Source organism: Heloderma suspectum, chromosome 17 (genome assembly GCF_057233095.1).
Source record: "Heloderma suspectum isolate Gila_16-S chromosome 17, 16-S_ref, whole genome shotgun sequence".
Taxonomy (NCBI): domain Eukaryota; kingdom Metazoa; phylum Chordata; class Lepidosauria; order Squamata; family Helodermatidae; genus Heloderma; species Heloderma suspectum.
In genome coordinates this window covers 13,718,280-13,829,125 of record NC_139474.1, presented here as the reverse complement: position 1 = coordinate 13,829,125, position 110,846 = coordinate 13,718,280, and the positions used below count along the sequence as shown (strand labels likewise).

Below are 110,846 nucleotides of genomic sequence, written 5' to 3'. Positions count from 1 at the left end.
AAAGTGAAGATAAAGAGAGAGAACCTGGCCAGATCAGACCAAGGATCCATCCACACCAGCACCCCAATGCCCACAGCGGCCAATCGGGTTTGCCTCTGGGCAGGGCTGGGCTTCCTGAAGCAAAGAACAAAATAGCGCCTCCTCCTGTTCCATGTACAAAAGCCGACTGGACCGGCAGAGGAATCCGTCTTCAGTAGCGATGACGGAACAGAATCCTCTACTGAACCCAAAGGCAGCAGGCTAGCTTAGGGGGTGCAGAGCAGGCCACCTGGCACACGGGTCTTTCCGCCGACACTTTGCTACCGCCTCCCAGCATCTGCTTCCCGAGGAGACTACTACACTCTGGCTAACGGTAGAGCTGGCCCTTCCCCCTGGGAAGTCCACAAGCGGGGTGTAAAGGAGATTTCCGTCCCATGTTCCTCACCCCCTGTAGACTGCCTCTGAACAGCTATGGATATATTTCTCCTCAATAAGAACGAGACGCGCATGATCAGACCAAAGGCCTGCGTAATCCAACACCCTTAATCTGAGTTACCTGGTAATCCGAAGGATTCCACTTATGGATTCATGGAGGTCACCATGCTTTGGGCAGTCTGCAGAATCCTGAGTGCAGACCTGTTGCACAATGAACTCTTTCAGGTAGTGCAGCCGTGCACAGGCCCCACTTAGCGCACCTCCAAATGATATCCAGGAAACAGGATGTTTAAGGCACCCCTCCCCAACCTGATGCATACTAGATGTTTTGGACTACAACCACCATAATCCCCATCCTTTCACCATGCTGTCTGAGAGTGATGGGGCTGTAGTCCTACACATCTGGATGGTACCAGATTTGGGAAGAATGGGTTCATTTATTGTTATTATTTTTATTTATTTATTATATTTCTATCCCACCCTTTTTCCTCCAACCAACCCAAGGCAGCGAATGTGATCCTCCTCTCCATTTTATCTTCACAGTAACCCTGTGAGGTAGGTTAGGCTGAGGGTCAGTGACTGGCCCAAAGTCACCCAGTGAGCTTCCATGGCCGGGTGGGAACTAGAACCCAAATCTCCTAAGTCCCAGTCCAACTCTCTTAACTACCACACCACACTGGGGTATATTGCTCTTTTGGCCAAAAAGGATAACCCAGGAAGTTTCTAAGAGAAAACTAAAGCAAGAACAACGATTACTAAAACCATTACAACAGCAGCACACTAAACAGCAATTTTAAAGACTGGGCTAAAGAGACATGTCCCAACATCTTTTTCTGAAAGCCAAGAGAAGACCTGGGGTTGTTGCCCCCAAATTTTAGATAAAACGGACTCTTTGGATTCTGTTTTCACATTGCCAGTGATATAGTGGAGGCAGGGCTCGCAGGGATGCAGCCCCGGCACTTTTTCATTAGCAGGGGCTCTGATGTCATCTGCCACCCCCTCAGAATTCCCTGTTCCCTCTGAGCTTAGCTGCGATCTTCACAGTAGCTGTGGGGGGAATGAATTTTCCAGGCAACAATATATTGTTCCATGTTGGAATGCAAAGTATTTGGGATGACTTGGTCTGGAATGGGCAATTAAGTCCTCTTCTCTTTACTAAAGACGTGCTCCTGGTGGAGATGAAAAGTCCTAGACCTGGTTTGTTGATATGGATCAACACAGCTGCCTGAAATTTTTGGACTGCCCTTGGAGACTGTCACAATGAGCTCCTGCATTCCCAAATTTATCACTACACTGCTGTGTGTGTGTGTGTGTGTGTGTGTGTGTGTAGTTCAATCCAGCTGGGTGTGTGGACATTTCTGTTGGAGGGGGGAGATAAACTGACGGAGCTTAGGGAGGGCTAAGGGGTAATGTTGGGTGCTAAGGGAGTGTGCAAGGGGGCTGTTTAAATGAGAAGGAATCTGTCCATGAGGGCTGAGTGGAGAAGGTGAAGCTTCCATAGAGCATTGTATTTTGAAAACCTAAAATGCTTGTGAGTGAGTGAAAAAGATTTTAACACTCCTGCATTTTTTCTCAGACGTCCAATTGAAATACCCCTGCCTTACTCTCAGTTGCACTGTTTTTGGATCCCAGCTGAAGGCTATATACCTTACAAGGTTGTATAATCTTAGAAGGGGGTGTGGCTGTGAGGGGGCTTGGCTGTGGCTGTCGCAAAGGGACCCTGTACTTCTGAATTTGCCACTACACTACTGTGCATTTCTGATGTTAAGTCTGAGTATGAATTACTAGGTTGTTTAGATCTTAGTATATTTTTATTAATATGAGGTGTTTTGGACCATCTTCTTATTTTGCACAACGATCTATTTAGACTCTGTTATCCTGGCAGGCCTTTCCTTTTTAGAACTCTTGTTCCTTTTGCTGACTTTGGTATACTGTTTTTAAGCTGTGTTGTTTTATTGTTGGATTTTTTAAAATGTTTTTAGTTCAAAGTTGTTTTTAGATATATGTTGCTTGCATATATTGTCCATATGCTTTTATAAACTATCGAGGCATCTCCCTTCTAGCTACGGCAGGCAAAATCCTGCAAGGATCCTTGCAAACCGCCTTCTACCTATCTCAGAAGACATCCTCTCTGAATCCCAAAACAGCTTCCGCCCTTCCAGGGGGACAGTGGATATGATCTTCACCACACGACAGCTCCAAGAAAAATGCGGGGAGCAAAACCAACCCCTGTACATGGCGTTCATTGATCTGACTAAGGCCTTCGACACTGTAAATTGTGCTGCTCTCTGGACCATCCTTCTGAAAACCGGATGCCCTAATAAATTTGTGAACATCTTGCGGCTCCTCCATGACGGCAACAATCTTGGATAACAACAGCTCTCAAAGTGATCTATTCAAAGTGGGATCAGGGTTAAACAGGGACGCGTCATTGCTCCAACCTTATTCGCTATCTTCATCGCTATGATTCTACACCTTGTTGAAGGGAAACTTCCCACTGGTGTAGAAATCATATATCGAACAGATGGAAAACTTCTTAATCTCAGTAGGCTGAAAGCAAAAAGTAAAGTAATTACATCCTCTGTCATAGAACTTCAATATGCTGATGATAATGTAATCTGCGCACATTCAGAGGAAAATCTCCAAACTATCCTAAACATCTTCGCAGAAGCATATGAAAAGCACAGCCTCTCGCTTAACATAAAAAAATCCAAACTGCTTTACCAGCAAGCACAAACCAATCCCTCTGTAGCGCCATCAATCCAGCTTAACGGTGTGATGCTGGAAAATGTCAGTCACTTTTCTTATCTTGGCAGCCATCTCTCCACAAAAGCTGACATCGACGCTGAAATTCAGCATCGCCTGAGCTCCGCAACTGTAGCATTCTCCCGAATGAAGCGTAGAGTGTTCGAGGATCGGGACATTCACAGGGAGACCAAAATGCTTGTTTACAAAGCCATTGTACTACCAACCTTACTGTATGCCTGCAAAACAAGGACCATCTATAAATGCCACTCCCAGCTTCTCGAAAAATTCCACCAACACTGCCTCCGAAAAATTCTGCAAATTATTGGGAAGACAGACGGACTAATGTGAGCGTACTGGAAGAAGCAAAGACCACCAGCGTTGAAACAATGATTCTCCAACATCAACTTTGCTGGATTGGCCATGTTGTTCGAATGCCTGATTATCGTCTTCCAAAGCAGTTACTCTAGTCCCAACTTATGAATGGAAAACGGAATATTGGCGGACAGCAAAAGAGATGTAAAGATGTTCTTAAGGCTAATCTAAAAAAATGTAACATAAGCACTGAGAACTGGGAAGCTCTAACTCATGAGTGTTCCAACTGGAGGTCAGCCTATATTAAAGGCGCTATGGACTTTGAAGAAGCACGAGTACAGAGGGAAAGGGAGAAACGAGCTCAGCAGAAGGCACGTCAAGCAGACCCTCACCGTGACCGTCTTCCACCTGGAAAACCTGTGTCCTCAGTATGGGAGGCTGTGTAGATCCAGAATCGGCCTTTACAGCCACCTGCAGACCCACTGCTAGAGATTAATGAGTTGATTGACCTATCTTCTATTAATCTGTCTAATCATTTTAAAGAGTTATCTATATGGACTCTGTCTTTGGAAGACAATCTTACTCAGTCACGAGTTATCGCCATGATGATGATGTAAATGGTTTTCAAACTTTGTATACTGTATTTTAATGTTTTCACTTTTGTAAACCACCCAGAGAGCTTTGGCTGTGGAGCAGTATAGAAATGTAATGAATTAATAAACAAACAAACAAACTTATTTAAATTGTGTTGACATGCCCTGTAGCTGTTACTGAAATAGTGAAATGATGCTATATTACGTAAATGTTTCTGATGATGTTGTGAGCCGCTGTGAGTATGGTTTACAGTAGAAAAGTGGCAGATAAATAAACCAATGGTGACGATTCACTTCCTAGGTGGAAAAGCAAACAAACTAAGGTTGGATTCAGAAAGCTGAAATCCAAGGGTGCTACCTAAGAGTCACAAAGATGCAAGGAACCACAGGACTCTCTAACCCACCCCTCTGCCTGCTGTAGAGCCCTCTGCAAGTGTCAACAGGTTGGATCACAGGATGCTGAGAAGAGAGACAGCTGATGAACTGCACCAAAAAATGCACATGGGGGACGGGCAGCTACTGACGATTTGAGCAAATTAGTCGTGCCGTGCTTCAAAGGGAAAGGCACCCCCCACACTTACCGCTGCCTGGAATCCCAGCCAGGCTAACTGCCCAACGTGACCTGGGGAATAATTCCCTTCCTCGTTCCAAGCAAAAACCATCTGCTGAAGTCACCCCAAACCCTGCGAGGAAATGTTATTGGGGCTCAACTGCCCAACAGCCTTGCTCTCTGGCTGAAAATGCAAAGAAAGTGATTTAAGACAGTAAGGGGAAAGAACCCCCAAAGCTCAAGATTAATAGATGGGGGTGGGGGAGGGAGGAAAGGGGAATTTCTGGTCCTAATGGATGCACCAAAACCAGGGCCCCTTGGTCCAGCTGGCATGCAAAATCTCACCTCTGCCCTCTTGTTCCCACTTCTCATTTGGCGCTCATCTTCTATCTTGCCTCTGGTCTGTCTATTTATCACACTGAAAATCCACCCATCCGTTTTCAGTCATTTTGTAACACCAGAAATACAATATAAGTATTAGAAACCTCTTCCCACCCACCCCCTACTTCCAAATAGCTTTGTCCCACCTAAACGGGATGATGTATCCATCCCCCCCATCTCCCCCGCCCACAAAAAAAACAAGTCGATTTCATTTTGATTTTGGTTCTGGTTCCTCTTCTATTCCTCATATTGCTATGACTAATTAAAAAATCTTAGTAAGCTACTGATGGGAGGGAAAAACGTGGCTGAGAAGAGATTTGAACCCAAGCCCAAACCGATTCATCTCCACTGGACCACAACCCCTATCTGACAGAGACAGACAAAGACAGAGAGACACCCACACCCACACAGTGGTGTAGTAGTAAATTTGGAAGTGCAGGCACTCATCGTGACTGTCCCCATAGCCACCCCTCCCCCCCAATCCAAACATTCAAGCAGCTGGGTCGATCAGCTCTAGAAGAATTCATTTCCATCAGGAGCAGGTCTTATGTAAAGTGAATGGATCTTAATTGCCCATTCAAGACCAACTGGCCCGAAAATACTTTACATTACAAGGGGGAACGATCTATTGTTGCTGGCACAATTCATTTCCCTCCAGGCTTCCTGAGAATTACAGCTGAGCTGAGAGGGAACAAGGAAGTCTGGTGGGGGTGGCAGACCAGCATATAAAGACGCGCCAGCCCTGCCACGCACAGAGCGAGAGCTATAGCTACATCTGTTGTGAACATTGCACTGGCTTTCTACCCATCACTGGCCCTCACACCAGCAGCAAGTGATGCACTGTTCGTTATTTTATCTTTCTGACGTTATTTTTACCTTTCTAAATCTGCCCTTGTCTCTCCTTCTCTCACTCTCTCTGTCTTTCTCTTTCCTTCTCCTTTCTCCCGCCACAAAGGATGGCTGTATGACCCCATCTTAGATCAGATCCACGACCCCACCGTTTGAAGACCTGTGGGGGGGTTACAGAGGAGACTGGAGAGGCGAACAACATTATTTAAAAAAAGACGCGATAGAGCCCAACGGTTGGTTAAAAAATGGAGACCAAACTTTTTTTACCCCAAGATGGAAAGCCTGTGACCCCCACACTCTGATATCCAACCCCTGCCCCCCAGGGCCTGGTACACACAAACACGAGACAAACCAGTTGGCTTGTACAAAAACACGTCGCCAGTTTTTTATTGTCTCTTTTAAAAACCACTTAAAAATGATAATCTCTCAGTGGGTAGATGGGGAATTAAAAATATAACTACCATCTCCGTTTTGCTCGCCTGATGCTATGTTGGCTGTTCTTCGCCTGCCTCCCTGCACTGCCCAGGTAAGCTCTTCCAAGGGGGTGTTGCACAAAGCAGGGCAGTCGCTTTGCAAAGCTGGCCAGGAGGAGGGCTCGGGGGTGTGTGCTCGTTCCTGTGTGTTGATAGGTAGGTTGGCGGTAGTGGGGACAGTGGCATGACTTTCTGGCCAGCATTGCATGTAGAAAGGGCAAAGAGGCCCACAGAAATCTGAGCCCCCCCCCCCGCCCCCCAGAGGTGGGCGTGGGACAGGAAGGAGTGTTTGAGGCTTGAGCACAGTTAACTGGAATGCTCTCCACAAGGAGGAAAAGACAGCAAGGATCATCACCCCTTTTGTTTGGAAGGGGGTGGCGGGGGGAAACCTGACAGGTTTGAAAATGGTAATCGCGTGCTGCGGAGAGAAACTGGGATGCCAGGAAGAGACGGGCCTGGCAGAGCAGCCCCCCCACCCCTGAAGACAAGCCCCCTCCCCACGTTTCACCCCTCCCAACCCTGCTCCGGGCTCTCCCTCGCCAGAAGCACCAATGGAGCAGCATGCCGGGTTGACACCATTTATTTACAGTCAGGAGAGGAGTGGGAGAGGCAAATACAGTCTCTCTCTGGCCTGCCCCCCATCACTTCTCATGGCTGCTTCCCTGGCTCAGGTGACCTGTGTTTGTTGAGAACTCCTGGGTGGACAGTCATGAATAATCGCCTTTCTTCCCCCCTGCCGCCAGGGGAAAGCGGCCAGGGGGTGGGGGGGAGCCTGGGCAGGGGAGCGTGGCAGGCATATGCGAAGAAGGCACAGAGGCCGGGGTGGCACTGCTGCCAGGGGAAAGGACTGTCCGAGCAGCCGAGTCCTGCCAGCACGTCCCTGGAGAACACTGTCCTTGCTGTCGATGGCATCTGTCCAGCTGCTCCGGTCCGGTCCCTCGGGGGCGCCCTGGGAGCCGCCAGCGATGAGGCAAATCAGCGGCGGGAGGGCACATGGCGCTGCTGGGGCGCCCCTGCCGCCCCCCTCAGTCACTGTCTGAGCCAACAGCTGAGGAACCTTTCCGCTTCCGCTTCGTTGGTTTGGGTTTGGTATCTTCCTCCTCCTAGGAGCGAAGAAAAATGTTTTATGCAAACAGGTGTGAAAGAGATGAGGGGGATTCCCTCTCTGGATGAAAAAAAAGATGGAGGGGAAGAATGAGAGATCAAGGATGGCCAGTTGAGGGCTGGATTTTCTTTTCTGGCTCCTGAAGAGCCTCCTTCCAGAATCATGAGGTCCCTTCGCACTGAGGATGATGAGAGTTGTAGTGAAAGAGATCTGAGGACATCAGTTCGGGGAATGCTGCTGTAGGATAAAGCTTCATGCTCAAAAACAGGGGTGCGGAACCCCTTTCAGCCCGAGGGCCAAATTCCATTCCAGAGAAGCTCTCGGGAGCCACATTCCACTGGTGGGCGGGACTGAAGGCAAAAGGGGCGGGGCCTCCCCGCAAACACCCTCCCCCCGCTTCCCCGCCTTCGCTGGGGAGCCCCTTCGGAAGGCCGCGAGCCCCGCAAAGGCCCCGCCCCACGACTCACTGAGGCGCTGCTGGAGGCTGACTCCTCCTCGTTGTTGGCTGGCTGGGCTGCGTTCTTGCGGCTGCGGGGGCTGGAGATGGTGGCTTTCCGACGGCTCTTGGGGGGCTTGCTGGAGGAATCTTCATACTCCTCGGCCAGGGAGAAGAGGTCGCTGAACCTTGGGGGAAGGGTTCAGCATCAGAGATGCTCTGTGCCAGTTCCAGGGTTGCGGGCAGGGGGCAGGGCTGGGGCAAGATGATCCCCCCCTGCCCCCCTCGTTGGCCTCTCCCTCTCTGGGCCTCCTCCACACCAACGCCCAGGGGGAGAGGACAAGAAGGGAGGAGATGGCCGCTCCTCCTTGCTCCTCCCACTGCCTGCTCTGAGAGGCCAGGTGAACTGGCAGGGGCAGGAACCCCCAGGAGCAGGCAGCAGGGGTCGCCAACGCGGAGAGGACCTTGATGGGGGTTCATGACACCGCCCGGCTGAAAGCCTGCTCTGCTTCGAGTGTTCCTTGGCCGAGACCGTGCTTGCGGTCCCCCCGGTGCCCTCCTGCCCCCATGGCTTTACGCCCAGCCCCAAAGAGCGCTGGATTCCCCGATCCATGAATGCACAGAGAGCCCTGCACTTACTTCATCTTGTGGGCTTCATCACAGCTGGCCTGGACGTGCTGCAGGGCCTGAAGGATCGGGGTTTGGCTGAAAACTGCCAGGGAAGCAAAAGGGAAGTGACAGGAAGAGGGGAATGAAGCCAGAGGGAGCCCCTCAACACCACCCCTGCCAACTCCAGCTAAGCCAATCCCTTAACTCAGCAGCGGGGAACCCGTGCCCCCCCTCAAATTCTGTTGGACTGCAATTCCCATGAGCCTCAGCCACCATGACCAACGGTCCAGGACTATGTGAGCTGGAGTCCAACAATATCTGGAGGGCTGCAGGTTCCACACTGCCACCGCCTCAACTGCTGAAAAACGGGAGGATGCCTGGAATGCGTCACCTCAAGGGCGCCCAACGCAGCACCCGCAGGGACCTTTAATGGCACCCACAAAGCTCTCCCCTCCCTGCCCCCTCAAAAAACACTGTCTTAAGAAAAACCGTGGAAAATGTTAGGGCAGTCTCCTTTCTCCCCCTCCCAGCCTCGGTCTTTCTCTCCCCTCTTCCCCTTTGCCTTGCTGTTTCCCCCCTCCCAGCCTTTGCCTCTCTATTCCCCCTCCTCTTTAGCTCACTGTTTCTCCCCCTCCTGGCCTCTAGCCTTGCTCTTTCTCTACCCCTTTGCCTTGCTATTTCTCCCCCCCTGCAATCCCTCTTTAGCTCACTTTTGACTAGCCAGGCCCCTATGGCAGCCATTATGCGACTAAGAACATGAGAACATCAGCAGAGCCTTGCTGGATCAGGCCAAGGGTCCACCTAGTCCAGCATTCTGTTCACACAGTGGCCAACCAGCTGCCCACAGGAAACCCACAAGCAGGACAGGAGTGCAACAGCACCTTCCCGCCCACGTTCCCAAGCAACTAGTGGATACAGCATAAGACACGTCTGGTCTGATACAGCATAAGACACGTTGTGCACAGGCTGTGAGGACGAGCTCTGGCTCAGTTGCAAAGTGCACCATTTGCCCACAGAATGTCTCAGGTTCCGTCTGTGACACCTCCAGTTTCAAAGGACTGGAGAGCTGACATCCCTTGGAGTCGACAATTCTGGGCCAGACAGAGCAACGGCCCAGCTTGGTTTCTAAGGCAGCAGCGTCAAGTTCTTGTAATATCTGCACCCTACAAGCCCATATAGTGAAATGCGTTTCTGGAAAAAGAGAGGCACAGGGGCATGCACACAGGGCATACGGAAGGGGTGGACACGTACAGTTCTGTTTGGTGTTGGTGAGGTTGAGGCGCAAGTTATCCAGGTGTTCCAGGATCTGTTCCAAGGTCAGCTGGGCAAGTTTGCTGCTGGAACTGCGTAGGCTGAAAGCAAAAGAGAGAGAGAGGGAGCACACAGGGAGCATTAATAGAAGGGCTCCTCAGTATTTTAAAATTCCACGTGGAATACAATGCCCGAGGGCAGAACTTGAAACCCTGAGAATCTTTGCTTGCTTTTTCCCTTTGTGATTAAAGAAAAAAAAAGCATCTAGTCCTCATGAAGGTATAAGCTTTGAAGTTATGCAACCATTGCAAAAAAGGCCCGGGACAGAGATGGAACATTGGTTTATCTGTGATTACCTGTCGTCTCTCTGCTGCCTGCAGGGCACTGCTGGCTAAGAATAAAAAACAGGGTCAAACAAGACCAAGGGCCAAAAAACATGTTGCGACAGAGATGGGGCAGCTGCTGAAAAGAGCCTCTCTGAGTTTCCATCCCCCCGCCACCCATAACCAGTGGGGTAGAGCACAGAGACAGGAAAACGTTCGGGATGCATTGTAATGCACCACAAAAATAAAGCATGCATATTAAGCCCTTCCTGGGCAAAACATGCCAATTTGAATTTAAAGGTCTTCTGAAGACAAGCTAAGTTCTGTGGTACATCCTAACTCACAATTTAAGATGGTTTTTTTGTGGGGAGAAGGGCTGTATGCCAGCACATCATGGAGATGTGCCTCGGTTCTTCGCCTCACCCAGGACTGGAGTGATCAAGAGATCCTTCAAGGCAGGGTGGGTGGGTGGGTGGGTGGATCCTCTTGCAGCCTGACAGCCAAACTCCATTTCAGAGAAGCGGGGGGGGGTGGGATTCCAGAGGTGGGTGAGGCCAAAGACCAAAAGGGGCAGGGCCAAAATAGCGGCACATTTTAGCTGAATGCTCTTCTGCCAGTAACGAAGACACAGGAGAAGCATGTCGACCTTTTAGAATGGGGAAAAATGAATGGCAGGAAACCACCCAACATTTGGCATTCGGGGGAAAGGGGAATCCTGGAGAGATGGGTTGGGTCTCTGGGCTGAGATTCTGTACCGCTGCTCCAAAGACTCCGCTCCTCGCTCCAAGCCAGCAGACTCCTACGGGGCTTCTGCTTTCAAGGATGCAGCCCCAGCGAACCTTAAGGCAGGCCGACACTGCACCGAGCCTAAACTGGTTTAAACTGTAAAACGATCTATGCCGTAAGAAATACCTTGTGACTAAAAAAGCCATGCTGGGGCCCTGGAAGCTTCCCCTCGGTTCCTCGCACCTGCATCCAAAAAACCTGTTTTCTCCAGGCTGCAATAAAGCCTCTCTCTGGCTGAGCCCCTGCCCCATCTCAGTTGCGCTCATCTAATCAGGCCTCCGTTTCTTATTCTAAGAAGGACTTCTAAGAGCATCTAAGATGCTCTAAGAAGCAAGGACTGTCACTGCTAGAAGCAGGGCCTGGATAGGGACTGCCCCAAGGCCGCGGTGCCATTTCCTTCCGCCCTCTGATGCGGCTCCGCCTCTTTCCTTGTTTTTAAAAAAGGGCTGCAGAAGGCACAACTCTGCCAGTTGGCTTTTGGCTATCCAGGCTAGGCTTCACAGCAGCTTTCCCCAACCTGGTGCCGTCCAGCTGGCTGGGGGATACTGGGAGTTGTAGTCCAATACATCAGGCAGGCACTGGGTTGGGGAAAGCTGCTCTAGAATCCAGGTAATTTGGGCAGAGAAGCATCCGTTCCATCTGCTTCTGTTACGCTTTGTTTTACGACATTATCAATGGCTTTCGTGGCTCTTTCGTCTTCCACGCTGCTTTCGGAAAGGGCCATCAGAATGTTTCAAGTCAACAGGCTTTTTAAAGAACTCTGATCCATCCCGTTTGCTCCTGCCAGCCTCAGCCAACATTCAGAAGCTGGAGACGAGGAGAGGAGCACCACCAGAGGTCCTCCTTGTTCCGCAGACGACTAGCCCTGCTCTCTGTGGCTACCACCCTGCTGGGCTCGAATGAGAGACGGCCCACCACACATAAAAGCTCCCCCTGTGCTGAAGATTCAACTCTTTCTAAAGGGACACAACGTAGCACATCAGAGAGACCAATGGTCCTATGGCAAGCTTGCTGCTGCTGCTGCATCTTTCATCGAAACGAGATTCTCAGGAAATGGAATTCTGCACCCAGTAGAAGATTCTGTGGCCCAGCACGCTGGCTGCAGCCTTCTGAGTATTTCACCCCACTGCTTTTTTTTATTATTCATCAGAATAAATACCGGCACCCCGGCTTTCAAACCTAGTCCCGGTCCCTGTGTCCTTCCCTCCCTTCCTCCCGTCCAAGTCTTTTCCCACAAAGCCCTCCAAATCAGCTTTCCCCAGCCTCACGTGCTCTAGATGGGCTGGCTTGCAACTCCTATAATCACACAGCCGGCTGGGGATTAGCAGAGTTGTAGTCCAACACATCTGGGGGGCACCAGGTTGGAGAAGGCTGTTCCAAAGGCCTCAAGTGCTGCTGCTTATCTGCATGTCTATAAGGGAAGGGAAGAAAGATTTAGATCTTTCTTATATCCTGGGGTGGTGTGATTGTTTTGGATGTTTGGGGAGGAGAGCCTCTGGGTGTGTCAAAAGGGCCAGGCACAGCCAGTTCCTGTCAGGTTTTGAGTACACAGCCCCGGCTTGAAGCGGCCCAAGGAGGCCAGCTGAACACAGACTTCGGAGCCCTCCCCACCCCACCCTGCTTACAAGCTAGGGAGAACATTGCCCCTGGAATGAATGTCTCCTTCAGACAGCATGTCGGAGTGGGGGGGCAGGGATCAAAAGGCTGTCCCTGTGAGGAGGTGGCTGGCTCACAGCTCCGGTTGACAACTGGGCCGGTCGGCAACTGCGGCAGTGAGAGGTGGCTGTGGATTCCCAAAGAGCCCCCACCCCACCCCACCCCACCCTACCCAGAACGCTTCCCCCGCCCAGCCCTGGCCATAGGAGTGCTCCAAGCAACGACTGTGTGTTCATCATGGTGCACTGGTCTCCACCCATGAAATGAATTCACACACAGGTGTCTTCCAATCTAAACCCAAGACTCTATCTTTGGAAGACAATCTTACTCGGTCACGAGTGAGCGCCACAATGATGAAGCAAGGAGCGGGAGAACCACCTCCAAGTAGTACAGGCAGGGTTTGGGGCTTCCCACCTCCAGCCTGGCTTGTTTGCCTCTAATTGGGCTTAGCTGCCCACCTGTCAGTCACCATGTCTGTCCCCAGGGAAAATTTGCAGAGAGATTCCCCTGAGTTTAAGCAACAGATGCAGTGAGGGCTGGCGGAAGAGGATCCAATTAGGAGAAGCAAAACAAGCAGCTCTCCTTTCTCCTATCTCTGACTGAGCTGGGAGGGTGGTGGGAGGGGGCAGAAGCAACTGTTGATGGAAGGTGCAATTTTGCCTATGGGAAGGGGATGGAGGCGGCCAAGAGGGAGCTTCTGATTCCCTTTGGCTGCCCCATCTACTGCCCACGCGTCTTTTTTGTGTCTGTGCAACGGGACTTGTGGCCTTCAATTTAAAAACGAACAAACATAAAAACGGAGCAGCCTTCTAGTCCTCATGATGGTGACAAAAACCATGCAGGCTGCATTTTGGGCAAGTCTTAAAAGCAAAAGAAGGGGTCTGCAGAGGGTCTGCTAACGATCACATGCCCCCCTCCCTGGTGCACACCATCCTTGCCCCCACTCAGCCACGAAAATGAGAAGGGCAGGCTGCAAAAATGAGAAACCGGCAAATAAACAAATGTTACTGACAATTAACCCTAACAACTCTGTAAACCTGGCTGTCATTTGGAGGATACATCAGACCCTAATTTATACATGCCACAAAAAGAAGGGATCAAACTTTTCCTGGCCTGGACCACTTCAGAGAGATGGCTTGAATGCTCTCAAATTTTGCTTTTACACTCCTTGCATGTAGAAAAGTAGCATCTCAGCTACAAAGGTTCAGGTTACAGCCTTCTCCCTGACATGCTATTGCTCTATCTACAAGGTAGTGTGTTTTCACTAAGTAGCATTGAAAAATAAAAACATCTGACTGCAGTCTGAAGTGGTACCAGGCCAGGAGCCATTTTGTAGTCAGGGTCTGAAGTGGGCAGGCAGTCATCGCAAAGCAGCCAGACCTAACAGTTATAAATGGTCTTTAGTTAAAGAACTAATGAAGTTATTGAACTGACATATATTTTAAAAATATTAAAATTATGAACTGTTTATATAATTTTTAAAAAACTAAGGCCTTTCCACACTTGCCCATCATCCCGGTAGAGTCCTGCTCATCGACCTCTGAGCTTTGCTGCAATTCTCACAGTTACTGGGGAGAGGGGGCGAGATTAATTTTCTCAACAACCATATACTGTTCCCTGCTGTAACGCAAAATATTTTGGGGGTGGCCTGGTCTTGAATGGCCAATTAAGACCCATTCCCTCTACAAAAGACCTGCTCCTGGTAGAGATGAAAACTGCTAGAAGGCGGTTGTTGTTATGGATCAACACCAAGGCCTGCATTTTGGGACTCTCCTTGGGATGGTGGCTATCTTTTAAAAAAAATGAAATCTGAAAATCCACGGGAAGGGCTTCGAACCTTCCCAAGGGGGCTAGCCACATGCCACAACCCCACGGCTGCGGCCCGAGTGGTAAAGTCCAGGCAAGGTTTTAACAGTAGATTTGATTTTTTGCCGGACCGTATACACCTTAAGTAGAGGACTCCAGAGACCACAGCCTGAGCCAAACAACTCCTCCCTCTCCCTCGCTCTCTCTTTCTTCCCTGCTCATTTCCACTCCACCCAATCTCACCTTTGGCGTTTCCGGGGCAGGCTGTTGTTCTTGATCAGGAGAGACTTGATGTGCTCGGCCAATGGGTCGTCGTGCTTGATGCACCAGTGCCGAAGGATGCTGGTGGTGAACTGGTCGTCCGGGTGGCAGGGCCGGCTCAGGACCATCTTCACCATCTCCTCGCTCGGCCTGTGGTGGAACACACGGTGTTTTACTGAAACATGCTGCGATGGATGCCGTGAAGCTCCTGCAACTCCCGTCTGCTTTGATAGCAAGTGCGTGATCTTTTGTTTTTGAACGGTGTGTTATTTCTGATCGTTTGACTATTTATTTAATTATTTATTTATTAGCTTCATTAGCCACCCAACTGTCCAGCTACCCAGCCACTCTAGGTGGCATACAATACTAATAACAACACAAAATCCAACAAATTTACACAATCAACTGAACAACACAACGTAACAAAACAGCACTGCTCTAAAAACAAACTCTAACCCACCCCAAATGCCCGCCTGAACAGCCAGGTTTTTAAAGCCCAGCGGAGGCTCATCAAAGAGGGGGCATGGCGGAGGTCACTAGGGAAGGAATTCCAGAGTGGTGGCTGTTAGAGCTGTTTCCCCTGATTAAGACATCTTGATTGATCAAATGAGTTTTAATCTACCAATCCATTCTGCACTTGCAGTTTGTATTTGTCAGCTTGGTTTCATATTTTGTCCTTTCAGCAGCTGGTCTGTGACCATAATTCAATAAAATTCAATATTCAATCCATCCATCAATCAATTCAATCTGCGTAAATCAGAGGTGGGGAACTTCTTTCAGCCCGAGGGCTGAATTCCATTTCGGAGATGCTCTCGGGTCTGCCTTCTGGGGCGGTGGGGGGCAAAGGGGGTGTAGCCAAAGACAAAAGGGGTGGGCCCAAAATATTTTAAAAATCAGCGTATTTTATACCTTGAAGCTCTGACTGCCTGTAAACTTGGCCTTAGGAGAGGCATTTCCAAATATGGTGGTTCCCACAAAAGCTGGGAAAGCACCAAACAATCCAGTGGCGGGGGGGGGGGGTGGTTAGGGAAAGGGGGCGTGGCCATTTGGGGAGCCTTGGCATGCTGGATTTAGCCTCCAGGCCTGAGGTTCTCTTTCTATGACTGAAAGAAGCCTTCCAAATCTGGTGCCCTCCAGATTTGCTGGGACTGCAAAGTCCATCCTCTTTTAGCCTGGAGAAGAGAAGACTAAGGGGAGATATGATAGCGTTCTTCAAATACCTGAAGGGCTGTTTCTCAGAAGGTGTAATGGACTTGCTCTCTGTTGCTTCAGAGGGCAGGACGAGAACAAATGGGCAGAAACAGCAAGGAAGCAGATTTTGACTAAACATTAGGAGAAACTTCCTAAGTGTAAAGGTCAGTCAACAGGGGAACAGCCAGCCTCGGGAGAAGATAGCTCCTTTGCTGGAGCTATTTAATCAGGGGGTGGGTGGCCGGCCGGCCATCTGCCAGGGATGCTGATGTTGCATCCTGCAACCTGCACTGAGCAGGGGGTGGACTAGATGACCTCTAAGGGTCCTTCCAAGTCTAATGTTCTATTGATGCAGATGATTGATCGATGAAAGACAGCAGTCCTGGTCTGGAGACTTCATTAACAAATGAACACTGGTTTGAGGCGCATGAGCGTCTAACAATCCTCCTGTATGTATTATCTTGTTGTTGTTGTTCAGTCGTTCAGTCGTGTCCGACTCTTCGTGACCCCATGGACCATAGCACGCCAGGCCTTCCTGTCCTGCGCTCTCTCCCGGAGCATGCTCAAGTTCATATTCATTGCATCCGTGATGCTATCTAGCCATCTCATCCTCTGCCGTCCCCTTCCCCTTTTGCCTTCAGTCTTTCCCAGCATCAGGGTCTTTTCCAGGGAGTTTTCTCTTTGCAATAGGTGGCCAAAATATTTGAGCTTCAGCTTCATTATCTGTCCTTCCAATGAGCAGTCAGGGTTGATTTCCTTTAGGATGGACTGATTTGACCTCCTTGCAGTCCAGGGGACTCGTAAGAGTCTTCTCCAGCACCACAGTTCGAAAGCATCCATTCTTCGGCGCTCAGCCTTCCTTATAGTCCAGCTCTCACAGCCATACATTACTACTGGGAAAACCATAGCTTTGATTAGACGGACCTTTGTCGGCAAGGTGGTGTCTCTGCTTCCTACTATGCTGTCTAGGTTTGCCATAGCTTTCCTCCCAAGGAGCAAGCGTCTTTTAATTTCATGGCTACAGTCACCGTCTGTGGTGATCTTGGAGCCCAAGAAAGTAAAATTTGTCACTGCTTCCATTTCTTCCCCTTCTATATGCCAGGAAGTGATGGGGCCAGATGCCATGATCTTCGTTTTTTTAATGTTGAGTTTCAAACCAGCTTTTGCACTCTCCTCTTTCACCCTCAACAAGAGGCTCTTTAGATCCTCTTCGCTTTCTGCCATTAGGGTGGTATCGTCTGCATATCGGAGGTTGTTGATAATTCTCCCAGCAATCTTAATTCCGACCTCTGATTCATCCAACCCGGCATTTCTCATGATGTACTCTGCATATAAGTTAAATAAGCAGGGTGACAATATGCAGCTTTGTCGTACTCCTTTCCCAATTTTGAACCACTCGGTTGTTCCATGTCCGGTTCTTACTGTTGCTTCTTGACCCTCGTACAGGTTTCTCAGGAGACAGATAAGGTGGTCTGGTACTCCCATCTCTTTAAGAATTTGCCACAGTTTGTTGTGATCCACACAATCAAAGGCTTTAGCGTAGTCAATGATGCAGAAATAGACGTTTTTCTGGAATTCTCTTGCTTTCTCCATGATGCAGCGAATGTTGGCGATTTGATCTCTAGTTCCTCTGCCTCTTCGAAACCCAGCTTGTACTTCCGGTAGTTCTCGGTTCGCATACTGCTGAAGCCTAACTTGTAGGATTTTGAGCATCACCTTGCTGGCATGTGAAATGAGCGCAATGGTGCGGTAGTTTGAACACTCTTTGGCGTTGCCCTTCTTTGGAATTGGAATGTAAACGGACCTTTTCCAGTCTTGTGGCCACTGTTGAGTGTTCCAGATTTGTTGGCATATTGAATGCAGCACTTTAACAGCATCATCTTTTAGGATTTTAAATAGCTCGGCTGGAATACTGTCATCTCCGCTAGCTTTGTTGTTACTAATGCTTCCTAAGGCCCACTTGACTTCACTCTCGAGGATGTCCGGCACAAGTTCAGTGACCGCACTATCATGGCTATCAGGGACATTCAGATCTTTCCTGTATAGTTCTTCTGTGTATTCTTGCCACCTCTTCTTAATCTCATCTGCTTCTGTTAGGTCCCTGCCTTCTTTGTGCTTTATCATGCCCGTCTTTGCACAAAACGTTCCCTTGAGATCTCCAATTTTCTTGAAGAGATCTCTAGTCTTTCCCATTCTGTTGTTTTCCTCGATTTCTTTGCATTGTTCATTTAAGAAGGCCTTCTTGTCTCTCCTTGCTATTCTCTGGAACTCTGCATTAAGTTGGGTATATCTTCCCCTTTCTCCCTTGCTTTTCGCTTCCCTTCTTTCGTGAGCTACTTGTAAAGCCTCATCAGACAGCCACTTGGCTTTCTTGCATTTCTTCTTCTTGGGGATGGATTTCGTTGCTGCCTCCTGAACAATGTTACGGACCTCCGTCCATAGTTCCTCAGGCATATTTAGTTCGCTGATTCCCAAGATGTCGATGTTCAATCTTGCCATCTCATGTTTGACCACCTCCAGCTTACCTTGATTCATTGATCTGACATTCCAGGTTCCTAAACAATATTGTTCTTTACAGCATCGGATTTTCTTTTCACCACCAGACACATCCACAGCTGAGTGTCCTTTCGGCTTTGGCCCAGCCACTTCACTCTTTCTGGAGCTACTTGGAAATACCCTCTGCTCTTCCCCAGTAGCATATTGGACACCTTCCGACCTGAGGGGCTCATCTTCCGGCGTCATATCTTTTAGCCTTGTGATACGTTCCATGGGGTTTTCTTGGCAAGAATACTGGAGTGGGTTGCCATTTCCTTCTCCAGTGGACCACATTTTGTCAGAACTCTCTGCCATGACCTGTCCGTCTTGGGTGGCCCTGCACGGCATAGCTTATGGCTTCACTGAGTTACGCAAGCCCCTTCGCCACAACAAGGCAGTGATCCATGAAGGGGTATGTATTATCTAGTTATTCATTATTAGCACTGATGTACTGCCTTATCTCCCCTTCATGGATCACTGCCTTGTTGTGGCGAAGGGGCTTGTGGAACTCAGTGAAGCCATAAGTTATGCCGTGCAGGGCCATCCAAGACGGACAGGTCATGGCGGAGAGTTCTGACAAAACGTGGTCCACTGGAGAAGGAAATGGCAACCCACTCCAGTATCCTTGCCAAGAAAATCCCATGGAACGTATCACAAGGCTAAAAGATATGACGCTGGAAGATGAGCCCCTCAGGTCGGAAGGTGTCCAGTGTACTACTGGGAAAGAGCAGAGGGAATTTCCAAGTAGTGCCAGTAAGAGTGAAGCGGCTGGGCCAAAGCCGAAAGGACACTCAGCTGTGGATGCGTCCGGTGGTGAAAAGAAAGTCCGATGCTGTAAAGAGTAATATTGCTTAGGAACCACGAATGTAAGATCAATGAATCAAGGTAAGCTGGAGGTGGTCAAACATGAGATGGCAAGATTGAACATCGACATCTTGGGAATCAGTGAACTAAAATGGACAAGCATGGGCGAATTTAATTCAGGTGACCATCATATCTACTACTGTGGGCAAGGATCCCTTAGAAGAAATGGAGTAGCACTCGTAGTCAATAAAAGGGTAGGAAAAGCAGTACTGGGGTACAATCTCAAAAACGACAGAATGATCTCAGTACGAATCCAAGGCAAACCATTCAACATCACAGTAATTCAAGTCTATGCCCCAACCACTGAGGCCGAAGAAGCTGAGGTTGATCGGTTCTATGAAGACCTACAACACCTTCTAGAACTAACACCAAAAAAAGATGTCCTCTTCATCATAGGGGATTGGAATGCTAAAGTAGGAAGTCAAGAAATCACCGGGATAACAGCAAGCATGGCCTTGGTGTACAAAATGAAGCAGGACAAAGGCTAATAGAGTTTTGCCAAGAGAACATGCTGATCACAGCAAATACGCTTTTCCAACAGCACAAGAGGCGACTCTACACATGGACATCACCAGATGGTCAATATCGAAATCCAACTGATTATGTCCTTTGCAGTCAAAGATGGAGAAGCTCTATACAGTCAGTCAAAACAAGACCTGGAGCTGACTGTGGCTCAGATCATGAGCTCCTTGTTGCAAAATTTCAGCTTAAAATGAAGAACGTAGGGAAAACCACTAAACCATTCAGGTATGACCTCAATCATATCCCTTATCAATATACAGTGGAGGTGACGAATAGATTTAAGGGATTAGACCTGATAGACAGAGTGCCTGAGGAACTATGGACGGAGGTCCGTAACATTGTTCAGGAGGCAGCAACTACATCCATCCCCAAGAAAAAGAAATGCAAGAAAGCCAAGTGGCTGTCTGATGAGGCTTTACAAGTAGCTGAGGAAAGAAGCAAGCGAAAACCAAGGGAGAAAGGGGAAGATATATCCAACTGAATGCAGAGTTCCAGAGAATAACAAGGAGAGACAAGGAGGCCTTCTTAAATGAACAATGCAAAGAAATCGAGGAAAACAATAGAATGGGAAAGACTAGAGATCTTTTCAAGAAAATCGGAGAACTCAAGGGAATGTTTTGTGCAAAGATGGGCATGATAAAGGACAAAGAAGGCAGGGATCTAACAGAAGCAGATGAGATTAAGAAGAGGTGTACTTATAGTACAGAAGAACTATACAGGAAAGACCTTAATGTCCCTGATAGCCATGATAGTGCGGTCACTGAACTTGAGCTGGACATCCTCGAGACTGAAGTCAAGTGGGCCTTAGGAAGCATTACTAACAACAAAACTAGCGGAGATGACAGTATTCCATCTGAGCTATTTAAAATCCTAAAAGATGATGCTGTTAAAGTGCTGCACCCAACATGCTAACAAATTTGGAACACTCAACAGTGGCCACAAGACTGGAAAAGGTCAGTTTACATTCCAATTCCAAAGAAGGGCAATGCCAAAGAGTGTTCAAACTACCGTACAATTGCGCTCATTTCACTTGCCAGCAAGATTATGCTCAAAATCGTACAAGCTAGGCTTCAGCAGTATGTGAACCGAGAACTACCGGAAGTACAAGCTGGGTTCCGAAGAGGCAGAGGAACTAGAGATCACATCGCCAACGTTCGCTGGATCATGGAGAAAGCAAGAGAATTCCAGAAAAACGTCTATTTCTGCTTCGTTGACTATGCTAAAGCCTTTGATTGTGTGGATCACAACAAACTGTGGCAAATTCTTAAAGAGATGGGAGTACCAGACCACCTTACCTGTCTCCTGAGAAACCTGTACGAGGGTCAAGAAGCAACAGTAAGAACCGGACATGGAACAACCGAGTGGTTCAAAATTGGGAAAGGAGTATGACAAGGCTGTATATTGTCGCCCTCCTTATTTAACTTATATACAGAGTACATCATGAGAAACGCCGGGTTGGATGAATCACAGGTCGGAATTAAGATTGCTGGGAGAATTATCAACAACCTCAGATACGCAGACGATACTACCCTAATGGCAGAAAGCGAAGAGGATCTAAAGAGTCTCTTGTTGAGGGTGAAAGTGGAGAGTGCAAAAGCTGGTTTGAAACTCAACATTAAAAAAACGAAGATCGTGGCATCCGGCCCCATCACTTCCTGGCATATAGAAGGGGAAGAAATGGAAGCAGTGACAGATTTTATTTTCTTGGGCTCCAAGGTCACTGCAGACGGTGACTGTAGCCATGAAATTAAAAGACGCTTGCTCCTTGGGAGGAAAGCTGTGGCAAACCTAGACAGCATAGTAAGAAGCAGAGACATCACCTTGCCGACAAAGGTCCGTCTAATCAAAGCTATGGTTTTCCCAGTAGTAATGTATGGCTGTGAGAGCTGGACTATAAGGAAGCTTGAGCGCCGAAGAATTGATACTTTCGAACTGTGGTGCTGGAGAAGACTCTTACGAGTCCCCTGGACTGCAAGGAGGTCAAATCAGTCCATCCTAAAGGAAATCAACCCTGCCTGCTCATTGGAAGGATACTGAAGCTGAAGCTCAAATATTTTGGCCACCTAATGCGAAGAGAAAACTCACTGGAAAAGACCCTGATGCTGGGAAAGACTGAAGGAAAAAGGAGAAGGGGATGGCAGAGGAAGAGATGGCTAGATAGCATCACTGATGCAATGAATATGAACTTGAGCACACTCCAGGAGAGAGCGGAGGACAGGAAGGCCTGGCGTGCTGTAGTCCATGGGGTCATGAGGAGTCGGACATGACTTAACGACTGAACAACAACTACCTTATCTGCCAAAAAGCCATCAAGGGGGTGTAAGACAATTTAAATCAACACAACTTTGCAACAAACCCCCCCCCCCCGTAAATATTAAAAACAGTAAAAGCATTAAGATCTACACTTTATAAAAGGCTAAATGGAAAAGATGTATCTTTCCACCCTTTCTAAAGGCCAAGAGAGCAGGGGCCAATCGTAATTCTTGAGGGAGTACATTCCATAGTTGGGGGGGGGGGGGCAACACAGGAGAAAGGTCTTTCATACTTGTTTGACAAATAGGCCTGTGAAAGTAACGGTGCCCTCAAGGGCCTCTCCAGTAGATCTTGATACTCGGGCAGGTTCATAGTGAGATGAGCAGTCCCTTCAATAGCCAGGTTCTAAGCTGTTTAGGCCTTTAAAGGCTAAGACCAACACCTTGAACTGAACCTGGAAAGCAACTGGCAACCAGTGCAGGTCTTTCAGGACAGGTGTAATATGGTCCCGATACCGTGCACTGGCCAGCAGTATGGCTGACGCATTTTGGACCGATGGAAGCGTCCATTTTGCACCAGTCTAAACTCGTGCTTATGCTGGTACTCCAAACCTGTTTCCTTTCGCCGCTGCAGCAGTCTGAGAGGGGAAGGGGCAGGCCGCACACAGGAGATCACCATGGACGGAGGGAGGGACAGGTGTATTGGCCCCAGGAGCGTAGCCAAGTCATTTGTAGTGTTAGAGGGGCCTAGAGATCCATAATGCTTGCTGAAGTTCATTGTTGGTGCAATTCCCTTGCTGGTAAGCCTCTGAGCATGTGCAGATGATTCAAAGGGCCAATAACAGCCTTCTCAGCGCATTCCTTGCCAATGAGGAGAAAGCCTTATCAGGCTGTGCCTGAGAAGTGGAGCGATGTGTTTACGCAGAGATACAGGCGGCTGTGCTGAGAACCTGGCGCTGTTAGTCCATGCTGGGAAGGAACGCTGGGGGCGCTTGGTTGTGCTGCACTGCCTCACTGCTGACATGTATGGTGTAAAACCCATTTGGCCCCATGGCTCGCAGTTCAGGGAAGCTGTCCGATCCAACCGCTGGGTACGCCTGTGTGCTGTAAGTTGCCCGATAAAGTCTCCTTGTGAGTAAACCTTTGGATGTGATTTATCACTCTCTCGGCACCTCTAAATTGAGAGGCCGATGCCCACGGCCAGGGCAACACCACAGGGCATCGCTGATTCAAGACCCCAGGGCCAGTTGGCCAGGCTGCTGCACGCTGCCCTACTGGGACTGCTTCGAATGCCCCACTCCACGTGCTCCCGAGAGGGGTCCTGCCTCAAAGGAAGCCTGGACCTTCCCAGCATATCCTGCCATTCATAGTCTGGGGATTTCCCAAACTGCAGAGTGAATGCAGATGGAGGTGCCGGGCACTGGGGCGCTGCCTTCCTCTCACCAGGGGGTTCCAGCACTGTTGCTCCTGGCTAACAGCATCGCACTTTGGGTCAAAGAGCCTGTGCCCCCCACCCCAGTCAGGCCCTTCACGAACAGAAATTCGGCACTCCCTCCAAGAACCAGCATGGGCGATCAGTGGGGTGGGCCCAGGGGGCCGCCAGCTCCCTGCAGGCCAGAGTCAGGGCAGGGGAAATGCTGCCAGCAGCAAAGGGCGGTCGTCGCGGGGGCTGGGAACCAGCTACTGTTTAAGGTTTGGCCGAGCGTCAGGAGAGGACCGCGCAGGGCGCAGCCGGGGTAGGAAGCCACTCGCCTTGGTCTGAAGAAGAACGTGGGAAAAGCCCTGCAGGATCAGACCAAAAGCCCTTCTGGTGGAGCCAGCAGCGGCCATGCAAAAGCCCCTGGGATGCCCCCCCAAGCAGGACCCCAAAGGTCGTTGCCCTCCCTCTCCATTTGCCCCCCAGAAACTAGCATTCAGAATTACACTGCCTCTGAGCTCAATGTGGCCACTGTGGCCAAGAGCTACTGAAGGACCCTTTTGCCCTGTCCTTTTTCAGAAAAAAGAAGGCATCTAAGCTGGTGACCCACACCGCATCTCGTGAGAGTCAATCCCCCAGCATTCATTACACACTGTGGAGAGGAAAAAAAAAGTTACCCTCCCTTCTCTTCAGCTTCTCTGCACATCTTTCACAATATCATAAAGACTTCTATCATTTAAACCTCTTCCTGGGTTGAGACGACCGGGATTTACTCATCTGTCTGTAAAAGCCACGTCTCAAAGATCTGCCAGGGCCGGCGCCAAGGGCGGGGGACCCACAGCCCAGCAGGGGCCTGCTGCCGAGAGCCGCCCGGAGTTGCTCCTCCTCTTCCCCACTGCGACTTGCTGGTTCCCCTGCCTCTCGCTCCGGCCCAGGCAGCAGCGGTGGCGAGAAGGAGGAGCAGGAGATGCCGCGGCCTGCTTGCTCCCTGGCTCTCACGCAGGCAAGCAGGAGCCATGATGAGGAAAGATGGAGGAGCTGAGCAGCTGGTGGCGATGGTGCTGAGAAGGCAGGCTCCGCGTGGGAGGGGAGCCATGAGTGGGCCTGGCCCAAGGGGTCTCAGGAACCTGGCGCCGTGCTGCTCTGGGCAAATGATGAAAAGGCAGAACTCCAACCGTGCGGTTTTGCAGGCGAGGGGGTGGGGATACAGAGGCGCGATTCTCAACAGCCGGGGCAAGGGAGCGGACCAAGCACCCCTCCAAATGCGGGCTGCAGAGGGCCCCTTCCCCCTCTGACGGACGTGGGTGCCAGTGCACCGCTGCGGAGAAAAGCTGCGCTGACAGGAAGACCCACCCCCCCACCTCAACACTCGGTGGCCTGGCCTCTGCCCAAAAGGGTGCCCCCGCCTGCCTGCCTGCTCTCCTCCAGGGAGGGGTCACAGCTCAGGGACAGAACGCAGCCTTGCAGTCGGGAGGTTCCAGGGGGCACAGAAAGACTCTTCCCTGTGCAAGACACTGGAGAGCCACTGGCGGTTGGAATAGGCAATCACGGGCTTGGTGGAGCAATTCTCTGGCCTGGAATAAACAGCTTCTGTTATGCCTGAGTGCATGCGTGCGTGCATGCGAGTGAGAGAGAGAGAGAAAGAGAAAGAGAGAGAATGTGTGTGTAAGAAAGAGAGTGAGAGCACATGTGAGTGTGTGTGTGTGTGTGAGTGAGAGAGAGAGAGAGAGAAAGAAAAAGGGGGAGGGGGAGGAGGAGGGGGAGAGAAAGAAAAAGGGGGAGGGGGAGGGGGAGGGGGAGAGAGGGAGGGGGAGAGAGTGTGGTGTGTGTGTGAGAGAGTGCATATGTGAGAGAGAGTGTGTGTGTGAGAGAGGGAGGGAGGGAGGGAGGGAGGGAGGGAGGGAGGGAGGGAGAGTGTGTGAGAGTGTGGTGTGTGTGTGTGTGTGTGTGAGAGAGAGCGAGAGAGAGAGAGAGAGAGAGAGAGGAGGGAGGGAGAGAGAGTATATGTGTGTGTGCATGCGTGAGAGAGTGCACATGTGAGAGAGTGTGTGAGTGTGTGTGTGTGTGTCTGTGTGTGTGAGAGAGAGAGAGAGAGAGAGAGAGAGAGTGAGAGAGTGTGTGTGAGTGTGTATGGGGGGGGAGAGAGCGAGTGAGTGAGTGAGTGAGTGATTGTGTCTGTGAGTGAGTGAGACAGACAGACAGACAGACAGACAAAAAGAAAGGAGAGGGCGGCTCTGCCAAGCCTTCACAAGTTTTTCCTGAATTAGGGGAGGGAACTGCCTTCTCTCGTTCACCTTTTGAAGTTTGGGGGAGAAACACTAATGAGTGCTCCTATGCAGACACCATTTTCTCCCCACAGAATGTCCCAGAATTATTCGACGTCATGACGTGGCGTCCTTCAACAACATTCTGGAGGGGAAATGCCCCTGGCCCATACGCCCCCCCAGAGTTCTGCCCAAAATGATGCTAAGCCACAACTTAGTGCCATGAGGGAGGGGAGGATTTGGGGAGGGCAAGTCGTGCCCCCCCTCAAGCAGCAGTGCAGCCACTGGAGTGCTCTCCCCCCACCCTGATTCTTCACCCACCGAAAAACAGCGGAACTTCCCAAGCAACACTCCCGGGGACCAGGAAGGGGCTGCGGCAGTACGGTGACTGTTTTCGGCCCAGCACTACCACACCAACAATAATTTGGTTAGATGCAGATCAATCTGTCAGCTGTTAATGTGCTACCGGAGTCTGGTCTCTCCCCTCAGCAAGCTGTAGCTCTCAGGGATCCACACCAGATCCAGCAGACAGAAACGTGGCAGACCTCTTGGCGACTATGAACAACACCAGCGGCCGGAAAGGCATGGAATAGATTGGACTTGCTCTGCTTGCTGCCACCTCTGTCCCAGCAAGCTGGGCCCAAGTGGGCTTCATCTTGCTCTCACAGCTGCTCCCGCCGCACAGGAAATTGAAAGCCTGTTTAAAGGGGCCGTCTCGGGTCAAGGCAGCAATTAGATAACACCTTCCCCAGCGCCAGATCACCAATTAACATTTGGGGATGGAGAGAGGGACCGTTCTGCCTCCGAAGCATGCCGGCCCCCTCCCCTCTACAGCTCATTAAGCGGCCAACCACAGCCCAAAGGGGCGCGTGCATCAAGCAGTCTTTGCCAGCACGAGGCCAAGGGGCGAAAAGAGCCACCAAGAGATGCGGGCGCGTGAAATATAGCTTTGATTTCCTGTCCTCATTGGCCGTGTGTCGACTTCAGGGCTTATTAGAGCAGTTAGGCCCCGTAACATGGTTGAAGCTGCATCAGGAGCAATAAAGGTTGATGTGCAAGTGACCAAAGCTCCGTTCCTCCCTCCCCTCCCCTGGAAAACCTCATTCAGCCACCCTGTAGCTTCTGAGAGGTCATAACAGGCAAGGCCCACATGACTTCAAGCCTGTCTCTGCACCCATGAGGGCTAGTAACTTGTTTTTTTCTTTTTCAAGAGAAAAAGAAAACACAAAGAGGAAAGCCAGGAACTTTACAGAATGGAGAAATCTGTCTGCTGTACATACATACTTTCCCTAGAAACTTTTTGCAAACCTGAAGCGAGCTAGCCCTGCAAGAACAGCACTTAAGGCAAACTGGAAGGAAAATTCAAATACGTACTTCTCTCGTCTCAGCTGGAGCAATAAGCAGGAAAGTGCCTCAGGGTGTTCTGCAATGGAAAGTAAGTTTTGTTAACCTGGGCTCAGCCGCTAACCAACCCCAACACAGAGCTCAGAGCCCCCAGGTACACTTTTTTCCCTATGGCATCAGAAGACAGTGGGGCGACACAGAGCGCTGTTCTCTTTTGCTGAGGTGGTTAAGCCAGGGTCTGGGCTGTACCTCTGTCTCAGACAACAGGTTGGCATCCAGATGTCTGAATGCTCTTCCATAGAAAACATTAGAATTCCCCGCACACAGAAAAGTAGCACGCCCAGATGTTTAGGCTAGAACCTTTCTCTCCACAAGCAGAGTATGTGCGTATCTGTGTGTATAAACACACACATACACATGCAAGTATATATAGAAACGTTCACACCTAATTCTTACAGAGTTGGTCAACCTTTGTCTGGGCTGTACCATTTCAGACCCGGGGTACACTTAAGTGAAAGTTGCCCCATTAAAAAAAAAAAAAAAAAAAGAACACCTCTCCTTGCACATGGAAAACTAGCATGGCAAAAGGGCTAGCAAAGAACCCATCACTAGCTTTCTATGTGCAGGGAGGTTTTTATTTTCTTTTATCATGGGGCAAATGTTCAGTCAACTCAGCCCGCACACAGTCTGAAATGACACCGTCTAAGGATAGCTTTTACTGGGAACTCAGCCATGGGCTTTCAGAAATGGGATCTTGTGCAGCCAAATGTCACAGAAAAGAAACACCATGCTCCTTTGTGCTTCCTCAAGGTGCAGGTAACATGAAAGATAAGAGGTGGAGGAAACATCGGGGAGCCCCACCGGGCCTATATGTGCCTAGCTGGGCGTTCCCCCGGCTGAGCTGACAAGCAAGCATGAGAACGACGTGGATGGCGTGTTCCCCCCAGCTTCTCCCCGTATCACCCAAAATCGGAGCATTTGGTGGCCTTCCCCGGCTGGCTTGCTCACCTTTATACTTGAGATGCTGAAGGATGGGGATGATGGTCTCCAGGGGGATGTTGTGCGCCAGGAAGAGCTGCCACGTGCAGTACTGCTCAAAGGTCTCCCACTCCAAACTCTGAACTGGGAGGGGGGAAAAGAGAGGAAGCCGGCTCTCAACCACACTGTACGACGGGAGCAGGCAATGCGCTGCCCACAGGCAGCAACATGCCCCCAGACACCTTCCTTGGTGCCCACTGAGACACCTGGCTTCTCCCAACTTTTATTTTCAAACTATTTTTTGTATTTTCTTACTGGCATCTGGGATGGCTTCAAAGCGAAGTGGGAGCTTCTAGCTGCTGCCCTCTTAATTTCTCATCAGTGCCTCTGGGCAGGTTCCTTGTCCTGTGCGACTAGCTGTGCCCACCCATGGCAGCCAGTCCATGGTTGTTTCCAGGACAGTGTCTCCAATTTCCAAATGTGCCCACAGGTCGCCTACTACACCTGCCATACAGGAACACGTACGGCTCCCTCTCTCGAGTCACATCAGCACTGATTGCCCCGCAACTCCCCATGTTGTGCAGTAAAAGCTCCAGCTCAGGATAAAGTTTCTACAGCTGACAGGGGTGCCTTCTGCTGAGCCAGGCCACTGGTTGATTTAGCCCAGGATGGCAGGACAGAGGCCCTCTGATTGGCAGCAGTGTCTTCAGCAGGACAGAGGTCCTTTCTTTCCCAGCCACGCTATCTGAGATCCCAGAGAACCGGAGGTAAGAGGGACTCATGAAGCAGCTGGCAAAAAGTCTCCCCCTGACCCCCACTTGACCGAGACCGTTTCTGTCCCCCACCCACCGAGCCCAACTCACTCAGAATGTTAAGGACCGAGTCCTTCCGGAACATCACCAGGTTCCCCATCATGACGTGGCACACCAGCTCCTGAAGCTGGGAAAAGAGAGCAGGAGTCAGTAAGGCTGCTGTGAAGAGCATGTGGAAGAAAGATGGGGGAAGGGCAGTGGGAGTTAAAAAGCCACCCCAGTTATAGCCATTGTAAGGGGGTGATGGGCAATGGACCCATCTTTGATTGTTCCAAAGGAACAACTTACTATTCATTTCATTTCCGTAACTGAGTGTGCATGTATTACTAAGCCATGATTTATGTTAACCATGGTTTGTTGCTTTGACCATGACTTCTCTTGCAGAGGGTCAAACAAACCACAGCTTGTTTCCCCTATTTCTGGTTTGCTTCTCTCCTGCCCATTTTGTCAGCCTTCAGAGTGGTTTTGTTTCCAGACTGTTCTTGCTGGGCGCCTTGGTTTCAGGGAGTGCAAACAAGCCAGGGATAAATCACAATTCTGGGTTCAGACATCACAATAAGCCATGGTTTAAACAAGCCAGACTTAGTACAACAAAGCATGGCTATTTGTGGTTTGTAGCTAGTTAACAAACCATGGCTTGTTTGTGAGGCTGGGTTCCCAACAACAAGCCAGATTCCAACAAACCACACCATGGCTTAGGCGTTACCCATGAACCAGGCCTATATTACCCTTCCTCCAAAGACCTCAGGGTGCGTGAGTCCACTGTGTGTGTGTATGTTTCCACTGCCCCATTTCATCCTCACAGCAACCCTGCTAAGTAAATCAGGCAGCATGATGTTGGCTAGGCCAGGATCCCTCACCAAAGGAAGTGAGCTGGGTGGCTACTAAGAAGGCCTTTTCTGCTGTGGCACCCTGGCTGTGGAATGAACTTCCCAGAGAGGCTCACCTGGTACCTACATTGTGCTCTTTTCAGCACAAGGTGAAGACCTTTTTATATTCCCAGGCTTTTTAGTTTTTCCGTTTCTGTTTTAAATCTGGTACTGTATTTTAAAACTTTGCACTGCTGCTGGGTTCTATTTGGTTATCATTTTGATTTTTTTATACTGTCCCTGTAAACTTTCAAATGTTTATATTGTATTTTATCATCTTGTATTTTGTGGTTGTCCCCTTCATGGATCACTGCCTTGTTGTGGCGAAGGGGCTTGTGGAACTCAGTGAAGCCATAAGCTATGCCGTGCAGGGCCACCCAAGATGGACAGGTCATGGCAGAGAGTTCTGACAAAATGTGGTCCACTGGAGAAGGAAATGGCAACCCACTCCAGTATTCTTGCCAAGAAAACCCCATGGAACGTATCACAAGGCTAAAAGATATGACGCCGGAAGATGAGCCCCTCAGGTCGGAAGGTGTCCAATATGCTACTGGGGAAGAGCAGAGGGTATTTCCAAGTAGCTCCAGAAAGAGTGAAGTGGCTGGGCCAAAGCCGAAAGGACACTCAGCTGTGGATGTGTCTGGTGGTGAAAAGAAAATCCGATGCTGTAAAGAACAATATTGTTTAGGAACCTGGAATGTCAGATCAATGAATCAAGGTAAGCTGGAGGTGGTCAAACATGAGATGGCAAGATTGAACATCGACATCTTGGGAATCAGCGAACTCAAATGGACAGGCATGGGCGAATTTAATTCAGGTGACCATCGTATCTACTACTGTGGGCAAGAATCCCTTAGAAGAAATGGAGTAGCACTCATAGTCAACCAAAGGGTGGGAAAAGCAGTACTGGGGTACAATCTCAAAAATGACAGAATGATCTCAGTACGAATCCAAGGCAAACCATTCAACATCACAGTAATTCAGGTCTATGCCCCAACCACTGATGCCGAAGAAGCTGAGGTTGATCGGTTCTATGAAGACCTATAACATCTTCTAGAACTAACACCAAAAAAAGATGTCCTTTTCATCATAGGGGATTGGAATGCTAAAGTAGGAAGTCAAGAAATCACCAGGATAACAGGCAGGCATGGCCTTGGTGTACAAAATGAAGCAGGACAAAAGCTAATAGAGTTTTGCCAAGAGAACATGCTGATCATAGCAAACACTCTTTTCCAACAGCACAAGAGACGACTCTACACATGGACGTCACCAGATGGTCAATATCGAAATCAGATTGATTATGTCCTTTGCAGCCAAAGATGGAGAAGCTCTATACAGTCAGTCAAAACAAGACCTGGAGCTGACTGTGGCTCAGATCATGAGCTCCTTGTTGCAAAATTTCAGCTGAAATTGAAGAACGTAGGGAAAACCACTAAACCGTTCAGGTATGACCTCAATCATATCCCTTATGAATATACCGTGGAGGTGAGGAATAGATTTCAGGGATTAGACCTGATAGACAGAGTGCCTGAGGAACTATGGATGGAGGTCCGTAACATTGTTCAGGAGGCAGCAACGAAATCCATCCCCAAGAAAAAGAAATGCAAGAAAGCCAAGTGGCTGTCTGATGAGGCTTTACAAGTAGCTCACGAAAGAAAGGAAGCGAAAAGCAAGGGAGAAAGGGGAGGATATATCCACCTGAATGCAGAGTTCCAGAGAATAGCAAGGAGAGACAAGAAGGCCTTCTTAAATGAACAATGCAAAGAAATCGAGGAAAACAACAGAATGGGAACGACTAGAGATCTCTTCAAGAAAATTGGAGATCTCAAGGGAACGTTTTGTGCAAATATGGGCATGATAAAGGACAAAGAAGGCAGGGACCTAACAGAAGCAGATGAGATTAAGAAGAGGTGGCAAGAATACACAGAAGAACTATACAGGAAAGATCTGAATGTCCCTGATAGCCATGATAGTGCGGTCACTGAACTTGAGCCGGACATCCTAGAGAGTGAAGTCAAGTGGGCCTTAGGAAGCATTACTAACAACAAAGCTAGTGGAGATGACAGTATTCCAGCTGAGCTATTTAAAATCCTAAAAGATGATGCTGTTAAAGTGCTGCATTCAATATGCCAACAAATCTGGAACACTCAACAGTGGCCACAATACTGGAAAAGGTCAGTTTACATTCCAATTCCAAAGAAGGGCAACGCCAAAGAGTGTTCAAACTACCGCACCATTGCGCTCATTTCACATGCCAGCAAGGTGATGCTCAAAATCTTACAAGCTAGGCTTCAGCAGTATGCGAACCGAGAACTACCGGAAGTACAAGCTGGGTTTCGAAGAGGCAGAGGAACTAGAGATCAAATCGCCAACATTCGCTGCATCATGGAGAAAGCAAGAGAATTCCAGAAAAACGTCTATTTCTGCTTCATTGACTATGCTAAAGCCTTTGATTGTGTGGATCACAACAAACTGTGGCAAATTCTTAAAGTGATGGGAGTACCAGACCACCTTATCTGTCTCCTGAGAAACCTGTACGAGGGTCAAGAAGCAACAGTAAGAACCAGACATGGAACAACCGAGTGGTTCAAAATTGGGAAAGGAGCATGACAAGGCTGCATATGGTCACCCTGCTTATTTAACTTATATGCAGAGTACATCATGAGAAACGCCGGGTTGGATGAATCAGAGGTCAGAATTAAGATTGCTGGGAGAATTATCAACAACCTCCGATATGCAGACGATACCACCCTAATGGCAGAAAGCGAAGAGGATCTAAAGAGCCTCTTGTTGAGGGTGAAAGAGGAGAGTGAAAAAGCTGGTTTGAAACTCAACATTAAAAAAATGAAGATCATGGCATCTGGCCCCATCACTTCCTGGCATATAGAAGGGGAAGAAATGGAAGCAGTGACAGATTTTACTTTCTTGGGCTCCAAGATCACCGCAGACGGTGACTTTAGCCATGAAATTAAAAGACGCTTGCTCCTTGGGAGGAAAGCTATGGCAAACCTAGACAGCATAGTAGGAAGCAGAGACATCACCTTGCCGACAAAGGTCCGTCTAATCAAAGCTATGGTTTTCCCAGTAGTAATGTATGGCTGTGAGAGCTGGACTATAAGGAAGGCTGAGCGCCGAAGAATGGATGCTTTCGAACTGTGGTGCTGGAGAAGACTCTTACGAGTCCCCTGGACTGCAAGGAGGTCAAATCAGTCCATCCTAAAGGAAATCAACCCTGAGTGCTCATTGGAAGGACAGATAATGAAGCTGAAGCTCAAATATTTTGGCCACCTAATGCGAAGAGAAAACTCTCTGGAAAAGACCCTGATGCTGGGAAAGACTGAGGGCAAAAGGAGAAGGGGACGACAGAGGATGAGATGGCTAGATAGCATCACCGATGCAATGAATATGAACTTGAGCACGCTCCGGGAGAGAGAGCAGGACAGGAAGGCCTGGCGTGCTATGGTCCATGGGGTCACGAAGAGTCGGACACGACTGAACGACTGAACAACAACAACAACAAAATTTTGTGGTTGTAATTGTTGTGCACTGCCCAGAGAGTTTCAGCTATTGGGCGGTAAATAAATTTAAGAAATGAAGACATAGGCCCAAAGCCCCCCACAGTGAGTTTAGCACAGCCTTTCCCAACCGGATGCCCGCCAAACATTTTGGACTACAACTCCCATCCTCGCTAACCACTGGCCATGCTTTCTAGGGTTGATGGGACCTGCAGTCCAAAACAACTGGAAGGCACCAGGTTGGGGAGGCCTAGTTTAGTGGGTGAGGCCGAGTTCTCACTGAGGTGGGTCAACGTACCTCTGGACGGAGGGACCTCAGATTTCAGGTGGGGACATGGAGGACTGTATGCTCCTCTGTACCACACCGACAACAACAGCCAGAGCTTTGTCTGTGCACAGAAAACTGTCATGTCAGGAAGAAGGTGAGGCTGGAAACAGTCATCCAGACATGTTAGCTTCCTATGCTGAGATAGGGATGTATGGATTTTGTAAAACCCATTCTAAGATTCGCATATTGTCAGGTGCCTTTTGTTCCGTCGTCCGTTCACTGATGTAATCGGACTTTTTCCAGTTTCCCAAATTTGCGCAAAATTGCACATTTCTGAAAGTGTGAAAAACCCTCCCAAATGCGCAAATCCTCCCCCTCAAATGCACATTTTCATGCGTTAGAGTATGGGGGAAACGAGCATTTTCGGCTGGTGTGGGGTTTTTTTAATGCATTTTCCTAACTTACATAAAATTCCAAAAATTAAAAAAGTTGGTCCACAAGTTGGCAGAATCCACGTGACTCAGTAAAAGCCAGTCCACTGCAGAATCTGGGGGCGGGATTCATAGAAATCCAAACTCATCTGAATCCATTACACATTTCTCTGACATCCCTACACTGGGATATTTTTTAAATTTTGGTTTATATGAAGACACTCCCACACACACAACAGTCTGTAGCGGTACAGCCACTTTTGCCAGCTCACTAGGGATTTGAACCCAAGTCTCCTCAGGAGCAGTCGCATACTCTATCCACTACACCACCCTGGCTTTTGTATAACGGGGCTGGGCGGAAAAATAAGACATTTTCAACATTCTAGTTTTGTATCTCTCTCTCTCCCCACAACCCATCCAGGTTGGAGTATCTCAGTCTCTCCAAAGGTTTGGATGTTGAAAGTGGGCCAACAGTAGCACACTAAGCGAGGTTACTCAGAGACCCAAGAGGGCATCCTCCCTAGTAATGGTGCTCAGACCTGGACTGCAAAATTAGGCAAAGAAACTCTTATTTGGTTTAACATGCTTCCTGACCACAGGATTTCGTCTTCCGCAGTTCAGGACTGGAAGCGGGGAGGGGGCTCAGCACGTTGGGGGCCACAGGGCAGCCCGTAGTCCTGGCAAGGTCTCCAAAAACACTGAGTGCTAAAAGAACCCCCCCCCTTTATTATTTTATTTATTTTATTGATTGATTTCATTTCTATACCGCCCAATACCCAAAGCTCTCTGGGAGGTTCACAAACATTTAAACCAAAAAGCACACAGTAAAACAATATAAAATATAAAAACACCCTGCTGCCAATTCTCCACCAGCCACAACGCAGCCAGGAAATGAGAGGAAGCCAGGTGGGAAAGAATCACAGTGATATATGAGGGCAATCGAGGAACAGCTGGGGGAAAAACACGAAGTTTGGGGTTTTTTTTTAAGGCTGGGAACATCCAGAGTGTAGCAGGGGCCTAGCGAAGGATCAGGGGCCCCCCATGTCAGTTCAAACCTTTCCCATACATGATACCATCTGGTTGCCCTGCCAAGGAAAACCAGCCGAAGATTCAGACAGTCCCCAAACTGGCATGGGAAAAAGAGAAACTCTTTTACAACGGAACAGGGGAAAAACTGAGAGGTTTATCCAAGGATGGGGGTGGGAGATCATCCCGTCGTCACCCCTGCGCCCCCCCCTTCAGGCTCAGAAGTCTTACGCATGGGGCCTGCGAATATATTGGCTGCCGAAGCCCCTGCCATTCTCCCCCCACCCCCCGCCTCTCCACTTTGGCTATTTTGGGGTTATTCCACACTGGTGCCATAGCAACCTATTAGCATTGGCACCACACAGCGGCCTTGCTCTCATGAGGCTCTTTACCCAGAACTCCACTCCAGCGCTGTTATCGTTTCTAAAATAAAACGGGGCTGGAGATCAGACTTGTCAGTAAGTCTGGACCTCTGGCCTGGCCATCAATTATTCCAACTTGGGGCGGGGGAGTTGGCTGCGGTGGCTTCCCAGGACTGAGCTCTGGGTGTCAGGAAAAGTGCCCGGAGTCCGACTCAAATTATGCCCCAGGGCCAGATGCTGGGCCAGATGTGCCAGCAGGGGGAGCCTCTCCCCAGCTCCCAGGCTGCAAAGCGACCTGGCAGATGACAAAAACTGTGCCCTGGACTGGGAAGTTTGATGGGAGGGCAGAAAGGAACCCAGTCCAATCTTCTTCCTGAAAGACAGGCCCATCCAGCCACCAGTCTCCCAGTGGAGGTGGGGAGAAAACTGACTGTCTATCCCATCAAAAAGTTCCTATTGATGTTTTTTGTTATCAATCATTTATGTCCAACATGAAGAGAGCCAGTGTAGTGTAGCGGCTAGAGTGTTGGACTGGGGCTTGGGAAACTGGGTTTTAGTTTCCACTCGGCCAAAAAGCTCACTGGGTGCCTTTGGGCCAGTCACTGGCTCTCAGCCTAACCTACCTCAAAGGGTTGTTGTGAGGATAAAATGGAGAGGAGGAGGACCACATACGCCACCTTAGGCTCCTTGGAGGAAAAGGCGGGATATAAATGTAACAAACAAACCAACAAAGCATTTTGAAAGTTAATTTGTTGGTGGTGTGTGTGTTTGTCAAAGATAGACAGACTAAAAACAGAATAATTTAAATATATATTTAGCGCTGAACATGATACTGGTGAAGGCAGAAGCTGAAATGCTTAGCACAACATATATCTTTAAATTAGTCAGTTGTTCATCTGTCTCTTCAAAGATAGATAGACTAACAGCAGAGTAGTTTAAAATATATTTAGTGCTAAATATGATACTGTTGAAGGCGGAAGATGAAACGCTTAGCATTAATATGTTTTAAAATTACTCCATTCTTAGTCTATCTATCTTTCTTATGTATTTTAACTGAAGACTGACGGCATCCACACTGGATCCAGAGCCTCCTGGTTGCTTTTTGCTGTTGTGCCACTTTACACCCCCACCCTCTCTCTCTACGTGTGTGTGTGTGTTCCACCTAAGTGTGTGTATATGTATGTATTGTTAAATCAAATTCAGTCCTGTAAACCCCACCCACCCGTTCTTAATTTGCACTGTTAAATTCGGTCCTCGCAAACCCCACCCACCCATTTTTGCAGGCTGGGGAGGGCCCAAAGATGAAATTGAGAAAAAGCTGCACAGAGCGGAGTGGTAGTTCGCACCCAGACCCTTCCCCCTTGGGCTGCTGCTCTTTCCCCTACCCTTAGAATCACGGGATGGCTGAACCCGAGTCCCCCCATCTTGGTTTGGGTTGAGAACCCAACTCCGGTCCTGAAACAGACGGTGCATTTTGCCACATTCACGCAAACCCTGACGGGCAGGCCGGCCATTGCAGGAGCCAAGAAACGCAACACGTGGATCCTGCATTCTCCCTCTTCTCCACACAGGCGGATCTTACCTGAGCCGAGTCGATGACGGCCACAATCATGTTCAGCAGCTCCCCGCTCCGCAAGGTCTCGTCTGGAAACTGAGATGGAGAGGTAGGCAAACAAAAGATGGTAAAAGGAGACCTGTTCCCTCTTTCAAAGGCTCCTCCCACTTTTGGGGGGGGTACTACTACATTTTTGGCCTGGTTTACGTAAGCAACAGAATCAGGTGGTAGAATCCTGATGTGGTTCACTGGACTGGCTTCCCCAACATGGTGGCCTCCAGAAGTTTTGGACTTCAACTCCCATCAGCCCCAGCCAGTATGGCGAACAATCAGGAATGCTGGGAGTTGTAGTCTGGAGGGCACCAGGTTGGGGAAGTCTACATTGGACTGTACTACTTCTGACAAGTGGGAGCATACAATTTTTGTGAATATTCCCCTACACTTTTTTTTTTTTTTTTACTTCCTTGCTTGTAGAAAACTAGTACATCAAGGAAAGAGGTTCTAGATCACACTTCCCTCCTAATTTTCTATCTGCAGGGAGTGTTTATACAAGAGAGCCTTTAAAAATGGCACAGATCCCGCCCAACTGCAGTCTAAAGTAGTACAGTGCATTCTATCACCTCAGGACTCTACCACGTCATTCTGCTGCATGGAGCAGGGTGGGGGAGAGAAGAGATAGACCCTTCGTTCTGTCTCATCCAGAATTCTGTGGAACTTCCAAGCTTGCATATTCATACTCCTAAACTGGTCTCACTAAAAGATATTTACTTAGTATATTTATATCCTAACTTCTTCCATCATGGAACTTAACGTGGGGTGTTGTTGTACTCTCTCTCTCTCTCTCTCTCTCTCTCTCTTTTTAAGCTAACATGCAGATTCTTGTTATTCTGTTGGCAGAGTAAAGCCAAGGGCATCAGAGCTTTTTTTTCTTTAAAGCCCTCTGTGCCACAGTAACCCAAATCTGTCGCCTAAATATACGTTGAACAAATGTTGCATCATTTATTCCACTCCTTAGGGAGAGAGGTAAACCAAGGCCCTGATCCCTGGAAAACTTCCGCTACACTCCCCATCTGCCAGCTTCTTTCACCAAGCTACTGGGTTGTGGATTCAAATTCTGAAACAAAATTCTTCACACAGAAAAATTGGAAGTGGAAAGATTTCTCTCTCTCAGGCAAGGATGCAAGTCCTCCCCATTTTTCCCTGCATGGCTGCAACTACAGCCTTGGCCCTTCCTCCTACATACAGCAGGGGGGGCCACAGGCTGTGCACAGCTGGCTAGTGAAGAGGAAAGGTACCCAGGACAGACAGCGCAGAAGCCAAATCCAATTTGTTAGTTCGCTTTTCCGTTGTCAAATATGCAGAAAAATCTGACACTTGACACGCTGTTCAAAATTAGAAGTGAACTGGAGCATGCAAAACAGCAAATAGGATTAAGAGTGGCCAACAACCCACCCCCCGCCGCCCCAATTTTGTACAGAACTCGTTAGCTGTTTTGCTCCATGGAACAGCAAGTACTATTTTTGCAGTGAGATGCTTTGGGTTGCATCGGTACAATGGAATGACAGCAGCCCCCGCCCCCCCCCCCGCCCCAATCCAGGACTCCCACAGCCAGTTCCCAGGTGTGTTTATTGCGGGAGGGGTAAATTGGGGAGGGGGGAGTGCTTTCTCCCCAGGGCAGGGGTGTCCAAGTCAAACGGGTTGGAAGACCAAATTTCCCACCCCCAGATGGTAGCACAGTACCACAACCACATTCCCTCTCCCCCCCACCACCACCGAGTGAAATTCACAACACCAAACTAGCCATTTCAACTGACACTAAAATGGGGGGGGGGGGAGAGAGAGAGAGAGAGAGAGAATAGGACAGCCCCAGGCAGCACGGTGGGGGCCACAGCCTAATACGTCTGCACCGTTACCCTGGGGGAGTTTTTCTTAATTCGCATGATTTTTATTAGCATTAGAATCATAGAAAAGTAGGGCTGGAAGGGGCCTACAAGGCCATCGAGTCCAACCCCCTGCTCGATGCAGGAATCCAAGTCAGAGCATCCCTGACAGATGGCTGTCCAGCCTCGTCTTGAATGCCTCCAGTGTGGGAGAGCCCACCACCTCCCTAGGGAATTGGTTCCATTGTCGTACTGCTCTAACAGTCAGGAAGTTTTTATATTAATATTAGTATTGTTATTAGGGCCGTGTCCTCCCAAAGCAACATATATTACACGAACGGTAAGTTACAAGGCAACAGCAGGCGGGCCATTTCAAAGGAAGAAAGAGAAACTGCCTTATACTGAGTCAGATCCCTGGTCCGTCTGGCCCGGTGTTGTTAACACTGACTGGCAGCAGCGGCACTCCAGGGTTTCAGGCAGGATTCATTCCCAGGCCTACCTGGAGATGCCGCTGGGGATTGATCTCAGGACCTCGGGCTGAAAATGGCTCCCCACCCCTGCTCCACAGTCTCAGGAGGATTAAAGAGCACAGCCAGGTCCTGCTGATGGACCAGAAACGGGGAAGGGGTCACGGGGTCCTGCACCAACCAGCTGCTGCAGTACATGGCGCGTTACACCCAAGAAAGGCCTCTCCACAGCAAGAGGCTCACCACCCTGGCTTGTCGGCTGGCTGAATAATGGAAGCAATCAAGCGTTTCATTAAACCTAACGGCCTGGAGAACGTGCAACGTAAGCCTCCGTCGAGCCCGGCCGCGTCCAGCGATGGCTCTGGGTCTGCGAGCCACATGCAATCACTCAAGAAGCATGAGAGAAAACACTGGGGGAAGACGAAGCGGGGCAGAGGGGAGAAAAACAAGGCTCCTGGAGAGGAAAGCAAAGGGTGTGTGTGTGTGGGGGGGCTTAACGAGGGTTATTTCTCTCTCTCAGCCCCCCAATATGGCAACAATAATACCAACCTGCCATACAGGACCCTTTTAAGGAATACCAAGAAAACATGTTAGCATCACTGATGCAATGAATATGGACTTGAGCATGCTCCGGGAGAGAGCGCAGGACAGGAAGGCCTGGCATGCTATGGTCCATGGGGTCACGAAGATTCGGACCCGACTGAACGACTGAACAACAAGAAAACATGCAAAGTGTTCCCTTAAAGTTCTACTTTCGTACCGAGCCTGCTTTGTTTCTCCTGGGCAACTGGAGGAAGACAAGGGGTCATGCAGGGCCCAGCCTGAGCGCCAAATCCTCAACCGCCACCCCCGCCACCCTGCAGAGAGGCCTGGAAAGCTCTGTCCGTGCCTCCCGCCGGGCCTGACCTCGGTGTAGATGGAAGGCGTGAGGTAGCAGAGGAGCCGGATGTCGTCCTCCTGGCAAGCCTTCATGTCCATCATCAGGCACGTGTGCAGGTCGCCCAGCTGGGTGGCCTGGGCAAAGGACTCATAGAGGTTCATCTTCCCAGCCGCCGCTTTGCTGAAAAAGAAGGAAGGGGCGCCAGGCCAGGTAAGCGAGCGGAAGGCTGGAGCTGATCCATTAGGGATTTGCACAAACGAGAAACGGTACAGAACTCCTCCTCCTCCTAAGAAGAAGACTAATAAGAATACTAACACTGCTAAGAATACTAACAATACTGCTAAGAATCCTACTCAGGGCGCATGCATGCTTAGACAAGAGAAAAGGCCTACAACTCCCAGCATTCCCCAGCCAGAATGCTGAGAGTTGTAGGCCTTTTCTCTGTCTAACCATGCATAGGATTGCGCCCTAAGAACACTACTACTACTTCTACTACTAAGAAGAATACTAATAAGAATACTAACACTGCTAAGAATACTGCTAAGAATACTACCAAGAATACTGATACTACTAAGAATACTACTAAGGGGGCCCTGTGCAGGGGGAACTTGCGCCCCAAGCGAGATCTCAGGTTTTTTAGGACTTCAGAACAGTGGGTAACCATGAGAGGAGTGTGGTCCTCCTTCCTCAGGGGCACTACACCTATGTGCCCCAGTTGCTGGGGAACATGGGCAGGAGGGTGCTGTTGCAGTCCTGTCCTGCTTGTGGGTTCCCTGTGGGCAGCTGGTTGGCCACTGTGCAAACAGAATGCTGGAATAGGTGGACCTTTGGCCTGATCCAGCTTCAGGACTCTTCTTACGTTCTTATGTTCCCCAGTACAAATCTCATTCCAGCCCCTATCTCATTTGCCAATCTTCATCAAGCCACTCACCCGCGGTCTTAGCACATCCCCACCTGCAAAGTGGGGATAATGCCACTGACCTCCCTTACCGGGTTGTTGTAAAGTGCTAGCATAATGTCGGAGAAAGCCCTTTCAACTTCCAGAAGAGAGCACTCTATGATACGGCAGCCTTCCCCAAGCTGGTGCCCTCCAGATGTTTGGGACTTCAAGACCCATCACCCCCAGAGCCAAGGGTCCAGGATGCTGGTAGTTGGAGCCCCAAACATCTAGAAGGGGAAGGCTGTAGTATGGAATCACAGTCATGATTCCAGCCGTGTCTGTCCCCTCTCTGGGCTGCCCTTTGAATAGGAGTCTTCCCCAAACCTCCTGTAAACTCTTTGTAGACTCACTCCTTGGCAGCCTCACCTGGCTTTTAAGTAATAGAGAAGGTGGTAGCCAATCTTGGGCTGTTTCTGGTAGAGCTCAGACAAGAGATCCAGTAGCACGGAGAAGCTGCTGTTGTCCTCTTGCATCTGGCAGAGGTTCCTGAACAGGGATTGGGGGAGGACAGAAGGGAGACGAAAGCGGAGCTGGGTTAGGTTCAAATTCAGCACCGTGGACACGGTGTGGTGCTTCTAGTGCAGGCTAAAGGTTTGAAGGGAGCGGCCCTGTGTATGTGAGCATGCCCCCCGCCCCGCCCTGGCTAGCCAATTTCGCAGCCAGACTCGTTCCCACTGCAGTCACACACTCTCCACTGGCCGTAAAACAAGGGATCGCTAGCGTGCTACGGCCAAGAGAGCAATTATGGAGAGCAATTATGAGCCCACAACTCAGTTTGGTTGCCTCCTCTCTTGCCACAGCCCTGCCTCTAGCTCTCTTTCAAGCCTGCCCCCTAGTAGGCAATCCCGGAAAGAGAGAGAGAGAGAGAGAGAGAGAGAACGAACAAACCAGCATCTGGACAGGGCCTGACAAACTTGTACCATCGGGGTCAAAGCCAAAGACACAAGAAGATGGAGTGAATCGGTGTGTGCAAAGGCATGCATGCATGCGTTTGTGCATACTCTGCTGTAGCCCCTCCCCACATCGCAGAGCATGAGATACAGAAGAGACGGCAGAAGGTTGGAAAGCATGGGACATACCTAAATATTAGGTAAAGCGGCTTCCCCACGGATTCCTCTAGAGATCTGTATGGAAAGGGGAGAGAGAGAAAGAGAGAGAGAGAAAATGTGTCAGGAAAACATCAGGTCAACCAACAATCCACAAAGCCAAACCCTCACGCACGTCACACACACATTTCTTAACGATTCTATTTTTAAATTTTATTATTTATTTATGTATTATATTTTTAACCCACCAAATAACAAATGCTCTCTGTGTGGATTACAAAGCAAAAAAAGAAGAAGAATATAAATAGAATACAAAACAACAACAATAAACAGCACAGAAAAAAAAACCCAACAGTGTAAAACATAGAAATGCAGCAGTAAAATCTAAAATGCCTGGGAGAAGACACACGTCTTCACCTTGTGCTGAAAAGATAACAATGAAGGCACCAGGCGAGCCCTCTTGGAGAGGGTATTCTGTAAATGGGGTGCCACAATTGAGAAGAGCAAAAGGTTGTTCAGGCACATCTCAAAAGAGTCCTCCAGTGGTTTGACAGCCTTGACAATGTAGGGAGGGAAGTGGGGACAGAAAGCCTCAAAGAAAGCTTTGCTGCCTTGACTAAAACAGCTGTGAAACTGCAGGATGTAGTGGGGGAGGCAGATGAAAAAATGAAGAGGTTGGAGAAGCAGTGATTATGTAAAAGCAGCAAAATAAAAAATCATTTTGCCCCATTAATTCCATGCTTTCCCTTCAGAAGGACATTAATTTGTGCTTAGTAGCTTGGAATATGTGTGTGTTGTCTGTTTATGTTTGTATGTAGGCAATCTTTATGTTATGTACAATATTGTATTTTTAAGGTTTTTAATCTTTGTAAACCGCCCAGAGAGCTTCGGCTATTGGGCAGAATAGAAATATAATAAATGTTGACCTGGTGTTGAATGGGGTACGGCTACCCTTGAAAGACCAGGTCTGCAGCCTGGGGGTCATTTTGGACTCCCAGCTGTCCATGGAGGCTCAGGTGTCAGCTGTGAGCCGGATAGCTCTGTATCAACTCCATCTGATATGGAGGCTGCGCCCCTTCCTTCCCGACCATCTGCTCCCATCGGTAGTACATGCCCTGGTCTCCTCTCGTTTAGACACTGCCTTGTTGAGGCGAAGGGGCTTGCATAACTCAGTGAAGCCATAAGCTATGCCGTGCAGGGCCACTCAAGATGGACAGGTCATGGCAGAGAGTTCTGACAAAATGTGGTCCACTGGAAAAGGAAAAGGCATCCCACTCCAGTATTCTTGCCAAGAAAGCCCCATGGAACGTATCACAAGGCTAAAAGATATGCCAATGGAAGATGAGCCCCTCAGGTCGGAAGGTGTCCAACATACTACTGGGGAAGAGCAGAGGGTATTTCCAAGTAGCGCCAGAAAGAGTGAAGTGGCTGGGCCAAAGCCGAAAGGACACTCAGCTGTGGATGTGTCTGGTGGTGAAAAGAAAATCTGATACTGTAAAGAACAATATTATTTAGGAACCTGGAATGTCAGATCAATGAATCAAGGTAAGCTGGAGGTGGTCAAACATGAGATGGCAAGATTGAACATCGACATTTTGGGAATCAGTGAACTGAAATGGACAAGCACAGGCGAATTTAATTCAGGTGACCATCCTATCTGCTACTGTGGGCAAGAATCCCTTAGAAGAAATGGAGTAGCACTCGTAGTCAATAAAAAGGTGGGAAAAGCAGTACTGGGGTACAATCTCAAAAACGATAGAATGATCTCAGTATGAATCCAAGGCAAACCATTCAACATCACAGTAATTCAAGTCTATGGTCCAACCACTGAGGCCGAAGACGCTGAGGTTGATTGGTTCTATGAAGACCTACAACACCTTCTAGAACTAACACCAAAAAAAGATGTCCTCTTCATCATAGGGGATTGGAATGCTAAAGTAGGAAGTCAAGAAATCACCGGGATAACAGGTAAGCACGGCCTTGGTGTATAAAATGAAGCAGGACAAAGGCTAATAGAGTTTTGCCAAGAGAACACGCTGATCATAGCAAATACGCTTTTCCAACAGCACAAGAGGCGACTCTACACATGGACATCAACAGATGGTCAATATCGAAATCCGACTGATTATGGCCTTTGCAGCCAAAGATGGAGAAGCTCTATACAGTCAGTAAAAACAAGACCTGGAGCTGACTGTGGCTCAGATCATGAGCTGCTTCTTGCAAAATTTCGGCTGAAATTGAAGAACGTAGGGAAAACCACTAAACCATTCAGGTATGACCTAAATAAGTCAATCCTAAAGAAAATCAACCCTGACTGCTCATTGGAAGGACAGATACTGAAACTGAAGCTCAAATATTTTGGCCACCTAATGCGAAGAGAAAACTCACTGGAAAAGATCCTGATGCTAGGAAAGATCGAAGGCAAAAGGAAAAGGGGACGGCAGAGGATGAGATGGCTAGATAGCATCACCGATGCAATGAATATGAATTTGAGCACGTTCCAGGAGAGAGCGAAGGACAGGAAGGCCTGGCGTGCTATGGTCCATGGGGTCACGAAGAGTCGGACACGACTTAACGACTGAACAACAACAATGCGCTGTACGTGGGGTTACCCTTGAAGACGGTTCGGAAGCTGCAGCTGGTACAGAACGCAGCGGCTCACCTGATTAAAGGCAGCCGCCGGCAAGATCACATCACTCCAGTTCTGAAGGAGTTGCATTGGTTACCAGTTGTTTTCTGGGCCAAATTCAAGGTGTTGGTTTTGACCTTTAAAACCCTATATGGTTCCGACCCAGCCTATCTCAAGGAGCACCTCCAGCAACACCAGACAGGCCGCTTAACAAGATCAGCCTTGGATGGCCTTCTCTCTGTCTCATCAGCCAGGACAGCTAGGCTGGTGAGGACGAGGGAGAGGGCCTTCTCTGTGGTGGCCCCCCACTCTGTGGAACTCCCTCCTAGGGAACTCTGCCATGCCCCCTCTTTAATGAGCTCTCGCCACACATTAAAAACGTGGTTGTTCAGGCAGGCATTTGGGGTGGGTTAGGGTATTTTTAGAAATATGATGTTTTTAATGTAGAATTTTATTGTTTTAAACTGTTTTTATTATTGTACATCGCCCAGAGTGGCTGGATGACCAGCCAGATGGGTGATTAATAAATTTAATGAATGAATGAATGAAGTGAAATGAAATGAAATGAAATGAAATGAAGAAGGCCGTCTCTCTTGCAGCCACCTGCCTAGTTTCTGTCAGCGGGAGCACCTGAAGGAGGGTCTCCAAAGACAACCAAAGGGTCCAGGCAGGTGCGTATGGGAGGAGATGTGCCTTTGGAAGCAAACACGCTTATTACCATTGTTGCTTTTGGGGAATGCTTCCCATGCTGACCTTTTTTGCCATGGAAACACCAGGGAGGGACTGTGGGTCGGCAATACAGCACCTGCTTTGCATGCAGAAAGTGTTCCGGCCTCAACTCCTGCCAGCATCTCCAGTTCAAAAAAGAGGTCTCGGGAAGCAGGTGACAGAAAAGACCTTTCTTTGAGAGCCACTGCCCGTCAAGGGTAGAGTGACCTGGCTTGAGGCAGCTCCCAAGGCTTCTAGGAAGCGCTGCACATTGCGAAAGATAGCATTCAGAGACAGAAGGGACTTCGGAGGTCACCTTCTTGCTTGATGCAGGAATCTTGCATCTACAGCATCCCAGACACATTCGAGGGCAGGGGTAGGCAACTTTATGCCTTCCAGATGTGTTGGGACTACAACTTCCATAAGCCCCAGCCAGCATGGTGAATGGGGTCAGCGTTTTTTGGGAGTTTGGTCCAAAACACCTGGAGGGAACCGGGTTGCCGACCCCCTGTTCTAGGGAGGCAGAACGCTTAGGCCTAGTTCTTACTAAGGGTGTCGACCTGTGTCTGGGCTCTAGCACTTCGTTGTGTGTGGGGGGGGCGGGGGGAGCTCACATGCTTGAATCAGAAAAAAATCCACTGTACCTTGAAATCTAGCATGTCAGGGGAAAGGTTAAACTAAACCTTTTCTCCCTGACATACTGGATTTCCGTGTGCAGGGATTATTACTGTTATTATGGCATGGAGGAACATTCCATCATGGGAAACCCCCCCTCTTGCCCCATCTGCAGTCTGAAGTGGCACAGTCCAGACACAGGTTGAACACTAGATCTTAGCAGATGCAAATAACATTCCCCAGACCTTCCCACCATCTTACTGAGAACTGGTGTTCATTTGGTCCCTGCCTGGACCCTGAAGGAAGTCCTCGCATAGGCAGAGTGTAAGGACCAGCTAGAAAACAGAATGCCCAGCAATGGGAGGAACAGTGAGAGGAAGGAGCTAAGGGCCCAACCCCACCCTCTGCCCGTGCCCACACTTACTCTTCGGTAATTTCCTCTGGCAGAACCTCCCCACGGAAGTGAGCCTTGAAGAGCTCCTGCAAGCAGGAAGCCAAGACCGACAGCTGCTCCTGGTCAAAGTCCTCCTGCGGAAGAGGGGAACAGAACAGGGTGGGTTTGGCGCTCTGACAGCCCTGGGGGAGAGGGCATGGCGGGGCTGGGGAATGTCTGGCAATTCCAGATGATTCCAAGTCCCATCAGTCTCAGCCAGCTTGGACACTGGGTCAGGGAGTAAGGGAGCCACAGCCCAGAGGCCACAGGTCCCTCACCATCCCTGGTGTCAGGTCAGGTACTGATGCCAAGCGATTCCCCCAGGCTTTCCTTACATTGCTATGCCACCCAATAGCCGAACCCCGCTTTTGCGTGGAACAGCAGCAGCAGGAGGGCACAGCGCAGTGATCCGTCCCGTGATGCCGCCAATCGCCACAGCGCCCTGCCCAGACGAGCCGGGAGGGCGGGGGACACACTGACACGCCAATAACAGCCTTGCTCAGTTACGGTGGACGAAGAGGAGGAGGGGGCAGTTTCACGGGACTCGATTCTTTCCGAAAGCCCCAGGGCCCAGGCGGATGGGTGGACGTGGTCCGGCGCCTTTGCGAAAAGAGGTGCAGGCATGCTTTTGACAAGCAGCCAATCTTGAGCCCCAGTTCGCTTCAGCTGCGTGCCAGGCGCTGCACGAAACGTTTCCTCGTTATATGAAAGCATCCAATATTCTCCAAAGGATACTGGAGCAGCCCGCTGGGGAAAAGAGGGAGTGGCAGCACCCCACTCAGGCCCAGCCCTGCTTTGTTTTCACAGCTGGAACCCACCAGGCCCTTTCACAGCAGCAGCAGCAGCTCCTCCAACTGTCCCAGTTTTTGGCCCTCATCCCCAGGAAATGCGCATCTCTAATTTTTTGCCTTGTGGAGGAAGGGTGGAATGCCTGCTTTTTAAAAAATGGTCAGTGCGGGTAATGGTAAGTTACCTGCACAGGCATGCTAAAGTTCCCCCAACCCACCCCTGGTGCTGGGGTCTTGAGAAATCTAACATTGGTAGTCATAAAACCTAATACCAACAGAACAAATTTCCCAGAGTAACTGGCATAGACATTCGGGGGGGGGGGGGGGGGATGGGCGAGGAATTAAGAAGCGGGCACTATATGCTTTGCAAGGGAGCAGAGACACAGACTGCTGTCCCCCTGCCCATTCCCTCAAAGTCTCTTATAGTGCAATCCCATGCATGTTTAGCCAGAAAAAAGTCCTACAACTCCCAGCATTCCCCAGCCAGAAAAAAGTCCTACAACTCCCAGCATTCCCCAGTCAGCATGGGGAATGCTGGGAGTTGTAGGACTTTTTTTCCTGTCTAAACATGCTTAGGATTGAGACCTTAATGTCATGCCAGAGAAAATCAGGAGAGAAGGGACCAGGGACATCATCTCCCTTCTTTCCTCTGGAAGAGGCACAGAGGGATTTTATTGCATTTATTTATTTAGCGAGACTTATGAACTGCGTATATTAAAGACATGTCTAAGCGATGTGCAGAGGACAAGGTTCCCTTCCAGGGAATGCCTGTTGGGAAAAGGTATGCTTTTAGAAGGGGTCGAAAGGACAGAAGGATTGGTGCTTGCTTAATCTGTAGCAGCAGGGGAGTCCCAGCGCGCAGGTCCTATTCTGAGCCATGATGGACAGCTACAGGGGGAACTGTCAGGCCACCGTGAGCTTCCCTTGGCGATTCTCGAGCTGCCCTTTGCAGAAGCAACAGCTGGAGGACCTGGTGCAAACCGCCTGCACCCCTTGCCGGAGGACTGGCCTACACACGCCCTGCCCCATCCATGTGGAGTCCACACACACGCCACTCCGTCATTTCTTGCACTGCATGGAGCGTGTAAGACAGGAGCGAGCCATTACCTCCAGGACTTGGTCCACGATTTCCTGCATGACCTCACACTGTGCTTCTGTATCGCTGCAGCCCAAAAAAACAAGAAAAGGAAATCCAAGTTAAGGAGAGAGAGAGCACAAGATTGGGGACGGCAGGGAACACTGGGGCTCTGTATGTCGTGCGACCTCAGAGCTGGTTTGCCTTCACCTCAGGTTTATCAAGAGATTATTGACAGGAGCCACATGGTTGGAAACTAACACAGGCCGGAAACATCACCTCTGCCTGCCAACTGAGTGAGTGCGAGCAGCCTCTGCGGATGCCTCTCATCTTTTTGCACCTCGATCACTCACTCTCAGGGAAAGGGCTTAAAGAACAAACACAAAATTCGCCAAGGACACTTGGGCTGTTTGCGGGAGGACTGACTGGCTGATGTGCATCATGAAAGGAAGGCTCTGCTTTAGTCACTCCAAGAAGCCCCTTGCCTGCTTTGGATCAAGTGGCTAAGGAGTGGCAGAATACATGTGGAGGAGGAAAAGGGTTCTGGGATCGGGGGACGATGCTGCAGGTCATCTGGGAAGCAATGGATTGAAACCCACACAAACTTCAGGGGTTGCAGAAGGTGGGAGCACCTCTCTCTCTCTCTCACACACACACACACACACACACACACACACATGCGGAGGGGGGATCCCACCTCTGCGATCGCTGAACAAAGGGCTGGGAAACCAAGGGCCCTCCTGAGGGCCAAATCCAGACTCCTTCCCCTGGCCACACCTGCTCTGCCCTGATCATTTGCGGTTTCCCAGCTTTTGTGCAGTCCCCGTCCCCCCCCAAGGTTGAACTGCCTCTCCTAAGGCAGACTTATTGGGAGTGAGAGCTTTAAGCACAAATATACCTCTGTTTTGGGCCCTGCCTCCTTTGCCTAGGGCCCCGCCCACCACTGGAACGCAGCCCTCGAGATGAAAGAGGTTCTGCACCCCTGGTTTATTGCTTTGATCAAACTGGCTGTTACTCAACAACGTGTATTATAGGCAAATCTTCTGTGCACTCGCAGTGCAGAACTCATTCACTGCCCCCAGGGATGCATAAGCCCCCATGTTTTCAAACACGGTGATGCCCTACAAACGTTAGAGGAAAGACAGGGGCGCCCCAGGGACCCACCTGTTGGCGGAACACATGAAGCATCCCTTCAAATGGATTCGAATCCAGCCCCCGCTCCCCCTTATCCACTGTGTGTGCTACGAATCCGTCCAAGTGTGGGAAAAGCCCCACATCTAAACTCTAAAGGGAGAAGTCCGCCGCCTGAGAATCTCAGCTTTCATACTTAAAAAATAATCCTCAGCGTCATGTTTTTAGCACTTTAGGTCTGCAAAGGTAGGCTTGAAAGTGTGTGGGCAAAGTTTCGCGAGGTCTCAGACACTGAACATTGCCCACAGACTTTGAAATGGGTGATCTTTGCAGCCATGAAGGACAAGGAACCTAGGATGCAATCTATGCATGTTTAGACAGATAAAAATCGTACAACTTCCAGCATGCCCCAGCCAGCTGGCTGGGGCATGCTGGGAGTTGTAGGACTTTTTTCTGTCTAAACATGCATGGGATTGCACCATTAATCATTACTTTCTTAATATGAATGCTGAGAGCCTGGACTGTATTGCCAACTTCGTGGTGCCAAAAGAGGCTTCCCCCCACCCACCGCATGCACACATATGCCTAATTATATTGTGGCTTGGCATGAATTTTAATTGTAAGCTGCTCTGGAAATCATTTTGGCAGAAAAAACAGGGTATGATTACAATAAATAAATAAATGGTGTCCGTGGAGGCAGTCTGCCTGTGTCTGGGCTGTACCACTTCAGGCTGCAGATGGGGGCTCATATAACTGAATGCTCCTCTGTTTAAAAAACAACAACACACCCACACATAGAAATTCGCATGCCAGGGAAAAACCTCAGCCTTAACTCTTCTCCCTGACAGGATCATTTTCTAGGTGCAGGGAACTTTTCTTAGATGGAGAAGATGCAATCCTGTGAGCCTCCTCACCATCAGCGTGAAGTGGCACAGCCCAGACACAAGACCACCACTTTTTGGAAGAGGGAGCTGCCCTGCCCTGAATAGCTCCTCCTTACCGCTCCGCCCTCCCACCAAGACCTAGAGAAGCAAGATAAACGATGCCCAATAAATCTCTGTAAATACAGCCTCATTTGCACAGCTTGCCATCAACTCAGCCTCCCTCGATCCAGAATCGTGACTTATTGAAAGGGCACAGGGCAGCCTCAGCAGCCAGACAAATGACTCTCAACCAAGCCTTGGGCTCTGCTCTTGCTGGGGGGTCTCTACCTGAAATGCATGGCAGGCAGCTGTGAGAGTAGATCACAGCAGGGACCCAAACCCAGCAAGCAGACAAGTTTCCTGCCCCCCACAGGCCTGCTTTGCCGTGGCTCTCCCCCCGCCCCCCACCATCCCATCCAGCTATTTTTTTTTTTAAACGCATCCTGTGGACTCTGTGCAAAACAAACCTATTAAATGCACTTAGTCATGACAGGCGAAATTAATGGAGAGTGCCGGGCCAAAGGCCTCCTGCTGCCACGGCGAGCGTCAAAACCCCAACAGTGTGGTGGTGGATTCCAAGAAGACGGCCTGGGGCTTGGATCCCGCAACGCTTCAGCCCGATCGATGTCTCCATGCGTAGGTCACACATGAATTGTGTGCCAGGGTGAGAAGTGGGAGGCCCCGTGTTTGGGATGGGGTGGAGATCAATGGCCCCCGCTTCCAGTCCCATTTGCACCCTGGGTGAGCAACTACCCTGCAAGGCCCACCTCACAGGGTTCTCGGGGTGTAAATAGAGGAGAGGACTACACAGGGTGTATCTCAACGCTGACGAAAGCCACAGACGTCATAAAGACAGCCATAAAAAATTATAATAATGGCAGAACCAGCGAGTGGAACTCATGAATGTCACAGCTGGAAAGAATACACAGTTAAGAGATTTGCAGATAAGGGCCCAACTGACAACGTTTGCAAAATATTGGGGAGGTTGGGAGGGGATGAAGCTTGGATTATGAGAATGTTCTGTTCCATTTCAGTGCAGGGACAGCAAAGGCAATAGCCTGTGAAGGAAACTTCAGAGGGGATTGGCATCCCTAGAGAGCTGGGGATGACGGGATTTGCAGATTTGCAATCGGGCTGATGCACACCATTTTGTGTGCTCTTTGACAGAAGGGTGAGATAAATACATAGGAAATACATAATGGAAGGAAGGAAGGGGGAGGAAAAAGACTCAGAATGCAAATTGTTTGGAGTCTCTCCGCCCCACAACCCTGGCCATTGTGTCCAGCTTCCTGCTCTGGATTTCTGAGTCTTTCAAGGCACGGCAGCTCCTGCACATTCCTTCAGAACTCCTGTTTGCCACCTTGTTCTAGGAACTTGCTTTGGAAGAACAAAAGCTAGCATTTTTCAGATTATGTACTAGCTAACGTAACATCCACACAACACACCCTGCAGCAACAGCACATGCAGAACCCTTGCAGCTGAAAAGCGCTGTGCTTGCTGCAATTCATGGAGCTTTTTTTTTAAAAAAAATTAAGTTTGAAACAAAAACAAGAAACCCACCACCACCACAGTAAGCAGAGTACATCCTGAACATGGGCTCTATCCACTCAACTGTGGATTGCTATCCTCAGTCAACTGATAGGGTGTGAAGGTGAAAATACCACCTTTTCAACTGGCCCCTGAAGAGCCACACAGTAGAACTTCCATATACAGGAGCAGCAGCTCTGAGGACCAGATGCCGATGACAGGTATCAGAGGCAGGCCATCATGCCCTGCCTGTCAATATCTTGGGGGCATCTGGCTGGCCCTGTTGGAAACAGAACTCCCAACTAGATGAACCTTGGGTGTCCTTTTAATTTTTTAAGCGTAGTGTTGTCTCCTAGCAGGATGGGCACCACGAACCGTGAAAGCTCAACCTAGCCATACATTCACCCATGGAGCTGCTGCTGTTCTGTACCAACCTCCCCTTCTGCAGTAGCAGGACTTTATCCTTCAAAGACTCGTCCAGCTGGTCCAGGAAGGGCGTGATGTCAACCGGCTCTTCGACGACAGCTTCTTTGATGGGATGGAACCGGAATTCCCTCTTTTTCCCTGCAGCAAAGGGAGGAAAGCCGAACAGACTCAGAGACAAGAGAGCCCACGCAAATGCACACACCTGCCTTCACCGGGATGGCAAAGTTGAGCTTCACTTCGATGGAAGGGCCCAGGGCCAGAAGAGACTGCACCTGTCTCATCCCCTGCTCCCACTACACACACACACACACACACACACACACAACATCTTTTTCATGTTGTGCCTTCGTATGGATTTTCATTGTAAGTCACTTTGGCAGCTAGTCTTGGCTGAAAATCAGGGTATAAATCTTCCCCTCTGTTTCTGACATTCAAGCCATGAGTGCTAATGCCCATGTAGGACTTCAAGGCTTGAGGAAGTACAAAATATCTTTTTTTTTTTTTGGGGGGGGGGGAGCCTAAGATGGTGCAGCAGGGCGAGACAGGACTGGCAGAAGCAGCCCAACGTGGACAGAGCACAGAATGCTCATTGGCAGTCGGGAGGAACGGAACGGAGTATCCTGGAAAAGGCCATAGCTAGCGGGCTGAAACTCTGAACAGGATAACTCCACACTGCAACATTTTGTTGCAGGGCACACATGTATGACAAAATAAATGTATCGTTCTCCCTGAGACGAGAAGCTTGTGTCTGGGCTATTGCACTTCAGACTACAGATAGGAGTTCACATGACTGAATGCTTCTCCCTTTAAAAACAAAATAAAAAACAATTCCTTGCCCAAAGAAAGCTAGCATGTCAGGAAGAAGGCTTGGCTAGAACCCTTCCCCCTGAGATGCCAGTTCTCTATACGGGGTGTCTTGTGAGCCTCCATCCATATCTGAAAGTGGTACAGTCCAAAAGGAGGTTGATCGCCTCAGCATGAGAACTAGGCCTAATACAGCAAGAGGTGTTCAGAAGCAGAAGCTGGGGGGCGTGGGGGAGGACAGACAGGACGGACACCAGGCCTAATTTGTTGCTCCGTGGCCACTTAGGTTGTGTGCCAAGAACTTCGCCTCCTGGAGCCAGAACAGCAAGGTCATCAGAGCTCCCCCCAGGGGGCTAATCTGAAAGCCACACTTCCTGCTCTGTCCCATCACACTTTGTGCTGCACAGTCTTTTGTCTTACTGTCCAGGCCTGAAAGGGCACAGAGCGTCCTGCCGGGAGCCGTCTACGTGTCTTGGCTTAGAGAAGCAAGCTACAAAAGAGCGGTCTCCCCCAGAGGCTGGTGGCCTCCTCCCACCTCCTCCCAGCCCGGCCATAAATCCATCCACTGTTATCAGGCAGGTTTCTCAGAAGGGTGTAACCACCACCACGTCTGATCAGATTACCCTTGCTAGTTGTCTGAGGCTCCCACAGGAACAGGTGCACTTGATCACCAGGTGCAAAAGCTCCGGAAGCAAACAAGCTTGGATCCCTTCCATCCTGCCTCCCTGCATACAAGGAGCCAAAAGCCGGAGGAGAAAGAATGCCCTCATTCTGTCAGCAGGATGGGAGCTTAGCTCCGCTTTGCAAAGGAATGAATTGCAACGAAGCAGCCTCCAAGTTCCATGGAGAGAACACCGTGGAGAGTGGACGCAGGAGCCATCACGGCAGAACTCGTGTTTCTTGTCCCGATCAGAGTTACGGGGAGGCCCATTGCTGAAAAATCGGCACGTCTCATGGAAGGCGCCATATAACGACAACCTCACCATGTATTTTATACGAGTCTGGACAACTTTATTATAAATTGTACCCGCCCCTTTTTGACCTTTGTCCTCTGCTCACTACACTGGTGGGGGGCAGCCTGGTGGCTGGTCTGAGGCCCCTGCCAGGCTGTGGCAAAGTATGCACACTAGCCCAGGTCCAGTGTGCTGATGGGAGTTGTAGTCCAACACATTTGGAGGGAGCCAGGTTGGGGAAGGCTGACCTAAACCATGGTTAAGGATCCTCTACAAGCCATGCTTTTCAAGCAGCATTAACCAGCCATGGCTTGAGTTCGCTGTGGTTAAGTGTTGCACCGAGCAAACCATGGTTAAGGCAGCTTCCACTCCTCCTCTCTCTTTAAGCAGATCTCACTGGGTTCTCCCTAAACATGCTCTCTGGGGGTGAGGGGGAACGGTCGTGGTTGAGCACATTAAACCAGGGTTTCACTGTATGTTTGGAATCTTGACATGGGCAAAAGCACCAACCAGGTTTAGTGCCATCCACGGTTCAGCATGATGTTTGCACACTCAGCCAGAGGGAAACGCCTTTCAAAACAAGCAGTGGGGCAGCTCTCTACCCATGTTCCTTTAGTGGTGTGTATGGGAACCTTGGCTCGTGGGATGTGTGTGCCTCTTCTGGTTGATCTAGAAAGCTGTGGGAACAGAGCAACTTTCGGCAACGTGGCAATAACCCTGCCCGGGCCACCTCACCTTTACTGTTCAAGTCCTCTTCATCATCACTGAAGGCCGCCTCTGCGTTGTCGTAGCAACTGTCATCTTTATCGGACATGTGATTGTCCATCTCCATGGAAACGGGCTCCTCAATTTTGACTGCAAAGAGGAGCAACGCAAAGAGATGATGGGGGGGGGGGGGAGACTGGATTGCCAGAAGCTTTCCTCCTGTGATCCAAGCAAGAAGGGCAAGGATAGCTACATCTTAAGGTGGCCACCACCATCGTCAACAGGTGCTCCAGCAGCAATCCTGGAAAAGGGAAGCTCAGGGGAGTGAGCGACTGGCCTTACTAAGTGGCTTCCATCTTACCTGCTCTCTCTGAGCCCGGCCAAACTTTTCAGTGGGAAGGCCCCTCTCACCTTCAGAAGCGACTTGCGAGCTACCCCCACACCCCACCTTTTGAACAGAAAGGATGAAAGCCTGCCACCCACCACCACCCCGGGTTTCCAAAGTGATCAACACTTGGTGCTGCCCGATACCGAGTCAGAGCACTTTTCCCTCTATGTCTAGCACTCTCTAGTCTGACTGGCAGCAAGCCGCTCTCCAGGGTCACACGTCGGACAAAAGAGACTCTAGTCTGCAAAAGCAGATGCCATCATGAAAACGTCTAAGGCTTCAAGTTGCCACAAGACTCCCAGTCATTTTCACTGTGACAGATTCACACAGCTGCCTGACCCGCTCCCTCCCCAGGAACGTTCCTTTATGACATCTATGCGCACCCTTTAAAGCAAGGGTGTGGAACCTCTTCCAGCCCAAGGGCGGAAGTCCATTTCGAGAAGCTCTCGGGGGCAACATTCTAGTGGTGGGTGGGGCCAAAAGCAAAAGGAGGAGGGCCCAAAATACCAGCACATTGTAGCTTAAAGCTCCTACGGCCAGTAACTAAGCCTTAGGAGAGGCATTTCAACCTTTCAGAATGGGGTGGGGGGGAACAGTGCAAAAGCCAGGAAAACAGCAAACCATCGGTGCTTGGTGGAAAGGGATGAAGCCCGGGAAAGAGGGCATTGCCATTTGGGGAACCCCCGAGGTTTGACACCCCTGCTTTAAAATCCCTTTTGTGAGATGGACGGACCAGACATGGATTCAGTGCTGAAGGCAAGGACCCAAGGGCAGGAATCTGCTCAAGACACACTTTCCTGGATTGCCTTCCTAGGCTTTTCTAGAAATTTCCCCATCTCTGCTAGTAGACTAGGCTGTGGTGGACTTGGAGGTCTCAAAAGCAGGGAAGAGCCAACCAATCTTGTGGTAGACACACACCCCGCCAGCACATATCCCCCCTCCGCCCCCATTCTACCTTCGACAGGAGGTGAAGGAGAACTGCAAAACTCTGGGAATTTCTCTCTCAGCATGGCCCGGAGCTCCTTGTCCAGCTTTGGGTTGTCAAAGAGAGGAGCCAGGTGGCTACAGGGGGGAAGAGATACAAAAATATGTGGGCAGCGACAAAGACTTTTCACGCATCTGACGCAGCGGACCCTCGTCCACAAATGCTTGTGCTGCCCTGAATCTATTCACCCTGGATGGTGCCACAAGACTCTCGGTGGTTTGTGCCATGACAGATTAACACGGCCACCCATCTGGGGATCGACAAACCTATGCCAGCCTCCCCCAACCTGGTGCCCTCCAGATGTGTTGAACTACAACTCCCAGCATTCCTGTTTGGCTGTGCTGGCTGAGGCTGATGGGAGTTGGAAGCCCAAAACACCTGGAGGACACTGTGTTGGGGAAAGCATCACCATGTATTAAGGAAAGGCCTAATCTCTTTCTATCAGGGGGAGCAGGGGTGGGCAGACGACACACCCATTTAGTATGTTGTGTTTCCTATAACTGCTGCCCTTCGGCCTCTTTCCGTTCTGCGAAAGGGGAGCAACATGGCCTCGCCAAGGCAGCTGGGGAACTTTCAGAGTTCTCTGAGGCGCCACAGACAGGAACTGGCATGCGTGCTTCACTGGGCAGTTCTCTGGTGGGCTCGGGCAGACACTATTTCGGGGAGTGAAGGAGGCCAGGAGCTTGGCTGGCTCCCCTCCCCTCAGCAACAGCAGCCACGGGCCACTGGAAATGCAAAGCCCTCTCTCCACCACGGCTCCTTGCCAAGAGAGGGAGCCCTTGCAAGGAGGGAACCGGCAGCCTGAGGAAGAGGGGACTGGGGTCAGGGGTGGGGAACAGGGCTCGCATCAACCGATTAAAAACATGGCGGGTGCCTTACGCCAGGACTCGCTTCTCCACGATGTGGGTGAGGGAGTTGAAGACGCCTTGCCGCACATGGGCCTCCAGAGCGGGATAAAAATTGGGAATGATCTGAAAAGGAGAAAGGAGAGAGAGAGAGAAAGGAGTCTGCTTTTACTTTTGATTTACTTTTGAATCCTTGCAGGACTCCGCCAGGCATCTGTCTTTGAAACAGGGGCCAAGGCCAGACCCCCCACCCGCCAGGACTGTGTTGGACACCCCGGGGGCCTTACCCGACACATGAAGTCCAACAGGGTGGCGGTGATGGCCGGGTGCGGTTTCATGGAATGATGCATGACAAGGATGGCAGGTTCTGCAAAGCAAAAGGCGGCCAGCATTACACTTAAAAAGGTATGCAAGCTCCTGCAATGTGCTCTGCGTGGGGCCGCCCTTGGCGAGAGCCCAGGTACTTTCCAGCGCAACTGCGCTCCGGACCGTGCAGTGGTGTGCACGAGAGAACGAGCAGACAGTGGATCTCAAGCATGTAACCAAGCAGAGCACAGGAGGGATGGAGGGAGATGGGGCTGCTGCTGCTCTGGGACAGCCAAAATCCCAGCTGCCAGAGGCAGAACTGGCTGCTGCTGTTCAAGCTTCAGTCACATCCAGGATAGTCGACTGCAACGTGCTCTACGTGGGGCAGCCTTTGAAGACTGTTTGGATACTATGGCCGGGCAAAACGTTTTTGCCGGGGTCTACGGCCAACGGCAGTGTTGTTGGTTTTCCCCAAATTTCTACCTTTGGGGAAACATTTCCTTCCATGCTGACTCATCTGCTGAGCAGCCCTGTTTGCTGCAAAGGATTCTGGGGGGGGGGGTGCTCAAGGGCACATGATCCATTCGTGTTGGTCCAGGCCTATTGTATGAGCTTAAGAGCAGGCTCAAAACACACACACTCATACACACACACACACACACACACAACCATACACACAAACACAAAAACCATATCCAATGCTTCCCCTCTGACAGCTCATTGCAAGGGAAGATTTATCTGGGCACGTCTCTCTCCAGCCTTTCCCGTCCTAAAAAGACACCCCATTGGTAGCAACAAAATGACTGGTGAGCTGGTGGGCAGAGAAAGGACATCTGCCATTACTGATATTATGCAGGAGCGGGCAACTTGTGGCCCTCCAGATGCTTTGGCCTACCACTGCCCAAGCCAGCATAGCCAAGTGTGAGGGTTCATTGGGAGTGGCTAACACATCTGGAGGGCCACAAGTTGCCCATCCCTGCTATAGAGGCCACACAGAAAGCTGCCTTACATCAAGTCAGACTTTTTTGTCTCTGTCTTTTGCCTGGTACTGTCTCCTCCATTTGGCAGTGATCCTCTCAGGCAGAGAGCATGAGAATAAGGAAAAGGCACCACCTGCAATAGATCTCCTGGTGAGCACACCCAGCCACCTCCTCCTTCTAGATGGAGAAGCCAGGACTGGAAGGGACAGGAAACTAGACATGGAGGGGAAAAGAGGAGAAGGGACACATCCAGCACAGGGAGGGAGGGAGGGAGGGAGGGAAGGAAGGAAGGAAGGAAGGAAGGAAGGAAGGAAGGAAGGAAGGAAGGAAGGAAGGCAGGCAGGCTTCACCATACCAATGTTCATGATGCTGTCCTTCTCAGGGTTGAAGAAAAGCCAGTCATAGAACAAGGCCAGCTTGGCGTTGGAAGCAGCGACGTTGGACTGGAATGGGGGGAAAGAGGGAGAAGATAAATCAAAACATAGCCACCGCTGTTATGCTTTAGCCTGTGGCCTTCCACAGCTGAGGCAAGCCTGCTCAGCTGTGGTGGAGGGCTTATGCCAGGACCCCTGGGTTCTAGAGATTTCGTTCCCGCCCAAGGAAGTCTGCAAAGAAAAGCTGAATCTTGCAGGGGAAGAAACTTTTCGGAAGGGGAGGGACGGCATTTACACACACCCTGGAGCTGGCGTCCACTTCCAGGATCACCTCACTCTCAGGTGCTCCTGATCCTGCAGCTCCACACAGACACTTGTCTGTCCTAAAAGCAAATCACTAGCTGCAGGAAGTCCCACTTGACAGAAGACGGCCACACAGCTGAGCCCCGGCTCTCAAGTCCCAGGATTCCTAGCCGTACCTAAGTGGGAGTTACAGCCAGAACTCATTTACGTTTTTTCAAAAAGCTCACCGGTTTTCACAAACCTTTTCTGAAGTGCCAAAAAACACCCCCCTGCAATGTTTGACAAAATGTCCACTTCTCAATTTGAAATGCCCTCACTCTCAAGCCCTCAACGATGTCATCAGGTAGCCAACCCTGATCAGTTGTGCTGATTCACTTTGCCTATGTCCGGTGATGTCATCACATCAGGCATTTGGCAGCATTGTTCTATCATGCCATTCACTAAACTACGTGATCCCCGACTAACTGACACACTGGGATCACACTGACTAGCTGACACATTATGTGATCCCTGACAAACTGACTAATGCAACAAGGAGAACGGAGGAGGGGGAGCCGGGGGAAGGAATGACATCACCAAAGTGGTCATTGAGAAAATGGATTTTTCAGGATAATAGCTCTACCGTGACAAAACTGGGGTAGTTGCAACACAGAAAATAGAAGTGGCCGATATTCAGGGCAACCCTAGCCAGAAATCCTTACAGGAGTCAGACCTGGAAGGACCAGAAGTGTTACAAACCATACTATGAACGTCTCTACCCCAGTCACCACCCTCAAAGCCTGAGCCACATAACCAGTGGTGCAGTGGTAAATTGTGAAGTGCAGGCACTCATCATGACCGTTCCTGTAGCCACGCCAAACGAAAGGAGCGGCGAAACATGCAGACAGCTGAGTTGATCCATATCAACTACGTGATCTAGAAGTTCTCACCTCTATCAGGAACAGGTATTTTGTAACGCAAATGGGCCTTAATTGCCCAGTCAAGGCCAGTCCCCGCAAAAATACTTTGCATTAGCTAACAAGGTTCACAACAACAGGATAGCTCGCAACAAAGATGCACTGTTTGTGGGGAAATCTATTCTCTCCCCCTACTCCCCACCTCCCAAAAGGTACTGTGAGAATTGCAAGTAAGCTCAGAGCGAACAGGGAAGCATGAGGGGGGCAGCAGATGACATCACCAACCCTGCTAATCAAAAAGTCCCCAGGCTTCGACCCCATGTGCCCCGGCTCCAGGACACCACTGCACATAATCCCTCCAAGGCAGCAGAGTGGCTAGAACGCCAACCCTCTGAGGGAGTACTGATCTGCTGTTGAATCCTTGCTCAGGATTGCTGGTTGGCCCTAAGCAAGCCACCACTACCTCTTGCCATGAAGGTCCCAAATCTATGGAATGGGAGCAATGGCAAGCTACCTTGCACGGCTGTTGTTGCAAGAGCCAACTGGGGGAGGACTTTGTGCTCGTAAGAAGCGCAACAACAGCAACCCAGAGTAGAGAGGGACCATCCAAGCTGAAAGACGGGGCTTTCAACCAGGATGCCCAAAACAGCTGACAGTTCTCCAGTTGTCACCGAGTAGTTTTGCCAGACAGAACTCTACGGGACTTGAGCAAGCGGCAAAGGCCAAGAGACCTCAACCAGCACCTGGAGCCCATTGGATCCAAGGGGAGGGGGTTATTCCTAGCCTCAGATACAGCAACCTGACCAAAAATGTAGAGGAAGACCCATCCACCAAATCCCCAGGAGAGCGACAGTTTATTAGGGGCACCTAGTCTCTAGCTGTGGTAAGGCAAGAAGATCATCAACAGAGAGAGAAGGCGGTTTCCCGACGTTCTGTCAAATCTGTTCGAGGAGGCCATTTTAAAGCCCAAGTTCTAACTCCTCTTGCTCATTAGTGACTTCCCCCTACATCTTGAGCCTGTCGAGTAAACATCAGGCAAATTAAATGTGGACTTCATTACTGACAAGTCAAGCCAGCCTCCAGATCTTAATTAGCTGGGATGCCACTGGCAATTAGCTGTAGAGCAGGGGGTGCCAAGGATGCTAATGTAAGAGAGGGAGGGAGATGTGGCTAAAACGCGGCTCAGTCACTAGTGCAAGCCCTACAGCTGCCATGTCTCTTCAAGCTGCCTAGGTGGCAGCGACGTGGGGCGGAAGACTGTCCCAAACAGAAAATTCTTCCAGTGCTTTATTTTTCCACGGAAATGTTTCATTTTCAGAAGTTCATTAGTGACGTCGAATGGGTGCCAATGGCAAATGCAATGTCAGGCAAGCCTGACCGTTTCAAAGCTGTACTTAAATGTCTTTCAGGTAATTACCCCAGCAGGGACGTGAGAGACTTGATGCACCGCGGATGGGGAGCGCTCCGCTCTTTGCCAGGTTCAGCAGAAGTAGAGCAATTCTCCCTGACACTGCACTCGCCAACGACGAGCCAGTGAGCATGTTTGTGGACCCTTGCTCCCTTCTGCCACTGGCTAGATTCTGGGAAAGGACGGGCGCAGGGCCTCAACTGGCAGGAGCGGCAATTCCTAGATCCCCCTTTCCAGCGCCATCTGGGCCCAGCCCCCTCGTCACTTCATCTGCCAGCATTCATTCCTGCAGCCGAGCCCTGCCGCTCCTGACAAGTTAACCGCCATGTGGTTTGGCCTAGCGCTTGCTCTGAAGGCAGCCGTCTTTCAAAATCAAGAGGCTGGTGTTCAACAGCCAGCAGATAGCCTTGGCAGACAGAACAAGGGTGCAGGAAGAGGTCCGGGGTGGGAGCCGGAGACGGGCCATTTTCAGACACACACGGGAGAAACGGGGAAATGGTTCAGCATCTGTCAGAACGGCAGTGAAGAACCCCCGAATAGGAAGCAGCTCATTCGGAAGGAGGTAGAAATGCAGCACAGCTGGAAAGGAAGGCAAGCAGCAGCCCAACGGCAACTGAAGTTATCTTATAAGGAATTAGGTCTGGGTTATATTCCTGCAGCATGGGGGATATTAAGGCAAATATGAAAATGGCTGGATTTGGAAAGCTGCTCAAGTTGGCTAAAGCAACCTGATCTTGATTTCTTGGAAATCTATTATTATCTCACATTTTGTAGCAGCAAGTCTCAATCCTGTCACTCTTGGCTACCCATGAACAAACACCCACACACAAACACAGAGGGTAATTCCAGAAGCGTGCCAGGATCCAGAAATGCTTCTCAGGCTGCTGCAGTCTAGAGCAGGAATGAGGCGATGAATGGAATGGATTTGGAAAGAAGGCTGGGCATCTCAAAGGCGTATTATCATTGCTAGGAGGGAAACGTCTCAGTGTGCAAAGATTTTATATGTGGAAGGCCCAACGTGTTTCGGCCCCTCTTTTGCTTTTAAGGCCTTCCTCAAGGGGCTATAATGATGATGATGATATAGGACAACACACTGTTACACCATAAAAACATTTTAAGACATATATCAGGGCACCTTGCACAGGCCTTTGCAGGGTGTAGCGGTTTATATGTTGTCAATGCTAAACTGTAAGCACAGGCCCTAGTGGCAATCTGCCCTGATATATGTTTTAAAATGTTTTTATAATGCAATGATATGTTGTCCTGTATTATTATTACAGCCTCTTGAAGAAGGCCTTAAAAGCAAAGAAGAGGCCAAAATGCGTTGGGACTTCCACAAATAAAATCTTTGCATCCTTAGACGTTTCTCTTCTTTTGGGGTCTGCTTTGGCTGCTTACCAGTCTTTGCACCCGCGTATTATCACTGCTACGGTCATACTTCAGGTTATAACACAGCCATGCTGGCTGGGAATGATGGGAGTTGCAGTCCAACACCTCTGGAGGGCACCAGGTCGAGGAAGGCTGTGTAGTAACAAGCTCCCTCTCTGGTCTTCCGTTGCCTCCCCTGTATTCCAAATTCTGCCACCAAAAACCATTCCTCTCTCTCGTCGCTCCGACCATGGCCTTCCTCAGCTCCCCGCCCTGGCTTCCTGTTTGCTCCAGGAGCCTGCGCAAGCTCCAAGCCCTCAACAGCACGCTGCACATGGTGTGGATACGGAAAGCTTTGCTAGCAACACCCCGAAGAAAAGTCCTGCATGCGCCTGTGCTCAGCCCGCCAGGCCACCTTACCGTGCAGGTGGTGAGGAGCCAGCCGATGATGGCCCAGCGGGGGAGGATGTCAGAGCTCAGCACCTCGTTGGACGGGTGGACCACCCCACATATGTAGCGGATGAGGTCGCAGCGCAGGGACTGGCTGTCGGGGGTGGACAGGTACTGCCGCTGGAACCAGTCCTGGTAGCGTTTCTGCTGGCCAAAGCGCACCTGGAGGAGGAAAACCAGAAACCCCCTGAGAGGAGGGCAGGCCACTGGTCCAACGGCAGCAGGGGTGTCACACCTCTTGCAGCCCAGGGGCAGAGTTCCGTTTTGGAGACTCTCTCGCGAGCCGCAGACACACACACCTCTGGGAGGTAATCCACGTTAGTTCTATGACGTTGCTGTTATTTAGGAGGAGTACGTGGGAGTAAATGTACTTTTCTCTGCCTGCCCCCACCTTAACTCAGGCCAGAAAGATAATGTGCTACAGTAGGGGTGTTGAACCTCTTCCCTTCAAGGGTAGGATTCCATTTCAGAGCAGCGCTCAGGGGCCGTATGCCAGCGGTGGGGTGGGCAAAATGCAAACAGGGTGGGGCCCAAAGCAAAGAGCAAAATACTAAAAAGACCAGCATATAGTAGCTTAAAGCTCTTAGTGCCAGCAACCAAGCAGGAGAGGCACTGCAACCTTTTAGGACGGGGAAACAACCATGCAAAAACTGGGAAGCCACCAAACAATCGGTAGCCGGGAGGAAGGAGCGTGGCCATCTGGGGAAACCAGGAGGCCAGAATTGGTTCTACGGCCCTGCTGTAGGGAGCCATGCAAATGCAGCCCTCAGCAACTTATATGCAGAACCCACCCAAAGAGGCTCTGAGCTTTACATGAGTTGGATGGATGGACTGAGAAGTATGTCATGCAGTCGAGGGAAAGGAAGTGGGGCCAGGGGGAGGGTTGTGGCCTGCTAGGGAACACCGGATGGCTATATTGCGACCCCAGGTGGACCAGATTTGGCTCCCAGGCCTGAGGTTCTACATTCCTGGCTTAGGGTAACCAGGAGTGGATTTCTGTGTGGTGGACTGGGAGCTCCGTTCACTTCTGGCACTCAAAACCAATTCCTGGGCTGAGAATTCTCAAATCCTAAAGCGAATGTCTTTCGCGCCAGACTGCAGTCGGTGGGTCTAAGGTTCTAGTAAAAAAATTTTTTTTTAAGTGGGTCCCGAAAGTTCTGAGGCCTGCACACCCCTGGTGTACTGTTGTTGTGGTTTAAATGGCATAAACCGCTCTGGGCAGCTGCGTACCCAAAAGTGCTTCAAACAATGAAACAAACAAATAAAACAAGTTACCCGAGAAGTCATGAAGAGCAGTTTGGACTCCATATCTGGAGTGAGGCGGCAAGCCAGGAACTTGCGTGAAGTCCGAGACTGCAAAAGTTGCAACACACCTGGGGGGTTGGGGGGGGGGGAAGAGAGACAGAGGAAACAGAGAAAAGCAGTCAGAACTGCATGCAGGCAGCTGCCCCACAGGACAGCCGAAACGGGCCACCACTAGCTATCCAACGACTGATCGGTAGGAGGCTAAGCTAGAGATGTGAAGGCCTGGGGGAAGAAACAGAAATGTGCGGGATGGGGATTGGGGGAAATTTGCAGGGAGGAAAGTGCTTTTTTCTGAATCTTTCTGTTTTTCCCTGCAAGATGTCACATCTCTAGGCTGAACAGTGGCCGTGGGAAGGGGAGCACCCCTACAGCAATGCACCCAAGATGTGGCTCCAAAACTGGGACTCAGGTGACTCTGAACAGGAGCCTTTGCCTGCATCTGTTTCCCACCCACTTGGAACGTGACCATCCCAAGCTGCCCCGAACCTATGGCTTAGGCGGGGAATTGCCGAACCCACAGATCAGGCGGGATTCCTAGTGTGGAACATTTCCGCCGTCGAGACATATTAATTTGCTGGGATGTTCTCCTGACTGGTAGCCTCGTCACCTATCCCCCCACCCCACCCCCTTATTTTGACTGAGATATTTCACTCTTTAATTATTATTTTATTGCATTTTGTCACAATGTTATTTTGTGAACCCCTCTAGGAGTTTTATTTTTTAAGTGAAAAGCAGTGTATACAGAACATAAGAAGAGCCCTCCTGGATCAGACCAAGGGGCCATCTCGTCCAGCATTCTGTTCACACAGTGGTGAACCGGCTGCCCATGGGAAACCCACAAGCAGGACACGAGTGCAACAGCACCCTCCCGCCCATGTTCCCCAGCAAAGTTTAACTCCGCACTGTCTCAAGAAGTCCTTCCCTGAATCTCCTCCCCACCAGCTTCATGGGATGACCCCTCTGGGTTCTACTATTATGAGAGAGGGGGAAAAATGTCTCCCTATCCACTTTCTCCACACCATGCATAAGTCTGTGCACCGCTATCATGTCTCCCCTTACTCGCCTTTTCTCTAAGCTAAACAACCCCAGCTGTTGTAACCTTCTCTCATAGGGGAGATGCTCCAGCCTCCTGATCATTTTAGTTGCCCTTTTCTGCACTTTTTCCAACTCTAAAATATCCTTTCTGAGGTGCGGTGACCAGAACAGAACACAGTATTCCAAGTGTGGTCGCACCATAGAGTTGTATAAGGGCAGTATGATCTTGGCAGTTTTATTCTCAATTCCTTTCCTAATTGGAGAGCCAGTGTGGTGTAGTGGCAAGAGTGTTGGACTAGGAGCTGGGAGATCCAGGTTCTAGTCCCCGCTCGGCCATGGAAGCTCACTGGGTGACTTTGGGTCAGTCACAGACTCTCAGCCCAACCCACCTCACAGGGTTGTTGTTGTGAGGATAAAATGGAGAGGAGGATAGTGTAAGCCGCCTTGGGTTCCTAGCAAGAGGAAAAAAGGCGGGGTATAAATGCAATAAATAAATAAATAAATAAATTGTGCCTACATGGAGTTTGCCTTTTTCACAGCAGCCGCACACCAGGTCGACACGTCCATTGAGCTGTCCACCACAACCCTAAGATCTCTTTCTTGGCCAGTCACCACTAGGGACATAGTGCTTCCATGTTCAAAGGCAGTCCACCTGTAGATCCACAGGGATGGGCTGCTGCCTTCACCATTAGGAAGGAGGATGCCGAACTAGATAGACTCTGCTCTGATCCTGCAAGGTTCTTAATGTTCTTTGCAGAATCTTGGAGACAAATGTGAGGAATGTACGCAAGAGAAATACTTGGGGAGTTTTGCTCTATGGGTGCATGATGCCTTTCATCAAGCCTTGACAGGTCTCATCAGTCACAACCGGGGGGGGGGGGGGGCGGCGGCGCTGTCGAAGGCAGGGAAGGGAGCATTGCCTCCTTAAAGGACAAGTCTGCAACACTAATGCCAACTCCCCCGAGAAGGAAGAGCGCCACACGGGAACAAGATCTTCTGCTGAAGGAGGCTTTGCTCATTGAAATGCTTTCACGGAGGGTGACGCACAACAACACCCCGTGCATTGCTTCTCCCTGGGGGCCTGTCCCTCCAAGCTGTCCTGAAAACGGGCCCCAGCAGACTCCCCAGGGGCCCATTCTGAATGTGTTGCAAGAGGCTCTGTATCTTCACTCGGCTGAATTAAGCAGGGTAGCCCTAGTCGAAAGGCAGCGAGAAACTGCCAGTTGCTAGCAGGAACAGCCAGCCACTAGGGCACTTAGCAAGAGCCTCTTGGCGGTACGTACAAATGGTGGCAGCCCAAACCCATTTTCTCCTAAATGCCCTGATTTGAGAGGCAGCTGCCTTCTAGCACAGAAGCGCCTGGCTACGTTCAGAGGCGTGTCTGCATCGTGCTTCTGCAGGAATGTGCAAAAAAAGAAAAAAGAACCAGTGGCAAATGTGGGGCATCTCACCTTTCTGAGACTCTCAGCTTTCATTTAAATAAAAGAGAGTATGTTTCCAGCCCTCACTGGCTGCAAAAAACCCTTTCAAGTGTATCAGTAATGTTTGCTGAATCTCCAAAAGCACATTTCTAGCCTTGATTGGCTGGGGAAAAAAAACCCTTTAAAGTGTATCAGCAACGATTGCTGACTCTCTGAAAGGCCATTAAGATTTCCACTGGTTTGGGAGGGAGAATGACATAGGGGCTTTGGTGTCCTGCATGGCCTTACCCACAACAACCAAAATCAGAATAAACTATGCAAAAATAGGAAGGAAGGAAGGAAGGAAGGAAGGAAGGAAGGAGACACAAAATGAGACCTGGTGCAAAATTTGCATGAGTTATGCAGGTCACAGTATTCAGCTTTTCTAGGTGTGGAATGAGTGCACTAGCACTTTCCAGAACCTTCCCAGTGGGCATCACATTGCCCCCTAATGCAACTAGTCCACAATGTGCCCTGATGCTCTGCTGGCCTCCCATCACCTACCTGTGAACTGCGGGCTCAGAGCCTGTGGGTTGTGGATAATGTCCTTCCAGAGCTGCTCAAACTCGGGTATCCTAGCAACATTCTGCAGGAGCCTCACCAGATCTCGGCCAATCATGAAACAATCCATAAACTTGGGGGAAAGAGGGGGGAGAAGGAGAAGGGCGAGTCAGTATTGTTCTTGGGCAAAGCAACAGTGACATGCGGGAAACATTCCATTCCTAAACCTCTAACGAAGTCGATGGGCGACTCATCGTGCCCGTCGCCCCCGACACTGGAGAGGTCTTTCCCTGGGCAGATGGCCACTCGCTTTGAAGACCGTGGACTCTAAAGAGGAGACGTGACAAGCAAGAAGGTCAGCCAGCCACTATCCCTTCTTAAAAAATGCTTGCTGCTGTCCAAACATACTGGGCCATAAAGTTGGAGGCTTCCGTCTTCTCCTGCCTCGGTGGGCTTCCCAAAAGCTCAGTGGCCAAAGCCCGGTCCTGGCCTTTCGCACGCATGCCAACTCTGGCCAAAATTGCAACTCCAGCAACAATGTTTGACTCCCGTCAGCAACAGTCCTGCAACCATATGTGGCTGCCACTGTCAGTGAGGCCCAGTGTTGGGAGGGAGAACGACATGGGGGCTTTGGTGTCCTGCATGGCCTTACCCTCAGCAACGAAAATCAGAATAAGCTACGCAAAAATAGGAAGGAAGGAAGGAAGGAAGGAAGGAAGGAAGGAAGGAAAACCTGCCACGTTTAAGCCAGTAAGTGGGCATATCTTGCAATGCGGGAGGGGAGGCCTTTGCCACAGCTGCCCCGACCTCTGGAGCAGACTCTGGCTCGGGGAAAAGTGGCTGGGGGTACACGCACAGACACACACACACACACACAGCTCTCTCTCAGCTGAGGAGGGGAGGCTTAAACCTCATCTTCCCTGCAATCCACCCTGCTCCGCACATGCTGCTCAGCTAAGGAGACAGGAAAGGGAGACTTGGTCCTGTTTTCCCATGACAAAGGGCCTGGGGAGGAAGGCGCAGGACTGAGAAGAGGGCCGTGGCCTGGCAAGAAAGCAGGCAGGCCGGACTAAGAGGCCTGGCAAGCCCGATCTGGCTCCCTGTTGCTGTTCCGGAGCAAAGGCAGATTTTGTTCTCCACCTTGGGAACAGCATGATGAAAACGCTTCAGAATAACCTGTTTGCCAAGCCCCACTCCCCCGGCAGAAAAGTGTATCCCGGCTGCTGCCCCATGCATGACAAAGAAAGAGAGCCCCATCTCCTCCAAGCAAGACAGCGCTGCACACAAAAGACCCCACTGTCCAAAACCAACACATGCCCACCCACCCCGTTGCCCTGTAACAGAAGACAAGGGGAACAAGAATGTCTGCGGCGCTAATGAGGCTGGCTGGAGAACTGGGGAAGAGAGATGCTTAATAGCACGAGGCACTTGAGCGACAGAGAAAGAGAGAGAGAGAGAGAGAGACGCGACACCCACGCACCCTCTCCAGATGGCCAAGCATTCCTGATCTCCTTACCCGGTCGCGGAGCAGAGAGATGCAGAAATCCACCTCCTTCTGCCGCAGGGCCTGGAGCGGCGGGGAGCCATGGTGGTCGACAATGAGGCGCAGGTAGGTATACACGGACATGGCAATCAGCATGGCGCTCTTCAGCACCCACTCCCTGGATGGATGGAAGGAAGGAAGGAAGGAAGGAAGGAGAAGCGCCACAGGGCAGCTTAGTCCACGCAGGCCATTTCGCATGTGCAAGCACCAGCCCAGCCAGCCCCATAGCTCTGAAGGGCGTCGGCAGATGAGGGGTGCTCCACATGTTGCCAAAAAGCAGGGGCGCCGAACCTCAAGACCGGGCTCCGAACCAGCCCTCCTTTTCCCCAATACTGGGACTCCAGGCGGCTTTACCACATTAAAACTTATACAGTTAAAACGTATAAACGGAAATATACAGAGATCAAAAATGTAATTAAATCGTCAACATTAAAATTGTACAAAATATCGGAATTTTTAAAAAGGTGACAATAAACAATAGTGCCAATCCGTCATATTCTCGCAGGTCCAGACTATCTATCCCCAAAGGCCTGCCAGAGCAAAAAAAGGTTTTGCCTGCCTACAAAAATGTACCAAGGAGGGTGCCACTCTTGTCTGCCTGGGAAGGGAATTCCGGAGCCCCTCCTAAGACTCGGTCACTGGCAGGAAGAGCTTTAAGCTAAATACACTGGCATTTCTAACCCCGCCCCTTTTGCTTTCAGCCCCGCCCACCCGAGAGCTTCCCTGCGGCCCCTGAGAGCTTCTCTGAAATGGAACGCATCCCTCAGGCTGAAAGAGGTTCTGCACTCTTGCCCAAAAGGATCATCCCCCAGAAGGCCCTTTCAGTTCGCATGCCAGAATAACCCAGCACGAGTTTGTCGTTCATGACAAACCAGAGCTTTAAAACAAACAAACCTGGGTTGTCACTATGTGCCACCCGTTCCCAACCTGGTACCTTCCAGATATTTTGGACCACAACCCCTATGATCCCCAACCACTGGCTGTGCTGGCTGAGGCTGATGGGAATTATAGTCCAAAACATCTGGGGGGCACAATGTTAGGGAAGGCTGGTGCAGACAATGCTGAGCTATACAGGTTCAAAATCTGAGTCAGAATAAAGCTGCTTCCTGCGTTTCAAAAGGCTGCTTCCCTTCCTGCAGATAGCAAGGGGTAGTTCTAATGTTTCTGCCACACCATTCATCAAAAGGCTGCTGCTGCGCATTGGGGAGAACATGCAGGCTCTGCCCAGGAGGGCCCATAATCACTTTCCTGATATGCTGGCTTGTCACGTTAATTTGAAAGGACACAAGTTTCTAGCCCCCATGGCTGGGAAGGTCTGCGTGAAAGTACGTGGCCAATGCCTGGTGAAAATCTCAGAAGCGGGAAGGGTGCCTGAATAATATATTTCTGATGGGAGGTGAGGAGGAGACTTCAATGTCCCGCACAGTCGCTTGCTGGCCCCCTTCCAAATGACCGGGAAAAAAAGCAACAATGAAAAAAGGGAGAGTGGGTTATGGCAAACAAGAGAAAGGATGGAAATCTGTTGAAAAGTATGTAATTTATATCCAGGCCACAGAATTGGTACAGAACTTTGGCTTGCCCAGGTGCAGAATTTAATGTCAGTTTTACTGTACACACACACTGAACATGAAATAGCCATTCCTCTCCCTCCGCCCCCCCGGGAGGCTCAGGTATGTCCGTCGCTTGGAAATCCAACCCTTTGGGGGCTGGACAGACTTCTGCTGTCCGCCCAGCTCACCTTGCATTTGTAAGTTGAGCTGTGGGTTTTCCCCAAACTCCCGGGACTTTTTCGGGGGGGGGGGGTAATTTGTGCACAGAAAGGTTTGTGCAAATTGTGGCTGAAATTTGCGCAAATTAAAAACACGGAAAATCTGCTAACTGGCCCAACTCGCTGCAGACCAAGGTGGGCCAGTTAGCAGAAAACGGACGAAAGTCGGGGGGGGGGGCAGCCAACAAAAGCTCGCTGAGCTCCACCCACCAAACAGACTCCTCCAACATCCCTACCGAGGCTCAAAACCGGGGCAATAGAAGAGAGGAACAGCAGTGTTTTAAACCCACAGCCACGGCAATCTCCTCTTCTGTACAGGGCAGAGCAGAGTACCACTAGAGTTCCAACATGAATAAAAGCCAGGTACCAACACATTGTCGTGAACGGGAAACTGGGGAAGGGAGGAGCCAAGAGTCAGTAAACAGGATGGCGGAGGAGGGAGAAGGAAGGTTCGGGCAGCAAAGAGCTCAGAGTAAGAGCCACTCAGTGCAGAATGAGGTGGAAGAATTCTAAGCTGTGCCACTTTAGACTGGAGGTGGGAGGGGGTTGTGTGTTCGTGTGTGTATAAAGATATAGATGTAGAGGGAGGATGGATGGATGGATGGATGGATTTCTCCAGTGTATAGAAAACAAAACTCTCCACGCCTGTAGAAAACTAGCACATCAGGGAAAGGGCTACGCTGCGTTTTTCTACTAGATGTGCTACTTTACCACATGCAAGGTGGTGTTATTCCCCCCCCCCCATGTGGAGGAATATTAAAGAACACAGCGTGAAGCGATACTGTGCAGAATTCTACCCAGAGCATGATGTGCAGAAAGGTTCTTAAGTCCCTTTCCTATAACAAGTCTCCAAAACCGAACTTGGCCCTGAAGCCGAAAGAGGTTCAACACCCCGGAGTTACACAGTGCAGCACAGGAGATGTAGAGGCAAGAGTGATGGAGGAGGGGGGCAGAGATGAATGGAAAAAGATGTCAGAGGGGGCCACCCAGGACACTGCCTTCTGCTAGTGCAGGACTAACTGATCTGCAAGTGATGCAGATTAGCATCATGACTCCTAAGGGCACTTGAGGCCATGCTGGGCCACCGACAGCAACAAAATGCAATTCCCCACATGATGGGCTCGGCTCTCCCGCTTCTCTGCACACCACGCGAGGCAGAGCACTTCTGCTCTCAATTAAAGCACTTGGTATTTGAAGAGCAGAGACAACCTTTACAAAAATGTGCTGCTTAATTAAAACCTTGGATCCCCCTTCTCCCCATTCCCAGTAAAATTCACTCCCAAAAGCTCCTGTTTCACTCTCTGGGAACACCCCTTGTGCAGCGGGTCGGTTTTCTTGGGCCCAAGGACCAAATCCAGCCTGCTGAGGTTCCCCAGATGGCCATGCCCCCTTCCCCTGGCTCTGCCCCCTTTCCTCCAGCTAACAATCGTTTGGTGGTTTCCCGGTTTTGTGTACTTTTTCCCTCATTCTAGATGGTTGAAATGCCTTCTGAAATGCCTCTACTGGCAGTAAGAGGTTTAAGCTACAATATGCTGCTAAGCCTTACACAGCTCAGGACCACAATACTTGATGGAGTGCCTCTCCTGACATGAACTGACCCGTACACTACATTCAGCATCTAAGGCCCTCCTCCGCGGTGCCTCCTCCGAGGGAGGCTTGGAAGGCGGCAACAAGGGAGAGGGCCTTCTCGGTGGTGGCCCTCCAACTGTGGAACAATCTCCTCGATGAGGCCTGCCTGGCACCAACACTTATCTTTTTGGTGCCAGGTTAAGACCTTCCTCTTCTCTCAGGCATTTGGCAGCATATGACGAGTTTTTAACCAGGTCCTGGATCTGTCTTATGGGTGATTGCTTAAAATTCGTTTTAGATATACATTGTCTGTGCGTGTGTGTGCTGTCTGTTTATATGTTTTTATGTAAATGGTTTTTACACTTGATATAATGTATTTTTAAGGGTTTTTAATCTTTGTAAACTGCCCAGAGAGCTTCGGCTATGGGGCGGTATAGAAATGCAATAAATATTATCATCATCATCATCTCCTGTTCATATTCACTTTCTGTAGGATTTAGATCAGCCTGCTCCAATCTGGTGCCCTCTGGATGTGTTGGACTGCAACTGCCATAAGCCCCAGCCAGCATGGTAATTTTAGGAAGGCTGATTCAGATATATGAAGCGGGACAGGGCTGTATGTGCGTTACAGTGACTAGTAGCCACTGATAGCCTTCTCCTCCAGAAATTTGTCTAACTGCCCTTTAAAGCCATCCAAAATAGTGGCCATTGCTATGTCTTGTGGTAGCGAATTCCATAGTTTAAGTATGTGCTGTGTGAAGGCTCAGCAGGGGCTATGGTTTCTATGTGCACTATAAAGTCTCTTAGGGTGCAATCCTATGCATGTTTAGACAGAGAAAAAGCCTACCACTCCCAGCATGCCCCAGCCAGGGGCATTGCTGGCTGGGGCATGCTGGGAGTGGTAGGCCTTTTCTCTATCTAAACATGCATAGGATTGTGCCTTTAGTGCACCTTGTGGCTTGTAACTCTTACTTTAAGAGAACAGCATCCTTGCTCCAGATCTACCTGCTTGTCTTTTCAGACTCAAAGCCTCCCATTCCACTTACAGAATCTGATGAAGTGGGTTGTAACTCACGACAGCTCATGCTAATTTATTAAACTATCTGAACAACTAAAACAGTTAGTCTATACTTGGGATACCCTTAGACATTAACTATGGTTATCATTCTTAGGAATGCATGGGAGACACAGAATTGCAAAAGAAGCTCCCCCCCCCCCCCAAAACACGCTTATCCATTGTGAACCAATACACAAAGCCTGTCACGACATATCCAGCAGGCAGAAAGCAATGATTTGCAGCCTCAAGGTGCTTCCCACGGCGTAAAATGCACTGACTCTCAGGAGAAGCACTAGATGGCGCTGTGGGGCAATGCAGAGGGTCCGTATGATTCCAGGAGAAGAGTAAACATGCACACAGGGAGGTGTAAGCGGGACCCCAAGTAAATGCTTTAACAACTTGATTGTTCATCACAGTAATAAGCAATTTTAAAGAGAAACTGCTGCTGCAATAAACAGCACTTTGCAAATAGGAACAGCCTGCTGAAAGAAATAATTAGGCTACCCCAATCATGGCTGCAGTCGAAGGCATCTGTTTATTACCAATTAGCCACCAGGAAAAGGACGCAGCCGTTTCCGAAGTCCGACCCATGTCAAGGAAGGAATTCTGTCGAAGGGGTCTGGGCAATATGGCCTGGCTCGTACACCAAAGGGCCCTGCTGACCCTCTGTGCAGATACCCCTTGCCTCCACCGCATACATGCAGAATACACGAGCCAGATCCCCAGACACTAGTCAAACCAGAGTATCCAAGGAAGAGCTGCAGGATGAACTCTGCCTATCGGCCCCCGGGCCACGTTCAAGGTTCTGCAACCAGGGCTCGGAAGCACCGACAGGATTCGGTAGGTAAATGGCAAGGAAGCAAGCTTCTGACAGTTCAGAGTTCCTGCTGGATAAGCTAAAGCATGATTTAGTCTAGCTCCTTGAAAGCAAAAGGAAACAGGCCAGGGTGGTGTAGCAGTTGGAGTGTTGGACTAGGAGCCAGGAGGTCTGGGTTCTAGTCCCCACTCGGCCATGAAGCTCACTGGGTGACTTTGGGCCAGTCACTGACTCTCAGCCCAGCCTGCCTCACAGGGTTGTTGTGAGGATCAAATGGAGAGGGGGAGGGCCATGTAAGCTGCCTCGGGTTCCTTGCAAGAGTGGGGAAAGGCGGGATATAAATGTAACCAATAAATACAAAAATAAGCAGGCGCATCTGAACGAGCCCACCGAGTGCATCTTTGCCAGCTCCATCTATCTTGGACTGTCTCATTATATCCGATCCTGGATTGTCTTACGGTTATCATTGTTTGCTTGAGACTGCTTGTTTGAAGTTGTTTTAGATATATGTTCGCTTGTGTATATTGTCTGGCTTTTAATCTCTGTATACTGTATTTTTAATGTTTTTCATCTTTGTAAACCGCCCAGAGAGCTTTGGCTATTGCACGCTACAGAAATGTAATTCATCATCATCATATTGCCTCACTGTGGGCAGACAACAGCTCCTGCAAAGCTGCCGGCGGTGGCTCTCTGTAACAGGAACACAGGATCTGCCTTACGCTTGGCTCATCCAGCTCAGCCAGCAGCGACTGACAGCAGCTCCCCAGGGCTGCAGGCAAGGCTCTTTCTTAGCCCTACCCACAGAGGCCGGGCGTCAACGCTGGGAGCTTCTGCGTGCAAGGCAGGTGCTCCACCAACCGTGCCTACCTCTGTTCCGTGAGTATGTCAAGGATATTCTCCGCCAGCCAGATATTCTTTGCTGTCACATCTCCCCCTGCAAGCACACAACATGGGGGATGAAAGACAGGCTGGTGGCAAGCTGTCCCCCCACCCCCCTGCTCCTCTGTCAGGCACAAGCACTTTTTGTTCCTCCCCACCCATACAACCACCCCTCAGAGAGGCTTCTATACCTGGCCCCCACCCTCCTTTGCTGAATAGGGTCGGTATTGCCCCTGCAGTAGGCTTCGAACTCTTAATTCAGAGGTGCCAAGATAGTGATAAATCAGATCCAGATGTACTTTATTGAGTAACTTTATTAAGTACTTTAAGGAGTACTTTATTGAGTAACTTACAACACACAGGTGTACTCAATGGTTGGATCAGACAGCTTCTCTGAATCCAGAGCCATGGGGTACAATGGGTTTTATACCATACATGTTAGCAGTGAGGCAGCATGACAGCAACAAGCGTTAATTAGCATTCATTCCCAGCATAGACTAACAGTGCTTGTTCAGAAGGAAAACAATCGGAGCTTTCTCAGCAAAAACATCTGCAGCTTGGCATACAAACCTCACTTCCCAGGCACATCTTGATAAGACACCCCAGCTCGTTATTATGGAATGCGCTGAGGCTGCACTATCGACCTTTGACTCATCTCACATGCTCAGAGGCCCACTAGCAAGGAAATTGCACCAATAATGAACTTAAGCAAAGCATTCTGGATCTCTAGGCCCCTCTAACACTACAGGTGACTTGGTTACAGGCCTGGGGCCAATACAGGGTCTGACTCAGTATAAGGCAGCTTTCTATGGTTGCGAGCTTTGAGACGATCGACGGGGTTAGTCCTCGCTGATGTGAAAAACATCCTTTAGTCAGACGATCTGCACATTTCGGTTTCTGTCTGAACAGGCAGACTAAACCAGGCTGGCTAAAAATATATGTTACAATGACCTTTCACACATGCAATGTGATTAAATGGGCATTTGACTTTAGGTGATAAAAGGGGAATGATTCAATAAGCGCCCCAAGCAAGCATGGGGTTATTTGCCCAGCGGCATCAGAGGTCATGTTGTCACTATACGTAGTTAATAAGAAGAAGAGCTGAGTGTTGTAAATTCCTACCACTCACTCACAGAGTGATTACAGGCAAATTCCTTCTCCTTCCAGTTTCCACCAGTGAACTCCTACTAAAACTCTTGGATGCATGTCCTTGGTCACAGAGCAGGCTTCAAAAGCCATAGCAATGCAATCATGACAAGTGAAGCATCGTAAAAATCTACCCAGGAGGAAGACCAGAGCCTCGTGAAAGAGGACCTCCTCCTGGGGAGGATAGCCCAGGGGTGGCTTTGGAAAGAACTCTCCCATATATTAAGTCTAATGCACACTTGGCCGGGACAGAGGTGGGGAATGGAGGGAAACAAGGATGGCTTGCTGGATCACTCTGGGGTTGTGTGTGTGTTCCCCAACTATGACTCCTGCAGCCAGGCCCCTCGGGAAAAGATTGCTAGCAACCTATGCACTACTAACAAGCGCAGCTCCATTACACAGGCAATTAAAAAACATGAAGAAATGTCATTTTGCATTATCATGGCATGGCGAATTCCTCCCTCCGAAGATGTCAGTCAATGCAATGACCATGTACTAAAGGTTCCCAGAGATCCTGGCCAAGCCCATACCTGATTTGGTAGGGAAGGAGCAAGAGGGAAAAGGGAGGGAGGCTGTTGAACCAAGAGGCATCCTTAACACTGCCAGACAGCCATCTGAATGCACGCAACGCAGTTAGACGACCGAAGCTGAGCAGGTCTGGAGGGAGACCTCCCGAGAGCCGCTACCCCAGCCTCGCCCAATATGGGGCTCTCCAGGTGTGTTGGACTACCACTCCCATAAATGACCATAAGCTATGCTGGCTGATGGGTGTTGTCGTCCAGCCCATGGCAGCCTCCCCCAACCTGGTCGGTTCAGATGGGTTGGATTACACCTGGGGTGAGAAAATCAGCAAGATGTGAGTCGCTCCAATTTTCACCTCTGAGCTCAGTTTGTCTCGCCTCAAATACAAGCTTTTTTCCTTCTTCTTTTCAAACTGAAAAGTGCACAATTTGGTGCACATTTTTTAAAGTGCGCACAAAATGCGCACTTTCCCCGTAGTCTAAAGCATTAAAATGCACATTTTTAAAAAATTTGAAGGCAAGTTTGGGAACTTGCAGTCTTTTCTGGAAAATTACGCACTTGTTCGTGTTCAGGGTTGCAAACGGTACAAATTCAAAGTAAAAACAAATCCAAACAAAATTCTCATACAACCCGAACTACAACTCCCATCATCCCCCAGCCAGCATAGCTTATGAGAGTTTATGGGAGTTGCAGTCCAACACATATGGAAGGCACCAGGTTGAGAGAGACTGTGCTACACTGAGCTCTTCAGAGGGAAGAGCAGGATATAAAGGCAATAAACATGCAGTTATTAAATGTTTCTCCATCCAGGACGATCTTGACTAAAGGGAGAAATTTCAGATCTCTCTTATTACTGAGCACACAGCTGAACACAAGCACTCCCGCATCCTTATCTTGAGGCAGAGCCCGGGGCATATCCGGGGCTAGGATTTGGGAGAATAGCCACACTAAACAGTGGTGGCAAGGAGAATTCTAAAGGATGTGGGGGATCAATCCATATGAACACTCCAGTCCTTCCCAATTTAAAATATATAGATTCATTTCAAGCCAGTTGAAAAGGGAATCTTTTAAAATGGTCCAATCTTACAGGATGTTCCCCCCGCAAAAAAACCCTTGAGACAACTTTATAAAATGGTAAATTTTATAAAATTTAGTAAATAGTACATTTAGTAAATAGATAAACCATTTCATAAAATTGGACAATGTTCTATACTGGTGATAGCATATAAACAATTTCACAAGGGTGCTATATTAAAAAGCGATTGAACTACTTTTTAGTTATTATTGTTTTTAACAGAATAAGGCTTCCATGTAATGGTTATTCTCCTTAAATTAGACCCCAACCACAGCAGGGATGTCTTAAACCAGGAGCAATCATGCCTAACGGAATAAAGACCAGACCATTTGCGCTAGTCTCTTGAACATGGCTGTTGTTGTACATCGAGCTGCTAATTGTGCAGTGGATTTGGCCCATGGTTGCTTTGCAGGAAAAAACAGCAGGCCTCCCGGAGCTCCTTCCTGTTCCAGCTCTGCCCGGCTCTGGTTGAAAGCAGCTTTATTCAATTAAACCTGCGTTCCCCGTAGCTGCTGGCAACCCAGTCCCCAGGCACCACATCGCTACAGGACACTGTGTGCAGCTTTAACGCGCCTGCGTTCCCATAGGTCAACACAAGGGTCACAATAGGTCTTGCCAGCAGACAGCGCCACCGGCAAAGATAAAAGCCCGGGGGCGGCAGGGGGGAAAGGACGGATGATGGAAGGCTGGTCGGTTAGGTGGCCATGGATTGCCAGCCAAGGAACAGGCACTTCACAGAAGTGTATTGGGAGAGGCTTGGTATGCCGAAGGTCACTGGTTCCACTCACGGCATCTCCGATCAAAAGGACCTCAATCAGGGAGCGAGATTTGGAGAACCACTGTCCGTCAGAGCAGACAGCACTGCGCTAGAGGGATCAGTTCTCTGGCTCAGTGCAAGGCCATGTCTGGCTTGGGGAAGGCCGAGGCTCTGTGGCAGAGCACACGCATAGGGAATGCCAGGCGCGGAGCTGCGTGCCTGGAGCCGAATGGATCGCAGGGAGAAAGGTTTGGAAAGACCCACCCCTGCTCAAGAACCGAGAGAGCTGCTCCCAGCAAGAGCAGCAAGCACCCTCCTAGTCAAAGCACACAACTTTGGGCTAGATCAGGGGTGCAGAACCTCAGGCTCAGGGGCCAAATCCGGCCCCCCAAGTTACCCAGGTGGCCTCGCCCCCTTCCCCTGGCCCCCCCTCTTCCCCCCCCCCACCAATCATTTCTCCCGACACATCTGAAAGGCACCAGGTTGAGGAAGGCTGCATTATTCTATGCAGCCTTTCCCAACCTAGCACCCTTCAGATGTGTTGGACTCCAGCTTCCATAAACTATGCCAGGCTGGGGGATTATGGGAGTTGTAGTCCAACACCCATCATTGGCTGGTTTTCCAGCTTTTCTGCAGTTTTTCCCCCCATTCTAAAAGGCTGAAACACCTTTCTCTAGGCTTAATTACTGGCAAGAAGAGACTTAAGCTAAAATGTGCTGGGATTTGAGATATTTGGACCCCGTTCCTTTTGCTTTTGACCCCGCCCAGGGGGTCAGTTCTTGCATTCCATACTCTAACTATGCGCTGCGTGAAGACGTCCTTCCTTTGATTTGTCCTGAATGTTGGGCTTCTTTCAGCCCAAAGGCCAAATTCCATTTGGGAGAAGCTCTCAGGAGGCACATTCCAGTGGTGGGCGGGGCCAAAGGCAAAGGGGGCAGTGCCACAATACAAAAATATACCAGCACATTTTAGCTAAAAGCTCTTACTGCCAATAGCTAATCCTCAGGACAGGACTTTCAGTCTTTTAGAATGAAAGAAACAACATGCAAAAGCCAGGAAACTAGCCAATGATTGATGGCCGGGGTGGGCGGGGAGAAGCAGGACACCCCTGGTGACATGGGGAAGGGTGCATGACCATGTGGGGACTCCTGAAGGGCCAGATTTGGCCCCCAGGCCAGGGAGAACCCAGGTTTTATAGCATCCTGCGAGACAAAGAGGCCTTGCTGGGCTACCCCAGGCGAGGCGCCCCAACACACTCACCCGCAATCTGCTTCATGAAGGTCATGCAGATTCCATCTATGCCAAGGATTCCACTCCTCACCATTTCCCGCAGCAGCCAGACCAGCTAAAGGGTGGAGAAGAGAGGGGGGGAATTTAGAGCTAATTCAGAGCCATGGCCCAAACCAGCTTCCATGCGCCGTGTCTCCCCAATGCCACTTTGTCAGCTGTTATTCTCAGGGAATGGACTAGGTATATACACAAGCATGCCCATGTGCCAAAAGACTGACATGGTCATAAGAGCACCACAGCTCATGAAATATGGACTCTTGAAGAGGAATCCAGAATTGGGACTCTCTCTGCTGTCTCTTAAAAAGAAAAACAAATGCCCTACAAGTTTCCAGCCCTCGTGGTTGGAAACCTGAAGCCATGATGGCCATTTCTACTATAAAGATAGAAAGAATCGGGTCTACATATGGTATCCCCGTCATGGAAGGTGGGAAGGGAGGAGAGGAAGCCCGTCCACCACAACCCTCCGCTTCTCATCCCCAACCTTCACAATGCCATTCCTGCTCTTCCTTTCCCCTTCCCCATAAATCTGAGCTGACGTCTATGCAAAATTCCAAAACTGGTAGGAGAAGCATGCCAGGCTGCTTATGGCATTAAGCGTGCCAAATGAAGTCCTCTTGCAAATCTGCAGCACTCGTTCCAGTTGCAGAATCTTGGCCTCACGGTTGCAGAATCCCAGACTCCACAGAGGTGCCCATGTGGAACACCGCTCTGTAGCTTAGAATCCCTGCCAGGCTAATCTGGCCTCCTGCTTTATCCTTTTTCCCCGTAAATGTGCGCACGCGCACACACACCTGAGTACGACATGTGTCTTGCAGCTTCAGGTATTTCTCCATGAGAATCTGGTTCATCTTGATCAACACGGCATTCATTCCGTCTCGACTCACCAGTGCCAGGTCCCGGTAACACTGCGGCAGGGAAGAGCACAGGACCAGGGACGGAAGACTGTTATTAGGGGGCGCAGATGTCAGCTGAATGGAGTGCAATGACACTGGGGTACTTGACAAGAAACCACCCTGCAGTAATTGAAGGATGGTATGCACATTCTTTACACCTATAATAATAAAAGAGGATGTGCGTCTGTCTGTCCATCCACGCCACAGAGCCAAGAGCATAAAACCCAGGCTTCTAAAACTAGGCATGCATACTAAGGAGATCGTAGGGATGTGCACCACAGAGTTATTTTTGTTTTAAAACACATTCATTAATTTTAATTAATTTTAATGTATCCATGTGGTTGAAGCTTGCAGTAACATCTTCAGCCAAGAGGGGCAGACTTCCTTAACTGGCACATAGCTTTGCAGTTGATACAGTCTGAATGTAGCCTGGAGAGATTAGCAGGTTGAAGGACAGAGCTATATGCCTGCCTCCTCCACCCTGCTGTGGGGCAGCCCCCCCCCCCCACGGCCTATAAGGTTGCACCATGGCAGTGGCTGTGTCTAGGGGTGCAACCGGTATGGCTTCACTCAGACGGGGTGTGCACAATGTGCCCAAAGGCTTTGCCGTATCAAACGAAGGGGTATTCCAACCTGGGTGAAGCCGGGTCCATTCGCTAGTAAAATAATGGAAAAACTCTCCACACCGGAGGCAGGAATCCTAAGATGACAGAATTCTGCATACACAACTGAGCCCCAGACCCCAACACAGGCTAAAAGAACTAGTAGAAAATGGGGCAAAAGCTGCATATTTGATTTTGACCCCCAACTCTCCTCAATCCTGTTCCCCGTTTGTTATTCTTTCCCCACCCAACACACACACTGGGGTATCCAAGTGACTGGAAAACTGAAAAGCTGTAAGCTGCAAATGGGGCAGCTTCTTACTCCTATCAAGTAGGAGTGCAGAACCTCAGGACCAGGGGCCAAATCCAGCTCTCCAGGGTTCCCCCAACTACAGACTGTAGTTCCCCCAACTACAGACTGTAGTTCCCCCAACTACAGATTGTATGGTTTTCTGGCTTTTGTGTCGGGTTTTCCCCCATTCTAAAAGGCTGAAATGCCTCTCCTAAGACTTTGCTTTTGGTAGGAAGAACTTTCGGCTAAAATATACTGGTATTTAGCCCCGTCCCTTTTGCCTTTGGCCACACCCACCAAAAGAATGCAGCCCCTGAGAGCTTCTCCAAAATGGAACTTGGCTCTCAGCTGAAAGAGGCTCAGCATCCCTGCTATAAAGCATGCAAACTCAACCAACTTGACATATGAAAGTAATTCTCCGTTTATGCATAAAGCGGAACATACACAGCGTACAGCCAAATGTGTCGGACAATCATAAATCCACTGGGCCTATGCTTTTCCAAAATGTGAGACTGCACACACAGAATATCTCCTGTCTGGGCTTCATGTGCTTACAAGCCCGTGGGGCGAGAGGCCGTCCCCAAATCACCCCGGCATCACCATCTGCCTGAGGCTTAGCCAGAGGCTGGTATAAGAAACTCGCAGGCTGCTGCCAAAGGCGAGCCTGGACAGGGAAAAACGCAGATTGGCATGCTAGTCCAGCCGGCGGGACTGAGACCCGAGGGAGCTGCATGTGGCATGCAGACCCAGGCTCTGGAGAGGGAAAGCATGCCAAGCTGCTGCTACCGAGAGCTGCACGAACAAGCATTTTCTGGAGTCAACGCGCCAGAAGCCAGAGCACAGAAGCTACAGAGAGGGTGGAGGGAAGGAGAAAGGGCCCCTGACTTTTCTTGCTTGCTTCCTCATGCCCACCAAGGTGTATGCATGTGTGTAATGAGGGGTCGGGGAATCAGGAAGGCATTTGCTAACTCATCCTTCCATTAATGTTAATTTGTGCTGCTAAATGTCACGCTGTTCCGGAGGGATCTGCTCTCCACCTTTTCCCTTGGAGAGGTTAACGAGGCCCTGACAGAGCCTCTGATGAAAGGTGGCAGGCTCCAGTTTCCTCTCCATGCTCCATCCGGAGACCCAATGAAAAGGTGCGCTCAACAAGTGGGCGCTTGGCTCGGCTTTCCAAATGTTAAAACGCGTGCACACGCACTCGGCCAACAGACAGGAGGGCAGGCCCCTGACCCAAAACAACCGTCTTGGTGTGGCAAAATGGCGGCCAAGGCACTTTGTCCCCTGGGCGACTTCTGAACCTGTTTGACAGAGAGCAGAAGGTCTTCAAGACACAGGGAGCAAGACAGCAGAAGGCGCAAGTGGGGAGGCGCTGCAGAAGTAGTTACTCCAGGAAAAGGAAAAGAACTCTGCAGATGCTTGAAGGCACTCTTCTTTATGGATGCACTATGGTTTCAAAGGGCTAGAATGCTAACACTGAGAACGGAAGGTTCCGATTTTGTATTACTTTTTCTTGACAGGATAGAAGGTGTCCACTTTGGTGGGTCGGGGGGTTAAATCAAAAAGTAAAAGGTTATATAAAGAAAATGCCATTATGCAGTTGTGTCCTGGCTCAAATTATTAATGCTGTCGTATTGTACAAGGGGACCTGCAACAAAAGGTTGAGGTGTAGCGAGTTTCTGTTCAGGGTTCCAGCCCGCTTGCCGGCCATGCCCTATTCCCAAAGAGTCCATTCCATTCCTTTCACTCAGCCCCCACATGCACTCTTCATTTTGTATTACTGAGCATGCTCGGTCCTCATTGATTTGGGGGCGGGGGGGGATCTACCCGATAAATGTATTTTTTGTCCTTCTGCAAACCTTTGGGTTCCTGCAAGCCTGCTGACACTTCCCTCTTCTGCTTGGGCGATGCCATTTTGGCTACATAACCATCTGTGCTCCAAGCACCGTCAGCAAATAGGATGACACTCACGCCATCTATGTGCATCGTGACCTACAAAAGCACCAGAGGTCAGGCCCCTGCCCCCAAGAGGCTTGCAATCAAGAATGCAGCATCGGGAGAGACAACAGACTAGAGAAACAGAGGCGGTGGAAGAAAGATATTCATTTATTTCAGTTAGATGTGCTTAAGCTTCGTTACAACAGGATATGGGGTTAAGGCAGCCTCCGCCAAACTCATGCCCTCCAGATACTTTGGCCTCCAATTCCCATCAGCCCCATCCTCCCTGACCAATGGTCAGGGAGGATGGGAGTTGTAGTCCAAAACCTCTGGAGGGCACTAGGCTGGGGAAGGCCAGAGTCAATGGAAGAGCATTCTGTCATAAGACCTGCTTTGGTATGTGGCTTTCTATAACCCACACAGGAAGGGAAGGGAAGCAGATTACGCCAGTCACTTTGTTCTTCCCAGAGCAACCCATTGCTCAAGGCCCTGCTGCCCTGGCGTCCTCCAGGAGCTCCTACTAATGCAACCCATTTCATTAATGGAAAGGGAACATGTAACCTGACGGATGTGCAATTGAAATGAATAAATCAGAACCGAACAGCTACGCCCACCCCAAAGAGGAAGGCTCCAGAGACAGGCACAGCACGGAGATGTCAAAGAGGCACTCCGCTTCGAACACTGGGTGGGAGATAAAAGCCTGGGGCGGGGGGGAGGAGAAAGCTCTCCCCCCAGTTTGGGAATGGGACTTTAATTAAAAGTCAGAGCCAGCCGAGTGGAGGAGGTGGTGGCCTCGCACACACATCAGCCACTGTCACTTTGACGGCCCTACATGTCCAAGCGTCTCTGAGCGCAGCTGGATGGAGTTTAGCAGAGCTAATTTCCTGCATGCGCTGAAGGGCAGGAGGGGTCAAGGAGGCAAGACAGGAGATAGTAACTCCCACTTGTGGCGCTTTTTCAGATGCTTAGGAAGAGGGTGGCTGTGCTGAGACAAAGCCAGACGTCAAGGAGCAAAGAGGAACGTCCTCCAGCAGGGGACCTGGAACAACGTCACACAAGAAACGCAGCTGGCCACTCGCCCCCTAACACCTGCCACCCTGAGCACCCACTAGCAGCACCCCAGTCTTGAATAAGTTCTCTCAGAACGCCACATACTTAAAATATGAGCATATATGGAGAACGTTCCTCGTAACACGGACAACCAGAGCAAGAAGAGATAAGAACAAAGCGGACCTTCTTCCATCCCACCATGGAAAGCCAACTGTCCAGCCCCCGAGCTGAGCAAAGGAACATTGCAGAGAACTTGCTCCCGGGAGCGAATTCTCCAGATGGAGCAAAACAGAAGCCAGGCAGCCACGAGTCACGAGGGTGGGCAAAACAACCCCCTTAAAACTCACTGGAGAAACAGGATCAGGGGAGGAAATTCTGTTCCATTCCTAAACAACCCGTTGGCAACCCCGAGGGTGAGCAAAAGCCACTGGCAAGTCCTTCAAAAGGAAATTTTGAGAGGCTGTGGTGAAGAAGCCTCCACAGAAGAATTTCCCTGAACGTTGAAAACTGGAGTACGCACGCGATTTCTGCAGCGGGGACACAAAGCCCTGTTTGCCACCCTGATTCGTCGTTCAGGGCCAGCCGTCTCCACCCCTTTGCCAGACTGCCTCCGACTGCCAGGGAGGACACGGCCAAGGGGTCACATATCAATGGGGCTCCAGCACTGTAGGCAGGTCACAAGGGGCGGGTTCACACAATCACGGAGGGAAAATAAGCCACGATGGCTTATTTTCCCTCTCCGTGCGTGCCAGTCAAGCGCTGCCCATGGGTTTCAGGGTGGTTTGTAAACCACCGCAGCCACCCACCCTCATCCGGCGAAGGTAATTATGTGAATTAGAAGGCTCGTGACCAGCACATGCAGGGAAGGAAAATAAGCTACCATGGCTTATTTTCCCTCCGTGATTGTGTCAACCCAGTCAAACTGAATGCCACCATGCATGAGGTAACCAATGCAGGGAAACACAACACCATAGAGATATGGGGCAGAGTGGCTCAGCCCCCCAAACTCTCCTGGTCTGTGCTCCAGGTCCACAAATGGCAGCTTTCAAGTGGGTACCAGAAGGTCAGGACCTTATGTCGCTTTTGTCTTTTCTTCGCTCTGCCATGTCGCTTCCTCTCTAAGAAGCAACTCTTTCTATCAGTTGTGGTTTCCGCTCTTACGAATCAAGAAAGGTCCGTAAGGCCTAGCAGGATGTTATGGGAAAAGACCGCTGGAGGGAGGACTCTAGGATACTCCCATTACAGACCTTGCAAATCCACACGAAACTATACCCAGATGGCAGACCCCTGGCCAGCAGCAACCAGCCACTGAGAAAACCAAACTAACTCCTCAATTCGATTCCAGAAAGCAGGCAGCTGAAGAAACCAGACCATGCAGGAGGCTGAACAGCCGTCATTTGCAGGCCATACTGAAGGGGTCCTAAATCACATTTTAAGGGCACAATCCTATGCATGCTTAGACAGAGAAAAGGCCTACAACTCCCAACATTCCCAAGCATGGCTGGCTTGGGAATGCTGGGAGTTGTAGGCCTTTTCTCTGTCTAATCATGCATAGGATTGTGCCCTAAGTTGCTGAATACAGCCTCGTAAAGATTCAGCACTAGAATGCACAGTCCAGCTGGCAATGCCATTAGACTGAGCAGTGGTCCTACTCGCATGCCACTTTTGCTTCGTGGCTGTTTTTTGGCACTCGTCGCAACAAAACGTTGCCACGTGAAGTACTCCTGTTCAGGGTTCCAGCCAGCCAACCAGCAATGCCCCTTTTCAGGTTCCTCCAATTCCATTTCCCCCCCTAAAGTTCTCCTTTCTTTTCCCACCACAACAGTCTGCCAGCATTCCATGCACCATAGACACAGTCCTCACTGGGGTCTTTGGGACCATTTCCCCCCTTTGGTTTCCCCACCCCCAAAGATTTTTTTGGACTTCTCTAAACCTTGGCATTTCCCCAAGCCTAAGGATGCCTGCCTCCTGTCCGTGGGTGGTGTCATTTTGACATCAGGATCCAGTCTTGGACAATGAGTTTGCTATTAGTATATAACCAGGATTACTTGGCTTCACTCTTGCGGTTCTGGAACACAAACCTAATGGACTTCAGAACATTCCACACTTCGGACTGACATGAACATAAGACAGTGAGGGTGGACAGAGGAAACCCAGCTCCCTTAGCTAATGTTTTGAAAAGGTTACAGGGAGCCAATATTTGAACAAAACTGGAATCAGGAGTGAGGCCTGTGGATTTCATTAGGCCGCACACACACACTTACACTTTCCTCCTATAATTCAACCATGGTCCCAAAGCAGCTTTTGTCACCCCAGAAAGAGAATCATCACCCCAAGCATGTCCATCGGCAGGAGAAGTCCCTCGGGTCTCCCCTCTCCTCAATGCTTCACATAGTCCTTTGGGGAGCCCCATTGTTCTGAGGGGACTCCTCGTGGGAACGCATTCTCTTTCTCAGGAAGCTTTCATGGCTGAGTCAGTCTGTGGATGACCGAGGCGACTTGCGATGCCCCTGGCGTACCCCAGAAGGAGAAACGAGGAGCAAGCGCTGAAAGAAAAAAGCGACAGACAGGGCTCTTTACCTTCTGTGCTTGAGCAGGCTCCATGAGGATCAGGGTGAAGAGCCCAAGGCATATCTCGTCGTGCTGGGTGGTGCCTTTGCAAACCTGAGGGAGCAAGGAAAGATGGAGATCCAACAGCAGAGCACACGTCAGAGGGAGAGAAGGGGAAGAGGACGAAGAATCAAGAGAGTGAGGACAGCACAGATCCCCACAACTGTGGCAGAAAGAGTCCTGAAACTTTCAAGTCCTTCCAAGTTTAACGAAATTAAAAATGCCTGGCAGCACATACGTTGATCTAGGTGCCTGGGCTAGATCGATAAAGAGAACAATCTATATAGGCCTATGGGGTGCTTTAAAAATTGCTACAGCAAAGAGAATATAAGGATGACAACAACAAACCCTGAGATTCTTATGGAGCTCCTGGGTCCACTCGGCACCATCAGTAAACACACCCGTGGAGAAGCACAGAGCTGGCTTTGTGCGTGGCTTCTGGCAAGCTTAGAGAAGGCAAGTTCTGAATTCTTCCTCCCAGTTTGATAGCAGCACAGGAGCTGTTGCCCCCTCCCCTGGCAACTGCCCACTTCCCCATAGGGAAGAGACCTACCTCACCCTTGAGAAGCCTAAGCTTTAACAGCTGGGATGGGGAACCTGCGGCCCTCTAGATGTTGCTGGGCTCTGACTCTCACCACGCTGAGCAGTGGCCATACTGGCTGGAGCTGATTCAGACAGCTGGAATACAATCACATCCACAGGCCGCAGCTTCCTCACCCCACCTCTACAGACTCAAATGGCATTGTTAAGAGGTCAAGCATCTAGTTCTGTTTTTAGAAGTTGTCCCGCCCTTAAAGAGGTAGTGCAAACACAGCACGGTCCACTTCCATTTGGCAAGCATTGGTACAGGCAGATTAAGAAGAGGAGCATTTTCCTGCAGAGGCTGAAGAATATCAGGTCAAAAGCGTGATGATGCAAGGCCACCGATGCTACACCTCCATTAAGGGACCCAACCTCTCAGGAGGGCCAGATTTGGATCCCAGGTTGGCCGGATTTGGCCCTAGGGAAAGAGGTTCAACACCCCTGCCATAGATGGCGAGGACAAAGCTTTTACTAGGGTTCTCTGCCAGGTGACCCACCAAGGCAGGAGATACTCACATGAGCGTTCAGGGCGTCATTGGCTTCCCTCTCCGAGACCCCACCAGTCAGAGAGGTTACGGTGCCCATGTATCTTTCAAGCTTCTGCAATGGATAAAGCAAAATTGTTGTGGAAACTGAAAGGAATAGAAACATGCCGTCCGTGGCCAGAGAGGCCCAGGGGATGCCTAACAGTTTCTCATGCCCAGTAAGAGAATGTTTGTATATATAAGCAGAGACACTGTAAACAGCCACTCCCCTGATCACCTGTGGCAATCAGAAATTGCCTCCAACTGATTTAATGTCAGCTTTAGTATAAAAATGGATTGCACTTAAATTCTTAAGGCTGCTTTTAATTTGTGGTTATCTTTGATGTTAAAATTTGATCACTATGAGCAGCATTTGGTGTTATTACAATATCACTATGTATTATGTAAATAACAATAAAATAGCAATCATAAAGAAAAGAAACAAGAAATAAATTGTCTTCAAGCAACCAGACAAGGAATTTCCACTGCGGTTTATTCCTTTTTAGGCTACAAATGATAAACACAAGTTTGAGTGGGAAGTTAGCCTGGTATACACTTTATTGCGGGATTAAGTTAAGTATTCTAGGCTTATATGCAACGCTCTGAACAGACGTACGATTCAAGAACATCTTTTCAGGAGCCAGTAATTAAAAGTGCCGAGATTCAAATCAGCAAGGCCTTTCTTAGCTAGCAAGAGTACGCTGGATTGGTCTTTGTTCTGCACCAACCACATGATTCTATGTCTATGCCTATTTTCGCACTCACTCTCTCATGCGCACATCCTTTTCATACATTCAAACAGTGTACAGTGAACATTTGAGGGGGCGTGGGCAGGATCAGGGCAGCAAACTCCTCTCCCTACTAGGTGGAGTGATTTAAAACAGCAAGAAAAAAGGATGATCTATATGATTTACTTAAATCAAGTGTCCACTGATACTTCTTCATATATTTCCTAAACAGTGGTGCAAATCTGACCACTAAACTCTGTTCATTTACAACTAATGAGAGTATTATTTACACTGCTATTTCATTCTCACAACCAGGCCTTGTGTCTCTTTGTCACATTCTGCATACTTTCCTAGTGGGAATGTCTTTAAAATATTCCCATAAAGGGTCTTTCTTACAGCCAGCAAGGTGGAGTATGGGAACATAGGAACCTGTTCACTGAGCCATTTTGTCTTCCCTGATGTTGCTGAGGAGAGGGTGGATGACCATGTGAAAGGCTGCGAAGATCTTGAGAACAAGGACGAAAACAGCGGTCTGGATCAAGTTATGAGGAGAACTCCCTTTAGACTAGCCAAGTGGAGCAAAACTGGGGCATTTTTTGTGTGGGGAGGACAGCAAAACCAAAGGGAACCATGTCGTAAGAGACATTCCACGGCTATTGTTTCACAACAGGCTTCTCACCGTGCAAGGATTGCCCCAATCAGATGGAGAGAATTCAAGGCATGGATTTACATTCCCGGTGGCAGTGCCCGCTCCAGGTTCCTGAGGGCTCTTGGGCAAGACACCCTCGGTGGGGCCCCTCCCTCCGTGAGCCCACCCTCTCACCACCATCGGCACCTGCTCTCCCTCCTCCATTTCCTCATCCTTTGCTGTCACCTGCGTCCTTGCTAGGCAGAGAGCCAGTGACCAAGTAGACCGTAGATCCTCCTTCTCGCCCCCACTGTTACCTGGGCCAGAGTGAGAGAGGCAGGTGAACCAGCAGGTTGCAATGGAGCAGAGGAGGAAAACTCCAGGGGGCTCTCATCAGTGGGCCCCTGCTGGGGTGTGGGCCCTCGGCAGGTCCCAGCTATGCCGACCCTTGATGCCAGCACTGTTCCATGGCAGCTGCTGATCCTGCAGTGCAGGCTCTCAATGAGGAGGGCAGTGTGCGTGTGAGTTAGTTATATGAACACAAGAAGCTGCCTTATACGAAGTCAGAGGGTTGGTCCATTTGGCTCAATATTGCCCGCTCTCACTGGCAGAGGCTCTCAGGGGGAGAAAGGTCTTCTCCCATCACCTACTGACCGATCCTTTTAAGCGAAGATGACAAGCTGGGACCTTCTGCACACAAAGCAGGTGCTTCCACCGCTGAGTGGGTCCTGCATGCTACGGCTGCTGTGGGCCCTGCACGCCGGGGACAGACCGTGCCTGCACTCCCCTAGGAACGTCATGGGTCAGCCCTGCTCTTGAGAAGCCCTTGCCCGCGTTGGGGGGACAGTGCAGCTTTGGAAACGGCAACAGGAGAAGGCAGTTGGGGGGCAGGGAGGGATGTGAAGCAAACCCCAGCTCTGCAGGCTGATGGCGGCCAGCCGGTGCAAAACCAGCAGCTGGGCTTCAGCACTCTGGATGCCAAGTTTTCCGTTTCTCTCCCAGCGTCATCCTTCTCTCGGAGCCAAAGAACAGGCTATTGACACAATACAATTGCTACGGTGAGGAGCCAGGAAACACCCAACGGTCCATTTGGAACCAAGGCGAGAGCCAGAGCCTCTGCTTCTCAACAGCAGAGAGGCTGCATCGGGGGGGGGGGGAGGCGAAACGCACATAAATAGCCCCAGTTCCTTCAAGTCCTGCCTGGTGAAAACACGCCTCCTTGAATGAAAAAGCCGAGCAACCATGCCAGGGGCCCGCGATAATTTCAAATACATTTGCCCCTGCTGCCTGTCATGCACAACACTTCACACAAGCACTTTGCTGATCCTCAGCAAGGCCTTCCTCATCACTGAAGCTTTCATTTTCATTTCATTTTCATTTCCCACCAGTTCTCAGCTTCCTCCTCCCAAACCACACAGTGACTGGGTTCACACAACACACTAACCCACACTCAGTGGTTGAGTGTGGGTTGTCGTTGAACCATGGGTTGTTTGTTGAACTGTGGGTTAGCATGTTGTCTGGACCCAGGACATTTTCTGCAGGGTGGCTTATTAACTACGCAGTGTGGCTTATTTTTCTCAAATAAGTAACCCTGAAAACCCATGGGTTGTTGTGGGGTTGTTCAGAGTGGTTAACAAGTCACCCTGCGGGAAATGTCCTGGGTTCAGACAACACACTAACCCATGGTTAAACAAACAACCTGTGGTTCAACAACAACCCAAACTCAACTGCTGAGTGTGGGTTAGCATGTTGTGTGAACAGCCCCACTGCCTCTGGCTTGAGGCAAGTTCCTCTTGCAAACCGGTCACCCCCAGCTTGAGTCAAGCTTTCGGGGGGGGGGGTGTTACGGCAGGGAGAGAAGAGGCTGGCTCAAAACCCACGTACCAATAAGTTTAAGAACCCTGCTACTTAGTGGACTCTTGGTGAAACATGTTCTAACCACAATCAGGGGAGCTGGGGAGTTATGCTCCAGTGGGGGTGAGGGGTGGGCAACTCTGCAATTCTATCTCAGCCATCCCCACAGGAACAGCCATGCTGCTTTACTGACATGATAAACAAGGGCTTGGCCTGAGTCACTTTACTCTGGAGTCATTCCATTTAATCAGTGACTCTCGGATAAGCGCTTTAAGCAAAGCAGCCCTCAGCCGTAATGGTTAACCAGGCAATTTTGCCGATGGAAGACACTTGTCTCACATCCCAAGGAATACGTCCAGCTGCCTCTGCCCGGCATGTTCTATTAGTCATCCTTGGACGACGAGGTGTTGTCGTCGTCAGTGTTATTGGCACCTTGGATTTAAAAGTGAACACGGGCCTACCATGTGTCGTGCACCCTGCCTTGTCATTTCTCTCTGCACTTTCATCAGCAGGGCACGCTCCGTGTTGTGCAAACATCTGCTCCTGCTGTTTGCTTGCAGCCCGAACAGACAGCTACGCCACTTAACTTAAAAATGACGGAGGCCCTCTGACTCTAGAGTTGTGGGCCCATCACCCTCTCCTGTGCCTCAGTTAAGTGTCTCAGTCAAGGAAGCCTCTCCTGTTAATGCAGACGTAGCAAATCCATGGGAGTGAATCCTGCAGAGACACAGCAGGCAAGCTCCTCTGAGGGGCAGGCGGTTCTGCTGAGCCTCTCTGCATACGGCACGAGCAGAGCGAATCACTCTGCTGTACCCATGGCTAAATCTTCTGGCCCCTTCCCCACCCCCTGCTGCAAACCACCTGGAAGGAGGCAAGCCCCAGAGCAAGCATTTGTGCAGAGACATTAACAGACAGCCTCTTCCAAGGGCGGGCAATTCTGACAAGTCTCCGGATCAGGAGAGAATGAACAATCTAAGGACCAGTTCTACTGCAGAGGCTGACCAGAAGGGGCAGGTGGGGCTCAAACAAACATCTGAGGCACTGCGTTGGTTCAGCGGCCTTATTGGCAAAATGGCATTGAATTCGATCTCTGTCTTGGAAAAAAGGCACTTCTGAGCCATCCATTTTTTCTTCACAGCTGATGCTGGCTCCATCGAGATGGCCACAACACCTTACAGGGCTTCTCAAAGGCAACCCAACTCAGAACTCCCATAGCTTCAAAATTTGGTCACTAAGTGTCAGGCAGCCTGGCAAATTGTTCTGGAGAGGATGTTGCACACCCGGAGTCCCACCACAGAGGAGGCCCTGACTGAAAACAGCCATGCTGGAGGCCTTTTTTGGCTAAAGTGCAGGGATAAAATGCTGTAAATAAATAAATGCTCGGTCAAACACCATGCACACTGATGGCACTACAGAAATAACTTTAGTCAGCCTTCCCCAACTTGGGGTCCTCCACATGTGTTGGACTACAATTCCCACCCACTGCATGCGCTGGCTGGGGGTGACGGGAGTTGTAGTCCAACACATCTGAAGGGCACCGAGTCACAGAAAGCTGGATTAGACTAATCAACAGAAAAACATTTTGAAAAAAAAGTTTTATTATTTAAAAATTTGCAGGTAGCAAGCACCATCTTAAGACAAACATCTCCTCTTCTCGTACACACAAGAGGACAGACCTTTTCCAACACAGGCACTTTGTCTAAAAGGGTGGACAGAAGTTAGATCTCCAGAAGTTTGGAACTTGAACTCTCAGAAGCCTTTGGCAGCCTGGCCAATGGTCAGGAATGGTGAGATGCGAAGTCTAAAACATCTGGAGATCTACTTTCTGCCCCCCCCAGGTCTAGAAAGGCAGGTGGTCAGCTTCTGTGCTTCTTCCCTCAGAAGGACTGAAACTCTCAGATGCACATTTGAGCACATAAGGCTCAATCTTATGCATGTTTAGACAGTAAAAAGTCCTATAACTCCCAGCATTCCCCAGCCAGCATGGCTGGCTGGGGAATGCTAGGAGTCATAGGACTTTTTTTCTGTCCAAACATGCATAGGATTCCACCCTTAAATGATTAATTGAGGAGAGAGAAGGAGGAGGGCAAAGACCACCTTAGAGCCTGCTCCAGTTAGACTGCTCCCTCCCCTCCAAAGGACCACCTACCACCAAATGCCTTCTGGGAAGTTCTGAGGGCTGGTTATATGTTGATATTGTTGGGGGGGGATGTATTTTGATGTTACTTGTGAGCCACCTTAGTAGGATTTTTATTCTGAAAGGCAGGATATAACTTGCAATCAATAAAGCAAAGTGATATGATTAACTGATGGAGATTGTTTTAATCAGTTGAAGCCCTAACAGATGCTGATGCTGATGAAGCAGTCATAGACAGTATTGGGATTTTTTAATTATACATGAATCCCCGCCCCCGTTTTATCATCACAACTACCCTGTGAGGTAGTTTTAGGCCAAGAGATGGTGACCAGCCCAACGTCACCCCACAAGCTTCATGGCCGAGCAGAGATCTGAACCCCAGTCTCCCCAAGCCCAGGCTAGGGAGCTCATGAAGGGACTGTCAGAACTTGTAAAATGCCTAAGCAGATATGTGGCATATAAATACGTATTGAATTAATGAACTGCTGCCCCTCGCGATTCCAGTCACTGCAAATCAAGCCAGGTTCTCTCTTTGGGGAAAAAGAGGAAAACAAAAACCACACACATAACACACCAAGAGTGAGCTTGTCCCCCGCTTGCCTATCTTGGAAAGGAAGGGGGAGAAAAACACAACACCAGGCCTCTGCACTATGTCTGCCCTCAGATATTCCCCACAGACCGTGTTGCTGCTGCCACAGAAGGACCCTAAATCAAAGCCCCTTTGATGCTGCTAAGTTATGACAGCCGAAGAGGGAGTGAACAGAAAAAAATCCTGCACCTCAGAGACCCCAAGGAGAAGCCGCGATTGGGATTCCCCAACCCCACACACAGTGAGTCAAGCTTCATCACATCATCCAGCGAAAGCTATTCCCCTTTGAAGGGGAACAAAAAAGCCTCACCTAGGGACCAGCAGGCTGCTGCTACGGTCTCGGCTGTTTCATCAACAAGGAGTAGCCAACCTCGCTCCCCGGTGTGTGCACAAATGCAACAGCCCACTGATACTGCCGGCAGTGAGGCAGCAGTCAGGGCATGTGCCGAGAGAAAGAGTCAGGGGCAGTTTGCCGAGTTAGATCCCTCTCCACGTGAGCAGCCACGTTCAGAAGTGACTCTCCAGTGGTTTCCATTTTCCCACCAGTCCCCACATCACACCGCTCATGCCGGTCCCCGCCGGCACTCATTCTTTTTGCGCAGATAAAATGGTTGTAGTAAATCCTGCCCTTGCTCTTGAGAATGAGGAAAGGGGAGGCAACCAAGGCCACTCAACGATTCCACGAGACAGACAGAACAAGCCTAGGGCTCTCTCAGATACAATGAACTGCAAAGTACCAAATTATAGAGAAGCTGCAGGAAAGCTTACACTTTCCCACTGTGCGCAAAACACAGTCACAGTTTCGAGGCCGGACCACAAGCGGCTGTATCTGACTCCAGACTGGGAGAATTTACACGTGCCACCCAATGAACCAATTGCTTGAGCTAGAAAGCTAAAAACCAGAGCTTAAGGCACAGCAAGGAGAAAAGCCCTGCTCTGCGGACTGGACAAAAAACAGACAGCAAAACTCCTTGTATTCTGACCACACCTGGCCAACCCAAAGGCCTCTTACTACTTGTCAATCACGCTGGCTGCTGCTGCAGGCTCGTGTTTCCCCTCTGTGCCAATGCGACTGCACTAGATCCTAGACTTGGGTCACAATATTTCTGCGCTTTCAGCAGCAAAGAGTTCCATGACAAAGGCCAATTAGCTGTGAGCACAGGTCCCTGGCTTCAAGAATTCGGAAGGCTTAGCGGGGTGGGGGGTGGTTTCCACCAGAAGGCCAAATTCAATTTAGAAGCTGGGGGGGGGCATCCCAGTGGTGGGTAGGGCCAAAGGAAAAAAGGGTAGGACCAAAGTCTTAAGGGGTGGGGCCAAAAAACACCAACAATAGTTGGAGTAAGGCCCTTTGTGCTGGTAACAGCCTCAGGAAAGGCCGTTTGGAATGGGAAAAAATGGTGCAAAAGCTGGGAAAGCACTAAATATCGGGGGGAAAGGTCAGTGGAAAGGTGTGTGACCACCTGGGGAAGGCCAGATTGAGATCCCAAGCAGCCAGATTTCACCTGCAGGCCTGAGGTTCCCCACCCCTCCTTTAGCAGCAAGAGCATCTCTTCGGTTTGCTACAGGCGAGCCCCACCCAAGCTGGAAGCCACCAGACATTTTGGATGACAAATCCCAGCATTCCTGACCATTGCCATGCTAGTTCTGGGCAACGGGAGTTGACATCCAAAACCTAGAGAATGCATTTTAGCTTTCTAAATTTTTATCTTTGCTGTTTTAAATCTGTATTTTAAACTCCTGTACTGCTGCTAGGTTTTATTGTGGTTGTATTGTTATATTGTGGTTTTAATGTTCTATATATTTTAAATTGTTTTATTGTGTGTTGTTTGGTTTTAATTTTTGTGAACCGCCCAGAGAGCTTCGGCTATTGGGCGGTATAGAAATAAATAAATAAAATAAAAATAAATAAATAAATAAAATAAAATAAATAGAGAGGGCACCGGGCTGGGGAAGGTTGCTCCAGGCCAACACCAAACTCTGACAGCATGGGTCTCAGTGTACACCATCCCCTCCTAGAAACGCACTGCCTGTCCAGCACGCACCCGCCAAGCCCTTGATGATAGTTTCCCAGCTGTATGACATGGGAATGCCTCCTTGGTGGCATTTCAAGGATCTGTCCCTCTGAAGTTCTAAGAGCCTTGATGGAAACATGAGCCAAGTGCCAAGACACATGCCGATCTCCAAAGGGCCGCCTGTGCAGGCCAAGGCCAAGCCAACATCCACCCGGACGCCATGGAAAGTTACGCTGATGTTTGGAGACAAGTTATGAATCTTGGGTCAGGGCCAGGAGAATTTCAGGGGGAGGGGGAGAGAAACTAACCCCACCCCCCTTTTTTAAGACCACTGTTCTGATTACCACCATGGCGTTTCCCCCTCCCATGCTACACTTTGGGATTTAAGGAGTTTTCGGCCATGGCTATTTCAAAGAGCATCTGTTTTCAGTCACACTAGGCATTAATCTATCATGTCCCACAGATCAAAAACAGACAGAGGCTTCCTTGAGTCATTTCGTCAAAGGAAGCAATAGCCAGGACTGGATTAGTGGGCCTACATGGACCATAATTTGGGAGGCTCATATGACTCTGGGACAACTCTGTGAGCAGTTTGTGACCCCCACCCCCACCCACCCCATCAGCACATCACTATTACAGGCATCTCCCTTCAGATTTTAAAGCCAGAAGGAGAAAGGAGGATAGCCAACCCCTGCAGCGCAGTCATTTTCAACACGGCACTACACCAGCTTGTCTTGCCTGGCCCTCTACGGATTCAGAAGCACAGACTTCTCCCATTCGAGCCTACTCGGGTTTTAGGATCTTCCTTCTCTCGGTCCTGCCACCATTGGCACATTTGGTGGGGGCCTTTTTGGTGACCGCTCCCAGGCTCTGGAACCAAGGAGTTTTTCCAGTCCTACCTGGAGATGCCGGGGAGCAAACTTGGGACCTTCTGCATACAAAGCAGGGGCTCTACCACAGCCATAGCCCTTCCCCTCAGACTCTTCAATACAGTCTCTTCATATACTAACTTCTCCTCCAGTTATGAGCATCCGTCACCATGACTCCCGCCTGTTTCCATCGCATTAGAAACAGGTGGTGCTCATTCGCCGCCCTCAATTCAAAACGCCCATTCATCAATCCAGCCGGGAGACACGGAGTGATTGTGTGAGGTGCAATCTACGGGGAAGGAAGACCTCTACTGGCAGACAAATCCTCCCCACGAGGTGGTGCCCATTCGGGCAAGGGTTTCCTACACTGCCTTTGATTTAGGGACACAGGAAGCTCCCATGTGGACACACCCAAAGTTAGCCGTCCTGATTCTAGTAGGTCAAGATGTTCAGCCTGGATCAGGGTACAACCATGCCTGAACTCCGTGTGTGTTCTCCAGTCTGGGGTCCCCAAGGTCATGCACTTGGGGGGGGGGGGTGAGCTGGAACCTGAAGTGAAGCAGGCGTAAATAAATACATATTTATTTTGTGTGCCTCAACTGCTCCCCTGCAGAACCACACTAAACTCGGTGATTTCTGTTTCAAAGTCCCCGGCAGACACCAGCACAAGAGAACACAAACAGCCCAATGTAACAGCTGCTCCTATCTGGCTGACGCCCCTGTGGTCTGCTGCACAGTGCATCACTTAACCCTGGAGGGTGGGCTTTCTTTTACAGGACACCGGCTCTCAGAGTATTATGCAAGCCATTCGTCTCCTGCATGCCTTGCCAGGAAGTGCTATATTAGCATGTACGTGGGCTTTCTCAGTGGTGGCACCACCCTTGAGACACTCTCCCACATGCAGTTCGAAAGGCAGAAACAGTTGTAACCTTCACACGCCTCTTGAAAACATGTTTGTTTACCTAGGCTTCCCCTGACCTGCAAGGGACTATGACACTGCTCTGTATTATTGTTGCCTTTGCTGTCATGCTTTTAAGTATTTGTTTTATATTGTTCTTATTTATTTATTTTTATTTATTAGCAATATTTATATAACGCTTCTCATTTGAAACAAATCCCAAAGTGGTTTACAAAAGCAAACAAAGCAAGCAAAGAAAAACTATGCATATGCATGCAAAATAATATCATCAGGTTGGTACAAAGATAGCTCAGGCTGTGGGGAAAGCCAAGTACATTTTCAATAAATGCCTTAAACATGCCAGTGCTGAGGCCCAGTGCTAAGAGAAGAGACATCTGGTGCCAATGCCGGCACCACTGCAGAGAAGCCCTGTCTCCATGTCGATGCCAAATAAAAAGCCACAGGCTACGTCACAGACAACAGGGTCTTCCCTGACGATCGCAGTTGCCTGGGAAGCTGGTACAGGGGAGACGCTCCTTGAGGTAACCTATATTATATTATATTATATATGCATTTTAGCGTGAACCACTTAGAGATGTTATTATATTAAGCAGTATGGAAGTAAACAAAATAAATAGAATGGGATACCCAATAAGTCAGAGGGTTGAAGAAAACTGACCTCTGAGGCCATTGGACCTGTCACACCTGAGGCCAAACCAGGAGGGCACAACGAAAGCACCACCATTGCAGGCCTCCGAGTTAATCTCCAAGTCCCAGACTCTAAACATTTGTTCTGGCAGGTCTGCCTGTGCTTAACGTTATAGTTTGTGACATCAAGTTGGCACAGCAGTTACTAGGGCCCCTTAGGGTGGTGCAACAAGCCCGAGACACACACACACTGTAAATCGCACCTTTCCCCTGATCAAGATCTCTTTGTGCACAACTAAATACTACTGAAGACCGACATTCTACAGTGGAGAAAGTGGTGGTTTCCAAAAGCCCACATCTATCGCCCTAACCTACATCACAGGGCTGTTGTGAATTTAAAGCAGCCCTGCAGGCAAGTCCAAAACATTAACCCATCAGTCACAGGATGGCAACAGCAGAGACACTGGCAAATTAAGTGGCCTCAATTGCATCGTTTTCCATTTCTGGAGATCCTGTTTCTATTTTAGTCATAAACGACCCTGACTTTTTAAATCCAAGATGCACAATGCTCCCTCTACAAATACTCTTAGGATATTAAAAAAGATCCTTAGACAACAATGCTTGTTTCCTATACTTAATAGTGCAATCTTTACATGTCTACTTAGAAGCACGTCCAACTTTCAGTGAAACGTAATCCCAGATGAGTGTGTATCAGATTGCAGCCTAAACCATTTTTTTCTACCCAAGTTGGGGAAGAAAAGTACGTCCTAAGTATGTGCACTGTTTTTGGCAGACAAATGACTTTGCTCCAATGCATCCACAGGGGTGGGGAACTTGTGACCCTCTGAATATTGTGACCTAGAACTCCCATCATCCCTCACCGCTGGCTATGCTGGCTAGAGCTGAAGGGAGTGCAGGCCAAAACACCTGGAGCTTGTTTTGGCCTGCAAGAAAGGCCACGAGTTGCCATTCCTGCAGTAAAGAAAAGTGGGCAGCATCCTCAATGCAGTCTCTTGGAAGTTACTAACACTGGCTATAAAAACTGCCCAGTTTTCTTAGAGCAGCCTTCGCAACTGAGTCCCCTCCAGGTGTTTTGGGCTTCTTCTAGCAGCCCCGGCCAGCACGGTCGATGGTCAGGAATGCTAGCACTCAGGCTGCGTTACTGAGTCTGATATCACAAAGCTTCCAGTTCCAGACAACAGGGTCCTTCCACTGCCAGTGTGTGGAGGGCTAGGTGGTACATAGATACAAGGGTAGGGATGCAATGTGAGGGAGTCTCTAACTCAACAGGAAAACACTGCTTGCAGCACAAGCACATGGAAGAGGTGGTCATTGCAGGCAGAGAGGTTTGTGTATAGCAAGCCACAGCAGAATCCTGGGCGTCCCAGCCCTCCACAACAGACAAGAGATCATTTCCTACAGTGGGAATGAAAGAGGACACCCCTTTCCAATGACACCTTCCCCTGTGGCACTAGAAGCCATTGCAGCAGGCTGTACTGAGGAAGACGAGAGTGGGAAGCAGAACCATTCCATCAGCTGTACTCAAGAACAACTTAATTTTTTTCCTCTCCCTTTTTCCTCGGTTATTGTGTCTTTTTAGACTGCAAGTCTGCAGGAAGAGACTGTCTTGTTTTACTGATTATATCTCAGGCTGCTTCGGGACCCTTTTTGGCTGAGGTGTGGGATAAAAATATATTGTAAATAAATAATTATAAAGAAAGAAATAAAAAATGTTTGTTCTTCCTGGCGTGCTATGGTCCATGGGGTCACGAAGAGTCGGACACGACTGAACGACTGAACAACAACAACATGCAAGCAAGTTAAATGACACCCACTCAGTATCCTAATGAACAATGACACTGAAATTGTAACTACACCCTGTTTTGTCCAAAGCTCACACACTGTGCAGAGAAAAAAAATGCGATCCTGGACTAAGAGGATATCGGGGTGGCTGTGTTTTAAAAGGATGCAGTATCTCAGGGACAGGGAAGCTGTGGCCCTCCAGATGTTCTGGCCAATGACTCCCTCGCCACTGGCTATGCTTGATGCGAGTTGAAGGCCAAAACTTCTGGAGAGCTACAAACTGCCCACACCTGCTCTACTTCATGGACAGCCAACCTGTGACAACTGTGCAACATGAAGGATAGAAAAAAGAAGGGTTTGAAGAGCTTCTGGATAGGAGCAAGAGAGTTTGTGGCCTTAGCAATAGTATTGATCGGGCCTGCACAATTGATTTATGTGCTATATTTAGATGTAGAACCTTGTTGCAAAGTACACAAAAGTACTTCAAAATAACAGACACAAAACGAAGGGGGAAAGGGAGGAAGAAGAATAAGGAAGAATGTACATAGCATATAGGCAGTATGTCTACCTCCCGTATCAGAGGCAGTATGCCTATGTATACCAGTTGCTGGGGAACATGGGCAGGAGGGTGCTGTTGCATTCATGTCCTGCTTATGGGTTTCCCGTAGGCAGCTGGTTGGCCACTGTGTGGACAGAACGCTGGACTAGATGGACCCTTGGCCTGGTCCAGCAGGGCTCTTCTTATGTTCCTAGAAGCAAATTCAGGCACAGTGGCTTCTGATGGTAGCAGTTCTGGAAGTGGAAGAGCTGAACGGCAGCTAGTCCCAGCTGCCAGGCCAACAGAGGCAGAGCCTCACTGGCCCAACCCAACCCTCAGATGTAGCCACGTGGGACAGCTGCAGAGACGGTTCTAGGAGCCGAACAGCTGTTGGTCCCAGTCGCCGATGGAAGGTACATAGAAACATAGGAAGCTGCCTTATACTGAGTCAGACCGTTGGTTCGTTTAGCCTGTGCTGTCAACACTGACTGGTAGCAGCTCTCGAGGGTTTCAGGCAGGATTCTTTCCTAGCCCTACCTTGAGATTCTGGGGATTGAACCTGGGACCTCCTGTGTGCAAAGCAGGTGCTCTACCATTGAGCTTCGGTCCCTCCCCTGTGCTCCACCACTGAGTTATGGCCTCACTGTCTCGCCTCTTCGTCCCTCTGAGGCAGCTGGCGGGCTACACATGGAGACAATCCTAGGAACAGAGGAGCCAAACGGCAATTGTTCCCAGCCAACAGGGGAACAGAGGCCTCAGATAACTTATGATACCTCCCCATGGCTAAATGTAGTCCACCAGCTGTACACAGCAGCCCAATTAAGGACTCAATGCACTCCTGTTTTGCTGTCTGCCTGGCACTGCAAAAGCAGGGGCGGGGGGGTGTCAATCATCTAGCAGGATGCAAGCACATCAGGCTTCCCCCACTGCCAGCCAGCATGATGGGAGCTGCGGTCCAACACATCTGGAGGGCACGAAGTTGGGGAAGGCTGCAGTTCATGGCTGCTGGCCTGTGTTTGGCTTGGCAGATCGCATCATGCTAGCCTGGTGCAGGCTCTCCATGCCTGCCTCTCCCATCCTGCACTTCTGCTCCATGGCTCAGGGGCAAAGATTCCAAGGGGGCTGCATAGGAACAGTGGCACATGCTAGAGAAGCACAATAGATATGACTTGTGACACACTTGCCAGAAATACTGCTTCTGGAGAGAGGGCCTGAGCCCCCAAAATCCACCATTCTGAGCGTTTGACATGCTTTCCCTTGTACACGTGAGAAATACTACTGAATGCTCAAGCGACAACTGACTTGTATTTAACAGCTACTGGTGAAGCTGGCATCCTACAGCAGTCAAGACACTTCTCATTACACTTCCTAGTAAAGAATCACGACTGAGAAGACAGCCTGAAAGAGGTTTTACCAGCCAAACATTTACTCCAAATGTTTCCAAGAAGAACAGCCCCAAACAAATTGTTAGCTGAGACATTGGGAAGCCAAAACACAGCACCCTGATTGACACTAGGCGTAACTACTCAGAGAGAAGATGGTCCAGCAATGGATCCAGGCCCAGGAAACAGAGAGCAGGGCAACACAGAGGGATTTTGAGCATGTGTGGGTAGATAGGTTCTGCACATCAGACAGACATGCACACACGCACACACAGCAGTTTGTATACTAGATCCTGGATAACCCAAGTGGGAAGGTGCTATTGCACTCATGTCCTGTTTATGGGTTTCTCAGAGGCTTCTCTGGTTGGCCTTTGGTCCGATCCAACACAGATCTTCTAATGTTCTCACATACCCACAAACTGCATAGCGCTAATACACTGGCTGCCAACATTCCCCATCTGTGAGGGCTGGGATGGAAGCGATTCTCAGGCAGTGCAGAGGCTACGACATCCACATGGAAGGAGGTGCATTGCATGCACACAAAGGCATGCAGCCATGTCAGCCTTGCAAATAAATTCCCCAAAGTAACTAGACCCATAAAAAACAGTGCCATTAGGCCGTATGCCTACACATAGCCAATCTGAGCACCATCAGAAGTGAAGAGAAAGAATCCACTTTCTAGAAAAACTGGAGAGCTTCTTATTCCATACTAGATTACAAGTGATCTACAAGCAGGAGAATTCCTGAGCAGAATCATTTTAGTCCTGACCTCAGCTGCACATTCACCAGGCAGGCTCAGAGAAGTCATAGCCCTCCAGCCTCATTCTTCAAAGCTCTAAAATGGGAATCACATCCTCCTATCTCAAAGTGGACCAGCAAGAGGAGAATGTCACCTGCACATGGACAATTCATCTGTGTCAGGGTGGATTATCCACGATCATAAGCCTGGGCAATCCACAGGATAGCCACTTTTTCTTTGCCGGTGAGCGAGCGACATTCTGTTCTGTTCAAACTTGCCCAAGTGCCTCCATGTTCTCCCAGCATGGCCACTGGCTGCCAAAACACACAGTGGCTGTGTTGAAGGCACCATTAAGAACCGTGAGGGCAAATGAAACTTTCCGGGTCAAATCTTCCACTCTTAGGCCGAGGAAGATGGACACCTCTTGATGCTCAGGAGGTAAAGCAGCCCCCCTTTTTAAATAGCCCCTTCCTTTCTGAGGCGCAGAGCTTGTCCCCTCCAATTCCACTCCACCAAGTGCCCTCCTTTGACCTTCCCCCTGCACCTACCTCCTCTAACTCATCCTTGGCATCCAAGCTGGTGTAGATCAGCAATTTCCCTCCTCCTCCTCCTCCTCCTCCTCCTCCAGTTGTGGCTGCTGCTGTGCCCCCTTTCCCCTTCTGCATCTCCATAGCAGGTGGGGTGGGCGAGACACCCCCTCGCCTCCCTCTCAGCAACACGCTCGTCTCTTTCCCTTACCAAAGCAGGGCTGGGGGGGGGGGTGAGATGGATGGGGAAGCCCCACACTCACCCCCCTGGGCTTTCCTTAACTGCCTATGGGGGGAGTGTGGAAAAACAAATTTAGAGGGGGACTGACACTCTCTAAGCCCCCCCCTATATAAATACACCCCGTTTTCTCCCTATTTGCGAGATGTGCCCGCGCCTCGCCCTCTTTAAGGGGATCACTTTTAGGGCGGGGGGAAACGTAAGTCTTCCCCCAAACCTACTGGGTGTGTGTGTGTGTGTGTGTGTGTGTAAGGGGAGGGGGAAATCTCTTCAGCTCTAATTCTGGGGGAGACTGTGTTTAACCAATGGAGTCCAGGCTAGGGTGGTCAGGCTTGGGTGGGATTATGAGGGAAGAGGGGTGGGGGTCTCTCCTGGCGCTAAGGGGAGGGGCGTAGGGAGTGGGGGGCTTCTGGGGGCGGGGCTTCACCCAGGGGGCGGGGCTTGGGCAGCTAAGGTAGAGGAGGGGCGACTCTCTTTGTAGGCGTGTCTCTCTTTTCACCCCCTTGAGGAACAAATAAAGGGGCAGGGGGCATATAGGAAAGGGGGGGCTCTGCGCCGGTGGGGGGTAGGGAGGGGGAGCGTGCGCCTCCTCGCCCCCCACCACCGAGCCGCACAGGACCGGAAGTCAGGGCTAGGGGCTGAGCGAGTGCGTGAGGGGGCACGAGCGAAGGAAGAAGCACAACCGGAAGCGCCCGCCTCTTCTTCCCCGCCGCCTCCCTCCCTGCCCTATCAGGGCCCAGGCAGGCGGGTGAATGACAGGAGCCGTCCCAGCGGGCCAATGATTGGGAGCTCGGACGGGGAGGAGGCTGGAGCCCAACCGGACGGCAGTCATAGACGTATGAAAATGGAAGAGCGACAGGCCCATTTGGCGGGGAAGCAGCCTCCTAGTTCGTTTTGAAGCCTTTTTCTTTTCGTGGGTGGTGTCTACTGCCCCTCTCACGGGGGCGGACGTGAGGGCTGCCCATTGCAGCCCAGCTGTGATTGGCCAACAGCAGCACGTGATTCCACTTCCACCCCGCTCTGCACGAAGAGCTGAGGCTCTTTCTAATCCAGGCCTTATTTTCATTTCATTTATTTAATTAATTGTTATATTTCTATGCCGCCCAATAGCCAGAGCTCTCTGGGCACTGTACAAAGATTAAAAACATTTAAAATTACAATGTACAGATTTTAAAACCAATCCCATAAAAAGCACAGGGACAGCCAATATACACAGGAACATATACGTAAAACAACTTCAAACAAGCAATCCCAAAGCAGACAACCATAACCACAAGCCATTCCTCTTTATCTAGTGTTTAAACATTTTTTTAATTGTCCTGCCCATGCCGATACGTTGCAGATTGGAAGGGAAAAGGCTGTGGCTGAGAGAGGCTTACGACAGCCCTGCAATGTCGTCCCCAATTGTTATTTCAGTTCGTGGTGGGGCCGAGAAAGCGCTTTACAACAATCCTGCATTGCAGCCCAGTGTTATTATATCCTTACTGCAAGCTGGCAGGAGATGCTGTGGCTGAGAGAGAGAGAAGCTTACAACAGCTCTGCAATATAGTCCCCAGTAGCACTTAGAGGTGAGGCTGAGGGAGTGCTTTACAACAATCCTGCAGTGTCGTCCAATGTCAGTGTATCCATATTGCTCGTGGGGGCTGTATGACAACCCTGCAGTGTTGCTATCTACTACTCCTGCATCATCATCAGCATAGTATTTTAGTATGTTTAGTGTTTAACAGTGCAATCCTACACAGGAGCAAGCCCTGTTGAGTGTAATGGGACATACTTCCAAGAAAGTGTGTATAAGATTGCAGTCTAAGTTCTATTTTTATTATTTTGTTCCCTGTGACGTGGCTCTAACTTTTAAACCTGATGGTCGTTCTAGTTTTTGTATTCGTATTATATTGTATGCTGTTTTGGAATGTTTATTAGCTTCATATTAATTATTTTGCTTGGAATTTTATTTGTATTTTTTGTGTTATGCTTTATACATTGCCCAGGGAAATGTATTTATGAGGTGTTTAATAAATTAAATACATCATCATCATTTGAGAAAAAAACAATATAGGGGTGGGAATACAAAGTTGATTGCGGCAGAAAAAAGGGAGCAGAGGGAGGGAAGAGGTGATTGCAAAAATGGCCCACAAGGAAATATGTAATCAAAATCGTCCCCAAGCTATCCACCCACCAAAATCCCCTTATTTTTCCACCACTGGTGGGAAAGCAGGGGGTGGGTGAATTTTGACAACAAAAACAGCCCACAAGGAAGAGGTTAGTTGCCTCCACTGCAATCAACTTTTCACTCTGCACACTGCATTCTCTCCCCTACTCCATACGCAATATGGGCAATGCTGCAGTTGATGTAACCCATGCTGTTGAACTACACCTCCCATCACCCCCTGACCATTGGCTGTGCTGGCTGGGGCAGATGGGTGTTGGAAGTGTAGTGTAATGTCTTGGTTAAAGTGTTGGATTGGGACTCGGGAGATCCAGGTTCTAGTTCCCACTTGGCTGTGAAGCTCACTGGGTGACTTTGGGCCAGTCACAGACTCTCAGCTTAACCTACCTCACAGGGTTGTTGTGAGGATGGAAAGGAGAGGAGGAGGATCAAGTAAACTGCCTTGGATTCCTGCATTGAGCAGGGGGTTGGACTTGATGGTCTTGTAGGCCCCTTCCAGCCCTGCTGTTCTATGATTTGGGTTCCTTGCAAGAAGAAAAAAGGTGAGATATAAATGTAATAAAACAAACATCTGGAGGGCTAAAGGTTGCACTAACCGCTGTTGTCAACATCTGCCATTCCCCCTTGATCTCTGCTCTTAACTGTGGACCACACTGCAAGGATGTTCTTTTAAAAAAAAAGCCTAGCTTGAGCCTCAAGGTCTTTAAAGGGCTTCGGCTGTTGGGCAATATAGAAATTAATTAATTAGTTTAAATTATTATTTTTTAACTGCTGCCCTGGATGTTGTCACATCTGCACAAACAGCTATACACAAACAGCAGCAACATCTGATCAATGGCTGGTTTATATTTCCACCACGCGCACACATACTAAAAATGAAATTCCACAGCCACACAGCACCTTCCTCCCAGCCCAAATCCAATGCACAGCACAGGTTACATTGCGGGGTGGGGGGGGGTGGGCGGGGGAGACACACACGCGCGAAACCGACTCGGAAGCCACTAAGTAAATTCGGTGTGTGTTTTTTTAAGTCTATGGAGACGGCGCGAGGCCGATTAACCAACCAGATGCCCGCTTGGGCGCTCGCGCGCGCGCGCGCGCACCCTCTTTCCCTCGCCTCCCCCTCCCTCGCACATGCGCTCTCCGCATCTTGAGGGTGGCTTTTCTGTGTGCCCTCAACGGCGCTCTTCCCGCTCTTCGTCTGTGAGGCGGAGAGCGGCGGCCGCTGACTCCGAAGTAAACCCCACAGACTTCGGCGGGGATTACTCCCGAGGAAGGGGTGGTCGGGAAGACAGCTGTTAGCCTTGGCGTGATCTTTTTTGCCCCCGTCCTGTACACCACGTCCGCGTTCGTACAAACGAACGTCCTCGAAGCAAGTTGCCTTGGAAAAAAAATTACCTCACGCTTAGGAGCACCCAAAGTTTCCCAAGCGCTGAACGCAGATTTAAAACAAAACAAAACAAAACAGGAGCACCTCAGGTGTTCTAACGACTGTACAAAGATTTTTAAAAATTACCTCACGCTTAGGAGCACCCAAAGTTTCCCAAGCGCTGAACGCAGATTTAAAACAAAACAAAACAGGAGCACCTCAGGTGTTCTAACGACTGTACAAAGATTTTAAAAAATTACCTCACGCTTAGGAGCACATAACATTTCTTAAGCAGCGTATAACGGTTAAAAGACAAAGTGTGTGTGTGTGTATATATATATATATATATAATACTACACAACGGTGCTCTTTGAGTGGTCTATGACTCTAATCACCAACGCTGTGGCAGTATTCAAAACTGGAATATTTGAGTACCAGGACTGGAACTCGCTTCCGCAGGACGTAGCGATGGCCGCCAGTTCGGATGGCTTTAGAAGGGGGGATTGGACCAATTCTTGGAGGAGGAGGCTATCAACGGCTACTCGTCCTGCCGGCCCTGTGCTCCCTCCAGTCTCAGAGGCAGTGTGCCTATGTGCACCACTTGCCGGGGAACATGGGCGGGGGGGTGCTGCTGCGCCCATGCCCCGCTTGTGGGTTCCCCGTGGGCAGCCGGTTGGCCACTGCCTGGACAGAATGCTGGGCCAGGTGGACCCTTGGCCTGATCCAGCAGGGCTCTTCCGATGTTCTGACGTTCAGATGCTGCAAACGATGGGAGGGGGGTCTTCACCTTCATGCCCGTTTTGGGAACGTCCAGGGTGGGTGGGGGGATCCTGCCGGCCGCTGTTAGAGATCACCCGGGCCTTGATGGATCCATCAGTCTGGCCCGGCCCGCCAATTCTTATGTTCTCGAAGGGAAACTGAGGCAGCGCAGCAGGACTGGAACTCCCAAAACCTGCTCCCCCATCGCATGCGATGTCTCCCTGTGAGTAAGAGATGTGCTCGCTCCCCCGAGCCACATAGCGCGCACATCTATGCGCGCACAGGCAGCTTTTCCGGGGTGGGTGGATTGTGCAGTTCACCTCAACATTTATTTGTTACATTTTTATCCCGCCCATCCTCTAGAGACTTCAAGGTACACAGTCCTTCTCCCTATCCCCAATGTTGTTGTTATTATTATTATTATTGCATTGATACCCCGCCTTTTTTCCTCTTGCAAGGAACCCAAGGCGGCTTATCCTCCTCCTCTCCGTTGTATCCTCACAACAACAACCCTGTGAGGTGGGTTGGGCCGAGAGTCTGCGACTGGCCCAAAGCCACCCAGTGAGCTTCCATGGCCAAGTGGGGACTAGAACCCGGATCTCCCGGCTCCCAGTCCGTCACTCTCGCCACTACACTACACTGGCAACGACCCTGCAAAGTAGGCATAGGCTGAGACATGGCAACTGAGCCAAGGTCACTCAGTGAGCGTTCGTATCAGAGCGGGAATTGGGCCTTCTTAGTCCAAGTCTGACCCCCTAGCCACTACACCTCACTGTACTGGAGGGCTCTGCTCCATATCGAGTATCAAAGACAGTCTGCCTATGTACACCAGTTGCTGGGGAACATGGGTGTGAGGGTGCTGTTGCACTCATGTCCTGCTTGTGGGTTCCCTGTGGGCAGCTTGTTGGTCATTGTGTGAATAGAATCCCGGACTAGATGGACCCTTGGTCTGATCCAGCAGGGTTCTTCTTACGTTATGTTCATTTCTTCTGCCGCTTTGCAGTTCTAAAGATGAGGATTTCACACAACACATCAAGACTGCAAATAACCACTTGCCTGGTCTCTTCTGGCAAACTGAGTTACCTCCATGTGACCAGGAAGAGAAACTGCTGCCTAGTGCCTCTTTGCTTAGCCACTCTGTGCTATGGGAATACACAGGAATGGGCAAGAAAGGGAAGCTGTTATAGGAGAAAGTAAAAGGAGCAACAGGGAGGGATGAAGAAAAAAAAAACTGGTGGGGATAGGATACAAGTTCAGTGTGAAAGGAGGAGGGGAGAAGAAATGACAGGAGATGAGTAAGAATACTTTAAGAGACATATGCGGGGGGAGGAGGAAAACACTATATATGTATGTATGTATGTATGTATTCTCTGCTTATAGTTTCTGTATCAGCAAATTCTCCCTGAAATGAGGAGGCTGTGTCTGAAATGGAGAGCCAATGTCTGTGATTGACTTGAGGAAAGCTGCACTATGGAACTCCCTGCTACAATGAAATAGCTGTAACAAAGTATTTAGCAATTTCCAAAGAGGGGTTATGTATCAATACAAAATTATACCAGTAATTGCCAGCTGATAATGCCAAACTTCCATCTGACGCTATTTTGTGACCATGTCCAACCCTGCACTACCATTTTGTGACTGGTGGGCCTGTCATTTTCAGCTCTCTCAAGAGGGCCCTGAGGATAGAAAGTTTGAGAAACCATACCAAAGGCCAAGAGGTCAAACAATAAGTCACAACCTTCTTCAATCTGCCCTCAAGGTAGGACTGGAACCACTGCAAAACAGTATCCTACTCCCATTCCCTTCAGGCGATCCACAGGGGTGCACTCCACTTGGCTAACGGCGACCAAAATTCATTCCATTCCAAAATCCAGACCAGAAGCAAGACTAAACGGGATCTAGAGAACTCACATCATCCAGGGAATCTCTGGAGTTATAAGACTGCAATCCTATGCACACTTACCTGGCTACATTCCACTGAACACTGTGGGACTGGTGTCTGAGTAAACATGGATATGATTGGGCTGAAAAATCTCTGAGTGGGTCTCCAGCACACATGCCTGCAAATACATTCACACACAAACACTAAGACGCCATGCAATGGGCAGCCAGCCATTTCACACACACATTGTAGCTCCTATGGCATGTTTTGAACTTGTCGATACCAAACTGTAGGACAGTTAATGCTTTTCTAAGAAATCTCTATGAAAAGGACTATGGTATTCATACTGGCGGAGGAAGGCTATGAAGCCAACCACACAGCAAAGCATCTTCAGTAATGGGCAATAGCAGATGGGCTAGGACTCATTGACAGTGCAGTCCTAGACGTCTACGCAGAAGTAAGCCCCCTTGAGTCGAGTGGGACTTATTCCCAGAGAAGTGCATATACAATTGCACCCTAAGTGATCCTTCAGATGAGAAGAGGGATGTACGGAGCCTGGTCTTAATTTGCAAAGGCTGTGCAAATTCTATACCGACTTACTTGGGAGTACGCCCTGTTAAACTTAATGCTACTGATGTCTGACTAGACACAGGATTTGCACTGTGTTTCTGCAGATGCATCCACCCAGCGACTCAGATTTAACGTCCAGTGATTGTGGAGTGGAGCTGAGCCCCAAAGAATGACAATGTTAGCAACTCATACTAACAAGGCATCTCTGGAAGGCAAAAATTGGGACAGTATCTTACCAGGGTTTTTGGCTAGAAAACTGGGACTTGTGGACTCCCCTGGAGCAGAGATAGGTCTGTTCACGTA

At 49.8% G+C, this 110,846-nt stretch overlaps 1 protein-coding gene across 1 annotated transcript; it reads right to left on the bottom strand.

The window, feature by feature from the left end:
* Positions 1–6,204: 6,204 nt before the first annotated feature.
* Positions 6,205–104,416, bottom strand: INTS3 (integrator complex subunit 3). Its single transcript, XM_084824212.1, has 30 exons — positions 103,580–104,416; positions 88,199–88,282; positions 87,071–87,154; positions 80,507–80,620; positions 79,686–79,770; positions 74,914–74,980; positions 68,809–68,953; positions 67,296–67,425; positions 64,267–64,364; positions 62,962–63,153; positions 58,548–58,635; positions 57,194–57,273; positions 56,941–57,032; positions 56,032–56,138; positions 54,719–54,838; positions 52,235–52,364; positions 48,252–48,306; positions 46,348–46,451; positions 42,005–42,049; positions 41,292–41,411; positions 40,012–40,165; positions 36,786–36,854; positions 28,784–28,859; positions 27,951–28,064; positions 26,973–27,021; positions 14,536–14,703; positions 9,722–9,822; positions 8,501–8,573; positions 7,893–8,049; positions 6,205–7,423 (listed from the first exon to the last, which is right to left on the bottom strand). The coding sequence occupies exons 1-30, from the start codon at positions 103,700–103,702 to the stop codon at positions 7,346–7,348; spliced, it is 3,102 nt and encodes a 1,033-aa protein (XP_084680338.1). The 5' UTR covers positions 103,703–104,416; the 3' UTR covers positions 6,205–7,345.
* Between the last annotated feature and the right edge of the window lie 6,430 nt (positions 104,417–110,846).

Excerpts from the sequence above, each read along its gene's own strand:
- INTS3 (XM_084824212.1), bottom strand. The coding sequence starts at position 103,702 with ATGGAGATGCAGAAGGGGAAAGGGGGCACAGCAGCAGCCACAACTGGA. Across the intron at positions 87,155-88,198 it reads ATGACGCCCTGAACGCTCAT|GTTTGCAAAGGCACCACCCA; the intron begins GTGAGTATCTCC and ends TTGCTCCCTCAG. Across the intron at positions 79,771-80,506 it reads AAGACACATGTCGTACTCAG|CTGGTCTGGCTGCTGCGGGA; the intron begins GTGTGTGTGCGC and ends TCCACCCTTTAG.